The following is a 125734-nucleotide window of genomic DNA, read 5'->3' as shown; positions in this document are numbered from 1 at the left end:
CAGGAGTCAACCATGATCTTTCAATAAATTACACCCTTTTCTCCTTATGTTCTCCCAGGTGGCTCCCAACAACTCTTAAGTACAAACTTTCCATTGCACGAAGCAGGGGGCTTGTTTTCAAAAGGATTCGGAGCTAATGGTCTAGGCCGCATGGAAACCCAAACTTCTGTAATTAAAATAATTGTCTGTTAAAGCAACATCAGAGGAGGTCTGGCTTCTCTCCACAGTAGGATTCTTGAAAAACAAACTGGGAAAGGGCATATTTATCCTTCCTTCTAAAGACAATGTTTTATTAGCGCCCTTGTTTTGAGAAAAAAAGCCAACCAGCGGCTTCCTTTAATTGGGTAGATGTCCCTAATAAGACCTCAAGAGCAGCTGTGCCCTAGCTCCTTCCCATCTGCCAGGAGATCTTATTACTGGTCCGCGGTGCTTTTGTTTGAGAAGAATGGGACCCTCTAATAGAAATCTCGGAAGAGGTGGTGAAGCAGGGACTGGCGACCAGACAGACGTAGGAGGCGGGTGAACTGTGGTGGTTCATGGTTTACTGTGGGTCTATGGAGAAAATTCTCAGGCTAGGGGCTGCTGTGAAATGAGGGGCTGGTGTCACCCACAGGCTCCATGGTGGGCAGCCGTGAGCCAAAGCCTGAGGGGGTGGAGGGCCAGCACCAGCTGCCTGGACCTTGGGTGAGAAGACACTCAGGTGTGTCGCGCCAAGTGGCCTATGGCAATGACAACTCCGCCCATCACTGGCTCCTTCCCCCCACTTCCTGCTCCCTCTCCAGGACCACCTTCTAAATAAACCCATTATACTTGAACCCTTGCCTCTGGTTCTGTTGGTTTGGGAACCCAAACTAAACCAGCCACAAAATCCCCAGTGCAGAGGCACACAGCAGGGACACTCAAAAGCCTTTTTTTTTTAATTATTTTTTGGTCACCCTATGGCATATGGAGTTTCTGGGTCAAGGATCAAACCCGAGCCGAAACTGTGGCAATGCTGGATCCTTAATACACTGTGCAGGGTCAGAGATTGAACCTGTGTCCCAGCGCTCCCAAGATGCTGCCGATCCCATTGTACCACAGCGGGAACTCAAGTCTTTTTTTTTTTCTTCTTCTTCTTGTCTTTTTGCCTTTTCTAAGGCCACTCCCGCGGCATATGGAGGTTCCCAGGCTAGAGGTCCGGTTGGAGCTGTAGCCGCCGGCCTACACCACAGCCACAGCAACTTGGGGTTCGAGCTGTGTCTGCAACCTACACCACAGCTCACCGCAACGCCAGATCCTTCACCCACTGAGCAAGGCCAGGGATCGAACCTGCAACGTCATGGTTCCTAGTTGAATTTGCTAACCACTGAGCCACGACGGGAACTCCTCCAATCACATTTGTGTTGCTTACCAGGGTCAGTTACTCCCCTTTGAGCCTCAGGATCCTCATCTGTGAAATGGGAATAATCGCCACTCACCCCAAAGGGTGGTTGTGAGGAAGGCCAGGGGCGGGGAGGGAGGCTGTGGCAGTGTCTGCTCAGGGTGAGTGTTCTCCAGATGGGCACTGGGTGTGGTTCCTCTTGATGTCATGGTGCCTCGCTCTACTCGGACCCGCAGGACCCCCAGCCGTCCCATAAGGACGTTGTCAGCACCCTCAGGGACCGATGCCCAGGCAGCCACGCTCATGCTACCCAGTACACCACGCGGCGCCTCATCCGCCAGAAGAAGCCAGATTCCTTCACAGCAAACACGGCTGGTGGACAAGCTGTCTGCCATGGACTCAGCGCGAACATTTTGAGAGAGGAAGGAGAGATCTAAGAGGAGCCCCAGAAATGTCCCAGGACAGATTCTAGATCGAGGGATAGAGCCACACAGAGAAGAATGCATGTTTAACAGCCCAGCTCTGGGGAGTCCCCGACATGGTTCAGCGGAAACGAATCTGACAAGTATCCATGAGGATGCAGGTTCAATCCCTGGCCTCACTCAGTGGGTTAAGGATCCGGTGTTGCCTTGAGCTGTGGTGTAGGTCACAGATGTGGCTCAGATCCCACGTTGCTGTGGCTGTGGTGTAGGCCAGCAGCTGTAGCTCCAATTCGACCCCTAGCCTGGGGACTTCCATGTGCTTCAGGCATGGCCCTAAAAAGACCAAAAAAAAAAAAAAAAAAAAAAAAAAAAAAAAAACAGCTCTGGAGAACTATATTGCCCATCTCCAGGAGGTGACAACTGCTGGGGAAATTAGAGGTCAGAGAGTTGACGAGCCTCCACCAAGGTCAATGGACATCTGGCCACTATGCCCAGTGGGTTTTTTTTTTTTTTTTTTTTTTTTGGCTGCACCCACAATATATGAAAGTTTCCAAGCCGGGGATTGAACCCATACTGCAGCAGTGACCCAGGCCACAGCAGTGACAGTGCCAGATCCTTAACCTCTCGACTACCAGGGAACTCCTGTATGGTGAATTTTTAAAATCTTGTTTTCTATTTACACGTTGATAATATCTTGAAGGAATGTGCACAGATCCAACCTTTAGGACACGTTCAAACTGGCATCTCTGTCTAAAATTCAAAGCCACCTGAAAAACATCCTCTCAACACGTGATCCCCAAGGATCCCCTGCTGGCCGAGCACTGCCCCTGCTTGTCACCGGGTATGACCCTCAACCCCTGTGGCAGTGCTCTGGCATCTTTTCCACAAAGGAGGGCACGCCCATCCATTACAAACCACCCCAGGAAAGCCCATCTGCCACTTCAGCTAACTCTCTTGTCTACAACAGTAGACAAGCAGTGCTATGATTTAGTTTTGGTTTTTGGTTTTTCGGTTTTGGGTTTTTGGTCTTTTTAGGGCCATACCGGCAGCATATGGAGGTTCCCAGGCTACAGGTCCAGTCGGAGCTGTAGCCACTGGCCTACACCAGAGCCACAGCAACTCAGGATCCAAGCCGCGTCTGCGACCTACACCACAGCTCACGGCAGTGCCAGATCCTTAACCCAACGAGCAAGGCCAGGGATCGAACCTGCAACCTCATGGTTCCTAGTTGGGTTTATTAACCACTGAGCCTCGATGGGAATTCCCAGTTCTTATTTTTTTAAAAAATCAGTCCACTATGGTTTTTCTTTTCTTAGTCTTAGCTTAAACAATATCCATGAAGTCACGGTTTTAATGAGCCGTATAATTCAGAGCTTAACAACAAACAGTGGATCCAGAATGTTTAGGTTGAAAACCTCAGCTCCTCTATAGCTGGGTGATCTTGGCCAAGTTAAATTTCCTGGGCCTCTGTTTCCACGTCTGCAGGATGGGAATGACAATGCCATGTACTGCACTGGGTGCGTGAAAGGATGAAAGGGTTTATACGTGTGAAGTGCTTAGAACAGCTCTGGGCAGAGTGTCTGCTGCTCAGTTTAACTGGCTCTGAGGTGAGCCCTGATTTGCTGTGTTGACTGATTTCCAGTTTCCCTGGTGTAAATATTTCTCACGGGCAGTTTCAAGGTATGGATGTGAGGTCTCCAAACATGGAGTTGGGGGGGGGAATGAGCTCCAGGTCTTCCTGGCTCCAGCACACCCCTGAGCACACAGCACCCTGTGAGCATCTCTGGACCAGCAGCATCAGGACCACCTGGGGCCTTGGGAGAGATGCAGATTCTCAGGCACTATGCAGACACACCAGACCCCAAATGCTAGGGGTGGGCCTCTAACACGCCCTCCAGGGGCTTCTTCATCTGCCCAAGTGTCAGAACTGCGGGGAAGCGGGGGTAGGGAATGGTAACTCCTGTTTTGCACATTTTAATCCACTCCGGGAACCACATGGCGCTTAACATAACCTAACACCTGTTCCTCTCTGTGCCCTGAGATCGCCACCAAACTGCCGGCTCACATGTGGCACTCTGGGGGGAGACTGGCTAATCCTGGGGAGGCTGAGAGCGACGGAAGCAGAGGGACTGCCCCAGCGGTAACCAGCTTGACCCCGGCAGGACAAAGCCCCCTGGGTGCAGGGAACATGGTTTACAGGCGAGAAAGCGCAGATGTGGGGCTCAGACAGACAGCTGTTCGAATGCCGGTTCCACCACGGCTGGTTGAACCACCCAGGCGGTTGGGCTCCCACCCCAGGGCACCGCAGACGGGGACACGGGCCTAACACCTGGCACCCGAAGGTCAAGGTCCTCCCAGGGTTGAAATCGGACCCTGAAACCGGAGCTGAGAAGCAGTGGGTCAGAGGGGAAGCTGGGGACCCCACGGCTGTGGCCTCCGCCGGTGTTAACTTTTCCTTTGTCTCATCTGAAATCAAGTGCGAATTGTGAATAATTAAACAGCTGTCTTGTCCAATCCTTACGGGATTCCCAGGGGCTCCCAGAGCTTTGGGGGTGGGGGGGGTGGACTCTTTCTGCTGGGGGACCCGGGGGACCATTTATTATCAGCAGCATTTGCACCATCCCCCTCCTGACCTGGAACTCCCCCCCACGCCTCCCCCACCCCTCCTTTCAGGTTTGTTAAAGATTCTTGAGTGCAGATAACAGGTTTGGCCTTGGAAGAAATCAGTACAGAACCCATCTCCACCCTTCCCCAGTTTTCATGTCACAAAAGCCTCATCCGCACAAGGTTTGAGATTTTCCCACATTCCCTCCGAGTCCTTGTCACACTGCTGATATTTTATTATTATTATTATTATTATTGTCTTTTTGCCTTTTCTAGAGCCGCTCCCGCGGCATATGGAGATTCCCAGGCTAGGGGTCAAATCGGAGCCGTAGCCACCAGCCTACGCCAGAGCCACAGCAACGAGGGATCCAAGCCGTGTCAGCAACCTACACCACAGCTCAACGCTGGATCCTTAACCCACTGAGCAAGGCCAGGGATCAAACCCACAACCTCATGGTTCCTAGCCGGATTTGTTAACCATTGAACCACGATGGGAACTCCACACTACTGATATTTTAGGCTGAAGACAGTAACCCTGTTTGCCGAGCGCCCGCTACAGCCCAGGCGCCCTCTTAGGTGCTGGGAAGAGGAAAGGGAAGGGGCAGGTGCCCTGGCCTGGACCCCCCGGGAGGCCACATTGCCCCCCCAGCCTTCCAGGCGGGATCATCAAAATGTCTCTAGACGTTACCAAAGGCCTCCCAGGGAGCCAGGATGCTCTGGTTGAGCATCACCGGTCTGACCTCCGTGAAGGGCCAAAGGCAGCAAACAAGGTGAAACAGGTGGAGGCGGAAAAGGGTCACAGAGCCGCAGACAGCTCTTACCCGCTGCAAGCCGTTTATCTGCAGAGCTCTAATTACAGATAGACATGCGCAGAGATGCAGATAAAGTGCAGAGACAGCCAGAGATGCAGATGGAGACAGAGATGAAGACAGGGATGCAGAGACAGGTCTGCTCATTCGACAGGTGTTCTCCAGCCCCTGTTCCTGGTGCCCAGGAAACAGCAGTGAACCTGATGAAGTCCCTGCTCCCCTGGGGCTGACCCCCTGGAGGGGAGAGGCAGGCAGAGATCAAGCTGGCACCTGGTGTGGGTGGTAATTAGAGCTCTGAAGACAAACCAACCAGGCCCATGGCCTAAAGAAGGACGCCCCGTGCTGGTTGAGGACAGAGGTCAAGGCAAGCCTCTCGGATAAGGGGACCTCGGGCAAGAGCTGCAGGAGTGAGGGATCCAGCTCACACCTGGATGCCCAGGCACACCTGGCCTTGGTGCCGTGGTGACCCCTTGGAGTTTCGCTCCGTATGAAGCTCCGGAGACTCCTGTTGGATATGAGCAGATGAAAACCAGGCAAGAAGGGAACCAGGGGACTGTGGCAACATCTATGCAATGGGTGGTGGCAGCTTGGACCCGCTCCATCTGTTCACTTCAGAGGCCAGTGGAATATCCAGCTTGGAGGAGAAAAGGCCGTAGGAGGGGTGGTTCTGGAGGTGATGGGGAGGGAGGGAAGGAGAAAGAGAGAGGGAAGGACGGAGGCAAGGGAGGGAGGGAGAGAAAGACAGAAGTACGGCCTTTTGAGCCAACGGATTTGGGTTCAAATCCCAGCTCGGCCACTTTCTCTCCTTGAGACCTTAGGCAAGTAGCTTGACCTCTCTGAGCCTCAGTGTGCCCATCTGTAACATGGTTCAGCAGTATCGCACCCCTCCGAGATGAGAAGGCGGCAGGCTGGCCACATAGTGGGTCCTCAATGAGAAAGGTGGCTTCTCCTTCAAAGGATGGGGTCTTGCTCCCCTCCCCCCACCTCCCCCAGTTTGTCGGCTCAGCACAAAGGTTTTAGAGGGTGGGCTCTGCAGGAGGCCCAGAGCTGATGGCGTCCCACGGGTACATGAAACCTGAGAACTTAAGTGACAGCAGACCTTCAGGCCTAATGGCTGTGGTCAAGAAGAGCCTTTTAGAAAAACCAGAAAAGCTTCTTAGAGCCAGCGTTCCCCGCCCCTGCCCCCAAGCCAAGCAGCCCTCAGAGGGCAACCTGCGCCCCCAGCACCCCAGCCACTCCCTGACAGCTGCTGGGGCCCCGGGGCTGCCCCCAAAGCCTGGCTGTGTGGTCAGGGTCTTCTTCCTCTCAGCTCAGTAAGGACCCCAGCTCCCAACGCCATCTCCACAGCCATGCACCAGGCAGGACAGGGGGAGCCCACCCAGGGCATCTGCCTGTAAACCCACAGCCCACCCCACCTGGCATCTCCACGTCACATGGGGTGGGGTGCTTGGCCCAGGAAGGTGACATGCAGGGCCCTGCTCTTCCCAGTTGCTCGGCGGCACTATGGAAACAGCCACAGACAGGGAGAATGTTCCCGAACCTTTAAGGGCCTGGCTGGAGTGAGCCGGGCCTGGAGACGAGCCGGGGGCGTCTGTCTGGGGCTTTGCAAGCCTCCAGCAACCCAGGACCCGCTGTCCCCACACCTCTCCTTCTGTGGCAACGCAGCTGCCTGTTGGGGGAGACGGCTCTGGGCTCCCCACCCACCCGCTCCCCCACCTTGTCCGGAACCCTGGGGACGAGCTTTCTGAATGAGATGCCAGTCCCTCTGGTATAAAGATCCAGATCTGGGGCTTCTTTTGAAAACCAGGAAATCTGGGAACACACAGCCGCCACAGCGTAGATGAGAGCAGCCCCTTGACAAGGGCGTGGCCTCCCCCTGCGGCCACAGTCCCCACCTCTCCAAGCGGCCTCCCTGGACCTCAGCCTCCTTCTCTGTCCCCTGTCCTTTGCTCCTGCCCAGAGGGGAGGGCCTGAGGAGGCGGGGAGCAGGACAAGAGGCTGGCACTTTGCCGCTTAGAATCAACACACCTCGGACGAGGAAGGGCACACATGCGGGACTCGAGCGGAGAGGGTGGGTGGATGCCCAGGTGGGGGTTGTCAGAGCTGGGGACACCGGGAGGAACGGGAGGGCAAGGATATGACCATCTGGTGTTTGCTGACCCCCCAGTGAAATACACAAGCCTGAGCTCCAGGTATAGACAGTGCCTTATCCTGGCATCAAAGCCATTGGAGATAAATATCCCTATTTGCATATCTGATGGGCAAAAAGACTTTTTTTTTTTTTTTTTTTTTTTTTGTCTTTTTCGGGCTGCACCCCTGGCGTATGGAGTTTCCCAGGCTAGGGGTCAAATCGGAGCTGTAGCCTCCGGCCTATGCCACAGCCACAGCAATGCAGGATCTGAGCCACATCTGCACCACAGCTCACGGCAACGCCGGATCCTTAACCCACTGAGCGAGGCCAGGGATCCAACCCACATCCTCATGGATACTAGTCGGGTTTGTTAATCATTGAGCCATAACAGGAACTCCAAAAAGTAAAAAGATTAATAATAAGACAGCAGATTAGTAGCTGCCAGAGGGTGCGAGTGGGGATAGAGAGCAACTGCTGAATAGGTAGGCGGTCTCTTGGAGGTGATGGAAAGTTCTGGAACTAGATAGCCGTGACGCTTGCGCAATGGTGTACATGTAATACCACGGAGCTGCTCACGTTAAAATGGTGAAAATGAGAGTTCCCGTCATGGCTCAGCGGCAATGAACCTGACTGGCATCCGTGAGGACGCATGTTCGATCCCTGGCCTCGCTCTGTGGGTTAAGGATCCGGCATTGCCGTGAGCTATGATGTAGGTTGCAGATGCAGTTCAAATCTGGTATTGCTATGGCGGTGGCATAGGCCAGTGGCTATAGCTCGGAATCGACCCCTAGCCTGAGAACCTTCATATGCTGCGGGTGTGGTCCTTAAACTTTTTTTAATTAAAAAAATTAAAATTAAAATGGTTAAAATGTGGGAGTTCCCATCATGGCTCAGCAGTAACAAACCTGACTATATCCATGAGGATGTAGGTTCGATCCCTGGCCTCACTCACTGGGTTAAGGATCCGGCATTGCCATGAGCTGTGGTGTAGGTCACAGATGCGGCTCAGGTCTGGTGTTGCTGTGGCCGTGGTGTAGGCTGGCGGCTGCAGCTCCAAGTCAACCCCTAGCCTGGGAACTTGCATATGCCACAGGTGTGGCCCTAAAAAGCTAAAAGAGAAAAAAAGAAAGTGCTTAAAAGGTGTGTAGCTAACTCACTTTGTTGTACGGGAGACATTATCATGATATTGTAAATCAACTAGGCTTCAATAAAGCTTTTTAAAAAAGAAAATTAAATGGCAGGTGTTATGTTACGTGCGTTTTACCAGAATAAAAATGCTGGCTAATATCCAGCGATGGCGAGGGTGTAGGGAAACGGGGGACGGGCTCCAGGAGGGTAGTTTTGTGGTTCGTGTCATCATCTACATGGTGCACCCCAAAATCTACATGGTGCACCCTAAATCTTTTAGAAACTCTGTAGTGTAAATACGCATATGCAAAGAGGCTCAGCACAGAGGTGTTAGTTATAAACACACAAAAGCTGGAAACAACCTACATGCCACACCAGTTTTCAGTTGTTGCATTAACCAATCAATGACCCCAACTTGGTAACTTAAAACAACACCCCTCTAGCCCCTGCGTATCTAAGATTTCCCGGTTCTGCTAGTCAGAGGTCCCTGCACAACTGGGCTGGGTTCCCTGCTCAAGAGCTCAAGGCCACGACCGAGACATCAGGAAGACCCGGGCTCACCCCGGGGTCAAGGTCTCTTCTAGGCACATCTGGGTTGTGGCAGAATTCACTTCCTCGCAGCTTTATGTCTGAGGGCCCCTCTCCCTGCTGGTTGCTGGCTGAGGTGGGCCCTAGTCCTGGGGAAGCGTTCTCAGCCCTTCCCAGTGCCCCCAGCCTTCAGCAGTGGGCACTCTCCCCCGCAGGAAGAACCCAGCCCTTTTAAGGCCTTGCCAGATCAGGTCAGGCCCCCTGAGGATAACTTCCTTTTTTTTTTCCCCTTTTTTGGCAATGCCCACAGCTTATGGAAATTCCCAGGACAGAGGTAGAATGCAAGCTGGACTTACAATCTACACCACAGCTACCAAGCAGGAGATCCCACGGATACCTTCACAAAGACAAGCTGGATCGTGAACCCACTGAGCCACAGTGGGGACTCCAGCCTCCCTTTCTTTTGTTTTTGGTCTTTTGTCTTTTCTAGGGCTGCACCCGTGGCATATGGAGGTTCCCAGGTGAGGGGTCTCATTGGAGCTACAGCTGCCAGCCTACACCACAGCCATAGCCACGCGGGATCCGAGCTGTGCCTGTGACCTAAACCACAGCTCACAGCAGCACGGGATCCTTAACCCACTGAGCGAGGCCAGGGATCGAACCCACGTCTTCATGGATATTAGTTGGATTCATTACCACTGAGCCTCAGCGGCAACTTCCATCCTCCCTTTCTTAAAACCCAGTAAGTCCCATATAACACGCTGTGGTCACAGGGGTGACACCCCATCATATTTGTAGGATCCCTCCACACTCGAGGGGAGGAGGCTATTTAAGTGTGCGGGTCACTGGGTCATCACAAAATACTGTCACAGGGTCCCTCAAGATCGGATGTGCTCTATAAACTATTTCATCGTTGTTTGTTTCTTTTTGGCCTTGCGCACAGCAGGCAGAGGTTCTCAGGAATCAAACCCGTGTCACAGCAGCCCCCCGAACCATGGCAGTGACAATGCACTAGCCTTAACCTGCTGAGCCACCACACAACTCCCTCCGTCAACTGTTACACCTCCCTGATCTCAAACACTGAACAGAATTTGGAGTTCCCGTTGTGGCTCAGTGGTTAAAGAACCCGGCTAGGAACCATGAGGACATGGGTTCGATCCCTGGCCTCACTCAGTGGATTAAGGATCCAGGGTTGCCATGAGCTGTGGTGTAGGTTGCAGACATGGCTTGGATCCTGCGTGGCTGTGGCTTGTGGCATAGGCCAGCAGCTACAGCTCTGATTAGACCCCGAGCCTAGGAACCTCCATATGCCACAGGTGTGGCCCTAAAAGACAAAAAAAAAAAAAAAAAAAAAACCTGAACAGAATTTAAGTAAAATGAAAGATATCTATAAGCACTGAATGGGAGCATCTTTCTTGATTTACTCAGTGAAAAGAGTTCATTGCAAAACTATATGTGTTCTCTCTCTGCATATATACGGATCTCTTATATGTATAATTCTACATAGATAATTTCATTTCATCCAGAAAATTATATCTGTGCATATCTGTATATGTGTGTGTTTGCATATGCGCAAAAAAAGTTAAAACCTGGAAGAATACAGATCATTGAGGCACCCACCATTTATAGCTGGGTCTGTATTCTTCCGGACTTTTGTTACATACTTCTGTATTATTCAGAATTCGTTACACTGAGTATCTGCTACGTCTGCAGTTTAAAGAGATGAGAACCTTAATAAGAAAAAGCGCATGATTTAGTCACTGCCTGAATCACTGCATTTCAAGGCACATAAAGGCCCACTGCCCAGCCTTTATGAGCGGATGATGCTGAGAGTAATTTTCGAGACAGACTTGTTACTTTCAGTTTGGAAATACCCCTTCGTGACTCTGGAACTTACTCACTGCTAAGCAAGCGCTCCCCACAATAAGAGTAGTGAGCGTTTGGAACCGCACCCCCCGTATAAGGTTCTGAAAGAGGAGCCCAGAGCCTCCAGGCCACAGTCAGAAGTGGTTTGTCTACACTGGAGGCAAGCAGCAGCCTGAGATATGAGTCAGGTTTCAAGTCAGATCCAGCAGCCGGAAGGGCAGGGCAGGCACACACGCCAGGCAGCCAGCAGGGATGTGGTACCCAGAGGGCGGCCTGAGTCAGGCTCCCTGCAGGAAGCAGATACATGGCAATATTTCTGGCAGAAAGCATTTGCGTACAAAGCGCCAAGTGCTTACAAAACTGGTGGCTGCCTGGAGAAGCGGCCCCAGATGCAGATGTGCTAATGACCTCCAGACACTGCAGAACTGACCAGCCGGGGGAGCTGCCAAAGTCAGGAAGGCTGCAAATCAGAAAGATGCCAAGGGGACCAGTGAGTCAGGAACCACCTTCAGAGCTGGGGTCCAGGAGTTCCCATTGTGGCGAAGTGGAAACGAATCTGACTAGGAACCATGAGGTTTCGGGTTTGATCCCTAGCCTTGCTCATGGGTTAAGGATCCGGTGTTGTACCGTGAGCTGTGGTGTAGGTCGCAGATGTGGCTCAGACCGCTAGCCTGGGAACCTCCATATGCCACAGGTGTGGCCCTAAAAAGACAAAAGACAAAAGACAAAAAAAAAAAGAAAGAAAGAAAGAAAGACAGCTCTCATCTCCACCCCATGTCCCAGGTCTCCCGGGAACACACATAACTGGCACAACCAAACTCACACCCAGAACCCAAGATCCAAGAGAGTTTGGGGCATTTGGGTTCTTTATTTGTATTTTGTCTTTTTAGAGCTGGCCTGCAGCATATGGAAGTTGCCAGACTCGGGGTCAAATCAGAGCTGCAGCTGCCAGCCCACACCACAGCCACAGCAACATGGGCTCCAAGTCTCAGCAGCAACCTACACCACAGTTCACAGCAACGCCGGATCCTTAACCCACTGAACGAGATCAAGGATCAAACCTGTGTCTTCACGGATACCAGTCAGATTCAATACCACTGAGCCACAACGGGAACACCCAGGTAATTCATTAACTTAAAGGAGTTGGGATGAACACTGAGTACCTAGGATCATCACCCAGGAGAGGGACTGTGCTGCAGACGGGGAGCTGGGGGACAGGGCAGAGTCCAGCTCCAAGGCCCCAAAACACACTCAAGGCGGCAAGGGGCATTTTGACATGACCTCCAATCTAGGTTTCTTGGATGAGCCAGTGGTCCCTAAACATAGCAGTGGGGGTCAGACTTCTCTTTCTTAACCTCAGTGTGGCTAGACAGATTTAAGTCCTGCTAAACTTTCGCAGTGATTATTGTTGGTGTCAAAATCTTAATGGCCACTCTGTATCTGGTGCCTGCCATGACTGGCCAAGCACTGTTTTGAAAGCTCCATGCGTTGTCTTGTATTGGATATTTCTTTGGCAACAAACTTACCAAGTGAGGACTGCTATTGTTATTCAAAAGATAGTGAAGGATTTCCCTTCCTGGTTCAGTGGTTAACAAACCAGACTAGGATACATGAAGATGCAGGTGTGGCTCCTGGCCTCACTCAGTGGGTTAAGGATCTGGCTTTGCCGTGAACTGTGGTATAGATGAAGACTTGGCTCAGATCCCGTATTGCTATGGCTCTGGCATAGGCTGGCAGCTGCAGTTCCATTTCAACCCCTAGCCTGGGTACTTCCCTATGCCACGGGTGCAGCCCTAAAAAGCAAAACAAACAAACAAACAAAAAAGATAGTGACACTCAGGCTCAGAGAGTTTGTGTGACTTGCGCAAGGTCACACAGCAAGTGAATGGGGCAATCAGGATAGGAACCCATTTGCTTAGCCCTGATATGACACACCGGCTATCACTCTTCATCTCTGATTTCCTTTTTAAATAAGAAAACAAATCTATGCTTCTAAATGCAGTTTGTTTGGAAGACAACCGTTCCAAAATAGGGACCGCATGGAGAGGTAAATAATAAAAGGAATCCTTGGAGTTCCCGTCATGGCGCAGTGGTTAATGAATTGGACTAGGAACCATAAGGTTTCAGGTTTGATCCCTGGCCTTGCTCAGTGGCTGAAGGATCCGGCGTTGCCATGAGCTGTGGTGTAGATTACAGACACAGCTTAGATCCTGTGTTGCTGTGGCCCTGGTGTAGGCCGGCGGCTACAGCTCTAATTCGACCCCTAGCCTGGGAATCTCCATATGCCGCGGGAGCAGCCCTAGAAAAGGCAAAAAGACAAAACAATAAAATAAAAAATAAAATAAATAAAAAAAAGGAATCCTTTGCGGGGAAGGAACTGGAACCCACAGTACTAAATGGTAGCTGTGCGCCTTTCAGAGCTACCATTCTGTTCTAAAAGCACACCTGCTTCCCCCCATTAAAAGGCAAGTGTAACTATAGCCGCGCTGGGATTGAGTCTCCATGGGGTGGGGGTTGGGGGTGGGGGAGGGAGGGCTACTGCTTTTAGAGGATGCTCTGTGATCCTCCTTGAGGCGGTTGGCAATACCGGCTCAGAGTTGCCATGGCAACTCCCCATATGGGTTATTTAAATGAAATCAAGGAAGCATCTCTGACTCCAGGCTACTGGGGCTTTGAAACGTGATTCCTTCCTTCATTCAACAAATATTCAAAAGTGTCATCCAGGAGTTTCCGTTTGGCTCACTGGGTTAAGAGCCCAGCATAGTGTCCATGAAAATTCAGGTTCGGTTCCTGGCCTTGCTCAGTGGGTTAAGGATCCGGTGTTGCCACAAGCTGTGACGTAAGACACAGACGCGGCTTGGGTCCTGTGTTGCTGTGGCTGTGGTGTAGGCCAGCAGCTACAGCTCTGATTCGACCCCTAGCCCAGGAACTCCATATGCTACTGGTATAGCCGTAAAAAAGAAAAAAAAAAAGGTCGTTCACAAATGACAAATTCAAACGCTCATAGGATCAGACGGTTAACATAGAGGAGTTCATGTTTAGAGAGGCAGGGGGGTTAACCAGATTCGGGGGTTGCAGGGCCCTGGCGAGCACACACACGCCCCTGTCTGTAGGTACAACCATCTCAGCCCCAGCCCCTCCTCGCTCTGCTGGAATGTAACCTTTGTGTTACTGAATCTCTGAATTTGTCAAGAAAAGTTGAGAGCTAGGTTCTCATGTGAAATCTTTCCCTTTTTAAACATCGGCAAGTAATTCAAGATTTGGAGGTAGAGGAGTTCCCATCATGGCTCAGGGGCTAATAAACCTGACTAGGATCCATGAGGATGCAGGTTTGATTCCTGGCTTTATTCAGTGGGTTAAGGATCTGGCATTGCCTCCAGCTGTGATGTAGGTCAAAGATGTAGCTCGGATCTGGCATTGCTGTGGCTGTGGCTATAGCTTCAATTCAACCCCTAGCCTGGGAACCTCCATGCAGGTGTGGCCCTAAAAAGCAAAAACAAAAAATTTGGAGGTGGGGCTTCTTAGCACTGTTGTGCAGGTCGTACACTGCACAACTCTGGGGTCCCTAGTCTTGTGTACATTCAAGTGAATAGTACTCCCTTCGGCTGTGCGTGGGCAAACTCTGCAGCTGTATATATGCAATTCCAACACATTAGGGGGCCACATCTGGCTTGTGGGTCACCGGCTTGCCAACTCCAGCCCTCTAAACATCCAGCCATTAGAGGTCTGGCTAAATTAATGACAGTCCAACTATCCAGCATAAGCCATGAAAAAATGACTATAGGACTATTCATTGATGTGAGTGTTCACTGTATATGAAGGGAAAAGAGTAAATTACAAAAACGCCAACAGGGTATAATGTCAAGTTTTGAAAATCAAACCATAGACACTGTTCTAGAAAGTCTGGAAGGATGTACCCCCCAGCTGGGACAAGAGATCTCTATCTGGGAGGGAGACTATCAGATCATTTTTAGCTTTATCTCTGTTTTGTAGCTTTTTTTTTTCCTTTGCTTTTTAGGGCCGCACGCACGGCATACAGAGGGGCCAAGGCTAGGGGTCGAATAGAAGCTGCAGCTGCCAAGCTATGCCACAGCCACACCACAACTCAGGGCAACACTGTATCCTTAACCCACTGAGCGAGGCCAGGGTTGGAACCTGCATCCTCATGGATGCTGGTCAGGTTTGTTTCCGCTGCACCACAACAGGAACTCCTCTCACTATTTTTATGATGGTATAATGGTAAGTTATACTTGCAGAATGAAAAAAATATAAGTTCATTTCAACATTTCTTCTAAAATGGACTCAAAGTTTCTTTTCTAGGAAAGGGGTAGAAAGTTGGGCTGTGGTCAAAATCGGGGCTCCTCAAACACAAATACGCATCAGATGTGGCCTGAGGATGTGTTTACAGACAAACTGCCCCCAAGCCTCTCCCAGAGTCTGTGACCGCCTAGGCCAGCAGCTGGGCCTGGGGTCTGCTTTTCCCCTGTTCCTGGGTGGTCCAATGAGGTTCTTCATCACACACTAAATACCAGTGGGGAAAGGCATCACCAGACTCTACCCTCTGAAAAGACCTTCTCATTAGATTTTCCAGGATCACGAGATAAACTTCCAAAAAATACAGATTCTCGGCTGACTCCCCAAGACAGTGACTCTCTGGGTCTGGGTGGGGGCCCAGAAATCTGCATTACAGCAAATACGCCAGGCGGGTTTGCTCTGGTTGCCAAGACCCCCTTTGAAAAGCATGACACTCGTTTATACTGCAGCTTCGTTTAGGTGGTATCCGTTTATTGAGGATTAAGAGAGCTCCTACTGTGCATAGGTTCCTGTGCCAGAAACTGGAGATGCTAGACAAACAGCTAAGCCACACCCCTGCCCTTCAGGGGCGACCCCGGAGCAGAGCTCAGAGCAGCAGGCACCCGGCGGAAGGCTGTGGGCAGGCTGATGAGACAGGGTGTGGGATACAGGAGGCCCGGGGCCTGGGCAGTGGGTTCCCCCCCCGGGGGGCTTGGGAGGGGCAGCCTGGAGGAGGGTGCTGGAAGCATCTTCCTTATCATCTTTCAGACCGACAATTTGTTTTCAACAGCAAGCAGCCCCATATCGGTTGTGTTTGAGTCTTCAAACTCAGCACGCTGGCCCCTGGAGCTCATGCAAAGATGCTCAACGTTGCTAATTATTAGAAAAATGCAGATCAAAAGTACAGCGAGGTACCACTGCACACTCATTAGAATGGCCATCATTTCAGGTGTCTACAGATAACAAATACCAGAGAGGGTGTGGAGAAAAGGGAAGCCTCCTACACTGTTGGTGGGAATGCTAGTTGGTGCAGGCACTACAGAAAACAGTATGGAGGGGTCTCAAAAGACTTAAAGTACAGTTGCCATATGATCCAACAATCCCACTCCTGGGCATATATCCAGAGAAAATTCTAATTCAAAAAGATACATGCACCTCTATGTTCATTGCAGCACTATTCACAATAGCCAAGACATGGAAGCCACCGAAATGCCCATCCTCAGATGAATGGATCAAGAAGATGTGGTACATACATACAATGGAATATTACTCAGCCCTGACAAAGAACAAAATCACGTCATTTCCAGCAAGATGGGTGGACCTAGAGATTCTCATACCAAGTGAAGTCAGAAAGAGAAAGACAACTATGATGTGATTTCACTTCTAGGTCGAATCTAAAATATGACACAAATGAACTTCTCTACAATAGAGAATCAGCTCCCAGACATAGAGAACAGACTCGTGGTTGCCAACGGTGATGGATGGATTATGAGTCTGGGATTAGCAGACACAAACTAGTACATACAGCGCGAGTAAATAAGGTCCTACTGTGTAGCACAGGAAACTATATTCAATATCCCATAATAAACCACAACGGAAAATACGACAAAGAATGTTTACACATGTGTTAACGGAATCACTTTGCTGCACAGCAGAAGCTAAGACAACCTTGTAAATCAACTAGACTTCAAATAACAAAACTCTCGCCGTTGGGCAGAAGCGCAGCCGTCCGTTCTCCCTGGGGCCTCCGTGATTTGCTCCTGCTTTTCTCTGACCTTCCCCGGATTCTCCCATCATTTCTACCTCACACTCCGCCCTGGGTGCGCTCCCCAAATGTTTTTGTCCACTTTTTAACAACGCCTAAACTTCTGTATCCCAAACAGACACAACAACAGAGAAACGCTTCTGGCAACTTTCCACCTGCCCCGACACAGATGCTCCTGTTTCATTGCAGAGACTTCCTTCCTTTCCCAAATCAATGAACTAAACAGACACAGCTGGAGTCTCCTTCGGACCCTACCTTTCCCTCCTGCCCAGCAGCCCCGGCTCACCCCTCATTCTCCCAGCTCTCGGCTTTGGAGAATATATACGCACACATGACATACGCCACAGTATCTGGTCTGTACATTTCACTCTGGTGTTACCATCCTGTAGCCTCATTGTTTTGCAAGTCGCCCTTTCCCCAACCTTGATGCTTTGGGGACTTAGGGGAAGAACCAGTTCGTCTCACCTGCACATGCCAGCCTCTGCCCTGCATGTCCTCTGTGGTGACATCAGACACGGGACCTGCTGGAGGTGAGCCCAGGGCCGGCTGGTGTCTGCAGGACTGCTCTTGGATGTACCAGAAATAACCCGTGGCAGGCTGCTGGCCCTCAGTTCAAACAGGCTTCTTTTCTGCCTCATCCCCCAGCTGCAGAACCGCTCCCCCAAAGCAGGGCCGGAAACGGGCCCCCCCGCCCTGCATCTCCAGCACAGGCAGACAGCCCAGCCCCCTCCCCAGGCTCTCAGGGTGGATCCCAAGGGGACCTGGACGTCTCCGCAGGCCAGGTTGTGTCGTCCCCAGCCTCCCCAGGCATGACCCTTGACCCCAGGGCAAACCCGCCCCTCCCACCACACCCAGAGGGAGCCCAGGTCCCTCAGCCCCCCCAATCCTGGGGCACAGCCCAGCCTCTAGAGCAGCCTCCCTAGCGGTGTCTTAAGAATCTTCTAGAAACAATGATAGGGGAGACGCAATTAGGATGATGGCGGAGAAGCTGGTGGACAGGTGGGTCCATGAGGTGTGCAGCTGCCCCATGGCAGAGCCAGAGGCCGGGGCCAGGTCCCGGGAGGAGGAAGCCGGGAAGCCCTGGGGACCCAGGTCTGACCCCGTCCAAGGTCTGGGTGATGCGTGGGGCTCGGCGAGGAGGGGCCCTGGCTCCCTATTCAGGGCTCCCCTGCTGCAGGGGCGCCCCACTCTTGGGTCGGATTCTGAGGGCCTACTCTGCGAAGAGGCCCTGGGGACACCGTCCCTGGGCTTGAGCTGGTCACGGTTGGAGGGGCAGTAAATGGGGGAGGGAAGACCCCCCGAATCCCCTGTAACACACGACCCCAACTAGGGGCTTCCAACAACAGAAATGGACTCTCACTGTTTCGGAGGCTGGAAGTCAGGTCCAGGGGCTGGCGCTGCCCCTCCACACGTTAGACGCTCTGGGGAGGGACCTTCTGGTCTTTTCCAGCTTCTGGGCTCCACGCGTCCTCGACTTGGGCCCCGTCCCTCCATTCTCTGCCTCCGTCGTCACACAGCGTCACCCCTGTGTCTGTGTCTCTTTCTGTGTCTCCCTCTGCTTTCTCTTACAAGGGACACCTGCAGTTCGCCTCCGGCCCACGCTCAATCCAGAATCTTCTCACCTGGAGAGTTTTCACTTCATCCCATTCACAGAGGCCCTGTTGCCAAACAAGCTCCCACGCACAGGTTCTGGGCCGGGATTTATCTTTGGGGGCACACTGGTCAGCGGATAACACAGCATGCGGGCAAAACTTTTTTTTTTCCCTTTTTTGGCCGACCTGCAGCTATGGCATTCTCGGGCCAGGGATCAGATCAGAGCCATAGTTTCCACCTAGGCAGCAACTTCAGCGACACCAGATCCTTAACCCACTGTGCTGGGCCGGGGATCGAACCTGGGTGCCAGCGCTTCCACGACGCCGCCAATTCCACCATGCCACAGCGGGAGCTCCTGGGGGAAACTTCTCGAAGAAGCAGGTTGGGGCAGAAACCAGTCTCTCTGTAGAGGGAGGAGGGAGGCTATGAGGAAAGTGGAGGAAGAAGAATGCCGGATCAGGGGTCCAAAGAGGGAGTGGCAAGTCCTGGCTGCGGAGCCCCTCTTGGGACATTTAAACGTGATCACAGGGCAGCGACATGCTCCAGGGAGCAGGGGGTGTGAGCAGAGGGCTCGGATGGAGCTGCAGGTGGGAGCAAAATTCTCTTCTGATTTTAGGATGAACTTGTCCAAAGGGGCAAAATGAGGCTGGACATTACAGCATAATCTTGCAAAGACGTTTTTCTCTTAGTTTCATGCCTTCGGAATTGACGTGCAAACCAAAAAGGGAGGTTGCCGGCCCCCTGGCTGGCGGGAAGCTGAGGGTTTAAAGCCGTGGCAGACGTGCGATTTTTCCCTCCAAGTCCTGTCCCGTGACTTCCCACATTGTGCCCCAGCTGTTCTGCTGAAAGGTCACCCTGTACCTGTTCTTTCTTTGGCCAGATTTGCAAGTGGCTGTTAGCCAGATTCTTAACTTCTCTCCCTTAGGTTACGGCGTCTAAGGTGATGACTCTGCACATTCTGACCAAGGTGAGGCGAGTCAGCCGATGTTTGTGCAATTGCCTCCACGGGCGACCCCTCCGGTCATTCCTAGAGCGAGTCCCGTGTAGCCACCTGGCACCCAGATAGAACATCACATGGGCCCCATGAGACCCCTTCAGTTTTCTTCTGCTCTTGTCTCAAACTGAAGGCAAGAGTGATGGTTTGGAAACTGTCACGGCACCGCGGTCCTGGTGTGGCCTGGCTGCCACTTCTCTCTCTTTCTTTGGGTCAGAATCCAATTTCTGGAATCCCTGCTTCACCCTGCCCTTCAGCCTGGAGGGACCCCCTGCCAGGGGGGGCTTGTCCTGGGCAGCAGGCACCTGGGGACCCAGGTGAGGCTAACTAGCCACTTCCTATTGGACAGAATGGAGGGGTCTCATTCACCCACGCCTGGGCCAGACCCCACAGCAGAGGCTCACGGAAAGACACTTGAATCCAGGACTGCCTGGGTTCGGATCCTGGCTCAGTCACTTACAAGGTGTGAATGGATGGACTTTTTTTTTTTTTTTGTCTTTTTGCCATTTCTAGGGCCGCTCCCACAGCATATGGAATTTCCCAGGCTGGGGTCTAATCAGAGCTGTAGCCGCCAGCCTATACCACAGCCACAGCAACGTGGGATCCAAGCCGCATCTGTGACCTACACCACAGCTCACGGCAATGCCAGATCCTTAACCCACTGAGCAAGGCCAGGGATCGAACCCTCAACTTCGTGGTTCCTAGTCAGATTCGTTAACCACTGAGCCACGACAGGAACTCCCAGATGGACTCTATTTCTGTTCACAAATACTTGATAATATATCCCTGCCCCGCTGAACTTCGGCCTGGCCCTGGCTAGTCCTCGGAGAGGTTAAGCCTCCCACCCGAGGTCACACAGCCTGTAGGTGGTGGAGCCATCGGCAGGAGGAAACCGAAGCCCAGAGAGGCCTTGGAGGCACTGGCCCCGACCACCTGGCTGGCCACCTCCGACCTGACTCAGCCTGAGCGCAGAGCAGCTCCGGTCCCTGGATGAGTCATCTCTCCTCGAGGCCGCCCTTTTTTGGTTGTTTCATCTCTTCTGTGACTAAGATACAGGGAACAGGAAGCAGCAGAGAGAACAACGCATCCTGGGGGTGGGGCGGGGGCAGCAGGAGGAACCCCCACCCCCACCCGGCGGCCCTGGGGGCTGGGCCCCCCTTTCCGGCTTCAGAGAGCCCCCTGGAGAGGAAACGTCCTTGGAGAGGCTGGGCAAAGAGAAAGAGAAGCCTCCCCCAGGGATCAATCAGCCAAGAGTAGCAGCCCGCCCCTGCCCCTGCCCCCGCCCCCAGAGGGCACTACCAGCTGGTTTCCTTGAAGGTGTCCCTGCCCCACCCCCAGCTCCAGGCAAGTCCCCCCGAGAGCACGAGGCACCCCAGACCTAGCTTGGTGCCTGGTCACAGCAGGCGTGGTGCTTGAAAAAGTAGGTCCCGTGGTGGTTCAGTGATTAACAAATCTGACTAGCATCCATGAGGATGCAGGTTTGTTCCCTGGCCTTCCTCAGTGGGTTAAGGATCCAGTGTTGCCATGAGCTGTGGTGTAGGTCACAGACATGGCTCAGATCTGGCGTTGCCGTGGCTCTGGCGTAGGCTGGCGGCTACAGCTTCAATTAGACCCCTAGCCTGGGAACCTCCGTATGCCACGGGTGTGGCCCTAGAAAGACAAAAAAAAAGTAGGTCCCATGACTTGGCACTTCTTCTACCGAAAGATGGGGGTCAATGTCCCCTCCCCTCGAGTGTGGGGACTCATGATCAATCCCCACCCCCCCGCCCCCCAGCAGAAATGCTGCTCTGTAACTCCAGAGGCTGGGTCAGCGAAGGCCAGGTAGCCTCACTTTCGTCCTCTGGGATGCTCACCCTGGGGAAGCCGGCTGTCGCATAGGGAGGTCCTGGCCTTGACCCTGTCGATCCACAGCCCATCAGCTGCGGGCCCAGTGGGCTTGGGCATCCAGCCCAGGCGATCTGACCAACGCAGAGCTCCTGCCTGTAAGAATCAGCTCCCCCAGCATTTCCTAGATCCCTGTCCCCCAAAATCAACATGGTGGCCGTTTCACACCATCGTTTGGGGGTGGGCTCGACCAGCTGCTGAAAGACCACTTGTGAGCAAGGAGATGCCCGTCTCCAGAGCCCCCAGCCCCTGCCAGCCCCTGAGGGAGGCCAGACAGGCATCCAGGCCTTGGGCAGGGACAGGAGCAGGTGGAGGCAGCTCCAGGCAACACGACCAGACACGTGCTAGATGCTAGCTCCCGGGGATAAAGAGATAAAGGCAAGGACTTTCTGCCCTTGAAGACCTCAAGATCCCATCAGGCGCTTTCAGAAATCCCAGCAAAGGCCTGAGCTGCAGCTTTCGATTAAAACCAAGCTCCTTGAGACTTGTGGCCGCCAAGGGGGGAGAAGGGAGGGAGCCGGATGGACAGGGCGCTTGGGGTTAGTCATGCAAACTGTAACATTTAGAATGATAAGCAGTGAGGTCTGGCTGCACAGCACTCGGAACTACATCCAGTCCCTTTGGATACAACACGATGGAAGACAATCCAAGAAAGGGAATGTACGTATTTATGTGGCACTGGGTCACCTCACTGTCCAACAGAAATTGACACAATACTGTAAATCAACTATACTTTATTTTTAAAATTAAAAAAAAAAATGCTCCTTGACACACAAACCCAGCGCCACCCTCCGCAAACCTGCCCACAGACTTTGTCCCTGGTCGGCTTGTCCCTCCAGCCCTTTGCCTGTTTCTCTGTCACCTCCTCAGGGAAGCCCTCCTGGATGGCCCTTACCAGGCCCAGGCCCTTTGTAATTTTTTTCCCAGAGAATCTGGCTTTTCTTCCCAAGGGGACTTATCTACATCTCTAATTGTCCCAAGTTCTCTGAAAGCAAAAAGCCCAAAGGCCAGGAAGGCAGAGACCCAGTTTGGCTCCCTCTGGTCTAGGCACAGGAAAAAAACTGGGGCACCCAGAGTCCCCAAGACCTAGTGACAGGCCTGATGAGATGAGGACTGAGCCCTGTTGGGCACCCACATAATCCTTGCTGCGCCTCAAGCCTTCCAACCTGTCACAGTAGGCAGTTATTGCCACTGATTCCACGGGAGCCCAGAGAAGTTAAGTAACTTGCCCAGAGCCACACAGCTATGAGCAGAGGGGCGTGGCCGACAGTGGGTGACCTTGGCCTTGCCCACGCCCTACAGGATTCCTTTGTCCCCCAATTCGGGTTTCTGTCCTCTCCCCGAACCCTCCCCACCCCCTCGCAGCTTCTCCAAACCTGGCTGTGCCCCTGAAACTCCTCCGGCCTGATTCTGCATTCCCACTGGGGCTGGCGTGCTGGAAATCCCATTTTCAAGCTCTAGGACAACCTCAGAAAGGATGTCACAGCCCAGCTCGGGACGATTCCTCCCAGTTCCCCCCGAACACTCGGGGCGGAGGGTTCTGACCCCCATCACATGCCTGCTGTCTCCTCCCTGCCTCCAGTCGAGGGCCTCTCCATCTCCCTCACGAGCTCCAGTGCCAGGGCCACCGGGGGACCCCGAGTTCGGATCCCAGCTCTGCCACCTTCTAGCTGGGTGGCCTCAGGTGAATCACTGGGTTTCCCGGAGCCTCCGTTTCCATAAGCCAAGGATACAAACAGCCCCTGTGTCTTTCGGTTGTTGCTAAAAATGAAACAAGCCCCTGAATGTGAATACGCCCAGCCCCCCAGAGCTCTGAAAATGCCAATTAAACATGAATAGGAAAACCGCCTTGGTTTTTTCCAGTAAGGCGAGATGCTTTCTAAGACAAATCGGACAGCCTTGTTTTTTGAAAAACAAAACAAAACAAAAATTTATTTCTGTAAACCGTTTTGAGTGCAGATGCCTTCACCACCCCAGCACAGCACAGACGTCCCCCGACGAAACGAGCAAGGAAAAGAGAAAAAGAGCCCTACCTAACATGGGCATGAAGAACCAAGCCAACCTCATCTTTCTTTGAAAAAAAAAAAACATCCTTTTTGTGTGAGGTGCCACCGAGGATTAAAACCATAGACTTTCTGGTTCCCCCCCCAGTGGGGGGGGGCTGCACACACAGCTGTGGTGACCGTGACGGAGCAGGGAGCCTCTGTCCCCTGCTGTCTGTGCTGTCGTGCAGAGGACCGCTTTGACCTAAATGCCCATTCTGCACCCCTAATGTCCTCGTCACTTGGGGAGCCCGAGGATGTGAGCCCTGAGCACCTCCCGTCGAATCTGGACTCAGACCTCTGCCCCCACCCCCCGCCATCCCGAGAGCGCCATCCCAAGGCTGGGGAACGGGCCGCTTCTGACGGGTGGCAGATTTTCCTCTCTCCTCCTTCGGTCTGAGTCAGGGCTGCCCATCTCTCCACCGAGCACCGTCTCTGATGGACATGGAGCTTAGGCAACTTGGAATGGAGGTGGGGGGTGGGGGGGCCTCCGGAGGGACTCCTGGAGATGTGAGCCTGGCCAGCGGGGCGCGACAAGGGCACGATGAGGACGGGCTCCCCACGTGGCTGCCTCCTCCGTGGGAAGCAGGCGGGCGCCAAAAAAAAGAAAACAAGAGAGCGACACTGGCCCAGGCACCAGAAGCGACGCGAGGTTGATGGGTCAGGCCGGGCAGGCTGCCTGTGCGTTAAGAAATGCCAGGAGAGGGTCACCGCGGGAGGCACCTCCGATCTGGTGATGTGCGTGACCTTGGCATCCAAATGATTTTTGTTTAGAACAAGAAAGGGGTCAGGGGGAGAAAAGAAAAAAAAGCAAAGAAAGATGTTCCATGAGCTTCATGGGACGGGACACAGCAGGTGCACAAGGGGAAGCGGGGAGGGGAGCTGGGTTGCGGACGGGGTGGCGGGCGTTGCCTCTCATCGCGTCTCCTCTCCCTGGTGGGCTGATGGGCTGGTAGCTGAGGCCGCGGTCCCCTCCCCCGGGGAGCAGGCAGATGACTTTGGCAAGGCGCGGGGTGCGGGGGTTACTCCGTCTGGGCATCATAATTGGCACCCCCGGCCTTCTTGAGCTCGCTCTTGATAAAATCTTCCTCCAGCTCCTTCCGATCACTGATCACAAACTCTTTGGCGAAATTCTGCAAGAACAAAATGAAACACAGAGTTCCGGTTAAAAAGGAGGAGACGGGAACTCAGTGTTGCTCAGGCAACACACCAGGAAGTCTTGGCACCGAAAATACTAAGAAACGATCAAAATGACAATCTGGTGGCAGAATAGTTTGGCAGGGAGGGAAAAAAAACAAAAAACATGACTAGAGATCAGAAGATGGGTAAAGTCCAGACATTATGCAGTCCCAAGACCGTGGAAACAGGCCAAGGTCAGGACTGGGTTTGGACTCCGACTCTGTCGGTTTCCAGCTGTGTGACCTTGGATAAGTTCTTGCCAATGTCTATGCCTCAGTTTCCTCATCTGTGAAAACCTATCTTGTCAGGAGAATAATGAGAGACGAAGCTGGAAAGGCAGGCTGGTGTGCTGGTGAAAGTAACACCAGGCTTTGCAGAAAAGCGGGCTGGCGGAGGCTGGGGGGAGGGGAGATGGTTTGTAGTTTTACCCGTTTCCATAGTATAAATGTTCCCATGATGGCCGATTACAAGCTATGGACAAGGGAGCTGCACGAGGAGCTGGGAAGAGACATCGCTGGCTGTCATCAGCTGGCACAAGGTCACTTCAGGCACCCCTGGTCCTGGTGATTCAGGGCCTCTGTGGTCACTGAACACACTAAAGTATATCCTAAGCTCGCCAGCCAGTCAGTGACTTGAAGGCAGAGGCTTTGCCTGCATTCATTCAACAAACACCATGTCATGTGATCGGACTGCAGGGATGAGCAAATGGATGAAGTCACTGTGCCCTCTCAGGGTGCACGTGTGTTCAACCCTAATACCCCACCAGCCTGGCACACATGAAGCTCTCCCGGAGTGCTAGTGGCATAAAGAGTGAAGCAGGTGATAATGGCTTATCAGATAACACTGAGCCATGAACAGTCGACAGTTATTTTAATATATGCATCATAAGAGATCCTGTCATGACTAAGTGGTTAGCAAATCCAACTAGGAACCATGAGGTTGCGGGTTTGATCTCTGACCTTGCTCAGTGGGTTAAGGATCCGGTGTTGCCATGAGCTGCGGGGTAGGTTGTGGACGCAGCTCTGATCCTGCGTTACTGTGGCTCTGGCACAGGGTGGCAGCTGCAGCTCCAAGGAGACCCCTAGCCTGGGAACCTCCATATGCTGTGGGTGCAGCCCTAGAAAAGACAAAAACACAAAAAAAGAGTTCCATTAAGCAAGGAAAATTTCAGGATGCAGACAGGTAAGAATACAGAGAAAATGACCAAAGTCTGAAAGTCGGAAAATCATCCACATAAAAAAAGTCCACATGAAAACAAAGTAAACAATTACCACCATTTATTGAGCACCTAATGTGTACCAGACACGGCCACACATTAGCGAACTTAATTCCCAAAACCTTTGACTACGACTCAGCAGTTCTACTTCTAGAAATCTACCCCAGAGAAATGAAAGCATCCACCCACACAAACACCTCCAAACACAAATATTCATGGCAACATTAGTCATTAACAGCCAAAAAATGCAAACAACCCAAATGCCCATCAACACATGAATGGGTAAATGAATGTATGGCCTATCCACACAATGGAATACTATTCAGTCAGAAAAAAGAATGGCACACGCTATGGCAGGGATGAACCTCAAAACCCTTATGCTCAGTGAAAGAAGTCAGACATGAAAGATCACACATTGGGAGTTCCCTGGTGGTCTAGTGGTTAGGATTCGGGGCTTTCACCTTTGCAGGCCAGGATCAGTCCCTGATATAGGAGCTGAGATCCCACATCAAGCTGCTGTGAGCCACATACCGTATGAACGAAAGAAAGAAAGGCCACATACTGTATGACTCCATCTATGTGAAATGTCCAGAAAAGGCAAATCCAGAGACAGAAAGTAGACCCAAGGTTTCTAGAAGCTGGAGACAGGAAGAGACTTAGGGTGAGTTTGATTTTATGGCGTATAAACTATACCTCAATAAAACTGTTTTTTTTTTCAATCCTGTAAAATGATTATTATTATTTCCATTTTAAAGATGAGAAAACAGGAGTTCCCACTGTGGCGCAGCGGAAACGAATCCAACTAAGAACCGTGAGGTTGTGGGTTTGATCCCTGGTCTTGCTCCATGGGTTAAGGATCTGGTGTTGCCGTGAGCTGTGGTGTAGGTTGAGGATGTGGCTTGGATCCCACGTGGCTGTGACTGTGGTGTAGGCCGGCAGTTGTAACTCTGAGTAGACCCCTAGCCTGGGAACCTCCATATGCCGCGGGTGCAGCCCTAAAAGACAAAAAAATAAAATAAAGATGAGAAAACAAAGCCTAAAGACGATGACACTTGCCTAGAGTCACACAGCTAGTAGGTTCAGCTGACTCTAAAACTGGCCTTCCTAGCAGTGTCACCGTGTCCTCTGGGGGTGATGGACATGTTTTGGAACTGAATAGAGAGGGTGGCTGTCAATGTACTAAATGCCACTGAATTTTATGTTTTTAAACGGTGGTCAATTTTATGTTATATGAATTTTGCCTCAATTAAAAAAAAAATAGAGAGAAAGACTAAACCAAGAGAGCTGCTAAGGTCAGGTTTCGTCGTCCTAAGGTAAATGTTCAGCAGGCCAAGCCTCCTCCTTCCTAAGAGGAAAGAGGAAGTGGGAGGGCTGATATTTATCAAGCAACTAATAGGTGCCAGGTGCAGCCTCACGCATGTTCTCCAGCCTCCCTCAGTCTGTTAGCTTTTCCTTTTTTTCTTTTTTAAAGATAAGACACACAGGCTGGGTCTGGCCAGATGACTCAACAGTCTTTCAACCCATTCTACTCCCAGTCGGCCGTGCTGGGCTGCTCAGGGTCTCTTAAGTCATCAGCCGCAAGTGAACACAGGGCAGGGTTCTGCTGGGAGGGCAGCGTCAGAAAAGGGGAACCCGGAAGCCACATGTTTCTCAACCTGAGCCCCGTGGCCATGGGAGGGGCAGAGAACAGAGCAGAAGGAGGAGGCCTGCAGCTCAAGATGCCCATAGAAGGAAGTCCAAAGTCCCCTGCCCTGGGGCGGCTGTATATGGCAATCAAGAGAAGCCAGGACATGCAGGCTTGGGGCTGTTGGCCACTGGATAATTCAGATTAAGAAGTTTGATCAGGTCTATGAAAGCCACTATGGAAGTACGTGGGGAGCTGTGCACACTCCACCTTGAAACCACACGCATGTGGAAAATCGAAATCAAAGCCGATAGGCGCAAACCGGGGTAGCAGAACCCAGTTAAAAGTAACATAACAATAAATATAAACGAACAAAATTACCTTTACAAAAAGCTCTGTCTCCTGCTACAGAGTGAAGGAGCCCTAAAGGCTGTACATGGAGACAGGTTGAAAACCGAAAGATGTGCCAAAAAATGATCCTATGAAACAAAATTATGGAGAAAAGCAACCTCTATCCGGTGTTGTGTGATAATCTACAGAGGCAAAGGATCTGAAAAACAAAGGACGTGTGTACACGTATAACTGAAGCAGTTCATTGTACAGCAGACATGATCATAACAATGTCAGCCACCTCTACTTAATAAAACTCTAAAAAATAGAGAGAGAGAGAGAGGAAAGCAACCCCACCCACTCCTACGGTGGGAGCAACCCCACCCTCCAGAGGGCAGGCAGGAGGCAGCCAGCCACATGCAAGTGATCCGAGCAGGCCTGGTCTAGAGGGCTCCCCCCACCCCGGGAGGCTGGGGGCTGGAAGGGCAGGGGGTGGGGTGGCCAGAGGCTTCAAAGGTAAGCCAGTGCTACCCCTCAGGGTGTGGACTCGGCAAAGACTCCCCCAAAAGTCCGCGTCAACCTAAACCCAACAACTGCACACGTCTACACCTCTGCATCTTCCATGGTCCTCACAGAGCGGGCTTTTGACACGGCAGGGAGACACCAGCCCCTCTGGGGAGGGGGCTGAAATGTGACTCTTCAAAGAGAGGCAGAAAAAGAGCCCAAAGGGTGCTGTGGACAGCCAGACCGCGACGTGGGCTCAACACCCAGGCCCCGAGACACCTGCAAGGACTAGTCAGCGCTGAAAACCACACAGAACATATCAGCCCAAAGCAGCACCACCTCCCTCCCCGCCACACTCACACCTCCGTGCTCCCAGCCACTGTCCCTGGCACCTCCAGGCACCGCCAAACACCTCCGGGGGCAGAGGCAGGTGACAAAAAGGCTACAAGGTGCAGGGGGCACGTCCCTACCCCCAAGGAGATCATTAGGGCCAAGAGCGATGCTAACACACAGGGAACTTTATATTTTCAAGGAGCGACATTGGAAGATGTGGCAAAGAAACAGGCGACATTCACTGCAAGAGTATTTCATCTAACTCCATCCATAGTCTCATCATTTTAAGAGGCAATCAGTCTGCAAAGCCGCTGGTGGAATCTCCACATCCTGTGTTTCCCACGAGCCCATGTGTTATTTTGCTCGTAAGCACAGCGCGCAGCAGTGTGACAAGCCAGACTTCACGTGCTCTGCAGCCACGTGGCCGGTGGCCGCCTAGATCTGGATGGAACGAGAAAGAGTCTGAAAGAATAACCTGCTCCGTCAAGGACAATTCATCATAAATCAGCCCATCTGAGGAGGGGAGGGGGCCTTCGGGTGGGAGAAAGGGGGCTGGGACTATTCCGTGTCTTGATCTGGGAGGTGAGTTTTATGGGTGTATGCAAAAGTTCAAATTTTCGAAATTTGGAATTCCCTTATGGTGCTGGTTAAGGATCCGGTGGCTGTCACTGCAGCAGCTTGGGCCACTACTGTGCCGTGGGTTCGATCCCTGGCCCTGGAACTTCTACATGTCACAGGCATGGCCAAAAAAATCAGCAAATTTAGGAAGTTAAATAAAACTCAGAAATGTATCACACTGTACATCTAAGTGTCTTTTCTGCTATGCAAATTATACTTTGGTTAATAAAAAAGGCTGGGGGTGGGTATGGAGCTGAAAGAGCCGCTGAAACCCTGACATTCACTCCCTGCCCCTGTTTGAGAGAGAAGAAGTAAGAGACACAGAGAGGGGAAGCAAGTGATCCCAGGGCACACAGCAGCCTCAGCGCAGGGCTGGGGGAGGGGAGGGGCAGGTGCCTCTGCCTCCTGCGTGGCGGGATGCTCCAGATGGCACGTCCCTCCTGCACCGGGATCCAGCCATACCCTCAAGGCTGCCAGAGCCACATACGAAAGCCCAAAGCAAAAGATGCCCATCTGGTGGCACCACCTGTGGTTCTAAAAAGATCTTCTCGGTGTGGGAACTCAGCGTCCCTGGCTGACAGCCTCCAGACAGGGGCTCTCCCTTTTCTGCCAGGCCAGGACTTCGCAAAGAGGCCCCATCATGCCAAAGAGGTCTCCAAGACGGTCTGGAAACACACACAATCAAGGTCAAGAGCCATCCTGTCCCTCTAAGTTTCCTCGAGTGCATTTAAGTTCATGCCTCAAAGATACACGATGAAGGGCAGCCTGCTTCCAAGGAGGGCAGTTCTAGAGAAGGACTGGGCTTAGGAACTGGGGCTCTGAACACCGTCTAGAATCTATGTGCAGGGCTGATTTTAAAAGTACGCAAGTATTTCGGAGTTCCCTTGTGGCTCCATGGGTTGAGGATCTGGTGTTGTCACAGTTGTGGCTCTGGTTACAGCTGTGGCGGGGGTTCACCGGCTGGCCCAGGAACTTCCACATACCTTGGGCACAGCCAAAAAAAAAAAGGACTTAAGTCTTTTCCTATCCTTGCTTTAAAATCATCGCATTTTTAAATGGCTCCCAACCGCCTGGGTCTAAACCCCGGCTTCTGTCCTAAACCGTGCTGGGAGTCGTTTGTGCCAAATACAGAAGGACAAGAGTCCACATGCATCTCCAGCAGCCTAACCCTCCCTGGAAACGTATCCTCCCGGAGCCTCAGTCTCCTCATCTGCAAGTGGGGACCATGAGAGGCCCTACAACCTAGGGCTGGTTGAGGACCTGATGAGGGCGCCTGGCGCAGAGGCAGCGCTCAAGAAAGATTAGGTAGGAGGCCCTGCTGTGGTGCAACAGGATCAGTGGCGTCTCTGGGGCGGTGGGACGAACGTTCGATCCCTGGCCCCACACAGTGGGTTAAGAATCAGCTTTGCCACAGCTGCAGCAGAGGTCGCAATTGTGGCTTGGATCGGATCTCTGGCCCAGGAAGTTCCATATGCCGCAGGTACAGCCATAAAGAATCTTTTTTTAAAAGAAGAATGATTAGGTAATAGTCCCCACAATCCTGGGTTACTTTCGCTCTCAAGAGAGTTAGGGGAATCTGAGCTATAAAGAAGTTTTCTGAAACACTCAGGCTGAAAGTACAGGGAGTGGCAACTTCCTCTTCTCTCCCCCACACTCATTTCTCCATCCTGACTGTTTGCTTTTTAACAAAGGGTAGTCTGGGGAATTCCTTCTTTTTTTTTAGCCACACCCACAGAATGTGGAGGATCCAGGGCCAGGGATCGAACCTGCCCCCCAGCAGTGACCCCAGGCACTGGAGCAACCATGCTGGATCCTTAACCCGCTGCGCCACGAGAGAACTCTGGGAATTCCGTGGAGTGCCCAAGGTGGTTCGCCTTGCAGAAAGAAGATGGCCCATCCAGCTCATCCCAAAGCTGGGCTTGGGGCTGACCGTGGGAGGAGGAGGAGAAAGCCTGTCAGGGAAGCCCATGGTCGACTGCTTCTGTCTGCAAAGACATAAGGTAGGGCAGGGAAGGTCTGGGAAGCAAAAACCCCAGCAATGCACATTTCTACAAGTGGGGGCCAGGGAGGTGAGGTGACCTGCGTGTGTTGTATTCAAAGACAATGAGAGCTAATGCAATTCACTTGTTCAATAAACGTGTGTTTACTGAGCACCTAGTATAGGCCAGACATTCTCCTAGGCCCTGGGAAGTCACAGTCTCCTACTTAGGGGTCCCTCTGAAATGCCCTGAAGGAAGCAGTCAATGGCTCCAGGCCCTGGTTTCCATCTCCGTGAGAGAAGAGGGCTGGACAATAGACACTGCTGGTCCTTCCCCACCTGCCATCCATGGATTTGCACCTATGGCTCCAGAGCATGTGGACAAAGTTCCACCTTCGACACCACAATCCAAGGGGCCATGGGGGAAAACTGGCAGAGAACTGTCGACTTTGGGGATGCAACCGTGGCTTTCAAAAGGAAGGCTGTGTACTAGCTTCAGGCCTATCCCAAACTCCTGCCAAAAAAACCCCCCCCAAAAAAAACAAAAACAGTGGAGGATAGAATCTTCCCTCCTAGAGTTCCTGCTGTGGCACAGCAGGTTAAGGATCTGGCATTGTCCCTAAGGCAGTGTGGGTTCGATCCCCAGTCCAGCACAGTGGGGTTAGGATCCGGTATTGCCGCAGGTATGGCATATGTCACAGCTGCGGCTCGGATTTGATCCCTGGCCCAGGAACTTCCATATGCTGTGAGTACAGCCATGAATAAAAAAAAAAGAGTACTCATCGTGGCTCAGTGGGAGATTGACTAGGATCCATGAGGTCGTGGGTTCAATCCCTGGCCTTGCTCAGTGGGTTAAGGATCTGGCATTGCCGTGAGCTGTGGTGTAGGTCGCAGACACAGCTCGGATCTGACATTGCTGTGGCTGTGGTGTGGGCTGGCAGCTGTAGCTCTGATTGGACCCCTAGCCTGGGAACCTCCATATGCCACGGGTGCGGCCCTAAAAAGCAGAAAAATATTTTAAATTAAAAAAAGACAAAATGAGAAGAAGAAGACGACTCTCCCCTCCCACATGTGTGAGATGGGTCTGGGGGTGGACAAGAAACAGGCTGGCCACAATATTGGAGCTTTTCCCCAAGTGGGCGAAGAGTGATTAAAAACCAAAAACCTTGGCGTGCTGAAGAAAAACAGTTGGTCCCAGCAGCCTGCACTGTGCTAGCAGCAAAGGCCCCTCCAGGGAACACGGGCCTGATGGCAATGCCCAGCACGGGACCTGCCAAGCCCTCCTGGGCCCCTGCACCCCTTCCCGCCCACAACCATTCCACGGCGCCTCAGAGAGCAAGGTTCTAAAAATCCTTCCAGCAAGGTGTAATTTACTCCCAAAGCACAGGTTCATGTAACTGGCATGAGTCATCACAGACAAGGGAAAAGCAAACAGATCAAAATGGTACAGTCACGTGTTTGACAGATTTGAGGACCCAGGCACCGGCGTCGCCGCACCAGGTCAGAAATGACACAACCCTATTTCACCAGGCAGAGGACAAAGGACAAGAGAAGGCATGTGGTGGCATTTCAAGCAGACACAGGTAATCGCCCAACATGGACGGCGGGAAAAATGACATCCTATGCTTCCCAGGGTGGGTTTGGGTCCAAACCAAATAGGGGCTGCTGTCCATATGCCTTGAATCCTGACCCCTGCAGGGCCACCGGCTTCTCAAGCATTTGTGTGACTGCCTGGATTCTGATACCCACTTTCCTGAGCACAGACACCTATGGCTCCACCTGGATCAGGGGTGGTACGAATGTGGGAAAGGAATGCTACTCTCTCCTCTGGTAACCACAGCAGACATCACAAATCAATCCCACAGCAGACATCACAAATCAATCAGGACACTTTTCCCACTGAGTCCAGACTTAACCTCAGAATCCTTCTTAACCCAGACCTTCAAACAGCCTCTGCTATGGATCAACTGATAAGCAATATTAAATCTGGGTTTGGGACTTCCATGTCCTCCTGGATGAAAGTGTCCTTAGCATATTTTGCTCCTCAGTGATACCCACCTTGGGGACATCCTCCCAAAGAAAGAATTCAACAGAATTTTTTAAAAATAACAGCATGTATCCTCACAGATGTTCACTGTCAGTAAACACCAGACTGCTTCCACTTTTCAACAAAAATCGAGTAAATAAGAGTATCCACACTGAACCCTTCATATATAGCAGGCACTCATGAGATACAGGATTGAAGTTGTGCTATTCAGGATTTAACTGTGAAAGAGGCTTCCATGAACAGGCCAGGCTCAGGATCTGGGCATCTTCCTCTTTTTCCTGACAGCTTTTAACCTCTCAGCTGCTGGGCTCCCGACCAACCTCCTCACCATTAAAGGGGCCTCTGATCCTGCCCATCTGGCCTCTGTCTCAACACTCACCTTGGATTGAGGACGCCTCCATCCCAGCCTCAGTTTCCTCATCTGTATACTGGGTGTCACCACCGCACCTGCCCCTCCACACGTGACCCCAGCACCACCGTCCACAGGCAGCTTGGGAGCTTTCTATGTGGAACTAGGTGGTCTGTGTTTTTGTTTGTTTGTTTGTTGTCTTTTTAGGGCTGCACCTGCAGCATGTGGAAGTTCCCAAGCTAGGGGTCGAATGGGAGCTGCAGCTGCCAGCCTACACCACAGCCACAGCCACGTGGGATCCAAGTCGTGTCTGCGACCTACACCACAGCTCACAGCAATGCCAGATCATTAACTCACTGAGCGAGGGCGGGGATGGAACCTGCAACCTCATGGTTCCTAGTCAGGTTTGTTAACCACTGAGCCACAACGGGAACTCTATGCTCTGTGTTCTAAATAGATGACACGAACAACACAAAGCCCCCTCGCCCCTGCCCGGGCTCAGGTGAAAGGCATCAGCACAAAAGGCCCTTTCTGGTTCTGAGAAGAAAAGGGGCCTTTCCAAGAACCAGGGGCTGGAAGAAGCTTAAGACTCTCCATGAAAACAAACACCTGAAGCCCTTTCACGAGGGAAGAAGCATCTACGCTGTCCCCGGGTACCCAGCCGCAACTAACAGTTGGCAAGGGGCAGCGGCGGCCCGGTAAGTGTCATTACGCGGGGTGCATGGGTCCTCCTGGCTGACCCAACCAGCTCGCACCTCTGTTTTCCACTGAAACAAAAACAGAACCTTTGGAAATTCCAACCCAGCCCCAGACCCCTCCCTGAGTACAAATGGCTTCCACAATTTAATTCAACCCAAAGAGCAGTGACTGAACGTTGAGGAGCTTCTGTTCTAGGAATACACACAGAACAAGACACAGACTACAGCCTATGAGTCCTTGCTTCACTTTTTAGCACCTGTTTAAGAACTCTCCTAGGAACGAGGACTACTACCAAATAAAGCAGCCATGCTCCCTGGCCTGGGGATTACTTTCTAGCATCACTTAATTATAATTCACTGAATTTGGGGCCTTTTACAAACACAAATGCAGGAGCCATTCTCATTGAGGCTGGTAGGAGAAGGGGAGAAAGAATCAAAGAATCAGGGTTTTGAAGGACGAATAGGAGTTCATCAGTTACCAAAATGAGAAACCTTTTCACATCCTCTGCTTTTCTTTAATCCGTCTGACAGTTCTATGAAAATTTACATTCTCTTTTTCATCAGTGAGAACAGAGTCTAAAGATAAAGTCCTGGAGTTCCCGTCATGGTACAGCAGAAACGAATCCAACTAGGAACCGTGAGGTTGTGGGTTCGATCCCTGGCCTTGCTCAGTGGGTTAAGGGTCTGGCGTTGCCTTTAGCTGTGGTGTAGGTTGCAGATGCAGCTTGGATCCTGTGTGGCTGTGGTTGTGGTGTAGGCTGGCACCTGTGGCTCTGATTCAACCCTTCACCTGGGAACCTCCATATGCTGCGGGTGCGGCTCTAAAAAGGAAAATAAGTAAATACTTAAATAAATACAAAGTCCTAGGGCAAAAAGTTGATAGAGCTAGAATATCAGCATGGGTCTCACTCCCCTTAAGCCTATGATCTTTCCCATTTGACAAAGCAGCATTTTTTTTCGAGGCGGTACTTTTTAGGGCCACACCCACAGCATATGGAGGTTCCCAGGCTAGGGGTCTAATTGGAGCTATAGCCGCCGGCCTACGCCACAGCCACAGCAACACCAGATCCAAGCCACGTCTGCAACCTACACCACAGCTCACGGCAACACCGGATTCTTAACCCACTGATTGAGGCCAGGGATTGAACCTGCATCCTCATGGATACTAATCAGATTCGTTTCCACTGAGCCATGACGGGAACTCCACAGCAGCATTTAAAAAAAAAAGAAAAGAAAAAAAAAGCAATGTGAAATGATGTTCAGTTTCCAGTTTAAAAAAAAAAAAAAGGTTCTACCATCAAGAAAGATTGAGAGCAACATCAGCAAATTTAAAAATAAACACAAAAGGTTTGTTTCCTGTAGAACTCCTCCGAGCCTTTTATATGCACATCTATAAAAGCAGAGCTGCCAAAAGGCATGTGGCCTCAGGACCGTTTTCTTGGTGCTGGAGGACTTGGGGAAACGTGTCATGGGGTGCAGTGACTAAGTGGGGTCCCTGGGACTGGTCTGCAAGCACAGGGAACCTGGAGCAACCTCCCCCACCTTCCCAGACTCCCCATCTGTCCAATGAGGATGATGGCAGAATTGGCCTTGCCAGGAGGAAGACGTGGGGGTTTTGTGCCACGCCCACAACAGGCAAAAGTTCCGGGCCAGGGATTGAACCTGAGCCACAGCCGAGACAATGCTGGGTCCCTAACCCACTGAGCCACCAGGGAACTCCCACAATACATGATTTTCATATGTGGAGGGTTCCTGGAAGTGGCAGGCATGTGGTAGGGACACAATAAAACTCTCGTTGTTAATATTCCTACCACACTGGTACACGAATATGAGCCTCCCGGAGGACAGATGGGGCATCTGGTACTGGCCCTGGGGGAGCGGGGTCCAGAATTTCAGCACACGGGTCAGAGGCCATCAGGTTACACATTACACTGATGGCTCCATGTAGTCACTGACACGCCCACCCGTCCTGTCTCCCCTTCGTCCTAGAAGAAACACGCCATGCTGTTCTTTCCAGCATCCCAGTGCTGAAAGCTGAGACCCACCTCTGGTTACTGGGCTCCACGAGCATCCACATACTGTTAAAAAATTTTTAAAAAAAGAGAGAGAGAGATGGCACGATCCCATGAATGGGGCGATTCTGCACAGCCAGCACGATGTTTTATGGACTGGCTCTGCTCTAAATCAAAGCAGTCTGGCTCCGCGTGGGCAGGTCTGTAACAGGGCGACTGCATTGTCCCTGTAATCCCGCAGAGGCGCCGGAACAATGGGACGGGTGTTGTGTTGCCGGCACCAGCCAGGCATTTCTGGGCCACGGACGATGGCCGTGACGACGCAGCCCTGCACCCTGTCCACTCAGCACATTCCGGGGCCCAAGTCTGGGTGTCACCATCGCCCAGCCTGAGTGGCCAGCACCCTCAGCTGCCCACGGCCTCGCTGGCCCAGACCTGTTTTCCACCAGCGGCAGATGCAGCTCAGCATCTCCGCCTGGTTCTGAACACAGACCGGAGCGACCCAGGATCAAAGCCTTGACGTTGAACTCCTCCGGGCTCCAGCCTCGGGCCCGCTGCTCGCAGCCGTGGGCTCGGGCCAGGACCCGTCACAGCTCTGGGTCTCAGCTGCCCCCCTTGCTGATTATGCACCTATGTGGCAGGTGCCAGGCCAGATCTGGATTGTTTAAAGTCAGCCCTGACCAGGGTGGGCGAGGCCAGGACCTACCTGCCCCTCTGATGGCTGTGACTCTGGGCTGAGCCACCTGCAACACAGTCAGACGGAGGGCTCCTGCCTGAAATCTGAAGCCACGCCCAAGAGGCTACACCCCAGATCACTCTGACAAAGTAAAACAAGGTTTCTCTCAAGGTAACAGGCTGTCACACAGTATCCCATAAAAAAATGAAACAATTTCACAATATATCAAAACAGAATACGAGTTCCCGCTGTGGCACAGGGGGTTAAGAACGCAACCCCCGTGGCTCCGGTTATTGTGGAGATGCAGGTTCCATCCCTGGCCAGGGCAGTGGGTTAAAGGCGTCAGGGCTGCCACAGCTGTGGCTCAGATTCAGTCCCTGGCCCAGGAACTTCCCTATGCCATGGGTGCGGCCATAAAAATAAATAAATAAAAATTAAAACAAAACCGAATGTGGGAATTCCTGTCATGGCGCAGTGGTTAACGAATCTGAGGAACCATGAGGTTGTGGGTTCGATCCCTGCCCTTGCTCAGTGGGTTAACGATCTGGCGTTGCTGTGGCTCTGGCGTAGGCTGGTGGCTACAGCTCCAATTGGATCCCTAGCCTGGGAACCTCCATATGCTGCAGGAGTGGCCCTAGAAAAGGCAAAAAAAGATCAAAAAAAAAAAACCAGAATGTGCCCCAGCAAGTCAGCCCATTCAACCCATTCTCTAAGTGGGGAAACTGAGGCCCGGGAAGGGAGAGAGACCTGCCCACAGGTAGGCAGGTGCCATAAGGACCCAGCCTTCTCGGTTCCTTCTCGATCTTAATAGACCTTTTTGATGTTTCATACAAAGCATGAGGATGTGGGTATACTATTTTTGTTATTATAAAAACAAAGGGTTATTAATGACGGTAAACTAAAACTCCATCCATTTATGCTTCTCATGGAAACCGTGGTAAAAGGCAGCTGGGGGTGCGAGCACGTTCCCAAGACAGAATCCGGATTTGTCCATATGGAGACGCCTGAGAGAATGTCTGTTCCGAGTCCCCATCATGCAGAGGAGACAAACGACACGCCAGGACCAGCAGGATTTTAGTGACTGTCGGAAGAAATCATTAGGCCAGTAAAATCGACCCTGGGTAACATAAATGGCTGTCTTTGCAACTGTCGTGTAAATGCGATGTTTTGTAATAGTTTCAGGTAATTAACTTTTTTTTTTTTTTTTTTTTTTGTCTTTTTAGGGCCACACCCGCAGCATATGGAGGTTCCCAGGCCAGCGGTCCAATCGGAGCTACAGCTGCCGGTCACAGCCACAGCCACATCAGATTCGAGGCGGGTCTGCGACCTACACCACAGCTCACCGCAACGCCGGATCCTTAACCCACTGATCAAGGCCAGGAATCAAACCTGCGTCCGCATGGATACTGGTCAGGTTCGTGTCCATTGCGCCACGACAGGAACGCCACTGAACTTTTTAAAATGCAGAGAAGGAACATGCAAAGATAATGGACTAAATATTACAAGACACCTACAGTTCAAGACACCATCTCTGATTCCCCCACCAGCAGCGGGGACACGGTGCTTCTATCCACCAGCATCCTTTTCTTTTAACAAATGGGATTGGATGTGGAGCTGCCAATCATGAGGCCCCACCTCCCTCTCCCACAGGATGTACATGTGACCTAAGCTGGGCCAGTTGGATCCTTTTAAGGGAATGATTGACACAGAGGGAGGAGGGCTCTTTCTTCCCTTGGTTTCAAGACCCAAAAGAACCACCAGGCCTGCATCATTTCTCCTACTGCACACAGACCACCTGAGGCCAAACCCAGAGGAAAGAGAAAAGAGAGACGAAAGGAAGATAATGCTTCAGCCCTTGACCTAGACACACCCAAAGCTGGTAAACCTGCCCTTCCCAGTTCAGAGAGCCAGGCGATTCTCCTTTTAATTTGTATTTATTTATTTATCTATTTGTTTGTTTATTTTTGGCTACAGTCTGCAACAGCTTATGTGGGATATTAGTTCCTGACAGGGACTGAGCCTGGGCCACAGGAATGAAAGCACTGATTCCTAACCATTAGACCACCAGGGAACTCTCCCCTTTTTTGGGCCACGCCCATGGCACGTGCAAGTTCCCGGGCCAGAGATCAAACCCAGGCCACAGCTGCAACCAGTGCCACAGCTGCAGCAACACTGGATTCTTGACCTGCTGCCCACATGGGAACTTCTAGGACTCTCCTTTTTTAAATAATTCCTTTTTTGCAACGCCCCTTTTTTCTGCAATGCATTTGAGCTCGCGAACAAATGAAGTGTAACCAAAACTCCCAAATGAAGTTACCCGAATCACCCTCTTAACCCACTTAACCAAATTAAGAAGAGTTCTCGATTGCAGAGGAATTCTGCAGACTGCTAAGAGGGCCAAGGTTTCCCTTTGGGGGAGGGGCGATTAAAAACAAGTTCTGGAAATTTTGTCTGATGGGGCTGGTTGCCCAGCGCTGTGAAAGTACTTAACGCCACTGCGCTGTACACTTTAAGATGGCCAGCGGTTTATGTGATGTATTTTACTACAGTCTTAAAAGTGGAAAAAAAAAACAAACCAAAAACAGAAGCTCTGCAAGATCCAAAGACTGTCCCCAGTGGACGCTGCCCAGCACACATCCTTTCCCTGTGTGCCCTGTTCTGGCCACGCGGGGCTGGCCCACGAGAGGAATAAGCCAGGATGGCAGAGTTCAGCAGGAGACCTTTGGCCAGGGACCTGCATTCTTGTGCACGTTCCATGCTGCTGCCATAGAGGAAAACTCTGAAAGCTGGTTAACCATTCAAACCCCAACTGTCCTGTAGGAGAGCCCAAAGGGTTGAGTCGGGGGCCATCAGAGCAAGGGTGCCAGTGCCAGCCAGGTGCCAATCCCAGGGCCGTCTGGTAATGCCGATTACGGTTTGGAAGAAATAACATTTGTTGACTATTCGCTATGAAGAGTTCCCGCTGTGGCACAGCAAAAACAGATCCGACTAGCACCCCTGAGGACGTAGGTTTGATCCCTGGCCTCGCTCAGTAGGTTAAGGATCTGAAATTGCCCTGAGCTGCAGTGTAGGTCGCAGACACAGCTCTGATCCCGCGTGGCCGTGGCTGTGGGGCAGGTCATCAGCTCCGATTTGACCCCTAGCCTGGGAGCCTCCATATGCCACAGGGGCAGCCCTATGATGATCAAAAAAAAAAATTTTTTTTTACCATGTCCCCGGGCATGGCGCTAACCCTTTAGGAGGGAACTTGACAACGTACGCCTTTTTAAAATGATAATCACCCCTATTAACTCTGGAACCCCAGCTCCTGAGAACATGGTCTAAGAATCCCGTGGAGCAGAGAAAGGCGCGCCATGTGTTAAAACATTGGTTTGATAAAACTGGAAGCAGCTCAAGAGACCAAGGCCAGGGAGCTTTCAGGGTATCACAGCGCACTTGTGAAATGGGACACTCGGTCCCCAGGAAAACGTTCACTACAAAAACGGCAGCCACATAATTTATGAAAGTAAGTGAAGTTAAAAAAAAGAGAGAGAGAGGCAGTGATAGGATGTGATTTGCAGGCTATGATCACAGCAACGCCCAGAGCTGGGTGCATTCGCCCGGTGGTAGGAAAGATGGAAAAAGTGCCTGCGATAATAGAAATGATAGGAATTTCCCCCCTGTTATCATTTTTTAAATAAAAATTTTCTTTGGAGATAGTTTTGGCTTTACTGAAAAGTTGCAAGAGCCAGGACCCAGAGTTTCCACGTACCCCACGGGCCATTTAGACAATTGTGAACATCTGCTGTTACAGAGGTATGTTTGTCACAGCTAAGATGCCAACGCTGCAACGTTACTAGTGATTTAACTCCAGACTCCATTCCAACTTCGCCCGTTTTTCTGTTCAAGCATCCAGTCCAGGACACACACACACTGCACACAGCCAATATGTATGCGTGTGCATTTCACTTCTGTGTTTCACAATGCAGTGGCATCTGGTACATTCTCAGATACGTGCAACCAGCACCCCAGATTTCAGAATATTTTGGAAGATTTTCATCACCTCAAAAAGAAGCCCTACGCCTGTTAGCTACCTCCTCCTCACCACGGGTTTTGGGAAATCCTTTTGCAAAAATAGCGAATCCGGAGTTCCCATCTTGGCACGGTGGGAATGAATCCAACTAGGAACCATGAGGTTGCGAGTTTGATCCCTGGCCTCACTCAATGGGTTAAGGATCTGGCGTAGCTGTGAGCTGTGGTGTAGGTCGCAGACGTGGCTCGGATCTGGCGTGGCTGTGGCTGTGGCGTACACTGGCAGCAACAGCTCCAATTAGACCCTTAGCCTGGGAACCTCCATATGCCACAGGTGTGCCCCTCAAAAGACAAAAGAGAACCCTTTGGTAGGGAAAAAATGCTCTCCCCTTTGCTCTCTTCCCCAGCTTATCTTTCTAGAATTTTGATTTTGATTGTTTTTTTTTTTTTTCTCAGTACAACCCCATGGCTTAGCCCCCACATGATCCACTTGGGAAATTTCCCAGTAGTGTCCATTTGTGTTATACCCAGAATGGAAAAAATACTTGAAAATAGAGAGTCCTACAGGTAGACATGTTCAGGAGCTCAAAGCCAGAATCAAGTGTACATGCCTCTTCCCTCTTCCTCTCACTCTAACAGGGCCACAGGCCCAAGCCAGCCAAGGCCAGCGGCCACCTGCCCCAACTAGGAAGCTGCGCCATGGTGGATACAGTCATTCTATGGCCATCAAAATCATCATTCAAGACCCCTGCTGGCACTCATGAGGTTGACATTCCATCAAATGTTACTGTGTACCTGCTGTGTGCCAGACGCTATTCAGAGGGCACTCGTGATTTCTCCCCTTGGGTCCCCATGGCCCCCATTGAAGTCATCCATCCCCCCATCAGGAAGTGGCGCCATTTTGGTGATCCTTCCAGCCTTCGTCCCCGTGAGCCACTTCCCCCACCCACCAAGGTAGACCCAGTCTCCATGATGCCAGTACTCCACGGTCAGGTGGCAAACGCAGCTACTGACCTCCTAGCCCGCACCCTGAAAACAGTCTGGGGCACATCTCACCAGTGGCACTGGTGGTCCAGAGACATAGCCCGACACATTCAAAGTCACCAACCCAGGAGCCCAACGCAGCCCATCGCGTCCCTGCTGGATGGTGGCCCCCAACCCAAGCCCCTCAAAGAACACAAGGAGGGTTACCTGCACCACTTCCTTCACCAGGGTCTTGTCGGTGCCCGTCTTGGCGCGCTGCAGCCCGCTGACGTTCTCGCCAATCCAGGTGATGAGGGCAAACTTGGACCTCTTGCTCATGGCATCCCCGGTGGTGAAGCGCACGAAGGCAAACAATCGGACGTCATCTGCACCGAAGGCAAAAGGGGGGCTTGTTAACAGACCCCGAATCCATCTCCCCCAATCCACCTCCCCCGGGATGGGCTCTGTGCCACGAAGGCGCCACGTCCCTCCAACCAACCGTCCTGACAACAGCGCTGCTGGCTCGGACACCCATCTCACAGACGGCAGGTGGGGGCTCAGAAGGGTCACATGATGCCTCCCTCCCCCCCTCCCCCACTGGGCTGCACCAGGAGACGGAGCCCAGGAGCCCAGGCCTCTCCGGCTGCCACGCCCATGACCCCACCCCTCCCCTCATCCAGTCAAGGCTCAAATTCTGAATCACATTCAGGGAGAAGTTTGTGGACTCTTTTTACCTCAAATCTGAGGCCCTATGAAGAACGGGAAAGCAACACAGTAGAAAGATGGGCACCAGGCCGGGGGAGGAGTCGGGGGAGGGAGGAAACAGACAGTGCCCCCACCCTGGCCTGGGATGCAGCTCTGGGCACACTGGGCATGGCCCGCTTATGGCCAGACAATTATTCTGAGTATTTTTCCATGGGGTGTGCTCCGCTTGATATAGGGTAAATATTCGTTTTTTATGACAACGCCTCTAGAGGCTACTGCGTCCCGCGAATGTACATTTAAGTCTGCGTCACGGCCACACCAGTGTTTTCATTTTCGTCCCTTCAGAATCTCTTCCATATGCCACTGAGCCAGGTCCCCGGGCCCCCACTGCTCTGCATCCCCAAAATACCAGGGGATAATCTTGCACTGTCATTTCTTTTATTTTATTTTTGGCTACACCCGCAGCACACGGACATTCCAGGGCCAGGGATTGAACCCACGCCACAGCAGGGACCTGGGCCACTGCAGTGACGGCGCTGGATCTTTAACCCACTGAGCCACCAGGGAACCCCACGCTGGAGTTTTTAAAGTGATGTGTGGTGTGTGTGTGTGTGTCCACCTTGGCGCTCTGGACATTGGGGGCCGGGTCGTTCTTTGCAGAGGGCACGCGTCCTGAGCGCGGAAGGACATGGAACAGCGTCCCTGGCCTCGGCCCACCAGATGCCAGGATCACATTCCCTGCCCCAGCGTGACAACCAACAATGTCTGCAGCCACCGCCCAGTGTCCCCTGGGGGGCAAAACCACCCCCAGGTGAGAACAAATTTCCAGACACGATCTGTGTCCCCGTCTAATCAGGACCCCTTGTGTTTTCCACCAAAATTCTGCCCCTTTTATGGGGGACTCACATACCCTAACCCAGACTCATAATCCCTGAACAGGTGACATTTCAGGTTACCAGTGAGGCCTCACCCCAGCCCCTCCCAGCCACGGGTGGCACAAAGGATGCTGCTGGTGTGGGCCACTCACTCTGTACCTGCCATGTCACCCAGCTCATGCTCCCCAATGGCTTTCCGGTGCTGGCTTTAGGGTTTCTCAGGGACCCAGTGACCCATGGAGCTGTGCTTCTCAAGAGCTGTATGTGTCTGCGTTACCTGGGGTCTGGCTAAAACACACATTCTGAGATGGAGTCTGGCTTTCTTTTTCTTTTTTATCTTTTTAGGGCCGCACCTGCAGCATACGGAGGTTCAAGCATATTCGAGCCAGGGGCTGAAATGGAGATACCAACCTACGCCATAGCCACAGTAACACAGGATCCGCATCTGCGACCTACACTACAGCTCACAGCAACGCCAGATCCTTAACCCACTGAGCGAGGCCAGGGATCGAACCCACAACCTCATGGTTACCGGTCACATTTGTTTCTGATGTGCCACAATGGGAACTCCAGAGTCTGGCTTTCTAGCTAGCTCCTGGGTAATACTGATGCTGCTGGTCAAAGGATCCCACTTAGAGGTTTTATGACTGTTTTTCTTTTTTAATTTTTTAAAAACTTTTTAGGGCCACACCTGCAGCATATAAAGTTCCCAGGCTAGGGGTCGAATCAGAGCTACAGCTGCCTGCCTACACCACAGCCATAGCAATGCCAGATCCGAGTCTTCTCTGCGACCTACACCATAGCTCGTGGCAACACCGGATCCTTAACCCCCTGAGTAGGGCCAGGAATCAAACCCACATCTTCATGTATACTAGTTGAGTTCTCAACCTGCTGAGCCGCACGGGAACTCTGTCGTTTTTTGCTGTTTGTTTTCTTTTTTAAATGAAGGTGCCTTTCTTCCTAGAATCATTCCAGGTGCTCCCCACTGAATCCCACACAAAGCATAGATTCTCGCCAAGACCCAAGGCCACCAGCCCTGAGCGTAAAGGAGACGCAGTCTGTCCGGGCTGGTTAGCACCTCGAAGCCTGAGCGCATCCTGGACAACCAGCTACGCCGTCTAAGAGGGAACCATCGGAACCGGGGGAGTGGAAACAGCCCTCGGCAGGCCACAGACTCTTGATTTAAACTCTACAGCCTGGCATCTCTTAAAGGAAAGAGACAATAACCACCATGCCCGGGGCAGAGAACCTTTCAGCTGATATGTTCGTGTTCACCAGGGCTTCATAGGGATGCTGGGAGGCGGGCTGGGGGTCACCTTCACCAACACCCAAACCACTGCGGAGCACGTGAGTCTTGGAGGTCATGTGACATGCCCAAGATTGTGTGACGCGGAGGACAAAGCCAGCCTGAAGCCAAGGGCTGGGGCATCTTCGGTGCCTGCCCAGCCTGCTCCTTTGGGCAACTGCCCCCACCCGGCCCTGGGAGCCTGGTGGGCGCCCATCCCGGGACTTAACCATGGGGGTCAGGGAGTGAGAAGGTGGTGAGGACAGAGAAGAAAGAGTGGTCACAGGGACCCGGCACAGCCAAAGGGACATGGCCTAGGGACCGGTGGCTGTGGGGAGGTGAGGAAAGAAGAGCCCAGGGGACAGGCGGCCACATGAGCTCCAGCCCTTACTCCATCTGACTTAATCCCCGTCTGACCTAATCCCCAACCGTCCCACCTCAGCAGCCTCATCTGTAAAATGGGATGATTCTTTCTGTCCTCCCCAATTTTTTCTTTATGGAGGTACCAGTCACAGGACAAAAGTCCATCATTTTAATTATTTTAAAGCACACGAGTCAGCGGCCTTCAGTGCATCCAGGATGTTGTGCAGTCATTACCACCACTGATTCCAGAACATCTGCTTCACCCCCCAAAAGAACCCCCCTCCTCACCAGCAGGCACCCCTCATCCCCCTTTCTCCCGCCCTATGTAACCACGAAGCTGCCTTCTCTCTCTGGATACACCAGTTCTGGGCATTTCTCGCAGGTGGAATCCTCCGCCAGTCTTTTGTGTCTGGCTGCTTTCACTCAGGTTGTTTGTGAGGTTCATGCCCACGGTAGGATGGTCAGGGCTCCATTCCTTTTATGGCTGCATAATATTCCGTTGTATGGATGCACCACATCTGTTCTGTCCATCCAGGCATCCACTGGTGGCCATTTGGGATGTTTCCAAATTGCAGTGGTTTTATGCCTCCCTCTTTCGTCGACCGTGAGTTTTAAGCAGGATGCTGGGAAACCTGGCCTGACACAGTAAAACCTTCTTCCCAGAGCCTGAGCCACAAGGCGGAGCTGCAGGTGGGGAGTGAGCACAGGAAATGGGGCTGGTGGGGCTGAGGAACCGAAATTCAAGCGGCCACGCCTGGCTGGTGCAGAAGCCCTTCCATCCAGAGCACTGCCCGGCACCGGCGGCCACGTCTGGGAAGGCAGCACTGGAGCAACCGGAGAACCGGCTCCAAGGTGTTTAATCAAATGGCCACCTTGACTCGAGGAGGAGGCAGGCCACCCATTGGATGCCTCCGACTTGTAAATACCCAGACAGCACCAGCAAAAGAGCCCACTGTCCGTTTCCATGGCAACCATTCTATTTCCCTCTTCCTCATTGGTCAGCCTGGAGGGTTGGGATCCCGTGACTGTACTCAGATCCCAACCACCACATCGCTGGCCAAAGCCAGTGGGAAAGTTACAAGCCAGGTGCCCCAGGTAACAGCCCGTGACCTGGCGTAAGACAGCCGCTCGTTAAGTGCGTCTCGGTCCTATCCCCAAGGACATGGGGACCTGGCTTTGAGACCTGCCAGAGCTGCAGGCCAGAGCTGAGGGCCAATGTCATTTACATTGTCACAGCAGGAAGACTGCTTTCCGGGGTGGTTGTTGGGTGCTTATCTGACAAAGGTCCGGCCCACGAGATTGCTGATGTTTTTTGAAAGTCCGAGAGTCACGTTATGCTTACAAATGTCTGCCGCCCGGGATTTGGCACAACAGTGAAAAGTCAGCAGAAAGTCGGAGATGAAAAACCTGTTGGTCTGAGCGATATTGTCACAGCTGCCCACGCAGACCTCTGCCCCCGCCCACCCTCTCCCCACATCCCAAAGGAGGTTCTCAGCCCATCTGACCTCAAAGTGGTCTGCGCAGGAGGAAGTTCTCGTTCAATCGCTAACTTCCCTCCTCTGAATAAACCAGGCACGGAGGGGCACACGGGTGCTGTCACCTGGAAGGCAGAGCTTAACCCCATCACATGTATGCCTACGAGTGTGTGTGTGTGTGCACACGTGTGTGCATGTTCGTGCTGCCTAAGTGAATGTGTGTATAAGCATGTATGCACTAGGATGGCAAAACTGGCCCCGAGAAGACTGGTACCTTTTTCTAGTCTGAGGTTGAGGAGGTGAGCTCCAGTTCTAGATAATTCCGGTCAGGGGGAGGGGGACCTGGGCCCAGGATGACACCAGGGGACAGACACCCTGAACCCCGTCCGTGAGAGGCCTCTGCCTGACTGTCTACACCTGCTGCTCCCTGGAGGGTTCAGCCTCCACGTTCTGATCAATACCATCGCTGAGTCCCAAGTTCTGGACTCCAACAGAAACTCATCCCCACTTGGTACCAGCTCTGTGATCCGATTCCTAAATGTCTCTGGGCCTCGGTTTCCTCATCTGCAAAATGGATCAAATACCTACCTCATAAGGAGGTTGTGAGGATTAAATTAAAAAAAAAAAAAAAAAAGACACGAAAGCCTTGGCGGACGGGGACAGTTACCATTTGTCTGTCCCCACATCCCCGACAAAACTGCTTCCAAAGGTCCACGGCGGCGTCCTCACTGCCAAACCCAACGAGCAGCCTCCTTGCCTTCCAGCCTCTATGCTGCCTTCTGTATCCGTCAAGCTCAGGCTCACCCTGCTAAGCACACACAGTCATGTGCTGATCCTATGAGTACTCTTGAGGACCTACTCTGTGCCAAGCAGAGGGCTACATGCCAGGGAGACCAGGGAGGGTCCTGGAGATGCCAGAGGCTATTTACTGGGTGAGGTTCTAGGCACTGACACCTCTCTGCACGTGTCTTCAGCCCAAAAGGTCAGCACTGCTCTCATTTCACAGACAGAGAAACTGAGGCTCAGAGAGATGAAGGGATAAGGAGCCAGACATCCCCCTCCCCGCCCACTGGAGAGCTAGCTATGGCTACATCAGCAGTTCTCAAAGTGTGGTCCTCAGACCGGCAGCCAGCAGCATCACCCAAGAACTCATGAGACTGCAAATTCAGGAACTCCGGGGAATGGGGTCCAGGAGGTGGATCGGAACCAGCTGTGGGGATTCAGATGCCTCTGAAGCCTGAGGACCACTGACCTAGAGGAACTGATGAGCAGAGGAAAGGACGGGGCTTTGGGCTCGGAGGACCTGCTCTCCTCCTACGCTGGGAAAGGGGGTGAGACAAAGGCTCTCGTGGGCGGACAAGTTCAAGGGCCCAAAGTTCAGCTCCACCCCCTTTCTCTCCTCCCACGCCCTTTCACTTTAAGGAAGTGTTCGTATGAAGGAGCTTCCTGTACACTTGGTCTCCTCGCCAATATCATTTGCAGAATTCGAGGCATTGAGGTGTGGTTCCTGGGCATCTCAGCACCAAAGACCCCTGGGACTGCCCCCCAGAGACTGCCCCCATCCCCCAAATCCCACAGTCCAAGAAGACAGTCCAAGACAGAAGAGCGGTACTTAGAAAAAGAGCTGCTGAACCACCGCATGGGTCAAGGGGGAGTTTTTCTGGGACTTACACATGTGTACTGACACGAGCCATCTTTAACAAGGTTCCGAGAGCATCACGGAACTCCATCTCGGGGGAGCTGTCAACGGATGACGTCGCAAGGTGGGAGCCCCCATCCCAGAGAACCATCGGCTCCACCGCTCACTGCCTCGGGCGCCACCGTGGGCTCAAAGCCCAGGTGAACTGCACGTCGGCTGCCCCCAACTGGGGCTGGGCACACGCTCCTCTTCTGGCCCAGCGAGGGTCTTGCCCATGAAGAGAGGCCCTCAGAGGGTGTTAACGGAACACGACTCTCAAGAGAACGTGAGCCTTTGGTTGTCTGTGAGGCATCATCATGGGCCAATGATGGGTTATAGGTGCCAAACAGCTCCTGCACCAGCTAATCCCTAGTGTTAAGAACCCCTCTGGACCTAGAGATCCCAGGCAGGGCCTGCTGGGTTCAAGGTCCTGCTCATTTTTTCAAGGCTCCTGGTTTTCATTCACTAAGTCGTTTAACTTACAGCATAAAATCACAGCATGTAAAGTTCTGGAGACAGTGCCTGGCACAGAGCAGGTGCTCTGAATGCCAGCTGCGGTCATGGGCATTCTCTCCTCTGCAGCCCCTTCCTCGCCCAGCCTCCTCTAGCCCCCTCCTCAACTCTGCACTTCCCTCTCGTTCCACTCCACTGACTCTACCGCCCTCTCCACTCCTCCCATCTCTTCTCTCGTGCAGCTCTGTCTAGGGCGAGGGACTTAGGAAAAGAGAGAGGGGAGGCAGGATGGCGGGGGTCGGGGTGTGTGCGGAGGAAACAGAATGATACAAAGCAGGGGGAGAAGACCACAAAGGTCATAGGAAAAGGAGTTTAAAAAGCTGGCCAGTAGTTCCCGTCATGGCTCAGGGGTTAACGAATCTGACTAGGAACCACGAGGTTGCGGGTTCGATCCCTGGTCTTGCTCAGCGGGTTAAGGATCCGGCGTTGCCGTGAGCTGTGGTGTGGGTCGCAGACGTGGCTCAGATCCCGAGTTGCTGTGGCTCTGGTGTAGGCCGGTGGCTACAACTCCAATTGGACCCCTAGCCTGGGAACCTCCATATGCCTAGAAAAGGCAAAAAGACAAAAAATAATAATAATAAAAATAAAACGCTGGCCAGATTACCCTGGAATCACCAAGGCCACCAGAGTGAGCTGCTCTAAGAATTTTCCCAAAAACTATAAACGGCACATATTTCCCACCAAGCTCTCAAGGACTCCCTGCCCTCTTCCACCCCTCCCGCCCAGACTGGAACTCTCCTGAGGCTCCAGATCAGTGAGGGGCAGATTCTGACAATCTCCTCCAGTATTCTCACCATGGCAGCCCAGGCACAGGGTCCACAATGGTCAAGGGGCCCTGCCTTCTCCCCCAAAGACCCCTGACGTCCCTCTGCATCTTCCCAAAGCTGGCACTGGCTGGAAGACAAAACCCAGAGGAGACCGAGGAGTTTGAGGCTATGCCTGGGGCCGGGCAGTGTGAGGCTTTCTCACACTTCTGCAAACACTTCGAACAATTTTTTTTTTTTCATCACACACAAAACCCATACCAGGTGCAAAATAAATAGAAATACCAAAGGGGGGGCCACCACTTCAATAACCCAGTAAACTCCCTAAGTAACACCTAAGCAAGCCTTTGGGCGCCTGTCCTTTTGATCTTTTCTTTTCAGCTACTTTCATATCCGTCCAAGTCTTGTCCAAGCCCCAGAAACAACGACCGTGCTAGGCGCAGCGCAGGCACTCGATACATATCTGCTGGCCAACAGAAAGAAAAAAAGAGGGAAGTAACCCTTTCACAATCTCCATCCAACAATGAACTTCAGAGCAAGACCAAAGACGGGGGGAGGGAAACAGCAGGAAATTGCCCCAGAGCACCGCTCAATTGCGGGGCGGGCGGCGGGGCTGAAGCTGACCTTACCTTATATAGACACCCCGAGATGTTACGCAAACAAGGTTCACTAAGGAAGAAAACAACCCACACACCAAACAGCTGAGCTGTCAGCTTCCACCAAGCCAGCTCCCTGGAGCGGGCATGAAAGGAAACGGGAAAGAATTTGAACATCCTGCTGCCCTGGGGCAGAGGACAGCTGGACAGCAGCCACAGCTGCATCACTTCCAGCGGGCTGCTGATGGCGGAGCCGGGCAGCGACAGACAAGGACCTGGGGAGCGGAAACTGTCCTCTGTCTCTCGGACACAGAGGATGGGGGCCACATGGCTGAGATCTGACTGTCTGTGCAGCTGGCTCTTTGTCCCACCCCCCGCTCCCAGCAGCAGACGTCCCCCAGGAATCCTTCCTGGTTGAATGTGCATGAAATGTGCAATGACCCAGCTTTCCTAGTTTGGCAGAGAACCCCGGAAAATGGAGCACAGGGGAGCCAGATGAAAAAAGGATGGTCACCTCGGTAGAACCCTCGGGGAATGGGCTGAGCTGGAGACCACATTATCAGGAGGAGATACAGGTCTCCCCCAAGGGACAAAGCACCAGAACTTTTTTTTTTGATGCTGCCTTTTACTTCCTTAAATGGAAGTCAGTGTGTTATACCCAACTTCACCTTCTGAATTAGAGAACAGTGGCTGTAACCAGTTTCTGGAGGCTCTGAGTCCATGATTGCAGCACTGACAATGTGACACTCCAGGGACACTGAAGGAGTCAGGGTCTGATCGCCTGAGCACTAAACGTCCCTGGAGTGCACGGCTCTGCATTCTCCTATCTGCTGTTTATCGTTTTGCTGTTTCTTCCATGGCTGTCAGTTAGTCATTTGACAAACATGTGTTGATAATTTGAGATGCAGGGACTTTGCTGAAAAAGACACAATTTGAGCCTACCAAAAATACACAATTTAGCAGGGATCAAAAGACAAGTCTGCGAGCACAGTGAAGGTAGCACCTTAGCTACAAGATACCATAGGGCAAAAGGAACATCAAAGAAAGAGAGACAGGGACTCTGCCCAGAGGGCAGTGATCAGGGCAGGCTTCAGGGAGGAGGTGATGCTTCATCCGGTCTTGCAGGATGATCTAGAGCTCATGCAGCTAACAGAGTAAGGAGGAAGAAAGGCGCCCACATTAACAACTTGAGGCAACGATTCCGACAGAACCCCACAGACAAAAGCACCAGCTTCTGCGGGCAAGTTCAAGTTGCCTCCCTCAATAGGCGCTCGCTCTATTTCTGACTTGCCACCGGCTAGAGGGGCATATAATTAGCTCATTATAGTTGTGTGTAAAACAAGAGTTGAAAAGGCTTAGAATGGCAGCCCTGAGGCCCTTACAGCTCATCCCTACCCAGAAAGGAAACCTCTCTTACACCTCGAGTTCCCAGAACGGTGCTTGACCCAATGTTTACGCTCCGTAAATATTTCCTGAATAAAAGAGGAGCCTTGGTGCATCCACTTCATTTTATTTATACATTTATTTTTTGTCTTTTTGCCTTTTCTAGGGCCGCTCCCATGGCACATGGGGGTTCCCAGGCTAGGGGTCTAATTGGAGCTATAGGCGCCAGCCTATGCCAGAGCCACAGCAGCTCGGGATCCGAGCCACGTCTGCGACCCACACCACAGCAACGCTGGATCCTCAACCCACTGAGCAAGGCCAGGGATCGAACCCGCAACCTCACGGTTCCTAGTCAGATTCACTGACCACTGTGCCACGACGGGAACGCCCATTGGCACATCCACTTTAGCTGCTTGGAAGCATTCTGGTCCCCAGTCCTTGGCTGTGTCACTATAACAAGAGATGCTGTCTTCTAAGAATAAAAACAGTCTCCTCCCTGGAGTTTTCACGGTGTGGCTTCTACACCCAGAGAGCAGGAATGAAGAGACAGGCAGGAATGAGTAGCTGTGGAAGGACAGGAAGCAACAGGCCAGTCTGGATAAATGGGCCCACCTTTTTTGGTCTTTGTAGGGCCGCACCCGCGGCCAATGGAGGTTCCCAGGCTAAGGATCGAATCAGAGCTGCAGCTGCCAGCCTACACCACAGCCACAGCAACGCCAGATCCGAGCTATGTCTGCAGTCTACACCGAAGTTCACAGAAATGCCAGATCCCTAACTCACTGAGCGGGGCCAGGGATCGAACCCACATCCTCATGGATACTCATCAGGTTTGTTACTACTCAGCCACAATGGGAACTCCGCAAACGTGCCCTTTAAATAAAAGCCCACAGGCAGGGCAGGCACACATGGCGTTGCTAGAATCAGCGATGCCTGGTGAGCGTGGGCATCCTTCCCTGCTCATGTCACCAAGGGGGGCGCTCCAGAAGAGCAAGGCAAAGCCAACCCTCGGCACCCGAGAGAACCGGGAGACCTGAGTTCAAGTCCCGGCTCGGCCTCTTTCCACAGTGTGATCAGGGCTCTGTAACATCCTCTCTCTGACCCCCAGGGCTCACCCCTGCCTCAGAGCTGCCCCCAACCCGGGGCTTGGACACGTGGTTTTCATCTCAGCGGCTGTTAACACTGCAGCCCTTGAGTTCATGCACACGTTTAGAGCTGATTCATTTCACTCTTTCATTGATTTGCTGACTTATTAACCCACAGGAATATCCAAGACACATGGACCCCTTTCCTCTAAGCATTCGAGGCAAGGAGTGCAGGCCATGAAACATCTCTTGGGCACCAGCTCGGTGCCAGATGCTGGCCTGGAAGATGAAAACCCAGCCACGGGTCCAGAGCTTGTAAAGCCTCAGAACTGAGCTGGGCACAGAGCCAGCAGCACGACAACTGCTGGACAGACAGGAGGATGAGGACACGGTAATGATGACAGAGCAAAGGGAGGTGGCAGGAAAGGAGAGCGGCCCAAGATCAGGTTCAAGCACGAGTGAGAGAGACGGGGCGGGGCGAGTCTGGGGCCCCAGGAAAAGGCAGGTCTGAAATGGAGGGGAACAAGACAGAACCAAAAATGCTGACCTGGGAACGCACCCCAGGAAGGCCCAAGGGGAAATTCTAGAAGGTCGTGGGCCAAAAGTCGTGGGAATAAAATGCATGTTGTTCAGGCAACATCAGAGTCGTCCCCATGGCCCACGAGGCCCAGCTCCGACCCCACCCCCCCAGCACGTGGGGGCCAGCGCCCTGCTGGATTTCCTCTTCACGTTTTACAAGCTCATTTACATATACCATAAAATTCATTCCTTTTTTTAAAGTCCGCAGCACCCATGGGCATATGGAAGTTCCCAGGCTAGGGGTCAAATCGGAGCTACAGCCGCCAGCCTACACCACGGTCACAGCATCGCGGGATCCGAGCTGTGTCTGTGACCTACTCCACAGCTCTCGGCAACGCCAAATCCCAGACCCACCCAGCCAGCCCAGGGATCGAACCCGCATCCTCATGGATACTGGTTGGATTCGTTTCAGCTGCGCCACAATGAGAATTCCAAAATTCACTTCTTTTAAGTGTACAATTCATTGGATTTTGGTATATCCACAAAGCTGCACAACCGTCACCACTACTTAGAACACTTTTTTTTTTTTTTTTTCTTTGGCCATGCCTGCAGCGTGCGGAAGTTCCCAAGCCAGGGGCCGAACCTGCGCCACCACAGCCATCCGAGCCACTGCAGTGACAGCACCAGATCCTGAACCTGCTTCACTGCAAGGGAACGCCTACTTAGAACACCCCAAAAGGAAACCCGTGAATAGTCACACCTAGCCCCCCATTCCTGACAGCCACTAACCTGCTTTATATCTCCCTGGATTTGCTTGTTCTGGAAACGTGAAATACATAGAATCATACAATTTGTGGCCTTTTATGTCTGGCTCCTCTCACTCAGCATCATGTTTTCAAGGCTCATCCACGGTATAGCACATGGCGGTATTTTATGCCTTGTTACGACTACATAATATTCCATTGATGAAGGGACCCCATTTTGTCTATCTGGTCATCAGTGGATGGACAGCTGGGGGTGGGGGGTCCTCCCTGTTTGGCTGTTGTGAATAATGCCTCTGTGACCGTTCATGTACCAGTCTGTGTCTGCATTTCTCTTGGGCAGATACTCAGGCGTGAAAGAGCTAGGCTTGACCCTTCGGGAGCTGCCAGACTGTGTCCCCAGCAGCTGGGGCTGCTTCCCCACCAGTAGGGCGTGATGGCTCTGACTCGCGCCCGCCTCGCCACACCTGCGATCCTGGCCTCCCAGTGCGTGGGAGGCGACTTCCCAGTGCTCCCTGACTTGCCCTGCCCTAATGACTAAGGATGCCGAGCACCGGCTCCTGTGTTCACGGGCCATCTGCTCGTCTCCTCGGCAGAAAGACCCATTCAAATCCCGTGCCCACTTTTTACGTGGGTGATTCACCTTGCCGTGAGTCTGAAGCGTTCTTTACAGGAGTTCCTGTTGTGGCACAGCAGGAAAAAATCCCACGAGTATCCACGAGGATGTGGGTTCGATCCCTGGCCTCCCTCAGTGGGTCAGAGATCAGGTGTTGCTGCGAGCTGTGGGGTAGGTTGCAGATGCGGCTCAGATCCTGCATTGAAGTGGTGATGGCTGTGGAGGCTGTGACTGTAACTGCGGCCTGCAGATGTAGCTCGGATTCGACCCCTAGTCTGGGAACCTCGAAATGCCGTGGGTGCGGCCCTACAAAGCAAACACTCAACTCAACTAAAATAGAAACAAGGTCTTTCCATGCTCTGGAAGTGGGATCCCTGTGGGATGTATGGGCCCCCCCCGCTTCCGCCGGGTCCTGATGCTGCACGCCTGGCTCCCTTGCATTCGGGTTTTGCCTTCATGCTCCCTCCTCTTTCAGGCTCTCCTGAGCACCCTGGCAGACAGTGGGGTCCCCACGATTCATCTCTGGCCCATTGCTTCGTTTTCTTTTCTGCTCACTCATCTCATTCTGAAAGGATCTGATTTGCTGGCTGGTCTGTTATCTGCCCTGGCAGAATGGCAGCTCTAGGGTCCAGACCACTCAGCTTCCCCAGTGTCCAGAGGGCCTGGCACAGGGTAGGTCCTCCATTTGCATCTGTTAGATGAAGGAGTGCGCGTCGCCCAAGAAGAGAGTAAGTTACTTTCCCTAAAATGAACACACGGCAGTAGGTCTGGCCAAATCAAGAACAGAGTCAGTGGCCTATACACGCTGAGGTCTACGGAATGACTGGCCGGGGGGACTGGCTCTCCAGCACAGGGGACGCTACCCAACCCTCCGTGGTGATCTATGGAGGAAAAGAATCTGAAGGAGAATGGACGTGTGTGCATGTATCACTGAATCACTTTGTTGTGCAGCAGAAGGGACTGCAAATCAACCCTACTTCAATAAGACTTTAAAAAATCAAAAAAAAAAAAAAAAGAGCAGAACCAGTGGCGTCCCAGCCAAAGGCTGCAAGAGACAGGGCATCGTCCTTGGTGGGGCAGGGGGCTCCCACGGAGCCTGGCTCTCTTCACTCCGGCCCCAAAGCCCCAGAGGGGCCCCTGACCTGCCCGAGGCAATCCATGACCCATCCACTCCATTCTAGAGTCTGGGGAGAACTGTAGCCAAAAAAGGGAAGGAAACCACTTCCGGGTCAGACCCACGACCTCGCAGGGACTTCCTCTCCGTCAGAAGCAGCGGGGTGGGAAGTCTCCCCTGGGAGAGAGGAGGCGTGCGAATGAAGGGGGTGGCTCCCCGGAGGCCATCGTGGGTTCGCCACTTGCGCAACGGCGGAAAAATGACCTCTGCGCCGCACAGTCCTCTGCACATGTGCCCCCGGCCAGAGGCCCGGGCAGCAGGTCTGCCCCTTGGCATTCAAGCAAAGAGCTTGCGGGAGATTGTTAAGAGAAGAGACCCTAAGTGTTCTTCCCACCGGAGGAAAAATGTTTTTCTTTTCTTTTTATTGCATCTATATCAGATGATGGGTGTGAACCAGACCTACCGTAGTAATCATCTCACACGGCGTGCCAACCAAACCACCAGGCGGCACCCCTTAAATCTGTACAATGAGCTATGTCCATTATCTCGCAATGAGACGGAGGGGGGAAAAGAAAAGAGCTCGGCTGTGGTCCGTCCTCCCTGTTTCAAAGAGTTTTAGTTGCCAGTATTAGGAAGCGGCAGGGGTCGGGGTGGAACCAGGAGCACAGGCATTGGCAGAAACACACATCAGCCTCCGTGCAGCCCTGGGCTGCTGTCTTTGTGGCTCTGGGCCTCAGTGTTCCTGTCTGTGAAATGGGAACAACAACAGGGCCCACCTACCACGTTGGGTCATGGTGTCAACTACATAAAATCATAATTAGGGACTGTGGCTGGCAAAACAATGGACCCCAAAGATGTCCACATCCTGACCTCTGGAACCTGTGTAACCTGACCTGGCACAAGCGACTTTGCAGGTGCGATTAAGTTAAGGATCTGGGCATGGGGTGGTTACGACGGATAATCCGCATGGGCCCAACATAATCACAAGTGTCCTCAAAGGGGGAAGAGAGGGAGGCGGAAGAAGCAGAGAGGGACACAAGCCACCCCTGCCAGCCTCAAGGGATGGGGAGGGGCCCTGAGTCAAGGGGCGCAGGTGCCTCTGGAAGGAACAGTCCCGCCCCCACCCTGAAGTTAGCCCAGTGAGGTGGCCTTGAAGTTAGCTCAGTGGGGTGGATTTGGGCTGCCTGCCTTCTACAACTGTAAGCCGAGAAAATTATGTTGTCTTAAGCCACTCAGTCCGTGGCACTTTGTTACAGCAGCCACAGGAAACACGTACAAGGATCTCAGCACGATTCCTGGCACAATAAAAGCCCAATGCTCGCTGTTCATTTTTAAGTATTATCACTACCTATTATTGGCAAGGAAACTTCCACAAATGCATGGAGGATTAAAAAAAAAAAAGTACATGAGGAAAAATGAGACAGATGACGAGAAACAGAGTTCAGAACTAAAACAGGATGCCAGGGAGTTCCCGTCATGGCTCAGTGGTTAACAAATCCAACTAGGAACCATGAGGTTGCGGTTCGGTCCCTGGCCTTGCTCAGTGGGTTAAGGATCCGGCATTGCCGTGATCTGTGGTATAGGTCGCAGACGAGGCTTGAATCCAGCGTTGCTGTGGCTCTGGTGTAGGCTGGTGGCTACAGCTCCGATTCGACCCCTAGCCTGGGAACCTCCATATGCCATGGGAAGCGGCCCTAGAAAAGACCAAAAAAAAAAAAGTAAATAAATAAATACATAAAAATTTTAAAAATCAACAAAGCAGAATGCCAGGCAGGTGAATTTCGGATACACTGATGGAATCAGATGCAAAACACTGGGCCTACTGCCCTCCCTTCACACACAGGCCTCTGGGGACCTGGCGCTGTGGAGGCCACGAGCGGAATCTGAAAAAGCAGACCCAAATTAAGTTGGCGAGGAATGCAGCCCTGCGGGGGCTCCCGGCCACACACCTGGGCCAGAGGCCAGTCGGGGCGAAGGCCTCAGGGCCTTGGGACTTGCAGACTCTCCGTGTGGTCGCCAGAGGGAACAGGGGACAGCCAGGGCAGAGCTCAGCTCTCAAACCTCTCAAGGGGCCGCTGTTCATTCATCTACCCAACATGACACTTGTCCGGGAGGAGTGCGTGGTACTGACCCAGGTGCTGACCAAATGGACCAGGCTCCTGCCCCCGGGAGCTCAGTCCCAGCAGGAGAGTCAGACAGCAACCAGATACACGAACACTCACGGGCACAGAGCATGGGGAGCTGGTAAGTGTTGAGCCCACAACTTGGGCCCACACGAGGGAGTGGCAAACACACCACCGCCCCCCCTCCCCCCGCCCGGGGCAAAGAGATTGGGACAGACTGGGTAACCACGAGGGGGCGGGATGCTCCACCAAGAGTACCACCACCAGAGACAAAGGCCCTCTTTCCAGGATCTCGCTGGGAACTGAAGAAACAGACGCATGTGTAACCAACGCATAACGTAATGAGCATCACAAAGGCAAGAAGGGCATCTGAGTGGAAGGGACATTTACGCTGGGCCTTGACGGATGTTTAGGAGTCCTCCAGGAAAGCCAAGTGGACAACAGAGCCAGGAGAGGAAAGACTGCACAGGTCACAAGGAAGGGGGGGTGCAGCACAGTCCAGAGGAAAGGCTGAGATCCCTGGATGCAGATCTGGGTTCAGAGTCTAGTTTTTCCACCTACTGTGCCATCTCAGGCCAGCGCCTTTTTTTTTTTTTTTTTTTTTTTGTCTTTTTGCCATTTCTTGGGCAGCTCCCACTGCATATGGAGTTTCCCAGGCTAGGGGTTGAATCAGAGCTGTAGCCACCAGCCTACACCAGAGCCACAGCAACATGGGATCCGAGCTGAGTCTGCGACCTACACCACAGCTCACGGCAACACTGGATCCTTAACCCACTGAGCAAGGCCAGGAATCGAACCCGAAACCTCATCGTTCCTAGTCGGATTCGTTAACCACTGAGCCACAACAGGAACTCCTTTTTTTTTTTTTTTTTTTTTTTTTTTTTGGTGCCTGTAGCATGCAGAAGTTGCTGGGCCCAGGATCAAATGCAAGCCACAGCAGTGATCCAAATCATAGCAATGACAATGCTGGATCCTTAACCACGAAGCCACCAGGGAACTCCAAGCAAGTGACTTTAAAACAAATTTTTAATTGAACCAAAGAAGATTCTTCAAAAACCAATGGAAAAAAATGGAAAAAAATAAAAGTCATTTTTAAAAAAGATGCTTTAAGTTCTAGAGCACTTTCCAAAATTTGAAAGTTTCACATACATAATATCATATAATCCCATAACTCTTTTTTTTTTTTTCCCCTAGCCTTATCTTTCCCCTCCCTGCTTCCTCTCCCCACTGGTAACTGCCGCTAGTTTGTCCCCTGTATCTGCGAGTCTACCAAGCAAGTAACTATTTTTTATGGCCACGTCTGTGGCATATGGAAGTTCCCGGGTGGGGGATTGACCCTGCACCTCCTCAGCGACCTGAGCTGCCACAGTCTGATTCTTAACCCATTGCGCCACAGCGGAACTCCGTGCGACTTTAGACTCTTCCAAGGAAACCATTAGATTCCTCAGCAGGGAAAGAGGAATGACCCCTACTCCGGTGTCACTGTGCTCATTACAGACCAACTCCTCACGAATAAGAAAAATTAGATGAGCTGCTACAGGCGAAGTGGCCACACAGTGCCGGGCATTTGGCACCACAAGGTTGGAGTCATGAGTTGGCATGAGCATGGGAGCATCCCTTCCTAAAGGGCATTCCACGTCTTCTCCAGGCATTTGGACTTGAGGGGAAAAAGCTACAAAAGGTTGTTAATGGGAGAGCAAAGCGCCACCTCCACCCCCGTCCCCACCCCTGCCTGGACCGCAAGCTCACTGGGGTCGGGAAAGGGTCACCCCAGCCCTCAGCAAAGGGCCGGCATACAGTCGGCGCTCAACACATGTCCCAAAGAGGGAAAAGCCAGGCTCAAGGGTGGAGCCCAGGAAACACCCACACTTGGACGGCAGGCAGGGAAGGAGAAGCAGCAGAGGGAAGTGAGAGCGAGACAGGCGAGAAAGGGGAACCGGGCGAGCTCGGCAGCGCAGAAGCAGAGGGAAGGGAAAAGCATCTTTTCAGGACGTCGCTGCTGAAGCCTGGAGGGAGGGAAAGTGGATGAGAGACGAGAGACGGCCACCGTGCACGCTCCGCGGGTGGGGCAACGCCAGGATGTAATGAGGCGAAGAAAGGACGAGAAACAGGATGTGGATATAAGAGCTATGCGAGCCTCAAGCAACGCTTTCAAAACGTTTGCATTAATGTCTAAAGATTTCCAAGGAGCAAAAATTCAACTCCAAAGGGATGGGACACTTTCTCGGGACGAGAGACGCCCTAGTTACCTGGAACATGGACATGAGCGAGCTTCCCCAGCTGAGATGTGACTGCAAACTCCAAAACAAACACAATTACCACCCCAGGGAGCTGTCACAAAGTTCACGCATCTTGTGGCACAAAGAAGCCGCACGATGCAGCTCAGGACCCCTCCTAGCAACAGATGTGTGCGACACAAAGGCAGCGGGAGACTGGAGTTTGCAGAAAACTGGGAAGAGGGTCCCTCAGTAGTCCTTCAGGGGCTGCTAAGAATCATCACCCGACACTGTTTCTGAAGCAACAGAAACAATGCTTCTTTTTCTTTTTTCTTCTATTTTAGGGAGGCACCCAGGCATATGGAGGTTCCCAGGCTAGGAGTCAAACTGGAGCTGGAGCTGCCAGCCTACGCCACAGCCACAGCAATGCCAGATCCGAGCCTCGTCTGCGATCTACACCACAGCTCACAGCAACGCTGAGTCCTTCACCCCTTGAGCAAGGCCAGGGATCAAAGCCGCATCCTCATGGATCCTACTCAGGTTCCTTAACCTGGAGCCACAAGGGAGCTCCAGAGACAATGTTTCAATCAATGTTTGTTGAGTGCATGACTGACAGATCACTTAAGCTTTATAATGTCCGAAGCCCTGTCACAGTTTACAGCTTCCTTTTGACCTCATGTTCCCCTGGACTCACTAGACGACTTCTCTCCTTCCTTTCTCACTCAAGTTTCTGATTTTTTTTTTTTTTTTTTTTTTTGGACCACGCCTGAGGCATGCGGAAGTTCCTGGGCCAGGGATCGAACCTGTGCCATAGCAGTGACAACACAACATGCTTACCCCACTAAGGGAACTCCTCAAGTTTCTGAATTGGAGCAAAGCTAGGGGCAAAAATGTTTGTGTGCAGCTAGATGGGAAAAAAAATCCAAGCAGAGAAGAGAAAAACACGCCACCTGCATGTGTGTTATACAGCGGCACGTGCAGAGAGCGTGGACAGCAAGTGTACCTGTCTCGTTCACATCACATCCCTCTTTGGTTAACAGCAAAGATTCTGGCCTTGACTAAAGGCTAACGGGGCTCTTCTGAGCTCTTTTCAATTAGGTCTCGACTTCTGGAGCTCCGTGTTCATCTCTGCCGTATCCAACTCTAGCAAGGATCCTGCTAAGTCCCTCTGGCCAGAGGCCCCCATCCTCCGTATCTGATCACCCTCCAGAGGTAAGTGGGCTCCTGTCTTCCACCTTGCCCCAGGTGATGGATCAGCACCGGCCTGCCTTCAGCAGGAATCCTGTTAGAGGAGTTTAGCCAGAATCCCCCCTCACCCCGGACCTCTCCTCTTGCTAACTTTCCATCCACTGACTGATCCCCGCCTTGTTTCTTGACTATAAAGTCCCACTTTGCCTTGGCGGATTCAGAATTGAGCCTGATCTCTCTCCCCTGCTTAAGGACCCCCGTAGTGGTCCCTACACCTATCACAACCGTCCCCTGAATGAAGTCTGCCTTACTGTCCTTTAACAAGCATGAGAACAAATAGTTTTTTTCTTTTCTTTTCTTTTCTTTCCTTCTTCTTTTTTGGGCCACAGGTGCAGCATATGGAGGTTCCCAGGCTAGGGGTCTAATCGGAGCTATAACTGCTGGCCTATGCCACAGCCACAGCAACGCAGGATCCAAGCCACGTCTGTGACCTACACCACAGTTCATGGCAACGCCGGATCCTTAACACACTGAACAAGACCAGGGATCGAACCCACATCCTCTTGGATACTAGTCAGGTTCGTTTCTGCTGACCCACAGTAAAACTCCCACTTTTCTTCCTTAACAGTAAACACACCCCCGTTTTCCTTAGGAACCATCCCACTGCCACATTCAGTTGCTGGTAGGGCTGAGCCCAATCCCAGAGGGGTGTTACCCACACCTAAGCTAATGCATTTCCTCACTCTTCTTGGGAGCAAAACAGACCAAGAAGGAGGCTGTGAGACAGAGAGAGAATGAGTGGTCCAAAGGGCCTCGTGCAATCCCTTTCATAAACTTCTATGTCAAGAGATCAGGCAGTCTCCCCTGACATACCTCCCGTGATGGGGGTCTCACTACCTCCAGTGACAGCCCATTCGGACTTGAGGCCCATTCTTCCTCAGGCAAACCCAAAATCTACCCCTGAAATTTCTACTGTTTGGTCTTATACCACATGGGCTTGGGGTGGGATGTCCCTCTAAGTTAAATATGCCCAGTTTCCTCAGTTAATTCTCACATGAAAGGTTTTGAATTCCTTGCCCAACCTGGATTCTCCCCTCTTAGCCTGGTACCCTGGGTACTACAGCCAGGACTCTTAGAGGGAAGTGATAAAGAACCTACTCACACAGGCTTAAGGGGGGAAAAAATTGGTTGGCTTATGAAAATAAATATCCTAAGAAGGGAGAGTCAGGTATGGCTGGATCCAGGAGTTTAAGCCATGTCCTCTAGTCTCCACCCTCCGTTTTTGGCCCTATTCCTGAGTTCTCAGGTTCCTTTTCCAAATGGTTGATGGGACCTGCAAGCCCCAAGCCTTCAATGTGCTTACAGGTCTTAATCCCAGAGAAAAATAAAAGGACTCCCAACAACTCTGTCCAAAGTCTAAGGGATGGAGCTGATTGGCTTGACCTGAGTCACATGGGCCCAACCCTGAACCAATCACTTAACAGACTTGTTAACACATCATGGCTTGCTCTGATTGGCCAGGTCAGGGTCATGTGCCCTCCCTGTGGGGAGGGGCAGAGTCAGTCCCACTGGAAGGACACTGACTGAGCAAGATTATTACAAAATGCGAAAGAGAAGTTCCCCCAAAGGATGGGATGCTGGACAAAAAACACAGAACCCCACGTCTCTCTGTGAGGGGATATTTTGAGCTGAAGGCTCCAGACTCACCAGAGAATCATGGGAATATCATCGGTACCCAGATCATCATTCAGCCAACATCACAGGGCATGTCTACCTACCTGACATGGAGCTTCATGCTGACACTGCCCTCCATGAATGTACCTTCTCTGGTAACCACCCTCCCCGTCAAGTTTCTTTCAACCCCCTTCTGGATGTTCACCATCTTCCAAGGCGCCACGTTAACAATACTGCCTTTACTGAGCATGCGCTCTATGCCAGGCACCGCCCACAAGCTTTGTGTGTATCATGTCAGTTTATCCTCCTCACAAACCTGTACTATGTGCCAACATTATCCGCATCTTACAGACGAGGAAACAGCATCTGGGGGACCTGCCCAAGGTCACACAGCACAGCAAGGCCACAAGTCAAGACAAGATACCCTGGCTCCACCATCAGTGCTCGTAACCGATCGGCTTTAAACTCTCTTCCAACAGAAAACTGGATTCATTCCCAGATGCCTGGATTCTTTCTAAAATAAAACTGCTGGCAACAGAGCACTTCGGGTCCATCAATAACAGATCTGTTAAACAATGTCACATTTCTATGAGAGACCATTACAGAGCCACTTTAAAGGCTGGGCAATGACAATAAAACATCAGCTCCGTGGGGACAGGGGCTTTCTCTGCTGCCGTATTTGTCCCCAGTGCCTAGAATAGCAAGTACCCTTCAGGGCAGCTACGCATACACACTGGAGGAAAGAAGGAAAGAGGGAACAGATGAATGAATGAATGAATGAACAAATTTCTCACTGCTAAACTATAACTGAACTGTATCTGGCTTTTACTTCCTTTTTTTATTTTTTGCCTTTTTTTTTTTCCCCCATAGGGGCCACACCCACAGCATAAGGAAGTGCCCAGGCTAGGGGTGGAATTGGAGCTACAGCTGCCAGCCTACACCATATCCACAGCAACTCGGGATCCGAGCCACATCTGTGACCTACACCACAGCTCACGGCAATGCCAGATCCTTAACCCACTGAGCGAGGCTGGGGATCGAACCCACATCCTCATGGATACTAGTTGGATTCGTTTCTGCTGCACCACAGCAGGAATGCCTCCCCTTTTTTTAAATTAAGGAATAGCTGATTTACAATGCTGTGCTAGTTTCAAGTATACAGCACAGTGATTCAATTATTTTTTCACATTCTTCTCCCATACAGGTTACTACAAAATATTGAGGATAGTTCCCTGTGCTACACAGTAAGTCCTTTGTTTTAGGGGGGGGGTTTTATGGCTGCATCCACAGCATATGGAAGTTCCCCAGGCTAAAAACTGAATCCAGGCTGCAGCTGCGAACTATGCCACAGCTGTGGCAACACCAGGTCCTTAGCCCACTGCGCCAAGCCAGAGACTGAACCGGCACCACCAGACACAAGCTGGATCATTAACCCACTGAGCCACGATGGGAACTCCCTTGGTTTTTTTATGTATAGTAGTCTGCATATGTTAATTCCAAACTCCTAAATTATCTCTCCTCTCCCCTTTCTCTTCTTTTTGCTTAGACTTGCTTTCTGAATATTCCACAAAGGACATGCATTATTTGTAAGTTACAGAAACAAGACATGATTTCACAGACAGCCTGAGCCATTGCCCCGACACATATACGGGATCTGTGAGCATTTTCTGCTGCGATCAGAGAGCTCACAGGCCAGTCAGTCTGGCAGAGGGTTCCTTTCCCGCAGCCTGAGCCCTGGCTCCTCCAGGTCTGGGGCAAGGGAGGGCGGACCAGAGAGACTCTGGCACGGCTTGGTACCCATTTTCTCCCCATCATCTCTTCGCCTTCCCACCTTTCTGTGCTCTCAGACCACATACTCTGCTTCCGCATCAATTAAATTCCACCAGTGAGATGACAGTCACACTGCTTAACGTTCATGGAGCACTTGCTGTGTCCCTGGCACCACGGACTTGCTGCCTTAATCCTCCTAATGACCACATTATAGGAAAAGGATGAGCCCGGTGGGTGATGCACCTGCTCCAGGTCACATGACTGGCAAGTATGTGGAGCAACCCAAAGCTTTCACCACCATGCTAACCACCCCTTACCAGGTACTGAGCACCTACTGCACACCGACCTGGGCCAAAGGTCCAACACATGTCCACATGAGGCTGAATGCCTACTGCGTGCCAGCCTGGGGTCAGGCACCCCAAGGGGCAAAACCCGGAACTGAGTGCATACTGTGCACTGAGCTGGGGCATGCACTGAAACTTCAGAGCAGAAAGCGCACCTCCATCTAACATCCTAAGCTCTACGAGAGTGAAAATAATGATCCAAAAAGTAACAGGAATTCCCGTCGTGGCTCAGTGGAAAAGAATCTGACTAGTATCCATGAGGATGTGGGTTCGATCCCTGGCCTCACTCAGTGGGTTAAGGATCTGGCGTTGCTGTGGTGAAGGTCAAAGACTCGGCTCGGATCTGGCGTTGCTGTGGCTGTGGTGCAGGCCAGCAGCAACGGCTCTGATTCCACCCCTAGCCTGGGAACCTCCATATGCCACAGGTGCGGCCTTAAAAAAAAAAAAAAGTAGCAGTAACAACAGCCACCAGCCTTGGGGCCCTGTGCTCTCCTTTTGGACATATTATTTCAGTTAACCCTCCCAGAGGGAGGCACCGCTAGGACCTTCAACTTACAGACCAGAAGACTGCTGCATAGAGGGTGTTTGTCCTTGCCTGAGTCCACACACAAGGCAGAGTTGGGGTGTGAGTCTAGAGCTTTTCTGATTGCAAAGGGTCCCAGCTACTGAAATACAGGTGGGATTGCCCCAGGCTGGCTTGGTGGCTAAATCCTAGAAGGAATGACAGGGGTGTGGAGGGGAAGGAATTCCCCTGGAGGGAACCTCCAAAATTGCAGGCCTGAAGGCTGGGAGTGTTACACAGTGTTATACTTCAGGCTGCAGGTGCACAAAGAAGGTTGTGGGGAGCTGTCAGGCAGGAGATGTGAGTGGGGACAAGCTCCTAAATGCAAGCAAACAGTCTGTGCTAAGTGCAGTGGGCAGTGGGGAGCCATAGATGGTTAAGGAGCAGAGGAGTGACTTCATTGGAGCACAGCTTTAGGAAGAGTTGCTCCAGCAGTGGCGGGGGTCCAATGGTGGGGGCGTAGAAGGGCTAAGAGACTGTCACAATAAAGGGGGGTGAGGGTGAGAGGCAACGGACCTGTTCGGGGTTCACCCCTCTTCCGGGAGCTGTGCGTCCTCCTCGCGCTCTTTCCTGGGGAAGCCACCCTCCCCCACGCTGTCTCCCGGTTCCGGCCAGGGCTAGCCAACCAGAAGCCAGTGATTGGTTCAGGACAGGGACGTGAACGCAGCCAGTCCAAAGAGTATCTGTCAGGCTGGAGGCTTCCCCTGAAGTCACTGGCAAAAGGTCTCTCTCTCTCTGCATAAGGATGGCTCTGCCTGCGGCTGGGAAGCCAGGGTGCTTAGTGGCCATCTGTGTCACCACTCAGAAAGCCTGCCCTCCTGCCCCCAAGAAGGGCGATAAAGGAAGAGGACAGAGCCAGGAGCCTCCGGAGGAGCAGGGTTGAGCTTGGACAGCCTTACCTGCAGCTAGTACTTCTCTTAAACTTTCCAACCATGTAAGCTAACACTCTTTTTCTTTTTCTTTTCTTTTTCCTTTCTTTCTTTCTTTTTTTTTTTTTTTTTTTTTGCCTAAGCTGACTGTATTGGGCTCCTCTCACCGCACTTGAAAGTTCTCCAACCATCTTACACGGACTGAAGTTTGGAGCAAGAAGCCAGAGGCCCAGGTGGTGATGGAGAGGGCGTGGTTAGTGCACAAGGGGGAGGGGACCACGTGAGTCCAGCGCCAGAAGCGCCATCACGGGGCCAGAGAGGGCCTCGAATCCTGCAGGCAGGAAGAAAGAGGAGGATAAGGGCCCCACAAGCGAACTTCCAGACCCACGACCTCAGGAAACAGCTCCTGCGGACAAGACAGGCCAGCCTGGGGGCTGAGGTCAGATGACAGGGAGAGGCGGGAAGGGCAGATTCCACTGTGGCAAATGGGGGGGGGGGACCGCAGCAGGAAGACAGCAGCCAGAGGGGGGTGGGGGGAGGGGCGTTCAGAGAGAGGATGCTGGGGGAGGGGCTGTCAGTCAGGGAGGAGGGAGGAGAGGGAGGGGAGCTGGGGTGGACACCCTCCCCCTCATCCGCGCTCCCCCCCCAGCAGTGATGCAGGAGAGGCCAGATCCACCTGGTGAGAAGATGTTTGGAAATAAGAAGCCTGTGCCAGAGCAAGAACTTGCCCTCAGAACATGTGACTCCAGGGCCTATCAGGACACCTGGCCAGGAACTAGGGCCACCAAGAGCCCTCCCTGCCTTCATTACAAAGTGGGCCTGGCCTTGGCGCCAGCCTTCCCTGGGGGCAAGTTCAGCTCTGCCACAACCTTGCTGTGTGATCTCAGGCAAGTCACTTAACCTCTCTGGGCCTTGGTTTCCTCACCCACAGAAAGGAAACAAGCTCAGGAAGGGAGACGAAGTGTGTTAAGCGCAGCGACTTGCGTATAGAATTACTGGTCAGTGTTCGGAATCCTTTATCGCTGCGTTATGGGGACACGGCAGTGGGATGGAACAAGCTTTTCTAAGGCAAACAAGAGCACACACGGCAACCGTAACTCGTCTATACATTTGTCCAACAGATGGCTGGGGAAGGAAGGCAGACTTCCAGCCAAAGCAGACGGAGCCTTCAGATCCCACGGCCCATTCATAAGATCAACAAGCAGCAGGGAAAGCATTTTTAGTTCTCCCACCAGGCCCTCCCCACTCCCATCCCCGTCGTTGGGGGGAGGGTCAGAGTAGAAAACCACAAAGCCCCGGGGAGGGCGGAAGAGTCCTCTGACCACAGCCTCGCCCGCCCGACGCTGGGAGCAGGAGCATCTGTTCATCTGTTCGGAATCCACTCACAGGATGCTCTTTCTTCCCCAGGGTCACCTTCTCCTACTCAACGGAGAGAACAATAGCTTCCGAGACGGGGAGGGGGGAGGGGACCCCAGCCTGATGGGGGGTGGGAGGTAGAGGGCCAGCCGGAGGAAAGAAAGGGCTACTTTACTGTCCAGAGAGAAAGGAAGCTGGCCTCTGAGAAAGCTCAGAGCCAGCAAGGCCAACGACCCTGCTCAACTTCCTAGTTCTGGACCAAATCGGGGGAAAGTCAGGAGTCTGGACTTACTCCACTTGCGAAAGCAACCATCACAGGGGCGGAAGGAAGGATAATAGCGGTTGAGAGATGGGGTTCCAACCCCGGCCCTGCCAGCCCTGCGCACGAGGCCCTGTGCACATTATTAGATGTGAGTTGTTGTAGTACTTTCTGCATCTGAGGTTTTAAACGACCCTTTACAAAAGCAGTGAATGAACATCTGGAGGCATCTCTCAGGGAGACATTTCAGTTGCGAGAACATTGGGAAAACACACACACACACACACCCCCTTCGTACCAGTCAGCCCATAGCAGACATTTCATAAATATTCTTTGAATTAGAGTAAACCCAGAATGTTACGTGAAGAAAGGCAAGGAGCCCTGATCCCTCCCGTCCTGTGTACGTTTTATCTGTTTCACAAACGACCATGTCACCGGCCACGGCACCCTCCTGAGTGTTTTACACAATGACTCACCTATGCTCACAACTGCTCTCTAAGACGACAGACGAGGAAACCAAGCCTCCTCCCCTCCCCCCAGCCCCAGGAGGTTAAATAATTCGCCCCAAATCACAGAGCTAGAAAGTGGCCACCTTCTGACCCTGCGTCCCCGCCCTAACGTCCCTGCTGCACTGCCTTTGTCTGAATATATCTCTTTCCAAGCCAGAGACTGGGGACCATTCAAGAGCCCATTGTCCAACCCCAGCTTTAAAGAGCCCCATTACCAATGACTTTAGCTTCCAGGGAAGGGGGGAAGGGGATGTGGTCATAGAGCCACGGCTTCTTTCCTCTTCATGGTTCCACACACCCCAGGGAAGGGCCCAAAGTTTACAGATCTTAAGCATTTTGCTGGACGATTTCTTAAATAGGTACACACCTGTGTGACCACCTCCCAGATAAAAATATGGAACATTTCCAACCCCACCCGAACCCACCCCCACCTTCCGCATGCCCGCTCCCAGGGAGCGGCTACCCACCCCCAAGCGTGACCACTTTTCACACTTTTCACACCACAGATTAGCTTTGCCTTTTCTATCATTTCATATAAATGGGATCACACGGGGTGTACTCTTTCATACTTGGCTCTACAAATAAGCACATATCACCAGCACAAGGACAATGATTGTGGGGGGCGGGGGCCGCTGAGAGTTTCCTTCTCCTGCAATAAACTCCAGGATTGTTTTTATTTGGGCTTGCTGACCTAAGAAAGGGTAAAGTGGAGAGGGCTGGAGTTTGAAACCGCGTGAGCTGGTGCTGGAAAACTAGTGACTCACAGGGGGTAAAGGAGCCGTCGTGCCTAGAAAGGGTACTGTGTGGTCACCTCCGACGGCTCCGGATGCCCAGACGGGAGAGGTTTTTATGAGGCTTTAAAACGCTCTTATCTGGTTCCACTAAGCCAGGGGCGCCTTTGGCCTCTGCCGCTTCTCCCTGGCATTGACAGTTTCTCCAAAGATGGGGAACTCCCCTAGAAGGCGCTTCTCCCTACCTGTGCATTGTTGGATGAAGTCCTGATATTCCGCTCCCTGCTCGCCGGGGACGATGGTGGAGCCGTCGTATTTAAAAGTCACCCTTTGGATTGGGAGAAGAGAAAAACACACACACACACATCAACGTTGGTAGCGGCATGGTGCCGAGCTTCCAGCAGGACAATCTAAAAGATGCTCTGGCTAGGGAGAAGCCAGCGCTGGCTTTCCACGCTGTCCTGGGTTAAGGCTGCGGGAAGACAGCACGGGATGACCCTTAATCCGTCCGGTCTGGAAGACGGCTCAGTGCCCCCGGCCCCTCGCGAGCTCGGGGAGCGGGGCTTGGAGAGCAATGGAAAGTTCCTCACCAGATGACGGCCGAGCTGTCGTCGCGCACCAGGTTATACGCCGTCCGGCAAGCCTCTTTGTCGATCTTGGTGGCCATCGCCGAGGGGCTGCAACGGGGACACGCTGCCCTGAACGAGCGATAAGCGCACTCTGTGCCGGCTGCAAGGAGCGGAGCGGTGCGTGGACGCGCCAAGGGTGTGCGGGTGGCGGTGGCAGCGGCGGCGGCGACAGAGGCGCAGGGCGAAGCGAGCTGCGAGCTCCGAGCTCCGAGCTCCGAGCGCGGCGGTGGCACGGAGTGCGCAGGGAACGCGGGCCAGATGCAGGCCGCGCCGCCCCGCCCCCTCCGGCCATTGGCCTCCTGGGACGCATCTCGCCCGGCCCCCTCTCGCTATTGGCCGTAGGGCCCCGGGGGCGGGGCGTCTTTACTCGCCGGCGGCCAATCCCGGCCCGGGTGGGTTGCGCAACTCTGCGGTGGGGGCTGGAGAAGGGGCTTTTTCCTCCCTCCTCCCCCTCCCCTTCCCCTCCCTGTCTCCGTCTTCTCTCTCTTCCTGAACCCTCTCCTCCTTCCCCTACTCCCCCAACTCCTTCCCAAGCCCTCCCCCATCTTCTCCCGCAGCCCTCTTTCTCCTTTCCCTTCCTCCCCCTCTCCCCCACCAAAGGCCTCGTTCCTCCCAGTTCTCCCCTTCTCCCTACCGTCTATTCCCACCTCTCCTCCTGGCCCTTCTCTCCTCCTCCAGCCCCCCTCCTCCTTATCCCCCCGCCGCAACAACCCTTTCTGCCTCCTCTATTCCCCCCTCCTCCCTTCCCTCTCCCACCTTGCATCCCCCTCCAACCTCCCTCCCTCCATCGCTCTCCTCCCCGCCCCCCACACACACCCTGCCTGCTGGGCTACAGAGCTCCACAGGGGACCTCCAAGGGGGTGACTTCACGCATCCAACCCTAGGAGACTGCTCCTACCCCCAGGGTTTGGCTCCGCGGTTTCTAGGTAGGAAGGAATTGGAGAGAATTAAGCATCTTAAACAGGAGGGGATAGAAAGATGGACTGCTTCCAAAACGCTGGTGGGATCACTGTTTACTTTGTGTGCTGGTTATTTGCATTCACCTCTTATCTCCCCTGTGGGTGCAGGAGCTGACTCATTCTGCCTTCTTCCTTCCCTCACTGACTCACTCATTCATTCCCTCTTGCAGTCACGCCATAAAGACCAGTTATAGGGTCGAGGCAGGTAAAAAAGCCCGCCTCTTAAACTGCATCCACCACTGCCTCTTTTTAACACTGGGCCCTTGGACAAGCCTGTGAACTGCCTGATTACTCTCCTCCAATGGAATAATACTACTAATATCATAGGTTTGTTTTATGGTTTAGTGGAAGGGATATTTGTAAACAAACATATTGGACATTCAACAAAAGGTCACCATTGTTGGTTATTCATTAAAGTAATTCCTAGATAGAAACCCAGAAGGTCAGGGACAACATCTAACTAATAAAACTCTCAATGGCAGGAGTTCCCGTGGTGGCGCAGTGGTTAACGAATCCGACTAGGAACCATGAGGTTGCAGGTTCGATCCCTGCCCTTGCTCAGTGGGTTAAGATCCGGCGTTGCTGTGAGCTGTGGTGTAGGTTGCAGACGCGGCTCGGATCTGGCGTTGCTGTGGCTCTGGCGTAGGCCGGCAGCTACAGCTCCGATTGGACCCCTAGCCTGGGAACCTCCATATGCCGTGGGAGCGGCCCAAGAAATAGCAAAAAGACAAAAAAAAAAAAAAAAAACTCTCGATGGCAAACAAAAATCAAGCAGGCAGAGTTCCCTTGTGACACAGCGGGCTAAGGATCCATAATTGTCACAACAGTGGCTCCGGTCACCGCTGTGGCGAGGATTCAATCCCTAGCCCAGAAACTTCCACATGTCTCAGGCACAGCCAAAGAAAAAATCAAATAAGCAGAGAACAGGCAGTAAGGGGGTGGGGGATGAATGGGGCCACATTTACAGGAAAGGAGGAGCTGCTATTGTTATAAATAAAAAGACAAAAACATTAATTTGGTGCAGCCCAAAGCAGCTCTACCTTACTCCCTGGGAAGGGCAATGGGACAATCGGCCATTAGAAAGAAAAACAAAAATGGATCCGTACCTCACACCACAGATCAGGGTACCGTCAAAAAGAATCAAAGATTTGCCTGAAAATAAAGGAAACCGCAAAAGTACCAGAAGAAAACATGGTAAGCTTCTGTTCTAAGTCGAATAGAAAAGGTCCTTCTAAGTATGACTCAAAATCCAGAAGCTGTAACAAAATGGGCACATTCAAATATATAAAAACTCTTCCTCAGTGGGGGAAAAAAAGCCCAAAAGACAAAGCAGTGGAAAGTATTTGCAACTCAAATTACAAAGAATTTTGTCCTGCTGACATACGGGGAAGCCAGCCTAAAAAAGAGAAGAGGGGGCTCAGTAGGTTAAGAACCCGACCTCGTGTCTATAAGAAGTGGGATTCAATCCCTGGGCGCACTCAGTGGGTTAAGCATCTGGCGTTGCCACCAGCTTTGGCCTAAGTCAAAGATGCGGCTCGGATCCAGGGTTGCCTGTTGCCCCGGCTGTGGTTGTGGCGTATGCCAGCAGCTGCAGCTTGGACTCAACCTCTAGCCCCTTACTTCCATATGCCACAGGTGTGACCCTAAAAAGTGGGCTGGGGGGGCGGAGAGAGAGAAGAGGAGTTCCCTTGTGGTTCATTGGGTTAAGGATCCAGCATTGTCACTGCTGTGGCTTGAGTCACTGATGCGGCTAGGGCACAGCCCCTGGCCGGGGAATTTCCATATGACTTGGTCATGGCCAAAAAGAAAAGAGAGAAAGAGAAAAGAAAAATGGGTCCAGGATATATGACCATATAGATCCGAAGGCACTTAAACAAGGAAAAGCTGTTTCATCTCAAGTCCTAATAAGAGAAACGCAAATTAAAGCAAGGCTGAGATATCTTACAAAATTAGCAGGTCGGCAAAAAGCCAAGTGTGACAAACACGCTTTGTTGGTGGGGCTGTGAAGACCCAGGCCCTCCTACACAAGCCGGTGGGCGTTCAGATTGGCACATCCAGCTGTTTGTCAATATCTAGCAAATTTACCTTTTGCTGTTGCTGCCTTTGGGCTATAGTGGGAGGAAGGTTTGCCTGAGCATAAAACCTCTGGAAAAGGACACAAGAGAAAAACAACCATGGTACCTGAGGTGGAGGTGAAGAAGCCAGGCACAAAAGAAGAGGGGAGGGAGGGAGATTTCACCATATACTCTTTGACTCCTATTCCATTGTATTCTATTCTATTCTAATTTTTGAACACCTGACTGCATTATCTATTAAGAATATGAAATAACAACAAAGTAGCTCCCATCCCAGGTTGGATCCCACAGTTCAGGGATCTTGGTGGGGATGCTTGGACGCTTTTCGGGAGTTTCCTTTCTCCTACTTGTAGTTGCTGTCGCCCTCTACTGGGCTGAAAAGGTAAAGGGTTTCAGGAGAACCCAGGTTTGGAGCGCCCTGAGGTCAATGGACCCAGCCAGGCAGAAAATAAAATGCACACAGAAAGAAACGCTGTGTGTTATGTGTTTAAATTGAGGTCTCCATGGTGTAAAAAGCAACCTAATTCAATTCATGTGACTTTAGAAGGTAAATCCAATCAAAATATTTCACACTTATTATGCGCTGTGCTCTATGTCAATAACCGAGGGAAGGTATAAATTTGTTGGAATATCATTCCTCATTCATCCTTCATTTATTCCAGGCGCCGAGTCCATTTTGGGAGGTGTCACAAACTCACTTACCGGTAGGGGGCAGGCTTGTGATGTAAATGAGCCAAGCACAGACCTGGTAAGAAATTTTTTTTCGGAATGTCCTTCTCCACTGGGTGTCAAGTTTCATCTTCAGAACTGTCATCTAAAGGGGACCACTGGGGAGTTCCCGCTGTAACTCAGCCTTAACAAATCTGACTAGTTTCCACGAGGACACAGGTTCAATCCCTGGCCTCACCCAGTGGGTTAAGGATCTGGCATTGCTGTGAGCTGTGGTGTAGGTCAGCAGCTGCAACTCTGATTCGACTCCTAGCCTGGGAACTTCCATATAGTGCAGGTGTGGCCCTAAAAAAAATAAATAAAATAAATAAAAATTAAAAAAAATAAAGGGGACTGCTGGATATCAGATCCACCTGCCCTCGTGGGGATTACTGTCAGGGAGGGGAAACGAGCCGTTACTTTGATGTGGGTAGTCTGGTTGTTAACAACAGAAAAGGTAGTTCAAATAGGTTTATTTATTTATTTTTGCTTTTTGCTTTTTCGGGCCACACCCAAAGCGTACGGAATTTCCCAGGCTAGGGGTCAACTCAGAGCTACAGAGGCCAGCTTACACCACAGCCACAGCAATGCCAGATGTGAGCCACGTCTGCAACCTAGCTCATGGCAACCTAGGATCTGTAACCCATTGAGCGAGGCCGGGGATCGAACCCACAACCTCATGGTTCCTAGTCGGATTCGTTTCTGCTGCACCATGACTGGAACTCCTCCTTTTAAAGTTCTTATTCATTTGTCTTTTATCCTGGTGAATGGTGTGAGGTCTAAGTCAGATCATAATTTTTTCCAGATACTGTACCAGTATTTACTAACCTAATTATCATTATACTGGTTTTAGGTTCTAGATTAGTCATGACCTAAATTGCCATCTGCACTTAGATTTTGTTTTGTTTTGTTTTTTGGCCGTGACCACAGCATTGGGAAGTTCCCGGGCCAGGGCTTGAACCCCAAGCCACTGCAGTACCAGCACGGAATCCTTCATCTGTGGAGCTACCAAGGAACTCCTCAGGCATGTTTTCATCAGGGCTGGGATTCTATCTTTCTACTTCGCTTTCCTTTTGTATCCGTTTCACCTTCAGGCAAATTCTGTCCCTCTGCCTGCACCCCTTACCCCGAATTCTGCAAGACTGACTTCTCATTCAGACTTCAAATGTTACCCCTCAGAGGATCGCTCAGCATCCCCATATCAAGTAACCCCGTCTGTGACCTCCACTGTCACCCCGTACCACCTACCACATGACCCTTTGTTTCTCGTAGCCCTCATTGCTGTCTGAAATCACCTTTGGGTGGGCAAGCTCTAGGTATGTGTATGTGTGTGTATGGGTATCTATGTGTGCATGTGCATATACATACATATATCACATATATATACATTAATATATAATATATATTAATTATAGTAGGAGGGAAGGAAAGAAAGAAGGAAGGGAGAAAAAGAGACAAAAAAAGGAAGGAAGAAATCCCACCTCAGCTGTAATTAGAGATGAGAATAAAACACAACCCTGAAACTTGCTGTCCTCAGCGAGGTGGTTGTCATTCTGAAGCAGGTGCCTTACACGGAGCGGATATTTATAGAAAATGCTATTTATAGAGTCCACACTGAGCTCCCCCATTGTCAAATCTCTGAAAAGAGGCCCCTAGGAACATTTGCAAAGTGAAGATGCAGAGCTATGGACCGAGGGAAGAGCATGGCTACCTCTGAATGGACTTTTTCAGGAGCTGTGAGTCACGCAGAGAGAACGCCACATTTCTGGGCAGAAATCCAGTGGGAAGGCTCTGGAAGGGGCAGCGTGTCGTGGGACTTTATCTACCAGTGAGTAAGGGCAGCATGGGTCCAAGCCTCTGAGTGGGACAGTGTGGTCTCACGGCTAAGGCTTCGGACACCTGCTCACCCAAATCCTGCTGGCCCCTTCCCAAGCCTCAGCTTCCTCTTCCATGAAGTGGGTCCCCCCCGTCTAGGAATGGGTTGAGGTTCTCATGTGGAAAATACATGTCAAAGCTTATAACAGCAGCTGGTATTTTAAGTGCCAGCACCACCTCCCCCAAATCTGTATGTAATCTTTGTTTTTTCTGGCCACACCCATGGCACACAGAAGGCCCCAGGCCAGGATCGAACCAGAGCCACAGCAGGGACAATGCCGGATCCTCCAACCACTTGACCTCTAGGGAACTCCTGTGTGGGATCCTAAATTGTGTTACTAGAAGTAGCACGCAGCATTTAAATACACTGGAAAACAGAAACAGTATATATGTATATAGTTTATATATGTAACTGTATATATAAACTGTACGTAGTATGTATACACTTTATATATACACTTATTTTTATATGTATGCAAATATATAAACTATGTATATAGTCTATATATACTATATATATATATAACTGTGTATATATAAACTTTGTATACTGTTTAAATATACATTGATATGTATATAAATCATCTAGTGAGCAAGAGAGAAGTATCTAAGCAGGAAAATCGAATGCAGGATATTGGCTGCAGCAGGAATGAGTGAGCTGAGAAGGGCAGATGGTGCCACCCCTCAAGGTCAGACTGCCAGGTCAGGAGAGAGGGAGTTCCCCTGCGGCACAGCAGAAACGAATCCGACTAGTAGCCGAAGGATTCAGGTTTGATCCCTGGCCTTGCCATGAGCCATGGTATAGGTCAGACTCAGCTCGGATCCCACGTTGCTATAGCTGTGGCATAGGCCGGCAGCTACAGCTCTGATTAGACCCCTAGCCTGGGAACCTCCATATGTCGTGGGTGGGGCCCTAAAAAGCAAGAAAGAAAGAAGGAAAGAAAGAAAGAAGGAAAGAAAGAAAGAAAGAAAGAAAGAAAGAAAGAAAGGAAGGAAGGAAGGAAGGAAGGAAGGAAGGAAGGAAGGAAGGAAGGAAGGAAGGAAGGAAGGAAGAAAGAAAGAAAGAAAGAAAGAAAGAAAGAAAGAAAGAAAGAAAGAAAGAAAAGAATGAATGGGGCAAGGGGAGCAAGCAAATGAGGAATAACCAGTCCACCCCACCTGCCAGTAGGTGGCGTCATTGATGGGGTCAGAATTCTTTTTTCTTTATGGAGTTAAGAATTCTCTGAGACTGACCCAAGAGGAAGGGGAGGGGCAGGACTTAGCAGCCAGGGCAGTACTGGTGCCAGCCCACCAAGGGGGATCATCAGAGGAAGTGCACAGGGACGGGGAACAAATATGCAGACCTGTGACTGCCAAATATCTGGATGCTCAGAAGGTGACACCCAGAAAAGGGACTTTGCAAAAGGTTGAAGCTCAACAGGCAGTCAGGAAGTGTGGCAGAGGCAGCTTTACAAGACTCTGGATTCAAGAGAGTCTTGGGATGGAGTTCCTGTCGTGGCACAGTGGTTAACGAATCTGACTAGGAACCATGAGGTTGCAGGTTTGATCCCCGGCTTTGCTCAGTGGGTTGCTCAGTGGGTTGGGGATCCAGCGTTGCTGTGGGCTGTGGTGTAGTTCACAGTTGCGGCTCGGACCCTGAGTTGCTGTGAATCTGGCGTAGGCTGGCAGATACAGCTCCGATTAGACCCCTAGCCTGGGAACCTCCATATGCCGAGCGATCAGCCTAGAAAAGTCAAAGTGACCAAAAAAAAAAAGAGAGAGAGAGAGTCTTGGAATGAGTAGACTGTGGTCTTCAGTCTCTCTGATGAGAAATGGTACCTGGGAGTTCCCGTCCTGGCACAGCGGTTAACGAAGCAGACTAGGAACCATGAGGTTGCCAGTTTGATCCCTGCCCCTGCTCAGTGGGTTAACGATCCCGCGTTGCTGAGGCTCTGGCGTAGGCTGGCAGCTACAGCTCCGATTGGACCCCTAGCCTGGGAATCTCCATATGCCACGGGAGTGGCCCAAAGAAATAGCAAAAAGACAAAAAAAAAAAAAAAAAAAAAAAAAAAAAAAAAAAAAGAAAGAAATGGTAGCTGGTCAAGTGCTTGCTCTTCAGATCCTCTCTCCCCACCTCTTACTCCTGTCACTACGGCAAGCAGTTTTGCTCAGGCCTTGCCTGGTATGTGCAAAATAAAATGATGAGGACCCACAGCCAGGACCAACCTTTGTCTTATCTTCAGACCCCAGACCCTGCAGACACCATGGCATGAAATGCTACAAAGCCCTCTAGGGCTTCAACCCAGAAGTTGATGGTGGGGTTGACTCCCATGGGCTGCCCTTGACAGTGACAGTGCAGGAACGAATAAACACATGTGTCTGCCTTCCATCTCCCTGGGGGACAGTTCTGAGATGCATTTTCTGGGCTCCTCAAGAAGCCTTGTGGGATGGACCACATAGTCACCCCCACATTGGTCAACCTGAGGGTACATCCTTGGACCAACGACCTCTGGTTCACTCTTCCACACCCCTGTCCTGAATTTCTGCTTTCTGGAATCACATGCATTATGTAACTTGGAAAAGAAAAACATGAAACTTTCCAGTTGAGCTCAGCTTTACAGGAACCAACAGCATGGTAATGGCCTGGCCTCAGGGACAGAGACTCATAATGCAAGATTCTTGGTTAATAAATATGTCTTCATTCCTGAAATACTGCCACATTAGGGTCTAAGGGATTAAAATGTGAATAGGTTCTGCATTAGTAAGGACTCGGATGTCATAAGTGAGAGAAACAGAAATCACACCAGCTTAAGCTAATAGTTTTTGGGGAAAAAAGATGCGGAATTTACTGGCACAAGTAACCACCCTTAGGAAATAGAGGTACAATGGGACCAGGAATCCAACGTCATCATCTCCATCCTCTCTCTCCCTCTGTCTCTCACTTCTGTTTTCCTGCTCTTTGGCCACATTCGCCTCTATTGCAAATAAGCTATTTCCATGCAGAGACGCTGAGTTTACCCTCTACCCTCTTAGTGACAAAGAAAAGAGATCTTTCTCTGAGCAACTGTACAAAAATCCCAGGGAATGATTCTGATTGGTCCAGCTTGGTTGACGTGTCCACCCCTTAAGCCAATCACGGTAGCGAAGGAATCGGCACCCATGATTGGCTAGATATGATCATGTGCCCACATTTGTGGGTGGAGCTATGTGAGGTTCTCACTCTGGCAGCTTCAATAGAAGCTTGTGGAAAGGACTTCAGAGAGGACTAGCTCCATGAAGAGGGTGCAGCGAATGCTGTCGGTGTTCCATCCTTTATCCCTCAGGACTTACTTCTGCAGCTGCCAGTATTTGCAGCTCTGGGTCTGAGGGCTTTGCCTCCGAATCACAGGAAATGCTCTGCCCACTGGCCCAGCAGGCTGGGGATGCAGCCTGATGAATACCCAAAAGCAGCGGTCAGCCAATACGCACCAGGAATGATGTACAGGTACCCCCTCTGCCCCGCCCCTCGGGTGGGGAAGCTCTAAGGTGTATGCTTTCTGCTATTTCCAAGAGTTCCCTGTAAAGTTCCAGCCACCCTGAAAAGTGGCTCCTTGATACATGTATAATTGAATCACTTTACATCAGAAACGAACACAACTTTGTAAATCGACACACTTCAATAATAAAAAATAGGAGTGCCCGTTGTGGCTCAGGGGTAAAGAACCCACCTAGTATCCATGAAGACGCAGGTTCAATCCCTGGCCTCGCTCAGTGGGTTAAGGATCCGGTGTTGCCATGAACTGTGGTGTAGACGGCAGACTGGGCTCGCACCTTGAGTCTCTGTGCCTCATACAGGCTGGCAGCTGCAACTCCTGTTTGACCCCTAGCCTGGAACTTCCATATGCAGCAGGCACAGCCCTAAAAAAGCAAAATCATAAGCAAACAAACAGGGGGTTTCTGGAGTTCCTGCTGTGGCAGAGTGGGTCAAGGGTCCCCTGTTGCCAGAGGTGTCGTGCAGCTTGCAGGGGCGGCTCAGATTTGATCCCTGGCTAGGGAACTTCCACGTGCCTAAGGCATAGCCAACATAATAATAATAATAATAATAATAATAAATAAGGTAAAACAACTTCAACCATCCTAGCCAGACACTGAGCTCAGGGCCAAAGGATTTCTATCCTCGTGGAGTTCAGTCTCCTCTGCTGACCCCAATTCCCACTGTTCCCAGCAAGCACCGCATGTTCCAGGCAGCCAGGGCTCTTCCTCCACCGTCTGCTGCTTCCCTCCTCTGGGCTTTTGCACATGCTGTTCCCTCTGCCTGGGATCCCCTCTCTTCTCTCAGCTGCCCAGGGTCTCCCACTTGTCCTTTCAAACGCAGCTCAAAAGTCACTCCCTGGGTATAGTTACATGTCATGAGCAGATAAGCTTTATCCCAGGGGTGCCAGGAAATTTTGGCATTTAAAAAACTTTTTGCATTCATGGACGTAACCATACTAAGAGTAAAAGAGAAACATCTCTGGCGATCCAGAGACAGGTGTGTGACCGACGTAGCCGTGAGCCAGTCTCGCAACCCCAGGCATCTCGCTAAACCCTCTCCATGGGGAGGTGGGGGGACAGGGGTTGTGGGGAAGGGCAGGTAGGCTCTACCATAAACCTCATTCCACAGAGGAGGAAAGCAAGGCTCAGAGAGGCTGGGTAACTTGCCCAAGGTCACACAGCTGCTAAGTGGCTGAAGCAAGATTTGAACTCAGATACCTTTACACCACATGCTGTGCTGAGTGAATGTGACCCAAAGAATCAAAATCATGGGTTGCCCAGAGAGAGGACAGCCTGCTGAGTCAGGACCCAAGTCCAGGTCAGTCCCTGCGCTGGGGGAGAAAGGGAGCTGGGACAGGCCGTTCCAAGGGCCTGGGTGCCCGCGGAGGAGGAGGAGGGCACTCCTCCGTGGAACAGGCTCCCAAGGACCCAGTGCTCCTCCTCCCCTTCGTCCCCACAGCCCAGGGCCAGCTCCCACCTCCCTCTTATCTCACTGCACTACAACTGCCTGTGCTCCAGCCTCTCTCCCACTTCAGATGCAGGGCCGGGTTTCACTCAGCCCTTTTCGGCCAGGACCATTTGCCCAGCCTAGAAAAAAATCCGCTTTTCTGGAATAGAGGGGAAGAACGGTATTCAAATCTCCAGGAGCCCTGCAAGCACAGACCTCCCTCCAAGAGGCAGCCAATCAGGAAGCCAGTTACTAGCAGGAGATCAAAGCGGGACCAGCTGATCAGCTGACAAGGTACCGACCAGGCACTTGTTCTTTCCCCTAAGAAGGTTCTGAGCTTGGACCTGGAGTCTGAGCTTGAACTCTCCAGACAAGATCTAAGGCAGACAGCATCCAGGAGTGTGGAGCCATGCCGCTCGTAGGGGAACTTGGAGGTGAGGTTGAAGAGGGTGTCTGTGAGTTCTGAGAGGATGTATCTGAGTGTGGGGCCTGATGCTATGCCTAGAATCCCATCCGGACCTCTGGGCTCAGTGGGAAAGTGCTGTGATCAATTAGCAATGTCTGCCATGGGTACCAGATGTGAAGTGGAGATAGATATGCATGTTATGTGTTTACCATTCCAGGTAGCAAGGCAGTGGTGGAAGGGAGCTGGATAGATTACCAGTGACACTACCAGCTAAACTTGCTTAAGCACTTAGAATGTGCTGTGCGCCACGTCGAACACTTTTCCTGGTCTCCATTTACTCCTCGCACCACCTCTCAGAAATAAGTGCTCTTCCTCCTTTGTGTCAGCCTCATGCGTCACAATTTTATTTATCCAATGCTATATCCCCAGCACCTAAAAGAGTACCTGACACATGGCCAGCAGTCAATAAATATTTGCTGTTGAGCTGATTAACTCCCATTTTGCCAATGCAGAAACCAAGGCCCAGAGAGACAAGCAACTCGCTCGAAATCCTGCATCTCTAAGAGATGCCCTGGAGCAGCATCTCTGGACCCTTCTGCAACAACGGAATTGTTCTATAACCTCTCTCACTCCTGTTTTTTTGGCTGTGCCTGAGGCATGCGGACATGTGCATGTTCCCAGGCCAGAGATTGAACCCGTGGCACAGCAGTGACAATGCTGGGTCCTTAACCCGCTGAGCCACAAAGGAACTCTTGTCATCTGTCCAATACGGCTGCCACTGGCTGCAGGTGACTATTGAGGACATGGGGCTAAGACAACCAAGAAAATGAATTTTGACTTTTATGTAATTTTGGAGTTCCCGTCGTGGCTCAGCAGTAACGAGCCTGACTAGTGTCCATGAGGACTCGGGTTCAATCCCTGGCCTTGCTCAGTGGGTTAAGGATCTGGCATTGCCATGAGCTGTGGGGTAGGTTGCGGATGTGGCTCGGATCCAGCATTGCTGTGGCTCTGGCGTGGGCCTGCAACTGCAGCTCCGATTCGACCCATAGTGTGGGAGCCTCCATATGCCAAGGGTGCAGCCCTAAAAAGCAAAAAGTTAACCTTAAAATTAAAACTAAAATAAATTTTATGTAATTTTAACACATTGAAATGGAAATGGCTACACATGGCTGACGGTGACCCTTTTACCCAGCACAGCTCTAGAGCCTGAGGGCTTGACCCGCCCGAACTGATATGAAATGTCTATTCAGAGAACATCCGCCCGCCCTGGTTCTCCAGTCAAATGTGATACATGAACAGTCTCTCAGCTGCCATTGCATCAGGGAGGCAGCGGGTGTGAGCAGTGAATGAACCCACAAATAATCGCCTTTGTGCTCTTCTGGGCAAAACAACTCTGGGAAGGCTTTTATCTGCATTAGCCTGGTTTTACACATGAGAGACTTGCGGGTTGCAGAAGAGACGGGCCTCCCTCCGGGTTACCTGCCGGCCTTGGACCCCAGCCAGCTTTGCAATTCTGAAATCCCAGGCACTTCATTTTCACAGTTGGCAAGAAGAGAAAGAAGCCTGTGACCACGTTATGTGATCTGGCATAACGTGGCAGAGTCAGGCTGTGGGCAACGCCCGCTTCATTAGGGACGTCGGCAGTAAGCAACAGGCAGGCCCCAAAACAGAGTCAGCCCCAGGAAAAACCGTGACATTCAGGGAGCTTCCTGAAGTTCGGGATGTGGCTCAGTGGGTCAAGAACCCTGCTGGTAGCCCCGAAGATGCGAGTTCGATCTCTGGCCTCAGCGGGTTAAGGATCTAGCGTTGCTGCAAGGTGCAGCGTAGATCGCATCTGGCATTGCTGTGGCCGTGGCTGTGACATAGGCCAGCAGCTGCAGCTCTGATTCAACCCCTGGCCTGGGAACTTCCATATGCCGAAGGCGTGGCTCTAAAAAGAAAAAAATAAATAAAAAAATAAAACCCAAAACAGGAGTTCCCTTTACATCCCATACTTCATGCTGCTTCTCGTCCCCCTTCTCTGGACCGCCGCCAGGTGGGGGGAGGGGTGCCGGTATCTTCCTTTCCTTCCAAACACAAACAACGATGTCATCTCAAGAAGGTGCCTGAAGCTGATGAGCAAATGCTAAGGTGTAAATGCCTAATAAAAAATAGGCCTGGAGTTCCCACTGTGGCGCAGCAGAAAGGAATCCGGCTCGTATCCAGGAGGACGCAGGTTCCATCCCTGGCCTCACTCCGTGGGTTAAAGATCCGGCGTTGCTATGTGCTGTGGTGTAAGTCTCAGATCAGGCTCGGATCCCACATTGCTGTGGCTGTGGTGTAGGCTGGCAGCTGTAGCTCCAATATGACCCCTAGCCTGGGAACTTCCGTAGGCCATGGGTGTGGCCCTAAAAAGCAAAAAAAAAAAAAAAAAAAGTTCTTTTCCAAATTATTTCTGCTTGAACAGGAGGCAAAGGCTGAAGCCAAGGAAGAGTTCTGTTACTGGCAGACTGTCAGGGACCATCAGCAAAAGCTCAAATTTATGGAGCTTTATGTAGGAGGCACCGTTATAAATTGTCGCCATGTATTAAGCACTTATGAATGAACGTATTCATTCGTCCCTCTCCATCAAGGGCCATGAGAGGGGCACACGCCACCCCGGCTGGAGATGGAACAGCGCGGCAAGGGTATAGCTGGTCCAGTTCACACAGCTGGGGAGTAGCCACACCAAGGCTGCAATCCAGGCACAGCTGGGGAGAGAGAAATACCAAGTGCCAGACAAGGGGTTTGTTTGTTTGTTTGCTTTTGGCCCGGCCAGGGATTGAACCCATGCCACAGCAGCGACCCAAACTGCCGCAGTGACAATGCCGATCCTTAACCCACTGTGCCACAAGAGAACTCTGAGGGGTTTCTGCCCACGGCATGCAGAAGTTCCGAGGCCAGGGATCTAACCCGTGCCGCAGCAGTGACCCGAGCCACGGCAGCACCAACCCTAGATTCTTAACCACTAGGCCATCGGGAAACTCCTTTCAGTGGGGGTTCTTTTTTCTTTAATCTGAGGTTAGCAACGACCAAGGCCTGAGCGCAGGCTCCCACTGTGGCTCTACCCCTCTGCTGGTCTCTTGTTTATCCTCTGGCCCAAACAGTTAAAAACTTAACAAGAAGGATGGAGCCAAGAATTCCACTTGCAGACGTGATCAGCTCCTTTATGCTGGGCTGCGATTTTTCTAGATTACTCAGCCGCTAGGCGGGAAGCTGGGCCAAGGACAACCCTCTGGTGAGAAGAACAAGTGTTTAGAGAGCCAGCACCCCCTCCCCCGCCCTCCTCCTCCTGCAGGAGGCTCCCTCCTGGAAACTCCCTGAAGGCTGGGGCTGCAGCTGCAAGCAGCAGTTCTCACGGGCCTCCCAGCCCCGCAAGGCCCAGCTGCAGCTCACCCTGCCTCCCCTTAGTACCAGCGGTGACCTCCTGGGCGCCAGAAAGGTTAGAGCCAAGAAGGTAACTTGAAAGAAAAACAGCTTGCAGCCCTTCCAGTGCCGGTTAAGGCGTTAACTGGTTGTGTGGGTGCTGGCACAGGGTGGCCTCCGTTCTTCATCCTGGTTCCTGCACTTACCAGCTGGATAGAGTCAGAGCCTTGGTTTCCCCATCTGTAAAGTGGGGATAACACTGGCATGGACCCATAAGGTGCCGAGAGGATTCCCCAGGTGGAGAGAGTGTTTAGCATGGGGCCTGTGCCTCCCCACAGTTGGCCTCGCCCCCCTCCCCCTCCCTGATGCCATTCTTTCTGTGTGTGTGCTTTTTTAGGGCCTCACCTGCAGCATATGGAGGTTCCCAGGCTAGGAGTCCAATCGGAGCTGCAGCCACCCGCCCACGCCACAGCCACAGCAATGCAGGATCCAAGCCGCGTCTACAACCTACACCACAGCTCATGGCAACACTGGTCCTTAACCCACGAGGCCAGGGACCGAACCCGCAACCTCATGGATCCTGGTCAGGTTCATTACCGCTGAGCCACAATGGGAACTCCCGGGACGGTTCTTGACCACAGGCATCCTCACCCCTGTCCAGCCATCACTGTCACCCAGTTGGAGCCCAGGCACAGTGCAGGAAGGTCTGTGGCAGCCCCTGCCCCGCCCACCAGATCCCACGGTCCTGGGTGCCTGTGAGACTCTGCTTGAGCCTCACACATACTCCTGCCCCATGTCCCAAGGAGCATAGTGGCATGAAACAGCAAATAAAAAGCACCACGGTTGAGAGACCACAGAAGAAAGGAAAAAGCCTTTTTCCTGCTTTCTGAACAAGCAGTCCCACATCTTCATTTTGCACTGGACACTGCAAAGGATGTGGCTGGCCCTCGTACCATCTGATGGCGTCCGAACCTCAGAAGGGATGGGATGCTGAGCCACTGTCAGGGGCCACCTACCAGGACAGCCTTTGGGGGAGGCCAGAGCCTCACCAACTGGGGCTCCTTGGACCCAGACATTCTGCTTCACTTTCAGGCGGGGAGGCAAAAATGCTCCCCGGTGTTATTAGAACAGCGAAGCCAGCCAGGTGCCCAAAAGGGAGGGAGGGTCAAGTTCACAGCCCAGTGAAGAGAACTTAGGGACCCGAGAAAATCTCGCGATATTTGCAAAAGAGGGGGAAAAGGGCGGTTTCCAAAAGCCCTGCACCACATGGGCGTCATATGCACAGATGCGTGGGGACCACGAGCAGAAAACATTGGCCCGATCCGCACTTAAGTACTGACAGCTGTTCTCCTCGGGTGGGTAATGTTTTCCCTTTGGTGCTTATCTGCGTGTTCCAAGTTCTCCGCAGGGGGCGTGTCTTCCTCTTATCATCACGCAGAGGCAGGATGGTGCAGGGGGTGAGGTCAGGCTTGCAGTGCCCACTTCGGAGCAGGTTCAGAATCAAAACAAGTCTTATCGTTGAAATTTGAATATTGGGAAAAACTTGTCTTTTCTAAGTAGGTTGGCTCTGGCATGGGAATAAACACACACGAGCCTGCCCAAGTTCAAAGCCCAGTTCTGGCAGTTCCCTGTTGCGGCTCAGTGGAAATGAATCTGGCTAGCATCCATGAGGACCCAGGTTCGATCCCAGGCCTCACTCAGTGGGTTAAGGATCCAATGTTGCCATGAGCTCTGGTGTAGGTCACAGACTCAGGCTAGGATCCTGTGTGGCTGTGGCTGTGGCATAGGTCCAAGGTAAACATGCATCACTTTATAATTGCAGAGAAAATGTGACTTAAAGGGGAAAAAAAAGCCAAAGTGTGGTTCACTAAGTGCTGATGGGGAAAGCAGGATAAAGGCAGCTTAGCCATGTTGGAACATTTTTCAGGTCAAGGTCACATGGGGATTCCTGAGCATGTCCCAGGCCCTTACTCAAGGCTGCCCCCACCTTCATTTGTACATCTTCTCATTCACACAAAACCCAACACCAGGGAGACAGATAACCATGCTAAGTTGAGGCTGTTAAAATATCTATAGCTAAATCTGGATAAATGGATAGATGCAAAGAGAGATAGAGAAATACATAAATACATAGAGAGGGAGTTCCCGTCGTGGCTCCGTAGAAATGGATCTGACTAGGAACCATAAGGTTGCGGGTTCGATCCCTGGCCTTGCTCAATGGATTAAGGAGCCAGCGTTGCCGTGAGCTGTGGTATAGGTCGAAGACGTGGCTCAGATCCCACCTTGCTGTGGGCTGGCGTGGGCTGGCAGCTACAGCTCCGATTAGACGCCTAGCCTGGGAACCTCCATATGCCACGGCAGCGGCCCTAGAAAAGGCAAAAAGACAAAAAATAAAAATAAAAATATACATAGAGAGATGCATACATATCTTTGTCTGTCTATCTATCTATCTATCTATCCTTCTCCATATCTCTCTTTTTTTTTTTTTTTTTTTTGTCTTTTTGCCATTTCTTGGGCTGCTCCCGCGGCATATGGAGATTCCCAGGCTAGGGGTTGAATCGGAGCTGTAGCCGCCGGCCTACGCCAGAGCCACAGCAACGCGGGATCCGAGCCACGTCTGCGACCTACACCACAGCTCACGGCAACGCCGGATCGTTAACCCACTGAGCAAGGGCAGGGACCGAACCCGCAACCTCATGGTTCCTAGTCGGATTCGTTAACCACTGCGCCACGACGGGAACTCCCCAAGCACATCTTTAACTAAAGCTGTGAAACAGAATCTGTCCTGCCCACAGCACTCTGAGTGTGTCCCTGACACGGGACTGGCCGTGTTAGAGTAATTGCTCCTTTACTTGTTTACCACCCTCCCTAACATCCTCGAAAGAGTCTTTCTATCCCTGGCATCACCTCAGCACCTGGCACAGAGTCTGCTCAATGAATTGATGAATGGCGTGCGTGAAGTCATGAAAAAGCGGAGACTGGCATATCAAGATACAGACATAGAACGAGATGGGGGATTAGCTTTGGGCTGATGGAGAGGGGTCAAGGAGAGGGGAGGGGTCAAGAAGGGGGGTCGAGGAGGGGGGAGGGGTCGAGGAGGGGAGGGGTCAAGGGGGAGGGGTCAAGGGGGGGATGTGCAAGTAAGGCTTTAAAGATATGCCTAAGTGGAGTTCCCTTCCTGGCTCAGCAGAAATGAATCTGACTAGCATCCATGAGGACTCAGGTTCGATCCCTGGCATCGCTCAGTGGGTTAAGGATCCGGTGTTGCTGTGAACTGTGGTGTAGGTTGCAGACGTGGCTTGGATCTGGCATTGCTGTGGCTGTGGTGTAGGCCAGTGGCTGCAGCTCCAATTCAACCCCTGAGTGCAGCGCTAAAAACAAAAAAAAAACCCAAAAAACAAAAAAAGGCACGCTCCCAATCCTTACCAGAGAAGGCAGGAAACAGAAAAACAGGGAGACCGAGAAATTTTTTATTCAACTTTGGGTTTTCTTGGCTTTGTTTTTTGTTTTGGCCTCACCCATGGCCTTGAACTTTCCCAGGCCAGGGATCGAAGCCGCCCATAGTAGTAACCCAGGCCACTGGGTCCTTAACCTGCTGAGCTACCAGGGAACTCCAATTTACCCTTTTACTTATTTATTTAGTTTTGCTTTTTTAGGCCCGCACTCACGGCGTATATAAGTTCCCAGGCTAGGGGTTGAATCAGAGCTGCAGTTGCCCGCCTACACCACAGCCACAGCAACGCCAGATCCAAGCTGCATCTGCGACCCACAACACAGCTCACAGCAATGCCGGATCCTTAATGCACTGAGCAAGGTCAGGGACCAAACCCACATTCTCATGGTTAATAGTCAGGTTCGTTACTGCTGAGCCACAGTGGGAACCCCCAATTTACCCTTTTAAATTGTACAATTCAATGGTTTTTCATAGATTCAGAGTTGCACAACCATCAATACTACCTAATTTCACGACATTTTTTACACCACACTCAAAAAATCCCTTCATATTTAACAACCACCACATTTCACCCCAACTCACCGGTCCTGGGCAAACACTAATTTAAGTTCTGGCTCTTTGGATTTGCCTACTTTGGAAACTTTACATAAATGGAATCATGCAATATATGTCCTTTTACGTAGTGTTCTTTCACTTATTATGTTTTCAAGGTTCATCCATGCTGTAGTGTAAGTTTGACCATGATAGATCTGTGATGGTTAAATTTATTCACTCTGCTGAGCACCTACTAGGTGGGGGCCCAGCTAGGAATAAAACCAAAGGTAACTGCTGCCCTAGAGGGTTTCTAGTGGGGGAGAGGGTCAATAAGTCAAATGAATAAGAAAATGATCCAGGGAGTTCCCGTCGTGGCTCGGTGGTTAACGAATCTGACTAGGAACCAGGAGGTAGCTGGTTCGATCCCTGGCCTCGCTCAGTGGGTTAAGGACCAGCGTAGCCGTGAACTGTGGTGTAGGTCGCAGAGGCGGCTGGGATCCCGCGTTGCTGCGCCTATGGCGTAGGCGGGCAACTACAGCTCCGATTGGACTCCTAGCCTGGGAACCTCCATATGCCAAGGGAGCAGTCCTAGAAAAGGCAAAAAGACAAAAAAAAAAAAAAAAAAAAAAAAAAGATCCAGAAGATTATACAATGGTAAGGCTAAATGAAACGTAAAGCTGGAAGTGAAGAGAGAGAATGTGACTTTAAACAGAGGAGTAGGCGAAGGCCTCGCCTTAGGGTGCATGCAGGGGACCTTCGCCCTAAGACTGGACCTAAGACTGGAAGGAGGTGATGGCTGGAAGATGCCACTGCGCTGTCACCTCCCAGCGCTCAGGTCTCGGCCAGCCGCTCACTTCCCCCCAGGCCTGGGACCGTGCCCGTCCCGTCCGCTCCGTGTCCCTATGCCTGGAATGGCGGGCGACCCCCACTACGCATTTCGCGATGCGTGACCGTGTGTGGCGCGCCCAGGCAGCGACCGAGCCGGGGGCAGCCCAGGGCTGAGCGCCAAGTGTGGGCGCGGACCCAGCCCTCGCCCCGCCCCGCCCCCCGCGCGCCCCGCCCCCCGCGCAGGCCCCGCCCCCGCGCCGCCTGAGCCCGCCCCCTCCCGGCCGCCGCCATTGGCCGCGCGCGCCTCCGCCCTCGGCGTCGCACTTCCTGGCGGAGCCATGGCCGCGCACCCGGCCCGCCTGCGGGCTCCGGCGCCCGGGCCCCGCCGCCCCGCCCGCCCGGCCCCGCCGCCGGGGCTCCCCGCGCCGCGCCCGTAGCGCGCCCTCTCAGGTGGGCCTCTGCGCGCGCCCCCTTCCTGCCCGGGCCCAGCCGGAGCCGCGCGCCGTCCGGGGGCCGGGGCGGGGGGCGGGCCGGCCTCACCGGGGTCCCGGGCCCCGCGAGCTGCGCCCCCGCCCCGCCCCCGGGATCCCTTTGTGCTCCGGGGATGGCGGGAGGGCGGCGGGGCGGGCGGAGGGGCGGTCGCGGGGTGGGAGGAGGGGGCCGCCGCCCCCGCAGGTGGAGGTGCGGCCTGGGCGGCCAGCCCCGCGCGGCCCAGCTGAGTGTCCCCGCGTCCCGCCGCGGTTGCTGGCCCCCGGCGCGACCCAGCTTCGCCTCCCTCCGCCTCCTCCTAGCCGGCTCGAGCCTGCCCGGGCGGCCGTTGTACCGGCAGTTCCGCCAGGGGGTGCCGGGTCCGAGCGAGGGACAGCGACGTCCCCGGAGACCCCGCCGGCGAGGCCCGGGACGTGTGAGTGCCCGCGGGCATCCGCTCCCATCTCAACGATGCTGTCTCCGTCAGTGCTGAGGTCGGGCAGGATCTGGGATCTGGGTCGAAACCCGGGGAAAGAACCCGAAGAGGAGGCTCCCTGGGGACCCTCCTGGCCTGAGGTGGCCTCTGTTCCCGTGTTTACCGAAAGACCTTTTTACACCAAACTGGGGATTGCCGCTGTCCCCACGGATGGCCTTGACCCGTCACCTGCTTTCAGCAAGCATGGAAGCAGCTGACACCCAACACTCCTGTAGCCCTTGGCCCCAAACCACCTGCCCGCAGACAAAAGGGAGCCTCCACAAGGGGAGACGCTCTCTAGAAATCTTGGCCTAGACAAGAAAGCTTTTAGCACTGAGGTCAAACCTGAGCCCTGACTGGCTGCCTGGGATGAGGGAGACTTTCTGCTGTGTGACCTTGGGTGGGTCCCACGGCCACCTGAGCCTGGATGTCAGAAACAATGGTGGTACCTGTCTTAGAGGATGCAGGTGAAACAGAGAAGTTAGGGGTGAGTAGGAGGCAGCGCAAGGAGGCCCGGGTCCTTCCCATCCCCCCTCTCTGAGCCCCCTCAGCATCCGAGGGGGAGTCAGAAAGGACAGGGGCAGGGGCGGCTGGTCTTTGTCACAGAGTTGCTGATTGGTCCAGAGAAATCTGGTTGTCCTTTCCTTCCCCCAGGAAGTCGGCAGGATGGACTGTGCCCAGTTTTATTCCTCCAGGGGGGACACTGCCACCACCTCTGTGTGTCCCTGATTGTCTTGACACTGTGCTGACTGCTTGTCACATGATTTTCTATCAACAAAGTGTTCACTCGGTGACAGATTGACTCTTCTCAACTCAGAAAAATTCCTTCTCAAACCGTCAGTGCCAGTTTGTGACCCGTGCCCACACTGCTGGCCTCATCCTTTCTCTGTGTGCTCCCATCCTCCGAGGTCCCCCATAGCCCAGCTCAGTGCTCTTAGTGAGTTGCCTGGCATTTCAAAGCTGGAAGAAACTTTTAACATTGCCTGCTACACCAGCCCACTCCATAAACTCAACCTTGAAGTCTAGAGAGGTTAACTTGCCTTTTCAAGTTTATCTTGGATATTTGTGGTGGGACATATGTCCCCAGCCAAAGTTTCCTGCCTGTGAGCACTTTTTTTTTTTTTAAAGGCCAGGTGGAAGAGCCTAAGGGTTAAGAGCATGAAAGCCTCCTTAGGTTGAAATCCTAAATCCGGAGTTCCCATTGCGGCTCAGAGGATTAAGACTCTGACTGGTATCCATGAGGATGTGGGTTCGATCCCTGGCCTTGCTCAGTGGATTAAGGATCTGGCATTGCCAAAAGCTGTGGTGTAGTTCACAAATGTGGCTCAGATTCGACCCCTAGCCCGGGCACTTCCATATGCCCTAAAAATAAAAAATAAATTAAAAAAAATCTTATTAAAAAAAAAAGAGGCATTCCTGTCGTGGCTCAGCGGAAATGAATCCGGCTAGAAACCATGAGGTTGCGGTTTTGATCCCTGACCTCACTCAGTGGGTTAAGGATCCAGTGTTGCCACGAGCTGTAGTGTAAGTCGCAGACGCAGCTCAGAGATGGCGTGGCTGTGTCTGTGGCGGAGGCCGGTGGCTACAGCTCTGATTAGACCCCTAGCCTGGGAACCTCGAAATGCCCAGGGTGCGGCCCTAAAAAGGACAAAAGACCAAAAAAAAGAAAAAAATCCTAACTCTGCCTCTCTTTCCTGTGTGTAACGCTCGATCGACAAGTCACTTCCCCTTACTGCCTTCAGCTTCCTCCTCTGTGAACGGAGGATGGTGGCAGTTCAGGCCTCCTAGGGTTGTGGTGGGGATTAAACCCGTGACGACGGAAAAGCACTTAAGACAGTGCCTGGGTCTACACCATATTTGATGCTTGGTAGGCGTGACGGCGCTGCATTCTTGACTTCATGAAATGTTAGTCTCTCCAAGACTGGACCGTGTTCATAGAGCATCCTGGGGAAGGGCCCGTGTCTGTCCACTTTTGAAGCTGGACGGATTCCGATTGGCTTCCTCACCATCCACTAGTTTTGTGACCTTGAGCTCAACGTCCTCGTGCGTAACGGTGGTGTCAGTGGCATCAGCCTGGCCGGGTAGTTGTGGGAGTTCCATGATGGGGTGCTTGTCCACCCCTTAAGGCCCCCATCTGGGCTCTGAAACGGTGACTCTTGTCATTGTCATCCTGATCTGTGGAAAAGGCCCTGTTGCGATCAGGCGTCGAAAGGTAGGTATTTGTAGGAGGGGGGCTAAGACACACGATGCGGTGGGATTGTAGGTGAGACGGAACATGTGTTAAAAGCTCTCAGCCTAAGAGAGTCCGCGGTACAGTTTTCTCTCCTTTGCTGCGGGTGGTCGTGTCGCTCTTGCTGCCATTGATGCCTGCCAGCAGAGCCAGCGATTCGTGCATGATCTAGAGTTACTGCTCCACGCTCAGAAGTCCTGTTCTTCCTGCAGGGCTGCCGTCTCCTTTATCATGGAAGGAAGCCGGCAGACGCGAGTGTCTCGGCCGTACAAGATCAGCGAGTCGTCAAAGGTCTGTGGATGGGTCGCTCGCCGCCTGGGCACATTGCGTGAGCTCTTTCTCATGAGCTCATTCGTATTCACAGGCTCATTTTCGGTTCTTGGTGGCAGTATTCATCTCCTTAATGATGCCCCAGAAGTGGCACAGGCTAGGAGTGGCAGAGTCGTAAAATCAGAGCAAGTGGGAGTGGGGGGTGCGCGGGCTGTTTGAAACACAGCCCGCCTCGTTTACCCTGCACCGTGCCTCTAAGAGGTCTGCAGGACAGGGTAGAGGCCATGGGACAGGGTAGATGCCATAAGGGTGGGGGCTGCCTTCTCCACGGACACCTCCGTGGCATTTTTGAGGTGTCCATGGAGAAGCCAGCCCCCATCCTTGTGGCGGGGCAGCACTTCGCATACCCGGATGTTAAGGGCCCCGAGGGAGTCTTTCCCTGCTCGTGACTTTCGGGGACCCTGGGAGCAATCGGGGTGGGTTCCCCAAGGCGAGGCTGCCGACCTGTGTCATGCCGGGGGCGGGGCGGGGGGCAGGTGATTCATTAGACGTGCCCTTGCCCAGCCCGACCCCAGACTTGCAGACGTAAAATCTGAGAGCAGGACCAGGAAGTCTCTACCTTAAGCCAACTCCTCAGGTGACTTGGGGGGGGGCAGTCTGGGGACAGTCCAGTCCCTGCTTATACCTGTCCCTTTATAAATATGTATAATCCTAAGTTATTACTGAGTGTCCTTTTTTGAAGACGGAATGTCATGGTTACCTTAGGTCGTAGATTCTCCATGGGGCTAATATTGCCCATCAGGAGGCGGAGTGGACCCTGAGAGCTGTGGAAAGAATTTTACTCTTTTCCAATATAAAGCCCAGCTGTACCCACAGCATACGTGCGGATGTACAGACTATATATGGTGTTAAAATGGCTTGGTGAGGAGTTTCCATTGTGGCTCAGCGGAGATGAATCTGATTAGTATCCATAAGGATGCAGGTTCAATCCTGGGCCTTGCTCAGTGGGTTAAGGATCTGGCATTTTTGTGGCTGTGGTGTAGGCTGGCAGTGTAGCTCTGATTTGACCCCTAACCTGGGAACTTCCATATGCCACGGGTGTGGCCCTAAAAAGCAAAAAAAAAAAAAAAAAAAAAAAAAAAAAAATGGTGAGCTGTTATGAAAAAATGCCTTAACCATAAAAGCAGACTGAAAAAAAGATTAGGAAATACCACTTTGGGAGTTCCCTGGTGGCTCAGCAGGTTAAAGGTCCAGCGTTGTCACCACTGTGGCTTGGGTTCATTCCCTGACCTCGGACCTCCCACGTGGCACAGGTGTGGCCAGAAAAGAAAAAAGCAAAGCCAAGAGCACTGTAGACAAAAGGAAATTACGAGCAGCCTATTGATGCGAGGAGAAGGAAGGGGAATGCGGTTGGACAGATGTGTGAAAAAGAAAAAGAGGGCTGTGATTTTCAGGAGAGGTTGGTTCCCCTGAGAAATGGTCCCCTGTTTCCATCTGAGTGACCGGGAAGGCCCTGCCAAGCCTGGCTTTATCCGCTGCGAAAGCCCGGTCCCACTGCCGACTCAAAGGGGCTTTGTTTCAGAGCTTGGCTGCAGAGACAGTGTAGCTTTCTAAGTTCGTAGCGCTAGAAATCTTTGTCCCTTCACGCCAGATGCCCAGCTTGTTTCTCTCTGAATGGAAGCTTTTAGGAGTAGGCTTCTCTATCCCTTGCCTCATTGTGTACTGTTCCTCATTTTTTATATTTAAAACGCACCCAGGAGTTACTGCTGTGGTGCAGTGGGTTAGTGATCCGGCTTGTCTCTGTGGAGGCGCCGGTTCAGTCCCCGGCCTCAGTGCAGTGGGTTAAGGATCCGGCATTGCCACTACTGCTGCATAGTGGCAGATGTGGCTTGAATCTGATCCCTGACCTGGGAGCTTCCATATGCCGTGGCTGTGGCCAAAAACGGGCGGGGGGGCCGGGTGGAATGCCCAAATCATAATATTCCCTTGTTTTTCTCAATATTCAGCACACCCGTGCAGCCAGCACCCAGGTAAATTAAAGAACCGGACAGCCACCCTGCCAGCTTCCGGTCCTGCAGGTCTGCCTGCCCTTGCACTTATAAATGGAGATGAGGGCAGGCCTCTGCGTGCCCAGCTCCTCACTCTTGTCATCCTGCTTCTGGGTTCACCCCAGTGGCCTTGGGTGGTGGTGGCTTGTACCTTTCTCATAGTGGTGGAGTCTTCCATGGTGTGTCTGCCACTCGTCATGGATCTGCTCTAAGTGTGTTGATCCACTTTGATGCAGAATTCTTTTTTTTCTTTTTTTGGTCTTTTTGCCTTTTCTAGGGCCGATCCCGAGGCATATGGAGGTTCCCAGGCTAGGGGTCTAATCGGAGCTGTAGCCGCCGGCCTACACCAGAGCCACAGCAATGGGGGATCTGAGCTGCGTCTGCAACCTACACCAGAGCTCACGGCAACACCGGATCCTTAACCCACTGAGCAAAGCCAGGGATTGAACCCTGAACCTCATGCTTCCTAGTCGGATTTGTTAACCTCTGCATCATGACAGGAACTCCCCAGAAATCTTTTTTAATAGAAAATACTCCCTACCTGCTGCTTTCTGTCCTGTGTTAGACCCTGAGCACGTATGTGTCTTCACCTTGCCCAGCCTCTGATTAAGGCGCAAAATAAGAGGGAGCTCCCGTCATGGCTCAGCAGTAATGAACAGGAACAGGATCCACGAGGACGCAGGTTCAATCCCTGGCCTCGCTCAGTGGGTTAAGGATCAGGCGTTGCCATGAGCTATGGTGTAGATCACAAATGTGGTTCCGATCCCAAGTTGCTATGGCTGTGGCAGTAGCTGCAGCTCCGATTCAACCTCTAGCCTGCAAACTTCTGTATGCCACAAGTGCAGCCCTAAAAAGGCAAAAACAAAAAAAAGATCAAAAAACAAACCCAAGAGAACAAACAGGGTTAATACCATAGGAGAATGTGGGGGCTCCACGTTTCTAAATTGTGAGAAATGCTGTAACTTGGTTACTGATGCCCCTTTGGAGTCAGGAAGCGACGTTTGTCCATTTTCGTTCTCATCTCTGCTGTCACACTAGGTGAGCGGACATGCGCTCGAGTCAAGACGCAGGTGGAGAGCGCACCGACCTCCTTGGCACAGACTCCCGGTCCCGGCCTGGCTCCGGGGAGCAGGTGTCTCCCCTGGCAGCTGTCTTCCTGGGCTTTCCCCTGCCCCCACCCCTCCCCAGGGCTGTTGCCCTGTTTACACGAGACCCCCATTCAAGTGCAGTAGTTCCAGCGCCCCCACCAGCTTAGAGACAGCTGGGAGCCCAGGGTGGCCGCCAGAAGCCTGATGCCCCCACTTGCTTTCGGTGACATCAGCCTCCCCATGACTCGATAGCCCGCTGCTCTAATGCTTTATAAATTTTTATTTTTTGGGGTGGGGGTAGCTCACATCTGTGGCATGCAGAAGTTCCCAGGCCAGTGTTTGAACCCAAGCCACAGTAGTGACCTGAGCCACAGCAGTGAAAACGCCAGATCCTTAACTGCTAGGCTACCAGGGAACTCCATGCTGTAGTGCTTTTGTATTTCCTCCCTTCACTCCATTCCCAAGAGGGCCCCAAGCCAGAGTGAACTGGAGCCCAAACCATTCCTGCTTAATGAGAAGCCACAGCCAGGCCAGCCTGGCCCTCTGACTAACCCGAACAAACAGGGATATCCGTGTGTGGACGCTCACGAAGCCCTCCTGGAACGTCAGGCAGCACAGCCTGGCTCCCTCGGCTGGGAAGCGGAGGACGTTTGGGGAACAGCTCTTGGCATCCTCAGAGGTGAGGCCGTCGCCGAGGCTCTCGCATGGACGGAGCTGAAATCGGCTGGACGAGAAAGGGCCGCAGGGAAATGATGCATCAGAGGCAGGGAGGAGCAGGTTTGGGAGGAAGGAAAAGCCGCCTTGGCCGTGGGCCACGCGTTGAGAAGTAACCCCTAGGGTCCCAGGAGCCAGTCCCCCAGGTGCTCACCCCGCTGAGCCCTCAGCCCCCTGCCCTGCCCTTCTACCCCCGTGCCCTGCTCAGGCCCTCCTACCTGGCTGATATTTCTGAGCCGTCTCTTTTTCTATACGCTGAATTTTCTCGTTGCTTTTATAGGGAATTAATACAGCAGCGTGGCACATCCTGAAAGCCCAAAGCATAGTTAGTTCTTCAGGGATTTAGAAACCGTTGTCCAGGTGTGAGGTTTTGCATCCTCAAAAGCCCAGGGCAGGCAGGTAACAGTCCGTAAATATCCACCCATCTGAACTGATTTCATTCATTCCTATTAAGTGTTTGTATTGATTGATTTGCTAATTCCAGGGTAGCCTGGTGGTTACAGGTTTAGGCTCTGGAGTCAGACCTCGGTCCGATCCCAGCCCTGCCCCTCAGTTGCTGTGGGACTCTGGGCAGGTTTCTTAGTCTCTCCAATCCTGATTTTCCCTCGCCTGGGTAAATGGGGTTCTAATTGGCAGTCCCCCGGGGGTTCTTGTGCTCCCCAGAGGAGTGTGCATCTTGAGTGCTTAGCACGATGCGTGGCCCGTCAGCTCCAGGAAGAGACCGTGCTCCTGCATCTCAGAGGTGTCTCTTTTCACCCTGGCAATGACTGGTGAAGCCGTGCTTCTGCAAGTGAGGCCCCCGAGCACGTCTGTCTGGATCTGCTGCTAAGTCTCGGGGACCCGCCTCATCCCTGGGCTGCTCTCCGGGGCGTACCTGTCAGCGCTGCACCTCCGCCTAGCTGACGGCCGCGGCCACTGACTCTCCTCGGCTGTCCTGCTTCGGGCCACGCTCTGGCTCACAGCCCACCCCCCGACCCCTCCCTGTGAGGCCAGGGACGGAGGCTCAGAGGCTGCTCCAGACTCAGTGCGGTCACAACGCTGCAGAGCAGGGGCCCGGGGATCCAGCAGCTTCGGCTTTGGGGCTGCACCCCCCCAGCTGCACAGCCCTCGCAGGACAGCGTTTCCAAACTCCGTGCGCCAGCCTGGCGAGTGGAGAGGGAGGACGGCAGGGAGGGGAGAAAACTTTCAGGCATTCTGTTCATAGAAGAGAGGGAGAAGACAGAAGGGAAAGAAGGATGAAAGAACAGGAAAAAGAAAGACCGAGCTAAGAGTTTATAAAGAAGGAAGAAAAGGAACTGTGCCAGTACACACGCACACACGAGCGGCTTTGCTTTCTGGAGGCGCCCGGACCCTCGGCTGCTCTGTGTCCTCTTCTCCCTCGTTCCGCTGTGTGGTTGGGTTTTCATGTTGGCCAGGGCAAGGGCATGCTGCAGCTTGCGATGGGATCTCAGTCCTCAGACCAGGCATGGAACCCAGGCTGCAGCGGAGAATGTGCCAGGTCCTAACCACTAGACCACCAGGGAACTCTCTCTGCTGTGTTTGAAATGCTGATCTTGGGCCCCAGGTTGATCACGGGGCCTCCTCGCGGGGGCGGGTTGGCAGCCCTCTCCCCCCTGACGTGTGCCCCCCCCCCCCCGCAGGTGTACCGCTGGGCCGACCACTCGACCACGGTGCTGCAGCGGCTGAATGAGCAGCGCCTCCGTGGCCTCTTCTGCGACGTGGTCCTGGTGGCTGACGAGCAGCGCGTGCCGGCCCACCGCAACCTGCTGGCCGTGTGCAGCGACTACTTCAACTCCATGTTCACCCTGGGCATGCGCGAGGCCTTCCAGAAGGAGGTGGAGCTGGTGGGCGCCTCCTACATCGGGCTCAAGGCCGTGGTGGACTTCCTGTATGGCGGCGAGCTGGTGCTGGACGGCGGCAACATCGACTACATCCTGGAGACGGCCCACCTGCTGCAGATCTGGACGGCGGTGGACTTCTGCTGCGAGTACCTGGAGCAGGAGGTGAGCGAGGACAACTACCTGTACCTGCAGGAGCTGGCCTCCATCTACAGCCTCAAGCGGCTGGACGCCTTCATCGACGGCTTCATCCTCAGCCGCTTCGGCACGCTGTCCTTCACGCCCGACTTCCTGCAGAGCATCTCCATGCAGAAGCTGTGCCTCTACCTGGGCAGCAGTGACGTGCAGCGGGAGTGCGAGCACGACCTGCTGCAGGCCGCCCTGCAGTGGCTGACGCAGCAGCCCGAGCGCGAGGCGCACGCCTTCGAGGTGCTGGAGAACATCCATTTCCCGCTCATCCCCAAGAACGACCTGCTGCACCGCGTCAAGCCGGCCGTGTGCGCGCTGCTGCCGCGGGAGGCCAACTGCGAGGGCTTCATCGAGGAGGCCGTGCGCTACCACAACAGCCTGGCGGCGCAGCCGGTCATGCAGACCAAGCGCACGGCCCTGCGCACCAACCAGGAGCGCCTGCTCTTCGTGGGCGGCGAGGTCTCCGAGCGGTGTCTGGAGCTCAGTGACGACACCTGCTACCTGGACGCCCAGAACGAGCAGTGGGTCAAGGAGACGCCCCTGCCGGCCCGGCGGAGCCACCACTGTGTCGCCGTGCTGGGGGGCTTCATCTTCATCGCGGGCGGCAGCTTCTCGCGGGACAACGGAGGGGATGCGGCGTCCAATCTTCTTTATAGGTATGACCCCCGCTGTAAACAGTGGATCAAGGTGAGATTAAAGCCAGATTATTTCTTTACTCTTGAGGACTTTTGATCGTAACCTAGCCTTGACCGCCCCCTCCCCCTCGGGCCTTGACCACTGTCCTGCTGCTGAGCGAGGTGTGATGGTACAGGGACGCGCCACCGTCCCTACCCTGGGTGGGGGCCGGGAGGCTGACCAGCCGCCTCGTGCCGGGGCAGTCGGTGTCCAGAGCAGCGCCGACCGGTCGAACTTTCCACACTGACAGAAACGTGCGGCATCCCTGCTGTCCCGTGTAGTAGCCACCGGCCACACGTGGCAGCTGAGCGCTGGGACTTTGGCCTGTGGGACTGAAGAACTGAGTTTGCAACGTTATTTTATTGTAGTTAATTTACATTTGAGTGTAAGTGGCCTCAGGAAGCTAGCGGCCACCGTAAGGGTTGGGACCGGTCTGAAAACCTGACCCGTGGCTCCAGCCGCCTCCTGTGTCTCAGCGTCTCCGCCAGGCTCCTCTTTGGGAAGAGGTTTGGAGCTGGTTGAAGGAGGCCACGAAGGCTCCCTTCTGGTAGGGGTTGTGGCCTCCAGCAGGTGTGGCACTCATTCCGGGAAGAGCCAGGGTCTTGGTGTCAGACCCAGGTTCTCACCCCGGCTCTGCTCAATGGTAGCCGGGGGTCTCAGACCCCTTCCTTGCGCTCTGCACATTTCAGCTCCCCCTCCCCAGGAATGGGGGCGCGGAGGCCTCCGGGGCGGCCGGTTGGCAGGTGCACTCCTTTTCTCTCTAGAACCAGAGCGCCACCCACAGATGCCCGTCTCAGTCTTCCTGCTCACACCTCCGTCCTTTTACTGCACTTAGTGTCTTTCTGAGCTGAAGGCTCAGAACAGACTCAGGTGATCTTTAGTTTTATTCTCAAACATCGAAAACCAAAGTCTCGGTCTCGCCCCCAGAAGGAGGCTCCCGGCCAGGCAGCCTGTCCCCAACACCGTCCTAGTGGTGGCCGCCCAAATGTATGGTCTCCTGTGGTACTGTGTTCACTTGTGTGTCCTGCCTGGATGGCTTTTTAAAAAAGAAACAATGAAACGTGGCTCTTCTGTTGCCCTTTTCCCGCTCAGCGCTGCTTTCTTCCCTCTGCCGGGATGGCAGGCAGCACGAACCAAGAAATACCGGATGGAGCAGGGCCGGGGAGATGAGCTTTTATTTCAGGAAATCCCTGCATCAGCACTTCTGAGCAGGCTGTCCCGCAGAATTCCAGCCCATGAGGTTGGCCACGTGGCCAGACAGGTTTCAGGAAATGCGTTCTCCAGCCCTCTTCTTGGGGACTCGCATAGGCTCGAGGGTCCCGGGGGCGCTGAGACATCCCGCCTTGAGAGCCCCTCTTTCTTCAAGTCGGGCTCCCTTCCCAGACTCGAGTGGCCACCGCCTCACCCTCCCGGGTTGTGCCTTCCGTGGAGCATGTTTGGGGACATGGGGCTGGATGCTGACGCTGACGCAGGTCTGGGGAGGGGAAGGAACAGGTGTCTCGCCCCTTAGGTGGCCTCCATGAACCAGCGCCGCGTGGATTTCTACCTTGCGTCCATTGAGGACATGCTGGTGGCCGTCGGTGGCCGGAATGAGAACGGAGCTCTCTCTTCGGTAGAGACCTACAGTCCCAAGACGGACTCCTGGTCCTACGTGGCCGGCTTGCCAAGGTGATGGGGGTTTTGTGGCGACTTTGGGTTACCGCTCAGCCCACCTCCCTCCCTGGATATTTTGGCCTCCGATTCCAGGAAGAATCTACCGGCTTGTAGCTGACAGCAGGTAGATTTGGGGAGCAGAGGGCGTGGTGGTGATGGGTCAGGGTGCCTGTTCTGGGCCATCCTAGTGCAGGCGTCCCTCTGCCGCTGAGACAAACGTCCCTGCGTTGCTGAGTCCCGTCCCTTCCTGAGATTCAGGGGGCGCGTGCTGCGTCGTGAGAGTGAGAGTTTCCTGGCAGCGTCTCTGCCTTCGGGCAGGAGGCGTTCAGGGGCTGGGGGGTTACCCATCGTCCACCTGACTCCCTGTTTCCTCCTCTGTGAAGGGGGCGTGGTGAGACACCCACCCTGTAGGGCGGGCTGAGGCCTTCTGGGCCCCCTCGGCGTCCGGCACACGCGGGAGACGCGCCAGGGTTGGGTCCCTTCCTGTTCTTAGTGTCCCGGCACCGAGACGTCCGTCCACTGCCTTAGTTACCGTCAGGTTTGGCGGAGGTGCCTGCGTTACTCTGTCCAGTTCCCTGTCGTCGAACCTGCCAGCGCACCTCCTGAACCAGGCTGCTGCGGGCACGTCCGGGCGTCTTGGGGCCTCCATCCCCGGGAGTCACAAGGGTGTCTGGGGTGAGAGCGAGGCTGGGGTGAGCCCGGCGCAGCCCCGAGCTCCCTCTCCGTCCGTCCATCCATCCGCGCGTCCATTCCTGTCTCCGCAGGTTCACGTATGGCCACGCGGGCACCATCTACAAAGACTTCGTGTACATCTCGGGGGGCCACGACTACCAGATCGGGCCCTACCGCAAGAACCTGCTGTGCTACGACCACCGGACGGACGTGTGGGAGGAGCGGCGGCCCATGCCCACGGCGCGCGGCTGGCACAGCATGTGCAGCCTGGGGGACAGCATCTACTCCATCGGCGGCAGCGACGACAGCATCGAGTCCATGGAGCGCTTCGACGTGCTGGGCGTGGAGGCCTACAGCCCGCAGTGCAACCAGTGGACCCGCGTGGCGCCGCTGCTGCAGGCCAACAGCGAGTCGGGGGTGGCGGTGTGGCAGGGCCGCATCTACATCCTGGGCGGCTACAGCTGGGAGAACACGGCCTTCTCCAAGACCGTGCAGGTCTACGACCGCGAGAAGGACAAGTGGAGCAAGGGCACCGACCTGCCCAAGGCCATCGCCGGCGTGTCCGCCTGCGTCTGCGCCCTGACGCCACGCCTGGAGGACAAGAAGAAGAAGGGCAAAGGCAAGCGGCCCCAGGACCGCGGCCAGTGACCGCCCCCGGGCGGAGTCCTGGCACCGTTGTGTACGACTTCGCAGCTTTTTTTTACTTTTATGATTTTTGGCATTTCTGTGACACCACAGTGACCGATTAAATCTTCTCTATAACTTTGCATATCATCCTGCTTGAATAATTAAACCCGGCCCCAGGCAGGCGCAGTCCCTGTGCCTGCCTGCTGCCTCCCATGTTCCAAGTCCCTGGGGTGTCCCCTGACCATCCCCTGACTGTCCCCCGTGAGTAGCTGGGGCAGGGGCGATGCCCACATTTTTGTAATGAAACAAAGGGCTTTGGTGGGACATTTCAGACCCCCTAGTCCACACCTCCCCAACCCTGGCTGAGCTGTTAAAAAATCAGGTTCCTGGGCCCCACGTCGGAATTGTCCATTCTGAAACCACCAGGAGGCGGGGGGGGAAGTGCCTGGAACCCCTTGTAACCATTTCCTGGAATGACGGCCTCAGCCTCGTTCAGGCATCCAGCATGTTCGTCTCCCCAGTGGGACACAGAGGCCCCTGTGGGTGCCTGAGTGACCAGGGGTCACCCGCGTGCGCGCTGGGCAGCCAGGTGACACGGGAGACCTCTCGCCAGGGAGGTGTCCCCACCGGGGTTTCTCCTGCAGGTGGCTGCTGCTTCTAAACAATCCTGTTGCTCCTGCTTGGTGACCTTCCGAATTCTTGCGGGCTGTCGGTCATCACGGAGAGAAGGCCCGAGGCTCTTTGTGATCGTGTTTCTGTAATTGTGCTTTTTCCTTTTGCTCTTTCCTGGAACCCACAGTTCTTAGATCACCGACGCACTGAGGCCTGAAGATCTCCAGGGATTTCTCAGGAAAGAAGAGAGGAGCTCCTAGAATTGTTTTCTGTGACTCCTGCTCCCAGAAGCCACAGGAGGCGCCCACGGCCTGAGGGCGCATTGGCCCTGGGCAGGAGGAGGTGGTCAGGTTAGCCCAGCGCCTCCCCGACCCCTGCGCCAGGCGCCAGACCCCGGACCCTGGTCCCAGCCCACTGCTGCCCAGCAGCTTTATGCTTCAGGCTGCATTCCTGAGCAAGTCTGGAGCTATTTCCCCATCATCCTTAAGCCACCGAGTGCGAGCACGCCCAGGCTCCTCCCAGGGCTTAAGCTGTTTCCGTCTGTAGGAGCCTTGGAAGTGGATTCGGCACCTCCTTTTGGGAGGTGTGACCACCCCCCTGCGTTGGCTCCTGCAGTGACTGTAACAGACTGTCACTGCTGTGTCCCCCTTCGGGTGTCCGCAAGGGGACAGGAGTGGGCTGGGTTTTAATCCCCAGCCAAGGGAGGGGTGAATGATCTAACTCTGGCTGAGGTCCGGTTGTAGAGATGCAAACGCTTCAAGATTTACCATCAGCCCTGCTCTCGGAATGAGCCTCTGGTTCACATTCTCTCTGCTTCTCTGTCTCCTTGCTGCACTCCCTTCCCTTCTCCTGAAGGCCTGGGATGTCTTGGATGGGCTTCTTTCTGGGGTGACAGGGGAGCCGCGAGCAGGCGGGAGCTGAAAGCGTCAGTACCCAAATGCCTGCCCTCTCTTGCGACCTGTCTGCATTTTGAGCTGGTTCCGTGCATATGGAAGTTGCTAAAGGCTTACACGCTCTTGGGAGGTTCTGTAAGGTGTACAGTCAAACCAAAAATAGTGTCCATTTTCTCGGAGGCCTTTTATACACCACTGTGGTCTGTTAAAGGCTCTGGGGAGTCCTCCGGTACCTGTTAATCCTCCATCAGCCCGGCATTTCCAGACTTCGTTGGGTCTGAAACCCCACCCTCTCTTTTTTTGTCTCAAACCTACTCCAGCTCTCCATAAAACACGTTTTGCAGAACTACTGCCAGCTCAGGATAGCTTGCCCCTTCCTATTCCAGAAAAGTTTCCTTATTCGAAGACCCTTTAGAAGGCACAGAACCTGTGGTTTATTGTTCCTCGCTCAGCCCAGGAGCGGAGAGGTGCTTGTTCAACCAGAGTCCAGGGGCAGGGCAGGGCAGGCCGCGCACGTAGAACCACCCGTGCTTCGGGGAGCGGAAGGGCTCTGACCTTAGGAAGAGGACGGCGATGCATTTTTAGCCCACGCCGCTCGTACCTTTGACGGCTGGACGTGTCCCAGGATAGAGGTGTGGTGCTGGTCTCTGTTCCGACGCTCTTGTGCCTTGTGGGTCGCATCCCGGGCCCTGCACCTGACGTTCTGCGCTGTCTCTCTTGGCGCCATGAAGGATGTTTGCCACGTCCACGCCTCAGAGTGGTGACCTGATCGAGGTGGCGAGCGTTCTTTTAAAGGCGGACTTGATGAGGAAGTGGCCTTTTGTAGATCAGCTTCAAGAGCTGGCGGTGGCTCCACTGGGCTGAGAAAGGTTTGCGAGCTCCTCGGGGGCTGCGGAGGGGCTCGCAGTGACCCACGCGCAGTGTCTGCCCAGATGCGGAAGAGCAGAGCGAGGGCGCCGTGGCCGGCCTCTGCCATCTGTGTGTTTAAGACGGAAAGCACCGCGCCGTGCAGTCCAACCAAGAATGCAGAAAACGGCTCGTCAGCCGGATGAGCAGAGCGGGGGTGGGGGGTCCTGTGCAGGGAGCATTTGAACGGCAGCATCATGGCATAGTGTGGTTGCACAGTGGCAAGGGCCCGCGTTCTCCCGGCTGCCCTCATGAGACAGAAGTGGCAGCTTTGGCCATTCTTCGGGCGGACGCCGCTGCGCTGAGCCTTGAGGACTCTTGGATCATCTTATTTCGATCTTTCAAAATGGGCATGATGGGCTTTTCTTCAGGTTTTGATTTTGTTTCCTTACTTTTAAAGAACTAGAGGTTGGAGTTCCTGTCATGACGCAGCAGAAATGAATCGAATTAGAAACCCTGAGGTTGCGGGTTCGATCCCTGGCCTCGCTCCGTGGGTGAAGGATCCAGCGTGGCCGTGAGCCGTGGTGGAGGTCGCTGATGCTGCTCAGATCCCGCGTGGCTGTGGCTGTGGCTCCGATTGGACCCCTAGCCTGGGAACCTCCATGTGCCACAGGTGTGGTCCGAAAGAGCAAAAAAAAAAAAAAAAAAAATTTTTTTTAATAAAAATAACTAGAGTTTTAACTTCGTATTAGTAGTAGGTTTTGAGTTTGCTCCTTACCCAGGTTAGAACCCTGTCTGCTTAAGGCACTCGCGTAATGAGAGACAGGAGGCAGGCTAGAAAAGCTCAAGAGCCCTCGTCTCTTAGCGTGGTCCTTCCGCTGTTTAAAGTGCAGAGATGACCCTAGCAGCTTGCTTGCGCATACGGCTCAATCTGTTTTTACTCTCCTGCTGCTTTAGCAACCTAGATTTTCAGGTCGGACTACTTCTAGATCTTGATCTGAGCAGAAAACCTCGGGCATTTATACTGGGGGCGTCCCTCCCCTCGCCCCGGAATGATAAGTTACCCTCATGGCGATTTAGAAGGGTGCCCCGTTTCACATGGGATCCCAGAGGCCCAAGGGGAGGGGAGTCCCTCCCAGGTCCAGGGTCCTGCTCTGAGTTCGGGTGAATTAACCTGTGGTTCCGAGTGCCTGGCCCCTAACCAGGGAAGTGGAAGGACCCTCTGCCCCCTCCCCCAGGCCCTCCCCGCTGCAGTTAGCAGCCTCCTCCTCCATCCTTCCTGGGTCCTTGTGGCATGCGGCTTGGCCAGTATCTCACCAAGCTTTTGGTTCTCAGAACCTTTGGCCAGGATGCCAGACCCCTGCGCCCACACGTGGAGGGGCAGCTCCGGCCGTGTGGCCTGGACATCTTCACTGTCCCCGTGGCTTCTGAGCTTCTTCAGAAGGGAAGGGGTGGTGTCCCGGCCTCTGACATAAACCTTTGAAATGTAGGGCAGCTCCACGGGTGCCTGCAGAGCCCACCCTGTGTGTCCGCCAGGCCTGGCAGCTTTTAAAGTTTTTTGAAATGTTTTGATACTTTTTGATACCATTTGCTAATAACTGTTTTGTAGTTGCCTGCCGGGTTTTCCACCTCCCCCCTCCCTCGCCCCTGGAGCTAGTGCTGGACGGGCCGGGTGTCCCAGGCTCAGCCCCAGGGTCTTCCCCCCCCCCCCCCCCCCCGCGGCTGGGACTTGGAGCTTGCTCTTCTCCAGGCTAACACGAACCCTCGGCTCGTGTGAGGTCACACATGGCCCATGCGGATGACCATCTTAGGCCCCCAGCTGAGCAAGAGGGCACTGCTTTGTCATGGAGACCCTCTAACACCCTGAGACTTTCTGCATTCCTTCCAAAGCGCCTACCTCAACAGAGCGTGCAGAGTTGAAACCCGAGGGCTGATCTATACGTCCCCTTTCTGATACGGGTCATTCCTCAACCCAGGGCGTGGCCGGGGCCGCGCCTGTCCACCCCTTCTTTTAACCAGACTTGGTACCCTGACATGCGCAAGAGCTGCAACCGTGAACCCTCTTGCGCTTGATCGAGTTAGTGCCCTGAGTTTTGGAGGTGGTTCCTTTCTTTTTTCTCCATTTTGCATGGATGGAATTTGTGGCTTCGCAGGGTGTTTTGGGGGTCTCAAGAACTTATCTTTTGGTGGCCTTAGTTAAAAGCATTGCGTGAATGCACAGATAGCAGTGGTGGAGGGGGCGGAGGGAAACCCCCTCCCTTGTCACTCTCCTTCGAGAAGAGAAGAGAGCCTTAAGCCGTCTTTACAGATTTGCAGTAAAGTCCTTTCGGCTCAGCTGAGCTCCATCCTCAGCACCAGCCCCCTTGCAAAACTGGAAAGACAGTTGATGGTTGAGTAATTCATGGGGTGTATTCTGGCTACTAATGTTACTGAAATCTGTAATTGTGTCTGTGCTACTTTTTTGCTTTGTGGCTTTTGTATTTGTAATTGGATGACACCCAAAGCATTTCTGTGTCTTACCTCTTCTTAATTTTCTGCACGTTGGTTTTGTTTCCCCCTTTGTTGCTAACCCCATAAAGAGTATTCAGTTCTCAAAACACATTAAAAATGATTTGCCTGCTAGGGTATGGCTTATTTTCTCATTACGTTCCTAGTCTTGTGTGGTTATTGTCATAATCTTCAGTCCTCTTTTCTCTGCCCAAATGGAAAAGAACCCATGTACGTTGAGCCCAGACAGAATGTGGAACTTAACCAGGCTGGGAGTTCCCGTTGTGGCTCAGTGGTAATGAACCCAGCTGGTATCCACCCTGAGGATTCAGGTTCAATCCATGGCCTCTCTGGTTAAGGATCCACCATTGCCGTGAGCTGCTGTGTAGGTTGCAGATGCAGCTCAGATCCCATGTGGCTGTGGCTGTGGCCGTGGCCAGCAGCTGCAGCTCCGATTCAACCCCTAGCCTGGGAACTTTTTTTTTTCTTCTCTTTTTATTCTTTTTTAGGGCTGCACCCATGGCATAGGGAGGTTCCCAGGATAGGGGCCTAATCGGAGCTGTTGCTTCTGGCCTATGCTAAAGCCACAGCAATGCCAGATCCAAGCTGTGTCTGCAACCTAAACCACAGCTCACGGCAACTCCAGATACTTAACCCACTGAGAGAGGCCAGGGATCGAACCCGCAGCCTCATGGTTCCTCATTGGATTCATTCCCACCATGCCACTACAGGAACTCCTCCCCTAGCCTGGGAACTTTGATATGCCATTAAAAAAAAAGAAGAAGAAAGAAAGGAGTTCCCGTTGTGGTGCAGTGGTTAACGAATCCAACTAGGAACCATGAGATTGCAGGTTCGATCCCTGGCCTCGCTCAGTGGGTGAAGGATCCGGCGTTGCTGTGAGCTGTGGTGTAGGTCACAGATGCAGCTCGGATCTGGTGTTGCTGTAGCTCTGGCGTGGGCCGGTGGCTACAGCTCCGATTAGACCCCTACCCTGGGAACCTCCATATACCGCAGGAGCGGCCCTAGAAAAGGCAAAAAGACCAAAAAAAAAAAAAAGAAAAGAGAAAAGAAATTAACCAGACTGTTTTCTTGTGTTTTAAAAGGCTGGGACATTTCATTTCTGCTCTCATTGTACTTCTAATGACTGTATTTTACCAGGAATTTCATTCAGATCCATAATTGCAGCCCAAAGTCCTGGGTCCTGAAATGAAACTATTTGCTTCAATTTGTGTCGGTTGGGATAATTAGGAAAGAAAAAGAGACAAGCCTTGTCTTATCTTCATCAGAAAGCTACAGTAACATTTCCCTAAGAACTGAGTCCCCTGACTGCCCTTAGGGCCCAAGGACAGGAAGATAGTTCCCTGCCCTGCTGAGCTCTTGCAGGGCCCCACGCAGGCCGACAGGCCCAGTCACAGTCGGGCAGTTCTTCCCTGAACCCTCGGCAGTTCAGCTCTGGGAGGATGGCACGAGGGGCCGCCCTGCCCGTCACTCCTGGAAACTGGATTTTAGTTTGCCTCTGAGCCAATGAGCTGCCCCAATGGGGTATGGGCTGCCAGGTGCTAAATCGCTTGGATTCTTGCATTTGGAGAAGAATCTTGGGTCAGAAACAATACGCCTCTTTTCCAGATCAAGCGCCCAGAGCTCGGGCTCGTTACCTTAGCCAAGTCAAATCACCTTACCTCCCAGCAGGTCCGGGTTCCGCTGTCTTGAGTCCTCTTGACGGGAGAGCCTGAGACCAGGGCTTGAAGGCGGGTGGCTGATCTGGGGAGCTGGTCCCCAGGTTCCCAGCAAGCGGGAGCCAACCAGGAGGGAGGAAAAGTGAAGACGGTACTTTATCTACCACCGAGTAGTGAGTCGCCCCCAAGTCATAACATTTGGTTATTTTTGCTGCCAAACCTGAGGGTTGCCTGCGCTTATGGAAGCAGCTCTCACCTGGGCCTCATGGTCATGGCCCTTGGGGCCCAGTGGGGCCCGAGACAGCGGGGCCCTCCCCTCTCCTTCCTTTCCCTCCACTCTGCTCCCCCCACCTCTTTAGGCTCCCTGTCTCCTCTCTCCATCTCCACATGCCACCCCTCCCAGACTTGCGGGCTAGCAGCCATCGTTTCCCAGAGCCAGTGTCCCAGGTGTGCTTAGCAGCCAAATGGCTGCTGCGTCCTATTCCCCGATGGCATCACAGTGGCAGTGCCCCAAGTTGGGGGGACTGGGGATAGCAGTGGCACCTCTTGCTGGTGTTATCAGTGAGCTGGCCGCCTGGGTCTTTCTCACACATCACCTGCCTGAGGAAGAAAGGCGAGAGCCTTTACTGGCCTCTGCCCCCCAGGCAGGGCTGCTCCCAGGGCCCTAAGGACCTCTGCTCCTGGGCTGCTCTTCTGACTGAGCCAGCTGTTCCGTGACATGCCCTGGGGCAGAAAGCAGCAAGGTGTGTGATGGAGGGGGTGCCATGCTGTCCACAGGACACCAGGGGGGCCCATGTCATAGCAGCAACAGAGGAGGGCAGGGCATCTGTGTCCCATCCCAGAGGCCTCTGTTATGCCTGGAGCTGGACTTTAACCCAAGTCTGCCATCTCAGGCCCTGCTCTTGTTTCAACCACTTGAACATGACCGCCCGTGTAAATTCCTGCAGGGTATTCTGTCCCCAGAAGGCCTTGCAGGGCTGCTCATGGGAGCTGAGGGCTGACCACGGGCCTCCACTCAGCCATCAGCAGATTGCTGTCCCCACGCTGGGCTGGCAGGGCAGCGTGGGCTGGGCGGAGGGCAGCGAGGAGCCAGGCCTCCCTCTTCAGATTCACACACGGGGTGGGGGGTCCACACTGAATGTGAGCTGAGGCCAAGGTCATTGTCTCCAGGACGTAGCCACATCCTCCATGGAGCCTGACAACTCTGAGCTCGCTCGCAAAGGTGCCAGCTATTCACCAGGTTTGTGTCGGGCAGGCGGGGGGTGCTGGGATTACAGTGGTGAAGAGGCGGCAGCAGACCAACGAAGCCAGGTCAGCTAGGGACAGTGACAAAATGCCTTGAAACCCAGCAAACTGTACATTTTAAATGGGCAAATGTTATGTGTATAAATTATGTCTCAACAAAGCTTTTTTTTTTTTTTTTTTTTTTTTTTAATGGTATATGGAAGTTTCTGGGTCAGGGATTGAATTTGAGCCACAGCTGCAATTTACATGACAGGTGAGGCAACACCAGATCCTTTAACCCACTGCTGCAGGGCCAGGAATTGAACCTGTGCCTCTGCAGCAACCCAAGCCGCTGCAACTGGATCCCCAACCCCTTGCCCCACAGGGGGAACACCTTTGGGTTTTTTGTTTTCTCATGTTTTGTCTTTCTTCGGCTGCAGCATGCAGCAGCTTGATGGGGGGATCTCATTGCCCAGACCAGGGATCGAATTCCAGGCGCAGTAGTGAAAGTGCCGAGTCCTAACCACTAGACTGGCGGGGAACTCCCCAAAACTTTGAAATCAGTATGCTAAGCTGAAGAAGCCAGGAACAAAGGACACCCTGACATATGATTCAGTTTATATGCAGTGGCCGGAATAGGCAAATTTATAGGAACAGAAAGTAGATTAGTGGTTGCTTCAGGCTGGGGTGGGAATGAGAGAAGACAGGGATGCAGTAGCTAAAGGCTATGAGTTTCTCTTTCTGGGGATGAAAATGCTCTAAAATTGACGGTGGTTGTATTTGTACATATCTGTGACTATAAGAAAAGTCATTGAATTTTATGATACATGAAGTCTTTGGCAATAAATTTGTTGAAAATATTAAAGCGGTAATTCAGCCCATTCTCTGAGTTTTGCATATGGGTCTCCCAGATAACCACAAGTTGAGAGCCAGGATAAAACCCTCCTTACTTGGGTTCTAAAATCGGGAATAAATTGTTGAGTGTAGAGTCAGCACTGATTTCAGGCCTGCCCGGGAGCAATTCTCTGTGTGCAGGTCTCAGGCCATCCTCCAGAGGGCGCCCTAAAGCAGTCGTCCTCAAACGGTGGTCCCTGGATGGGGGCGGCAGCATCCCAGGGACTTTGGGAATGCGGATTCTCAGGCTCCACCCAGATCTGCTGACTCGGCCCTCCTGGGGAGTCTAATGCAGGCCTACCTGAGGATCATTGCTCTCTAGAGGGTTCTGTCCCCGCTCTGCACCCACAGGCTTTCCCGAGCTAGGAATCTGCCAAACCTAAAGCCCCCGGGCTTCTCTCTGGTTAAGTACAACCCGGCCTGGGGGTAGCTGAAGCTTCCAGCTTGAGACGGACGGAGAGGTCCTGGAGCAAACCTCTGCCGGAGCCGCACACCTGCTGCCTCCCAGAGAAAGTGAACTTCGTCTGCGGACTTCCTCTTGAGGGAGGTGGGAAGCCCTGGGGTGCGGCCCAACCCTTTGAATGGTGTCCAGCATCCGCTGGCCCTGGGACTGCAGGCTGGGCTCAATGGCATCCCTTTACCAGGCATGCCAGAGCAGTGATTCATCTTCCCAGGGTCACGGCGCCACTCCCTCAGTCACCTAAAGGCACTAAAATAACTGCTATGTGCCATTCCGATCTTGTAAGGGCACTAGTGCTGGGGGCCTTTTTGCGGTGGTTCCAGGCTGAAATTCGAGAGAGCAGGATGCCAGTCTGAGCTCCATAACTAATTAGGTTCAGGCAAAGCTGTGCTTGGGGTCTCCTGCTTTTAAAACAGGGACTAGATTCCCCTCTGTGACGTGGACAGAGCATGAGGCTTTGTACCAGGAATGTGGGACTTAGCTTTAGCTCTGTCACGTGCCCTCTGCACTAGACACTTTCTCTCTGACATCTCCGTTCCCTTCGCTGTGGGCTGAGATGGCTGGAGAGGATTCATGTCCCTCAGGGTGTGACCTGCATCCCGCTTATCCTCTAAGCAGGTGCCCAAAGGAGCCCTGGTCAGGAAATGATTCGGGGGAGTTCCTGCTGTGGCTCAGTGGTAGTATGAGTACCTGAACCTGAGTAGTATCCATGAGGACGCTGGTTCAATCCCCTGGCCTCGCTCAGTGGGTTAAGGATCCAGTGTTGCCATGAGCTGTGGTATAGGTCACAGACATGGCTCGGATCCTTCATTGCTGTGCCTGTGGTGTAGACCGGCAGCTGCAGATCCAATTCGACCCCTAGCCTGGGAACCTCCGTATGCCGCGGGTGGACCCTAAAGAGACCCCAAAAATTATTGTATAACTAATGGAGCAAAAATGCCAACAGCAACAACACAGCCTTATATACAAAACACTTTCATAGTAATTCTCTATCAAAGGGTAATCACTCTTTAATTATTTTTTAAGTTCCTTGAAAAGAATTCATCTCCGATTGGAATGAAACAATCCTTGTCACAAGCCACTTAGTCTAAAAAATGTTTGTCCATCTGGAGACCCCAGGTTGATCGTGATAACATCCTCCCTTATAATAAAGATGCTTAGCATGGACCAGACGTCGGGTGGAGCTCTGCCTTTGATGTCTCATTGTGTACGCTTCTCCGCTGTGCTAGAGGCGCTCCTCGTAATCTCAAGATCAGAGATGAAGAAACAGAGACAGAAAAGTTTAATCTCTTGTCGAGGGGGCAGAACTGGAATCTAAGCCTCGGCGCGTTTGCCTCCGAAGTGAGGCAATGTCGGCCAGTACAGGTGTATTCACAACCTCTGTTCACAAAGGTGTGTTGATGGAAAGGAAAAGAAGCTATGCCTCTAGAAAAGGACTCTTTCCCTGCGCTTGCGTTCCTGCCAGATGACTCAAAGCGACCAGAGAGGTTCTTGGCAAATGCCAGTTCCTGTGTCCTACGCACAGCGAGGCCAGGCAAACAGAAACCTAAGAGTTTGGAGCAGAGAAAGATTTGTGGCAGAGCCAAGCAAGGAGAATAGCTGGCTAATGCTCAAGAACCTCGAATTCATCTCTGGTTTTCCAGGAGAAGTTTTTAACAGGCAAAACCTGGGGGGCGGGCTGCAGGGCATATGGCTTTGCTCTGATTGGTTGGTGATGAGGTCACTGGGCGGTGCTCCAGGAATCGTGTGCTCAGCAGGAAGTTGCCATCCTCCATCAGGGTGGGGGCCTTGTCCTGCAGAACTCGAAGATACTGTTACATCTCTTCCTTGAGAAGGAACCCTGGCCCAGGGCTACACTATTCTTTCTAGTTTCTGCATCCCCTCCCTTCCCTGATAGGCAACTGTTGGAATCTGCCCTTTGGAACTCAGGGAAGGGCTGAATGAAACCTAGTACCCACAAAGAGAAAGGATTTGTACCAGGGAGGGGCACAGAGGTTCCTGTGCCATTTCAGTTCTACTTACAGCTAAACATCCCCTGAACTGTTGACAGATAACCATGATGTCACTTTTTTTTTTTTTTTTGGTCTTTTCTAAGGTGCACCCATGACCTATGGAGGTTCCCAGGCTAGGGGTCAAATCAAAGCTGTAGCCACCGGCCTTTACCAGAGTCACAGCAACAGGGGATCCGAGCCGCATCTGCAACCTACACCACAGCTCACAGCAACGCCGGATCCTTAACCCACCGAGCAAGGCCAGGAATCGAACCTGCAACTTCATGGTTCCTAGTTGGATTCATTAACCACTGAGCCACGACGGGAACTCCGACATCAGTATTTTTCGATTCTTTCCCTTGTTAATCAGCTCCTCTGCAGCTTCCTATTCATGATGGCTTAATTGAGAAGGCTGAATTTTCTCTGGCTTCAGGTGTGGCTGTATCCAGGAGTTCCCAAAGTGTCTCCAGCCTGGAATTCAGTTTCAGGCTCTTACCTGGCACCAAGTGCTCCTATCTCTTTGTGCTCCTCCACCTCCCCAGCCCCACTCCCACGTGTTTAAACATGCCGATGCCTGAGATGTCTGTCTACAGTGAAAAAGTGATTTCCATTCCTGTGCTGAAAGCTTTCAACGACAGGATATTTTCACTTCCTGCCTTGGCGCAACCTGTCATACGCTGAGCTCACCAATCTTGGCTCCCACTGTTTTCACCCACATGTCATATAAATAAAAGTTATCCCCTGTTTGGGACACTAGATACTCTCAAGGTGTCTTAGCAGACTACAACAGCTTGTTCCTCAAATCTGCCCAGGGGTCACCTGACTCTCAAAGGCATTAGAAGCCCCCCTGACGGTGTTACAACCCAGATTGCTGGCCTGCCTACTCCTGGAATTTCTGATTTGGTGGGTCTGAATTGGGGCGGAACCTCAGTATTACATTTCTCACATTTCCCAGGGGTTGATGCTGCATTTTTTTTCTTTTTTCTCCTTTTTTTTTTTACAGCCACACCTGTGGCATATCAAAGTTCCCAGGCCAGGGGTCGAATTGGAGCTGCAGCTGCGACATATGCCACAACTTGCAGCAACTTGGGAGGCTTAACCCACTGATCGAGGCCAGAGATTGAGGCTGAATCCTCAGAAAGACAACATTGGGTCCTTAACCTGCTGAGCCACAACGGGAACTCCAGAGACCACAGCTCGAGGGCAAATTTTTCCTGGAAAGGGCCAGAGAGTAAAGATTTTGTGGGCCAGAGGGTCTGTGTTGCAACTCCCCAGGTCGGCTTTTGCAGCAGGAATGCAGCTGGAGGGGATATGTAAATGCATGGCCCAGAACTTGTTCTGATAAAACTTTATTTACATAAGGGAGCAGTGGACCACCGCTGGCCCAGAGCTTGCCTCTCCAGGGAAAGGTCATTTTGTGCGACTCACTGTTTACCACTGGACTCGCACTCTGTCAGTTTAGATGTTAGCTCGTGGTGACTTTGGTCCTGGAGAGATGAAAATGATGTACTTTTTTTTTTTTTTTTTGTCTTTTGTCTTTTTAGGGCTGCACCCATGGCTTATGGAGGTTCCCAGGCTATAGGAGTCGAATCAGAGCTGCAGCTGCCAGCCTACACCACAGCCACTGCAACGTGGGATCCCAGCCGCATGTGCTCAGCTCATGGCAACGCCCTAGCCTTACCCCGCTGGGCGAGGCCAAGGATTGAACCCACGTCCTCATGGATCCTGGTCTGGTTCTTAACCTGCTGAGCCACATTGGGACCTCCGGGCATGGCTTTCTTGACATAAGAGAAGCCATTTTGGCCTAAGTCATTTTGTGACCGAAGGCTGTTCTGCCCCTGAGCAGGTCTCTGTAATGAGTGATCTTCACGGGGAAAAGGATACAGGAGCAGAGACGAGGCAGTGATAGGCCGAGTCTTAGCTTCTTCTCGAGGAATACACAAAGCAATAGACCTTTCTGCTCTCTGGGAACTAAGCCCCCTCCAGCCCCTGCGGGGAGGCGGGAAGGACCCTTCTGTCAAGGACGACTCCCGACTTCCATCAACTGAGGCTTGGCCTCTGTGGGCCTTTGCCCCAATTCTAGGCTGAATTCTCTTCTGCTCCAGCCCTTTCATGCATATGCATGTCCCCTTAGCTTCAAACTCCCCCAGTTTTGCTGTCGGGGGACCATGCTCTGGGAAGATGTTCTCTTTCCTGCTACGAGTAGTAAGAAACCCTTCCTCCTCCCCTGCCTCCCCCCTCCATCACCTTCTTCTCCTCCTCCTCCCCCTCCTCCTCCCTCCCCTTCCTCCCCCCGCTTCTCCCCCTCTCCACCTCCTTCTCCTCCTCCTTCTTCTCCCCCTCCTCCTGCTCATCCTCCTCTATCACCTTCTTCTCCTCCTCCTCCTCCCTCCCCTCCCCCCTCCTCCTCCTCCTCCCCCCTCCTCCTCCTTCTCTTTTTCTGGCCTTCCGACAGCATATGGAGTTCCAGGGCCAGGGATCAGACCTGAGCCACTGCTGCAACCTACACCACAGCTGTGGCAATGCAGGATGGTTTAACCCGCTGTGCCAGACCAGGGATGGAACCTGCATTCTGGTGCTCCATCAATGCTGCCCATCTCACTGAGCCACGGTGAGAACTCCAGTCCTTCCTTTTTCTGATCTTTGGCTTGACTGTGTCTATTGGCTCAACGCCTACCAAGAGATGAAGCCAGTTTTCAGGAAATGATAAGAGAGCTACTGAGTCCGCAAGACACTGGAGGAGAGGCTGGAGCAGGTTTATTTGTCAACACACAGAAACTATCCTGAAATGCAAGGGCTGCAGTTCCCATTGTGGCTCAGCAGGTTAAGAACTCAACTAGTATCCATGAGGATGCGGGCACAGTCCCTGGCCTCGCTCGGTGGGTTAAGGATCAGGTGTTGCTGTGAGCTGAGGTGTAGGTCACAGAGGCAGCTGAGATCCAGCATTGCTGTGGCTGCGGCTGTGGGGTAAGCCAGTGATTATAGCTGCACTATGACCCCTACCTTGGGAACTTGCGTATGCTGCAGGGGCAGCCCTAAAAAGAAAGAAGGAAAAAAACAAAAAAGACAAAAAATGCAAGGGCTTGTCAGAGAGCGAAGATGAAACTTGAGTTATTTGAAGGTGGTGAGGGCAGAAGTTACCGGCAAAGTCTGAGGCATCCAACAGGCCTGGGTTCAAATCCTGGCTTGACCCTCTAGGGAGGGACCAGTGACATGAACTAGGGTAGAAAAATCCACAATTTCTTCGTGTGTAAAATGAAGCGAAGAGTAATGGCTCTGACTTCCTAAGATTGTGGTGAGGATTTAACAGGCTGATAGACACAAAACATGAGTCCAGAACCTAATTTCCATCTATAGGGCGACGAGGCCCTGGGGACTCAGGAGAAAAATGAGAGTGTTTCCACGGTGTCGCCAGAGTCCCCTGGAGGTGAAGGATCTGCATGTGCTCCTCCAGGAAGTAAGTGAATACAGGAGTTCCCGTCATGGCGCAGCGGAAACGAATCTGACTAGGAACCATGAGGTGGTGGGTTCAGTCCCTGGCTCGGGGGGGTTAAGGATCCCGCGTTGCCGTGGCTGTGATGTAGGCTGGCGGCTGTCACTCCAATTGGACACCCAGCCTTGGAACCTCCCTGTGCCGCAGGTGTGGCCCTAAAAAGCAAAAAAGAATGAAAAAGTAAATGAATATAATTGCAGTACACGCAGACTTGGCTTTCATTCGCCGTTAGATGATCTTATTCGAGGACAGGCCTCGGAGGGACTTATTCGTACGTGCAGACTTCAGAGACCGTTTGGTGCTACAGACTGAACGTTTGTGCTTCCACCTCGACAGGGATGGAGGGGGACAGTTGCCCAGGAAGCGGAGGATAGGGAGGGAAACCTGGGGGACTTTGGGGGACCTCTGTTAAGTTCATAATCACGCACGAAAGCCCTGGGAACTAGCAGGGAGAAGGCGCTGCCCTGAGGATTAGGCGGCTACGTTTGTATAATCCAAGGAAAGTGGGGAGGAGGAAAAGCGGCCCTCATCCTCATTCTTAGGTAGAGTCCGGCTCAGCGTCCGTCCAGTGGGTCCTCTGTCATGTCCGGAAAGAGAGTATCCGACCCTCTGAGGTCAAACCAGGACTGTCCTGGTGCTTATTCAGATCAGCAGAAGGCGGTGACTTAGGCTAAAACATGTCTGATCATCCCCAGCTTTCTGTATAATGAGGCTCTCCTACTTGGTTTTTTTTTTTCTTTTTCTTTTTTTGTCTTTTCTAGGGCCGTCCCCGCGCGGCATATGGAGGTTCCCAGGCTAGGGGTCCAATCGCAGCTGTAGCCATTGGCCTACACCACAGCCACAGCAACACAGGATCCGAGCCGCATCTGTACCCTACACCACAGCTCATGGCAATGCTGGATCCTTAACCCACTGAGCGAGGCCAGGGATCGAACCCGCAACCTCATGGTTACTAGTTGGATTCGTTAAGCACTGCGCCACGACGGGAACTCCGCAGCTCTCCTACTTTGGAAGGTCATCCTTCCCTTAAACTCCTGCCCTTGGTCCTGAGGTTCACTATCTTTTTGAACTTGAATGCAGGCCTCTGTTTCTCTCTCACTTCATGACTGGAGGCATAGCTGGGGCTTTTATTTATGGGTTTAGAGTTAAGCAGGCCTGGTTCGTTGGGATGCTTTCTCGAGCGATGGTTAACTTGCAGTGGTCTCCCCCAGTCCCCTAGCTTCCCTCTCTAGCTGTGGTCCCCTCCAGGGACTTCTGCACCCCCCTGTGTAACTCTCCTGCTCCATCCCCATCAAGGGACGAGGGCTGGTCTTCCTCTCTCTAACTAGCCGGGTGAGCTTGTCAAGCTCGGAAAAGCTCAGGGGTCCTGGAACGGGAAGGAATTTCCACTCAGGACACAGCCTGAGAGTGGGCGAAGGCTTGAAAGTGCGGCTTCCTTTGGAGACTCCAGCCCCGGTTGCCAAGTTCTTTGGGGCCCCGGTCCTTCATGACCTCGTCAGAAATGTGTGGAGCGTGTCGTGTCAGACATCAAGCCTTGTTGAGGCTACAGTGAAAAGCAAGCTGGGGAGTTCCTGTCTGGCACAGTGGAAACGAATCCGATTAGGAACCATGAGGTTGCGGGTTCGATCCCTGGCCTCGATCAGTGGGTTAAGGATCCGGCATTTCCGTGAGCTGTGGTGTAGGTCGCAGATGTGGCTCGGATCTGGCGTGGCTGTAGCTGTGGTATAGACTGGCGGCTGTAGCTCTGATTAGGCCCCTAGCCTGGGAACCTCCATATGCGACGGGAGTGGCCGTAAAAAGTCAAAAGACCCCAAAGAAAGAAAGAAAGAAAGAAAAGCAAGGTGGCGTGGTCCCCACCTCCCCAGAGCAAAAGCAGGATTGTTGGGGCAGAACCGGGAACTGCGTGGCTTTGACCTGCCAGCGTGTGAGGGGACCAAACCATCACTTAGTCTGCTGCTCAAGTTCACGGGCGGTAAGCGGCCCCCCTTTATGAGGAGGCCCTGCTGTCGGGAAACCCTTAGGTGCTCACTGGCCGCCAAGTCATTGCATATTTAATTACTTAATGATTGTTTAAAAAGGGAGAAGATGAGAAATGGGGCAATGTTCTCAGGGATGGGAATTCTGGAAACAACCTACTGGGCCCATGTGAGCTGAGAACTCGTGTGTATCTCTCTAGGTCCAGTCCGTGTACAGACACATTCTGCATTTGCTTCTATTTTACTGCCTGTGCCCCCGTCTGCAGCATCTGTATGGACACTTGCGTATGGTAGGCGCTCCCGATGCTCTGCTGAATGAAAACATACCAATAAATGAATCACTGACGCATTGGAAGGATTTAACCAAAGTGCCAGCACATGGTCTTCTGCGAATGGTGGATGGTATTACCTGATTTGCCCCCTGCCCATTTCTTTTTGTCTTTTTTTTTTTTTTAAATTTTTGGCCATATTCACAGAATATGGACATTCCCAGGCCAGGGATTGAATCCTTGAACCCGCTGTACTGGGCCAGAGATCAAACCAGTGCTCCCACAGTGACCTGAGCTGCTGCAGTCAGATTCTTAACCCACTGCACCGCAGCGGGAACGCCATCCCTGCCCATTTCTCCACTGTCATCTCTGCCAAGGCTCCCAGCCTCTCCCGCCCGGACTCAGCTGCTGGTCCAGCCCCGTGCTTTAGAGATGCTGAGCCAACATGTCTAGTCTGCCCTGGAGCCCCCTCTCCTCCACCCCTGCATGGCCCACCACGCTCCCTGGAGGGTCAGTGATACCCGCTTCTTGGGCAGCCCTGGCTGTCCCCTCTCTATCTATGGTCCTCGGTTTAGCTGATGTATATGACCTCATTTAATCCTGACAAGGCCCCTTTGACAAAGGCATCAGAGGAGGAAACCAAGTCTTCCTGCAGCGGCACATCCACAGCTCCCCTGCTGCTGAATCAGGGAGCTGGGGACTGAGCTTAGGCCTCTGGCGCCCCAAAGCCCACGTTGCAGATTCCAATCGTATCCTTGCTAATAACTAGCTCAGGGGGAGAAGAGAAATCGAACAATCATAGGGGTCATGCCTGCGTGCTGGGGCCATGGGCGACGGTTCTTTTCAAAATCTCTTCATCTTTTATTGTAGTCAACCTTCCCTGGAGGGTAGAAAAGACCCTTATTTAGATAGGCGAAAGGAGATTGGAAGGAGTTCCCCGTGCGGCTCAGTGGGTTAAGGACCTGGCATGGTCACCATCATGTTTCGGGTCACTGCTATGGCCTGGGTTGGATCCCTGGCCCAGGAACTTCCACATGCTGAAGATGCAGCCAAAAAAAAAAACAAAAAACAAAAACAAAAAAACAAACAAAAAAAACAGGCCTCAACTCTGTGTTTTCTGCCACCCAAAGTAAAAGAGCCAAAGAGTGAGAAGAAGAAATAAACGGGTGAGCATCGTTTTCGCGTGTCGGAAGGCAGGAGCTGATGGAGGGAGGCGGCCACCTGTGTTTCCTCCTCCACCTGCTCCCTTCCCTCCGCAGAGAGGTCGCTGGGCTGAGTTTGATGCTGACATTTAAAGATGAAACACATTTCCGATAACATGTCCTGCAGGGCGGGCCACACAACTAGGGGCTCAGGTGGACAGCCTGAAGTTCCCTTTGGCTCTGGGTGAAAACCCCTCAGACTTGGTTTTACGAAGTGACACAGCCATCAGGGAAAGAGCCGCGAGACCACAGAGGCAGAGATGGGAGTGAGGCAGCTCCCAGCCGAGGACGCTGGCAGCATTAGAAGCTGGGGAGAGGCCTGGAACAGATACGCCCTGAGAGCTTCCAGAAGGAACTGACCCAGCTGCCACCTTGATTTCAGACTCCCAGCCTCCAGAGCTGCCAGAGGATAAACGTGTGTTTTGTTTGTTTGTTTGTTTTTAGTGGCCACACCTTCGGCCTGCTGAGGGAGCTCCCTGGGTCAGGGATTGCATTGGAGGCTAAGCTGCAACCTGAGCCACTGCAGTCAGCTTTTTAACCCACTGTTCGAATGTAGGAATTCCAATGTCTGTTGTTTTAAGCCTGCCCCCAGTTTGTGGCAATTTGTTACAGAAGCCACAGGAAACTCATACCGCTACTAGGCAGGTTCCTTCTTGCGAGAATGGGATTCCTCTGATGGGCAAATTTGGCTCAAGGACTTTCTATCCATGTGGCTTCTCAGAGGACCTGACCAGACACTCTCATACCTTGGATTCACAGTTAGCAAGATTTCACCATATTAGCTTCATCTATTCCTTTTTTTTTCTTCTTTTTTTGGGTTTCTTCCTATGGCTGCACCTGTGGCATATGGAAGTTTCCAGGCTAGTGGTCAAGTTGATGCTACAGCTGCTGGCCTACTCCACATCCATGGCAACGCCAGATCCTTAACCCACTGAGCGAGGCCAAGGATTGAACCTACAACCTCATGGTTCCTAGTTAGATTCCTTTCCACTTAGCCATGACGGGAACTCCGTATTTTTCTTTATTGCTTTGCAAAAACAATTTTTTTTGATCGGCAAGAAGTAGATTTATTAAGATAGGATGCTCGTGAGAGATGCAAGCGGGCAGACAAGGAGGCTCGGTCACGAAAAACAAATTTCTTAAAGGAAAATTGCAAAGTGGAATGTGAAATCCTATCAATGAATTCTTGTAGCTCTTAGATTAAAATCCACCAGTCAGTCTTATACTTGGAATGGATCTTTCATTCATACATGCATGATTTTATAATATCCGACATGGGTCATTTGGAAAATATTGATTCAGTGAGTTAAGCAGATCTTCCAAATGTTGAAATATTCCATTAGTCATTATTTTTAAAAAAAACCACCTCATTTGTTACTCTCACCACCAATCTCATCGTCTTTAAGTCTTGGGAAGCTGCCCAGCTCACGATTGTGGATAAGTTTCCCCAAATTCTAATTTTTGTTTGAAAGCATGTTATCATTAGCAATAAATCCTGGCAAAAATGCACCGAGCCTATGCAAACATCACCTTCCCTTCCAGAAAGTCTGTGAATAATAATGATAATTTCCATCATTTATTGAGCTCTTGCTCTGTGCCAAACATCTTACTGAGGAATTTACACGTGTTTTCTTGCTACTGTGTTCATTTTCCCTGCATTGTTGCGAGGCATTACTTCTCCCATTTTACAGATGAGGAAACAGAGGTCCAGAGAGGTCAGGTACTTTTGCTCAAGGTCACACAGCTGGCTGGCGATACTCTTCTATATTATCAGAGTCCCAGGAAAGAATTTGCCAGATGGAGTTCCCATCGCGGCGCAGTGGTTAACGAATCCGACTAGGAATCATGAGGTTGCGGGTTCGGTCCCTGCCCTTGCTCAGTGGGTTAACGATCCGGCGTTGCGTGAGCTGTGGTGTAGGTCGCAGACCTGGCTCGGATCCCGCGTTGCTGTGGCTCTGGCGTAGGCCGGTGGCTGCAGCTCCGATTGGACCCCTAGCCTGGGAACCTCCATATGCCGCGGGAGCGGCCCTAGAAAAGACAAAAAAAAGTCCCTTCACATGTGTTGAATGGCAGCTTACAAGTGTTGGGCACCATATTCCGTGGGCTAGATTTATTCCTCCCTTTCCTCCTGCTATGTGCTTGCAAAGGGGGTAGTATGTTCTCCCCTTGTTAATTTCCTACTGCTACTGTAACAAATGATCACACATTTACTGGCTTACAAATGATTATTTTACAGTTCTGGAGGTCAGAAGAGTCACTGGGCTAAAAGCAAGGTGCAGTCAAGGCCATGTTCCTTCTAAGGAGGCTCTGGGAGAAACTTTTTGTTTGTTTGTTTGTTTTGTCTTGCTTTGTTTTGGCCGTGCCCCCACGATGCAGAAGTTTCTGGGCCAGGAATCAAACTGGTGCCACAGCCATGAATGGCCAGTTCTTAACTTGCTGAGCCACCAGGAAACGCTGCAAAATGAAAATCTATGTCTTTAGTTGCCTCTCTCAATTTAAAAAAAATGTTGTTCATTTAATTTTATTAAATATATATATATGTATATATATATATATATATATATTTTTTTTTTTTTTTTTTTTTGCTGCGGTGTGCAGTGGCTTGATGTGGGACCTCAGTGCCCAGACCAAGGACTGAACCCGAGCTTTGGTGGTAAGAGTGCTGAATCCTAACTGCTAGACCTCCAGAAAACTTCACATCTTTACCAGCTTCTAGAAGCTCCTTCATTCCTTGGCTCTTAACCCCTGCCTCCATCTCCTAAGCCAGCAGCACAGCTTCTTGAAACCCCTCCCCTGCCACACTCCTCTCTTTCTCCCGCCCCTTCCGTGGTCATTTTCTGATTATCCGACCCTCTGGCTTCCTCTCCCTTTCCTTTATAAGGATCTTTGTATTCCTATGGGTTCCACCCACATAATCCAGACTAATCCATTTTAAAGTCCTCAGTTTAATCACATTGGCCAAGTGTCGTCACCCACCCCACCCCCACCGCCATGCTTGAGGTCTGTGGCATTTCCTGGGCCAGGTATCAGACAGACCCTCACCACAGCAGCGACCACAGCCCCTGCAGCAGTGCCAGTCCCGGTTGCCATGTACAGTGACATCTGCACAGGTTCTGGAGATTAGCAAGTGGACATTTGGGGATGGGATTATTCCACCTACCTACCTCCTTTTACAGAAGATTTGGAGGGCGTTCCCATCGTGGCTCAGCGGAAATGAATCCAATTAGCATCCCTGAGGACAAGAGTTCGATCCCTGGCCTCGCTCAGTGGGTTAAGGATCCAGCATTGCCATGAGCTGTGGTGAAAGTTGAAGACAGACGACCCTTGGATCCCGAGGTGCTGTGGCTGTGGTGTAGGCAGGCAGCTGCAGCTCTGATTCAACCCTTAGACTGGGAATCTCCATATGCCTCGGGGGTGGCCCTAAAAAAAAGACAAAAAAAAAAAATTTTGGAGAAAGTTTAAATAACCTGCTGAAATTGACACAGCCCAGTGAGTGGGGTGTCAGGGTTTTAGTTCAGGTCTGTCTTCACTCTGGATTCTTCCGCCGGCTCCGCTGCAAATATGAGGGGCCTGCTAAACACCGCAGGGCCCACTATGCCATTCATATTTTCCTTTTCACATTTATCTCCTTGTATTGATTTTTTTTTCTTTTCTTGGCAGCACCTACAGCAATGGAAGTTCCCACGCTAGGGAATGAATTGAATCCAAACTACAGCTGTGACCTATGCCACTGTGGCAATGCTGGAAGCTTAACCACTGCACCACGGTGGGAACCCCACCCCTAGCTTTTTGTTTAAAAAATTTCAAACATACAGGGAGTTCCCGTCGTGGTGCCGTGGAAACGAATCTGGGAACCATAAGGTTTCAGGTTTGATCCTGGCCTCCTTCAGGCATTATGACATTCACCCCTAAATTTTTCAGATGCATATCTTTTTTTTTTTTTTTTTTTGGTCTTTTTGCCATTTCTTGGGCCACTCCCTCGGCATATGGAGGTTCCCAGGCTAGGGGTCGAATCGGAGCTGTAGCCGCCAGCCTACGCCAGAGCCACAGCAACATGGGATCCGAGCCGTGTCTGCAACCTACACCACAGCTCACGGCAACGCCGGATCGTTAACCCACTGAGCAAGGGCAGGGACCGAACCCGCAACCTCATGGTTCCCAGTTGGATTCATTAACCACTGCGCCACGATGGGAACTCCAGATGCGTATCTTAACAGTAAAAACATTCTCTCTCAGGAGCATATCATTATTACTCTGTGAATGATACTAATAATGCACTAAAATCATCTATATCCAAGCCACACTCAACTTTCTACAGTTGTCCAAAAATATCACCAGCTTAAAAAACACACCAGGATCCAATCAAGAATCAAGATTCCAAAAAACTTACTTGGTTAAGTTTTTTAAAATACTTTTATTTTTTAAAAATTTTGTATCGAAATATAGTTGATTGACAATGTGGTATTCATTTCTGGTGTACAGCAAAGTGATTACAGTTATACATATGTGTATATACTCTTTTTTTATATTTTTTTTAGGGGTCCAATCGGAACTGTAGCTGCTGGCCTACATCACAGCCACAGCAACCTGGGATCCCAGAGGGTGGCTGCAGCTAACATCGCAGCTCACTGCAACGCTGGACCCTTACCCCAATGAGTGAAGCCAGGTGGAACCTGCCTCCTCATGGGTGCTAGTCGTGTTTGTGAACCTGCTGAGCAACAGTGGGAACTCCAAGGCATTCTATTTTTGAAAAGACCAGGCCCCTTGCCTTATGGAACCTGGTAATGGATTTACTGTTGATCTCCTCTGCTTAGCAGTGGAGTCTGGAGACTAGCCGCTGTATTCCCTGAGCACATGAGAACAATAATGGAGTCACAGTAGCTAATTGTTATTGAGGGTTGGATCTCTTGGCCAGTGGGCTCACTCTCATTTGATAGTCACAGAAATCTTATGAAATTAGAAATTTTATTGGGATTTCCCCGTTGTGGCTCATCGGAAGCGAATCTGACTAGCATCCGTGAGGACTCAGGTTCGATCCCTGGCCTCGATCAGAAGGTTAAGGATCCAGCGTTGCCGTGAGCTGTGGTGTAGGTCGCAGATGCAGCTCACATCTGGCGGGGCTGTGTCTGTGGCTGTGGCTACAGCTCCGATTTGACCTCTAGACTGAGAACCTCCATATGCTGTGGATGCGGCCGTAAAAAAAAAAAAAAAAAAAAATTAGTTTCACTCACAGGTAAGGAAACCAAAGGTTTAGGAATGGGAATTAACTCGCCTGAATCACTCAGCTCGAGAGGGTCAAAGCCGGTGGCGGTAAACTGCGTGGTCAGGTAGGGGTCACTGTTTCTTGAGTCAATGACCCGAAACTGGTCTGTCTGGATACTTGCACGTATGTGTGTGATGGGTGACACTTAGTGCTCACTATTTGTCAGGCCTCAATCATAGGCGCTTTTATGTGTCCGTCCTTTTTTTTTTTTTTTTTTTTAAATCTCTAAATATATTCTCCCATGCCTATGGCACCTCAGTGTTTGGGTAATGAACGAAAAGTGAATAAGTGAATGAATGGACGGATGTGACCGCCGTAAGCCGAGACTACTCTGAGGTCTTCGGCCCTCAAGTCGGGGACCCGGGCCCAGGGAGGCCCTAGGCTTTGGCGGCGGGGGCCGAGGTCCGGCCGCGGCACTCGGGC

At 52.5% G+C, this 125734-nt stretch overlaps 2 protein-coding genes across 2 annotated transcripts; one reads left to right on the top strand and one right to left on the bottom strand.

Annotated features, from left to right (window-relative positions):
• COTL1 (coactosin like F-actin binding protein 1) lies at positions 23280–70220 on the bottom strand. The gene is made up of 4 exons (XM_003361733.4): positions 69878–70220; positions 69533–69615; positions 42186–42343; positions 23280–24552 (listed from the first exon to the last, which is right to left on the bottom strand). Exons 1-4 carry the CDS (start codon positions 69952–69954, stop codon positions 24442–24444), a joined length of 429 nt encoding a protein of 142 aa, XP_003361781.2. The 5' UTR covers positions 69955–70220; the 3' UTR covers positions 23280–24441.
• KLHL36 (kelch like family member 36) lies at positions 89378–106998 on the top strand. Its single transcript, XM_021093726.1, has 5 exons — positions 89378–89528; positions 92464–92542; positions 98012–99085; positions 100584–100741; positions 101491–106998. The coding sequence occupies exons 2-5, from the start codon at positions 92483–92485 to the stop codon at positions 102044–102046; spliced, it is 1848 nt and encodes a 615-aa protein (XP_020949385.1). The 5' UTR covers positions 89378–89528; positions 92464–92482; the 3' UTR covers positions 102047–106998.

The sequence above is a fragment of the Sus scrofa genome, chromosome 6 (genome assembly GCF_000003025.6).
Source record: "Sus scrofa isolate TJ Tabasco breed Duroc chromosome 6, Sscrofa11.1, whole genome shotgun sequence".
Lineage (NCBI taxonomy): Eukaryota > Metazoa > Chordata > Mammalia > Artiodactyla > Suidae > Sus > Sus scrofa.
The sequence above is the reverse complement of the archived record's forward strand: the minus strand, read 5'-3'. Positions and strand labels throughout refer to the sequence as shown.

Excerpts from the sequence above, each read along its gene's own strand:
- KLHL36 (XM_021093726.1), top strand. The coding sequence starts at position 92,483 with ATGGAAGGAAGCCGGCAGACGCGAGTGTCTCGGCCGTACAAGATCAGC. Across the intron at positions 92,543-98,011 it reads AGATCAGCGAGTCGTCAAAG|GTGTACCGCTGGGCCGACCA; the intron begins GTCTGTGGATGG and ends CCCCCCCCGCAG. Across the intron at positions 99,086-100,583 it reads GCTGTAAACAGTGGATCAAG|GTGGCCTCCATGAACCAGCG; the intron begins GTGAGATTAAAG and ends CTCGCCCCTTAG.
- COTL1 (XM_003361733.4), bottom strand. The coding sequence starts at position 69,954 with ATGGCCACCAAGATCGACAAAGAGGCTTGCCGGACGGCGTATAACCTG. Across the intron at positions 69,616-69,877 it reads GACAGCTCGGCCGTCATCTG|GGTGACTTTTAAATACGACG; the intron begins GTGAGGAACTTT and ends CCCAATCCAAAG. Across the intron at positions 24,553-42,185 it reads TGGTGAAGGAAGTGGTGCAG|AATTTCGCCAAAGAGTTTGT; the intron begins GTAACCCTCCTT and ends TTGTTCTTGCAG.